This window comes from Antechinus flavipes, chromosome 4 (assembly GCF_016432865.1).
Source record: "Antechinus flavipes isolate AdamAnt ecotype Samford, QLD, Australia chromosome 4, AdamAnt_v2, whole genome shotgun sequence".
In the NCBI taxonomy this organism is placed as follows: domain Eukaryota; kingdom Metazoa; phylum Chordata; class Mammalia; order Dasyuromorphia; family Dasyuridae; genus Antechinus; species Antechinus flavipes.
In genome coordinates this window covers 49,378,190-49,522,368 of record NC_067401.1, presented here as the reverse complement: position 1 = coordinate 49,522,368, position 144,179 = coordinate 49,378,190, and the positions used below count along the sequence as shown (strand labels likewise).

The window sequence follows — 144,179 nt, the reverse complement described above, 5'->3', positions numbered from 1 at the left end:
GAGAATCTCTGTCATCTATTTTAAATTGTTTATACTCACTTGCCTTTTTAAATTCCTTTTTTTAAAAGAATTCTGATTTCAAACCTTATTTCTTTCTTTAATTTTCTTTTATTTATTTTCTGAGTTATTTCAGAGTTTCTTGACATCATTCTATTTTTTTCTTGGTGTCCAGTATGATTTTTTGTTCTTGTTTTCTTTTGTTTTGTTATTAATCATAGATGTGATTTTATTGAAATGGGAAACTTCTGAAAAGAAAAGCTCTTCTTTTATGTGGAAAAACAACTCAGGGTTTTAGTAATTTCTTTAAGATTATAAGATATTTAATATTTTTATATTTAATAAGTAAAATAAAAATATTTAATATTTTGCTCATAATCAAACAGTCAAAAATGTGTCATTCTGATGGAAGAGAGCTAGTTCAGATTCTACATTGAAGAGAGCTTCCATATGGATAATGAGGTAACCAGGATGCTCTTCTTCAAAGTCACTTTACGCTCTTATATACTGCATAGCCTCTTGAAAGAGTGACATTAATACTTAAAAGAGTTTGACTCTCCCACAATATAGGAAAAACCAAGCAGAAGGGAAGGAAATAACTATTTTTAAATATGTTCCAGGCACTGTTAAGTATTTTACAACTATCATCTCATTTGATTCTCATATCAACTCTGGGAGGTAGGTGCTATTATTACCCATTTTCTTCCTTTTCTTTCTTTCTTTTTTTTTTTTTTCTTTCTTTCTTTCTTTCTTTCTTTCTTTTTCTTTCTTCTTTCTTTCTTTCTTCTTTCTTTCTCTCTTTCTCTCTCTCTTTTTTCTTTCTCTCTATCTTTTTCTCTCTTTCTCTTTCTCACTCTCTCTTTCTCTTTCTTTCACTTTCTCTTTCTCTCACTTTTTCTTTCTTTCTTTCTTTCTTTCTTTCTTTCTTTCTTTCTTTCTTTCTTTCTTTCTTTCTTTCTTTCTTTCTTTCTTTCTTTCTTTCTTTCCTGAGGCAATTGGGTTTAAGTGACTCGCCCAGGGTCACATAACTAGGAACTGTTAAGTGTATTCAAGTTCACATTTGAATTCAGGTCCTCCTGACTTCGGGGCTGGTACCATTGCACCACCTAGCTGCCCCCATTACCCTGGTTTGGAAGAAATTGAGGCAAACAAATGTGAGAAAATGAAACAAACAAAACTTGCCTAGGATCACATAGATAGTAAGAATTTGGACTTAGGACTTCCTGATGGCAACCTATAGGACTTGTTCATCAATTTATCTATCTAGGAAAAACAGTATTAATAGACAATGAGTTGAACCCAGAATGAAATGAGAAGAAAGTAGGCTGAATTTTTTTAGGAAATTGCAAAACTCTTTAGTGATGATAACAAAAATATCTAACCTCTCTAAGAAACAAAGAATCATATTTTTAATGCCTATATTCTGCTGATGTTGCCATATAATTGCAATACAGTAAACAATAACACAATACAATATAACTGCGGTATAACTGCAACACAGTAAACAGTCTTTAAAGAATTAAAGCAATATCCCAGGGGCAGTTGGGTACCACAATGGATAGAGCACCAACCCTGGAAGAAAGAGGTTCGTTAAGCTTCACTTGACACTCACAAGCTGTGTGATCTTGGGCAAGTCACTTACCCTGACTGCCTTGCAAAAAACAAACCAAAAAAGCCCCAATATCATGAAAGGCAATGGTAAACTGCATGGCAGTTTTAAGCAGGCTGTAACATATACATTAAACAAGGAATCTTGAAGATGTCTCCAGGGAAATGCATGTTGAAAAAGAATATGGACTGGTTTTGTTGCAAGAGTGAGAAAAAAACAGGTGGACAGCCCAAGTGAACCTCTGGAATTGAGGAACTAGTACAATGGAAGAACCTCCTCTGGCTAGCTTATGGGGAGGACATGAGTAAGAATCTTGCAAGATGGACAGGTACAAAAGAGTTGACATCGGCAACCACTGGAGAAAACATGCAAACCGAGGAGACACAGGTCCATTTGAGCTTTTTAAAAGTATATCTGGTGCTCTATAGAGCTGCCTAAGAGCAGTTAGGTGATGCAATGGATAGAACATTAGGTCTGGAGTCAGAAAGACTCATCTTTCTGAGTTCAAATTGGCTTCAGACACTTACTAGCTGTGTGACCTGGACAACCCACTTAACACTGTTTCCCTCAGTTCCTCATCTATAAAATGAACTGGAGAATGAAATGGCAAACCACTCCAGTATCTTTGACAAGAAAATCCCAAATGGGGTCACAAAGAATCAGATAACTTCAAAATGAAATGGTGTGTGATATTCTGCTTACAACTTTGAGATGGTGGAAGTGTACTTGGCTATGACCTCTCACTTAACAGTCTCATCAATAGCTCACCTCCTTCCTCTTCTGGTTACTATTATAGTTTCTTTTTTTCCCTTTCTTTGCTTTCTTTAATGATTTTAGAGAAGTTTTGAGGATGTTGAATTGTGACTGAATTTGTTCTATTCCAAAATTTTTTAAACTGTGGGTTGTATTACTGGATTGTAAAATTATGATTTATTATCAATAAATGTTTGATTTGTGTAGTTATTTTATAATCTATATATACCCAGGGTTGTGGGTGAAAAGGGGTCACAAATGGAAAGAGTTAATGAAACCCTTTTCTATTCAACCCCCCTTCTCTACCATAATGTCAGGAGACACTTTTCTTCTATTGTCATCTATGAGTCTTCATTCTCATTCATCCCACATAACTAATCAGTTGACAAATTTGTTTCTATTTTCACATCTTTCATTTCTTCCTCTCCCACTCATATAATCATCATTCAAGTTCAGGCTGTCATCTCCTTTCCATTGGACTTTTTATTGGTCTCTATACCTCAAGTCTCTTCCTATTCTAATCCATCCTTCAGACAGGTTGGTAACGTGATTATTCTAATAAGCAGATCCAATCAAGCCTGAGCCCCTTACTCAGTGGACTCCAATGGAAGGAAGGAATCAAGATTTATTAAGTACTAGTGTAGGCACTATGCTAAGAATGTACATATATTATCTCCTTTAATTCTCACAACAACTCGGTGCTGAAGGTAGATACTGTTACTTTTATTTTCCAATTGGGGAAACTGAGTCAGGCAGAAATTAAAGTAGAATTGCCCAGGATTATTCAACCAGTAAGTATCTGAAGCTGGGTATGAACTCAGATCTTGGTACCAAGTCTAGCACTGTATGCACTAGGGCATCCCCTAGCTGCCCTCTAACTGATTCTCTGTAACCTTTAGAATAAAAGTTAACTCCTTTGCTTAGCATTTAAAATGCTTTGCAGTCTCATATTACTTCCCTCCACATACTCTGCAAATCTTAATGATTTCCTTACTGTTCTGAGCACAAAACCTACTTCTAGTTTCTTTGTCTTTGTTTACCTAAAAGGAATTTCTACTTCACCTTCAGTCTCCCGGAATACTTGGGCAATCTACATTTTCTACATGAAATATTTCTTGATTTCCTCAATTGTGAGCGTGCTTCCTCCCCAGATTCCCTTATATTTATTTTAAGAGTATGTGTTTAAATATGTGCATATATACACATAGATATACATAGACATGTTAACATGCATACATGTACCTTTAGTACAAAATGTATTTTTACATTTATATATGCATAATATACATATATTTATATTTAGAATATATTATGTATATAAATGCATATAAACATATAATATATATTTTTATATTTATATGTAGAATATAAGCTCCTTGAAGGCAGGGGCTATTTGATTTTTGTCTTTCTACTTTCAATCTTAGTAAAGTGCCTATCCCATAATCAATTTTTGTGGAGTAATCAGATATTTTCCTATTCACACTTGTCTATTTTCACCCATCCAGGGCACTAACTAGGAACAGTAAGATAGTAGCAAAGCCATCTATTCTTTTTGTAATTATTTCTGTAGAAATTATTTGTAGGGAAATATCTTTCTCTCTTTTTGTCTTGTAGTTTTTTTTTTTTTTTTTACCTTATTTGGTGCATTCCTTGCTATTTTGAGGTCATAGTGTAGGAACTTGGTTTGGATGGTGACCCTTACTCAGTCATCTTGTTCGTATCTCTGCCTTCCTCCCCAACCCCTATCGCATCAGAAAACCTAGAGGAAGATCTTCTTCTCAGCTCCCTCACCCCATTATGCTTGATGGCATCCCTGAAGAAAGCTGATCATCATTATTATTCTATTGCTAGCACTTTATAGCACTTTAAAGTTTGCAAATTGCTTTATATTTATTATCTCATTTGATCCTTACAGCAACTCTATGAGATATTATTATTATTCCTATTTTACAGATGAGGAGACTGAGATTTAGAGAGATTAGATGAGTTGCCTATGGTCACATTGCTAGTAGATGAGTGTCAAGGGGGATTGGGGTGAGTTTTCCTACTCTAAATCCAATGCTCTAACCTCTGTGCCCCCTAGGAGGACACAAATGGTAGAAGGAAGGCTCTTTATCAAGGGGGTCACAGATTCATTGAAGTCTTGAGATAGTGCCTACCTCTTGCTACCTTTTAGTTTTATGAGAACAGAATGAAGTGCTTGTAAAATGCTTTGTGTGTATCATATAAATACAGTTTAATCTGGGGCTAGCCACCAGTCTCTATGAGCATATCCAGATTGCTACCTAGAAAAGGCTGGGGAGCCTACTTTCTGGGAGAGTTATGATGTTGTATTGATAGAAGTGCTTTGGAGAGATTTGGAGCACATGTACACATGCAGTAATTGATTCTGTTCAGTTTACCATGGGATGAGAGATGCATTTTTCTGATTGCACAGCCAGAATTGGGTCAATTGGCCCAACAATTGTCTCAGTCCTTTTTTCAACAGTATTTTGATGAGACAAAAAGAGGGCAAAGTCCTTGAACCTTTTCCCTTTGAGGCTCACGTGTAGTCCCTGGTTCTTTGCCTTACAGTTTGTTCTTTTGTCTTAGGTAAGGGAGATTGGAGATGACTATGATTTTGAGAGTTTTGAAAAGTTTGGGAGTTAATTTCATGCCAGATTTTGCAGCAAGTCCAGTTTGTAGTCCAGGTTGTAGTGGAGACAAAGATTCATCCAGCAGTTGGATGTTACATTTGGACTTCGACTTGGTGGGACCAATACTATATATAAACTATGTTAAAAGTAAGTCTACTCTCCCCAAAGACTGAAATTTTATAGGGGAAAATACATCCCTGAACTACTGGGGCAGGGGAATATTTACCCTTCTCTTGGAATAAATTTGTTATTAGTGTTCACTTGCTTTTAGTCGTGTCCAACTCTTTGTGACCTCATTTTGGGATTTTCTTGACGGAAATACCGGAATAGTTTGCCATTTCCTTTATCAACACATTCTACAGATGAGAAAATTGAGGCAAAATTGAGGGTTCAGTGACTTGCCCAGAGTCACACAACTAATAAATATCTGAGACCAGATCTTTTTTAATTAAAACTTTTAATTTTTGAAACATCATAATTTTAGATAATTTTAAACTTTCACACTTGCAAAATCTGGTGTTTCAAATGCTTTTCCTGCCTTCCCCCATCCCTTTCTCCAGACAGCAAGTAATCCAATATATGTTAACTGTGCATAATTCTTTTATATGTATTTCTACAATACTGCTGCACAAAAAATCAGATCAAAAGGGAAAAAATGAGAAACAGAACAAAGTGCAAGTAAACAACAAGAAAGAGTGAAAATATTTTTTATGTTGTGCTCCACATTCAGTACCCACAGTCCTTTCTCTGAGTGCAGATGGTATATCACAAGACCATTGGAACTGACCTGAATCACCTCACTGTTGAAGAGTCATATGAGACTAGATTTGACTTCAGTTCTTCCTGACTATAAGTCTGGCACTCTATCTACTTGGACACCTATCTGCTCTTGAAACATATATCTCTTTGTAAGAGCTAAATGATGTTCGCTGATTCTTTGGAATTGGAATGCTAGTGGCTGGCAGCTTAAGATGGGGGAGACTGTATTGGAATAAGGGCTTGAACTAACTTAACTAACATTAAAGAATAACCTCAACCCCTCAGAGCATCTCTCCAGAATCCTAAGAGGAAAATATAGCTAGCCTGGCTCTGGAATAATGAATGTGGTGAGTACCCAATACATCAATTCTTAATTAATTAATTAACCTTTGAATGAAGGTTTTACAGCATATAAGAACAGACTTTTGGGGGTGGGGTGGAAAGAGGATGGATAGGCAGATTTATTTGGCCATAATAGTGGAATAGCTTTGTCTAGGAGAGAATACTGAAGGATAGGGCCAGATGGATGTACAGGAGAAAGTTTATCCCTTAAGATGACCTTTCTCATTCTCAAAGCACCTGTTTCACTTTGGAGATGGAACCGCAGTTTGGTTCTCATCAAATAAACCAATCTGATTTCTGAGAACACCTGAATTCACCCTTACTCTAGAATATGGTGAAAGAAGTTCTGAGGTATCCTATGAGAAACATCAAGGAATTATGAGATCTATTTCTGGCAATGACTCATTGTATGACTCAAGGTAAGTTTCTTCCCATCTCTGTGTTTTGGGTTTCCAACAGGGAAAAGGAATAACATAATATAATTGTAAGATTCAGACCTGGAAGAGGCCTGAGGGGTCATTTACTTAAGTTCCTGAATTTTATAGATAAGAAAATTGAGGGTCAGAGAGGAAAAGTAATTTGCCTAAGATCATCCAGGAAGCAAATAACACCCATTGATCTTTTAACTCCACCATCCATACTGCCTTTCAGACAGAATTGTGCTGTAGCTATAAATTAGAACAGATTCCCAAGAGACAACATTTAGCATAAAGAACCAGAAGATCAGAAGTCAATCTGTTTCCTTCTTTTAAAAATAAAGGAGTTGACTCTGATGATCTCTAAGGTAACTTTGTTTTAAATTCCAAACAGATGATAATAAGAAATTGCAAATGACTTCCTAGAATTCCAGAGGCTTGAGAGTTCTCCTTGGTGTCAGGATAACCTGGGATGAAAGTCTTGCCTCTGATACTTATTGAGTGATACCCAGCCTAGGGAGTCCAGGAAAGTCCTTTGATGTTTTAGTGACTTAGACATCTCTCAAGAACTGTAAACTGCACAACAGGTACCCATCTACATTGATGGAATTAGTTTCCTCCTGGAGATTTCCTTAAGCGTATGAAATCCCAGATTTGATCTTCAAAAGCCTCTCTTGACTCAGTTTCCATATCTGTACCATAGAGATAACTTGTTCTTCACAAGTTCCCGCGGTTAAGAATAAATGAGACAAAGGATGTGAGTCAGAAAATGTGATCTCAGAGTTGGAAGAGACTTCCGGAGGCCAACTAATAAAAGATCCAGTTTCATTTTTTTTAGTCGGGTCAGGGAGTTCCTTGCCCAAACTCAAAGGTATCATTTTCACAGACACAGGCTTCTCTGGCTCTCCTTTCAAAGTACAGGTTATCGCAGGGTCCCTGGGACCAATTCCCATTTGTTCTGAGGCCTAATTGGACCGTGTCTAATAGGGGTGGGGAATAATTAAGGATTTGACATCAAGGATGTCTTCAGCTCTGTTCCTAAAATGAAGTGACAGGGAAAGGGAGGGGGTAGGAGCATGGTTGAGGTTAAGAGAGAGACAGACTTCACTAGGCTCTGTCAGTCTCTTTGTCTCAAAACAGCAAAGTTATAAAATACCCAAGTAAGGTTTTCAAAAAGGCTCTGCAGATTACAGAGAAAGAAGTGTAGACTCAGAAGCAGAAGGGGGAGGGAAAAATAGAAAGAGGGAGAGGGAAAATGGAAGAAGGGGAAGGAGAAAAGGAGAAAGGGAAAAGGGAAGGAAAAGAAGAGTAAGGAAGAAGGGGAGGGAAGAGAGGAGAAAAGAAGAAATTGGAAGGAGACAAGGAGAAAGGAGGACAGGAGATATAGAGAAGGAAAATAAGAGAAAGGAAGAAGGGGAGGAAAGAGAGGAGAAAAGAAGGAATTAGAGGGAGAAAAGGGGAAAGGAGGATGGAAGGGGTAGGGAAGGAAGAAAAAAGAAAGGAAGAAGGGGAGGGAAGAGAGGAAAAAAGAAGGGATTGGAGGGAGAAAAGGAGAAAAGAAGGAAGACAAGAGAAGGGAAGGAAGAGAAGAGAAAGAAAAAAAGGGGAGAGAAGAGAGGAGAAAAGAAGGAATGGGAAGAAGAAAAAGAGAAAGGAGGACAGGAGGGATAGGGAAGCAAGATAAAAGAAAGGAAGAAGGGGAGAAAAGAAAAAATTGGAGGGAAAAAAAGGAGGAAGGAGAACGGGAAAGGTAGGAAGGAAAGAAAGGTGAAAAGAGAATAGAAGAGAGAGAGAAAGAAAGGGCCAGATGAAAAATGGAATAGAACAGAAAAGAGGAGGGGAGAGAGGGAAATGAGTTGCGTATGAGAGGAAGGGGATGGTTAACTTGTCTCACTGTACGCCCTGCTCCCTCTCCGAGCACTGCACAAAGCTGTCTTAGGCTATTCAGAGCTGCCCAAGAGAGACAGAGCTCTCTTTTCCGTTAGCTCTGGGTCCAACATGTCTTTGCTTTCTCTCAGACTTGATATGGCTCGAGCCTGTGGTTGCTGCCTCCTGGCCCTGCCAAGACCACTCTATTTCTGTCTCTTTTTCTTTCTGCCTGCTCCCCAACAGCAAGGCTCCCAAGCCTCCCAGGCACGTGTCCTGGGGAGGGCTCTGCAGGCCCATCCGCTGGCCTGTGGTGCTGAACTCATTGCGGAGTCCTCGGTTCCCATTTACAATTCACTTGGCAGGATAAACAGCGTGAGGGCTTGGCTCCTGTGGGCTGGGGGCAGGCAGCCTTCCTCTGCAGAAATCAGGGCTGAGGAGAGAGAAATGGAGAGAAAGGGGCTGGGGCCATTACACTGGCGAGCTCGAAAATGTTAATAAGAATTCCTCTCTAAACCTCAACTCTATAAGGCCGGAGTCCCAGCGGGGATGTCTATTGAAATTCTACAGAGAGACTATTACTCTTCTCTTTGTTTCTTTTACAAATTAGTTCCTGGATTTAATAGCCTGGGTTGCTGAGCAGACTTACCGAAGGAGGAGGTGGGGAGGACTGGCTGTGGAGCAGCAAGTGATTTGCCTGGCCCCTGGTAGCCTGAGTATGGGGTTTTAGAGGTGTTAACTGGGGAGTACTTAGTACAGAGGTAAGTCTTCCTCAAAGGCTTCCCCAGAACTGGCTGGAGAGATTCCAATGATTCTAGGTCTCTAACAAAATTTTCAAGGGTGACAAATCCATTAGATCTTCCTCTTTCTCTGTCTCTTCTGGAAAAGTATGGGATTCCCCCCCATAAACCCCTGGATTGATTTCCTTTCCTACCATTAGATAAATATAGGAACTTCTAGAAGACATGAATTTTTTTCTTGTTTTTTTCTTTTCAATTTTTCTTATTTTTCAATTAACTAGCATTTGTTTGCTCTCCTCACCCCCAATTTAAAAGTAAAATAGCATTCATGTAACAAATATGCATATTTGTTGTCAAGAGATTCCCACATTGGGCATAGACTCTTAGAATGTCAGAGATCATCTAATTACTGATGAAGGAACAGAGGACTGACTGGACCCAGGACTCTTAACCTTTCCCCTTCTTTACCCCACTTCATGTAATGCTCTTTCCATCACGGCATGCTATGAGATCACTCTCAGCTATTACTGACATGAGGTCAGGGTCCCCTTCTTGATTTTGCTTTATAGATGCTATGGTATTGAAGAAAGAGAATTGACCTTGGAGGGAGCAGAGCTGAGTTCCACTTCTAGATCTGACACCATTTAATGTAATGCTGGGTCAATGGTACTTTGAAGTCATTACTTCTAGAAAGGGAAGAAGCTGAGGAGTAAGAAGTCAAAGCTAAAGATCATGCAAAAGGACAAGAGGATGCAGAAGGACACAAGATGGCACTTAAGAGAATAAAGTAGTTGGTAACATCAAAAGTCTTCTGTATACATTCCCTGGCTTCCAATCATGTGACCACGATCTTAATTGAAGCCTTATCATCTCTTAGCTGGATTAGTATAATAGCTTCCTAATTTATCTTTCTAATTCCAATCTCCACATTCACTCCAACCTGTCCTCCACACAGTTGCCAGAACCATCTTCCTAAAGTCTATCCTTTTGCTCAAGAACCTGCACTGACTCCCTAGTTATCTCTAGAATAAAACATCAGCTCCTCAACTTGGAAATTGAGACCCTTTACAATTGAATTCCACATTCTGTCTCTCTGCTTTTGTATAAGATGTTCTCTCCTCCCCTCCTCACCCCCCATCCCTACTAGAATCCACCCTTCACATCTCTGTCTTATAGAATTCTGAGTTTCCTTCAAGGTTTAGTTCATATGATGGGAAGCTTTCCTTAAGTCCTTTAGTTGTTCGCTCTTTTTCCTTCTTCTTCAGATGATCATGAATATATTTTTATGAATACATATATGTGAATACACATAGTCACACATTTTACTTTCATGTCTATGAATTCCAAAATTCTTTTATTTGATCAAAATTTTTATCATCGCATTTCTACCTTTTATTACCCATAACCCTGTCTTTTATCCTTCCTTCAACCATTCCATCTTCTAGTGCTCTTCCTAGACCATCATTTGGCATTCATTTCACACTCCTTTTTTCTTAACTATGTATGTGAGCTGGGGAAAATTTTGCCCAAGTCTGCAATTGTTATCTGTGTGATCTTGGGCAAGTCTCAACTTCTCTGACTCTTAATTTCTTCTTTTGTAAAATGAGGAAGTTGAGCAGATGCTTGCTAAGATTCCTTCAAGTCTGAAGTCTATGGTTCTATGGTCATAACTTAAAACTCATTATCTCTGGTAATTTTTGCACAACCTCTAGTTTTGAAATTCTATCTCTTTCCACCTCTTTCACTCACTCACTGTAAACCCTCTCTTAGCCTTTATCTTGTGCTTCAGTAAGTCCATTTCTGTTCTTCAATTCATTTTTTCCAGTAGCTTCCCTTGTTTTCATAACTATCCTTGACTTCACTATCTGACACTTGAATGTTTCATTAGCTATTATTCAAATTCCTTGCCTCCCTTGATTTCAATCGTTCCTGATTTGTGAATCCACATTCATTAATAACCCTCTATTATTTGATTTGATAAGCGTGGCTTGAGAAAGTCACAATGCTGAGCTGATATCATCCATCATGAACTTATATTATATAGTCTTAATTTGGGTCCTTCACTGCTTGACAACACAATTTCAGTGCTATGAAGTCAACTGTTGTTTCACCTTGTACCACTTCCAGATGGGGAACGTGGTGTTCCTCACCCTAGATTATCCATCTACCAATATGGCTTTCTTATCCTGGAACATTCTTCTGTCATATCATCATCCTTCTCTCATTGATGAATTCCTTTGAGGACATTTGGGGAGAGACCCAACCTTCTGGGCTATGTTGCTTTCATTGTCACCCCCACTGTCCAATTTCAATTCCTTTTAGGGTATTGTCTTCTCCATTAGAAGGTCAGCTACTTTACTGAGCTAGAAAAAAAATAAAAAATTAATCAGGAAGAACAAAAGATTAAGAATATCAAAGGAATTAATGAAAAAATTGAAAGGAAAGTAGTATAGCCATACCAGATCTAAAACTATACTATAAAGAGGCAGTCATTAAAAATTATTTGGCACTGGCTAAGAATAGTATGGCAGATCAGTGGGAAAGGTTAGGTACACAAGACAGAGTAGTGAATTATCATAATCTACTGTTCGATAAATCCAAAAATTTCAGCTTCTGGTTTAGGAAGTCACTATTTGACAAAATTTGGCGAGAAAACTGGAAAATAGTATGAAAAAACTAAGCATAGACCAACTTCTCACAATGTATACCCAGATAAGATCAAAATGGATAATGATTTAGACATAAAAGGTGATACCAAAAGCAAATTAGGAGAGCAAGGAATAGTTTACCTATAAGATGTACAGAGAAGGGAAGAATTTATGATCAAACAAGAGATAGAGAACAATATGAAATGCAAGATGTATAATTCTGATTACATTAAATTAAAAAGGTTTTGAACAAACAAAGCCAATGCAACAAAAATTAGAAGGAAAGAACTCTGAGAAACAATTTTTAAAGACAGTAAAGTTCTCATATCTCATATGTATAGAGAACTGAGTCAAATTCACAAGAATACAAGTCATTCCCCAACAGATACATGACAAAGGATATGAATAGCAGCTTTCAGATGAAGAAATTAATCTATAGTTAATTGAAAAATACTATAAATCACTATTTATTAGAGAAATGCAAATTAAAATAACTTTTAGGTACTTTTTCATACCTCTTAAGAGTGGCTAAAATGACAAGTTTTAGAAAAGATATGGTAAAGTTGGAACATTAATGCATTGTTGGTAAAGTTGTGAACTAATCCAACCATTCTGGAGAGCAATTTGAAACTATGCATAAACAGCTATCAAAGTGTGCTATGAGAAATTATTAAACTTTGATCTAGCTATATCATTACTAGGTCTGTATCCCAAAAAGATCATAAAAAAGGGAAAGGACTCACATGTATAAAAATATTTATAGTGACTCTTTTTGTGGTGGCAAAGAATTAGAAAATGAGTAGATGCCCATTAGTTGGGGAATTGCTGAATAAGTTATAGTATATAAAAACAATGGAATATTATTATTCTATAAAAATGATGAAAAAATGAAAATGAACAAGCTGATGTTACAAAGGCCTGGAAAGATTTACATGATGCTGAGTGAAACAAGCAGAACCAGGAATACATTATACACAGTAATAGCAAGATTGTGCAATGATCAACTGTGACAGACTTGGCTCTTTTCAACAGTTCAATGATCCAAGGCAATCCCAATAAACTTTGGATGGAAAATGTCATCCCCATCCAGGGAGACTGAATGTAAATCAACACATGCTATGTTCACTTTTATTTTTACTTTTCTTCTGTTTTTTTTTTCCTCTCATGGTTATTCTTTTTGTTCTGATTTTTCTCTTTATGAATCTCTCTGATTCATAAGGAAATGTGTAAAAAAGTACATGTATAACCATAATAATAATAATTAAATTGTTATCATCTCTAAAAAAAGAAAGAAATGATGAATAGTGTATTTCAGAAAAACCTGGAAAGACTTACATGAACTGATGCTGAATGAGGTGACCAGAACCAGAGATCATTGTATGCAGTAACAGCAATATGATGCAGTGATCAACTATGATGGATTTAGTTCTCAAACAATTCAAGACATTTCCAAAAGAATCATGATGGAAAATACAATCTACATCCAGATAAAGAACTCTGGAATCTGAATGCATATTGAAGCATACTATTTTCACTTTTTTTTTTTCATTTTTTGTTCCTCATCGTTTTCTCCTTTTATTCTGATTCTTTTTTCACATGACTAATGTGGAATATGATTGCACATGTATAAACTTTATCAGATTGCTTGCTGTCTTGGGGACAGAGAAGACTAGAGAGGAAGAGAGAAAAACTGAACTCAAAATCTTATAAAAATAAATGTTGAAAAACTATCTTTACATATAATTGGAAAAAATAAAATATTAATTAGGAAAGATAAAATTAAATAATATAAACATGGAGTAAAATATGGAAGAAAGCAACCTATGAAGTGCCTAGAGTTGTCTTAACAGCTAGCTGGCAAGTATTTAAACTGCTGCTATTAAATACTGTTAAGGGAAAAAATGCTGAAAGTATGTAATAAATTCAATACATTGTTTTAAAAGCTTAAAAAAATAGAAGATCAATTCCTTAATATTGCTTCTATTTATATACCCAGTGCTTAGTACATAGTAATGATTAATAAATGCTTAGGGCTCCCTTTTCTTCAGCATCCAAATATAAAATTCTCTTTTTGGCTTATAAAGCCTTCTATAATCTAGTTCCTGTCTGCCTTTCTAGTCTTACACATTATAGTTCTCTATCTGTGATCCAGGAATACCTCCTCATTGTTCCTTTCACTCTGCACTCCATCAATTGATTCTAAATATTTTTCCTAGCTGTCCCCTGTATCTGAAACTGCCTGTCTATCTCTCCTTCATCTTCACCTGTCAATTTCCATGACTGCCTTCAGGTCTCAGTTAAAGTTCTGCCTTCTGTAAGAAAACTTTCTCAGTCCTCCTTTCTCTTGGTGCGTTCTCTCTGAGATTACTTCCACTTTATCTAGTATATTTTGTTTTATCAGATATCTAGTATATCTAGTATATATCTTGTCTGTATTTGGATGTTTGCATGTTGTCTCCCCCATAGAGCAGAAATTGTTTTTTTAATCTTTCTTTGCTCTTCATTGCTTAGCACAGTGCCTGGCATATAATAGCTACTTAATCAATGCTAGCTGACTGGTTGTCGACATCCCTCTTATCTTATTTACCATTATTATTATTATTTATTTATTTGTTTGTTTATTTACCCACATCCTTACAGTCATACAGCAAAAGACCTCATCTTCTACTTCATTTTAATTATTGAAGCTATCTGATGGGAATTGTCTCAGGCCCACTCTCACTTTCTTTAAATTTATTTCATTTAAATTGTAGAATATTAGAATATGCTGGGAGGATGCTTTAGCCAATTCAGAAGTTTGCCAAGGATGTAAGTCATAGAGATGAGGAAGTGAAAGCAGTCCCCTTTTCCCATTCATATTAGCATCATCACTTTCCTTTTCTTTGATCACAGAAGAAACTATTTCACCTCTCTACAATTACCATTATAATGGACTAAATATTATTATTTAATTTATATTTAATAATGTATTATTAATATCAATTATTGTTAATAATAAATATAATATAATACATTACACATAATACTGTAATAAATAATTTATTTAAATTAATAAAGATCAATATACTAAAATAATAAATAAAGTACTAAATAAATACCACTTACTACAATAATATAATAATAACTATTATTATGCATTGGACTAGAAGGCTATTGAGGTCCTTTCCAACTTTGAAATTTTGTGTTACTTTCTAAGCTAAAATCTTTTTGTTGTTCAGTTTTTTTCAGTCATGTTCTATTCTTTGTGGCCCCATTTGAGGTTTTCTTGGCAAAGATACTGGAGTATCTTCAGTTATTTATTTATTTTTACACATCAGGAAATTGAGGCAAACAGGAGTGAGTGAGTGTTCGAGGTCATATTTGAATTTAGGTCTCCCTGACTCCATCTGCTTTTGCACTATGGTGCCACCTAGATGCCCTCTAATCTATTTACCCAAATCCTTAATCCCATTCCCTTCTACCTACTTTAGGATACTGACCTCTCTTCCCTTACACTTCTTTAATATTCTCCTTTTCCTGGCTTTCCTGGGTGGATATATGCCGATTCATCCAGCTACTATCCAATCTTTCTCTTCATTTTCCATTGTTAAACTCCTTTTTTTCTTCATTTATTTAGTGTTTTATTTTCCCTCAGTTACATGTAAAAACATTTTTTTAAACATTTATCTTTTAAAACTTTCAGATTCTTTCCCTTCTTCCCTGAGATAGAGACTCTCTATCTCAGTCCTCCCCATTCCTCCCACACACACACTGAGAAGCCAAGCAATTTGATACAGGTAATCATGCAAAACATAATAGTCAAATTGTGAAAGAAAAGATATGCCCAAACAAAACAAAACCTCAAACAAAATGAAGAAAGTTAAAAAAAAAAAAGCATGCTTCAGTTTGTATTCAGACACTATCAGTTCTTCCTTTGCTATGAATAGCATTTTTCTTCTTTTAATTTTAATTTTTTTTTTTTTGCTGAGGCAATTGGGATTAAGTAACTTGCCCAGGGTCACACAGCCAGGAAGTGTTAAGTGTCTTAGATCACATTTGAACTCAGGTTTGGGACAGGTTCTCTATCCACTGATAGCAGTTTTCATCATAGGTTCTTCAAAGGTGTCTTAGATCATTGTGCTGTTGAGAACTGGTAAATTATTCACAACTGATCATCTTAAAATACTTTGCATCGGCTTATAGAAGTCTTGCCTGGTTTTTTGGAAGCATCCTGTTCATTATTTCTTATAGTACAATAGTATTCCATCATAATCACACAATTTGTTTAGCCATTCCCCAAATGATGGGCATCCCCTCAATTTCCAACTCTTTACCCCCAGAAAAGAGTGCTATAAATATGTTTGTTAACATAGGTCCTTGCCTTTTAAAAAAATCTCTTTTGAGATACAGACCAACTAATGGTATTCCTGAGTCAAAAGCATGGTTTGGACATAATTCCAAAATGCTTGACAGAATAGTTGAATCAGTTCACAACTCTACCAATAGCATATTAAGGTCTCGTTTTTCCCATATCCTCTCCAATATCAATCGTTTTTCTTTTCTGTCCTATTCAGTTCTAAACTTCTTGAAAAAGCTTTCTAACCCGATATTTCAATTTCCTCACTGATCTCCAGGACTCCTGGAAATATAGTTTCTGCCTCACATCATCCTGCTGAGATTGCTGTCCCCATTTCAGCAATGATATCCTAATCACTAAATTTAAGAGTCTCTTTCCCCTCAGAAAATTCTCCTTCAATTTCTTGCTGATTCTGACACCATTGACCACCTCCTCTCCATACTCTCTGTCCCAAGAGTAAATCTTTAACAACTGTCTCTGCAGGAAAAAAAGTGTATGTAAGACAACACATCTTTAAGTTTAATCTGCAATATTAACCACTTTCAGTGTTATAAATACAGTTGAGTGAAGAGGATGTCTATCTCAAACATGTGAAGATTTCTCCCATGGAAATAGATGAATTCTAATACACCATGAAGGTGGCAGAAGCAGGTTGGACGTGAAAACACTGTGAACCATTGCCAGTTATCTTAATTTTGTCTTCTCGTTGAACTTCAATGATTCTGGAAGAGAGAGTGAGGCAAGTCTGTCTCACTTAAATACAATTAGTGTGCTAATCAAAAGACATCATCCCCATTATTTAAATGTGAGATGTACAAATTTAGAGACAGTCACTCCAGATTTTCATATGGAATATTTCTGCAGTAGCCCCTTAACTCACATTGGTCTGATCAGCTACATCAAACACACTGTACCTTGACACTAAAATAGTGATATTATTTTGGTTCTCATATTCATAGAGTATTTTGGTTATTTTGGCCCTCTATGAGCACAAAAACAACAATCATGTTCTGATATTTTACCCTATCACCCTAAGGAATATAACAATTATAGCTAATATTTAAATCTATGTCAAGCAATGTGCAAATATTATTTAATTTGATCCTTACAACAATCCTAAGAAGTAGGTGCTATTAACAAGAAGTTATCTGACCCATTACCTCTATTTTCACTCTCTGTTTAACCCTTGTAATCTTAGTCAGGATTTGAAAAAAAAATGACAGCATTTATTAAGCACTTAGAATATGTTAAGCACTATTAGGGATGTAAATGAAGAACAGGACTTGTCCTTAAGGAACTTATATTTTAATGGGGGAAAGTAATATATGGCAGGGAAATAGGGGGTTCATGCTTGGGTAAATGGGAAGTGATGTGGGAGCTTGGTTTTGGGCAAGATAAAGCTGAAGGTCACCTATCAGAGCCTAGACTCCTAGGATAAGAGTCCAAGGTTCCATTAGGAGAAGAATAAGAGAATAAGGATGATGTCCATAGTGCATGTGATATGATTTAGAAATGGCTGGTAAGTGATTATTTAAACCCAAATCTTCCTGACTCTAAGCCCCATTCTCTATCCACTAGGCTACACTATCTCCCATTAGCCTTGAAACATTAAAAATAATCCTAATTACAGACTAGATGGCCTTGATCTGTTATCATTTCTGTACCCCAAGTTTCTGTATCTCTCTTATAGTTATTCCCAGACCCACTAATATGAGTGATATTCTTTTCAGGCTCTGTAGATAGTCTCTTTTGCTTTGAAGTCTCCATAGCTAAGTCTTATCAAAATAAGAGGTAACCTCTGGGTTCAATCTTCGTCTCCTTGTTCAGGCAGAAGACATTCTGAGGTCAGAGTAGTCTTGGCAGGCTCTCATACATCTCAGACATGATCCAACAAGCAGTTCCCTCTTTCTTTGCATTTTGACCTCTCTCTTCCCCATTTGGACTATTGACTGGTGTCAACTGCCCATCTGCAATGACGGATAAGCCTTTTTCCTTAACTTTCCATTGCTCTTATCTTGCTGTTTTCTAGGAAGTCTGCCTAATTCCCCTATGTACAACAGGGAGTTAAATGTATTGGTTTGATCAATATTCATTGATCTATCAATTCATTAAGCACACTAGACTTCCATATTTCTCCTTTGTAAGTATTTTTCTTTTCTAAATATAAATCTTTGTGGCACACATATCAAATAGCTATTAAAGAATCAAATATAAAATTTATCAAATTGCTATATCAAATTTATCAATTTGTTATATCAAATTGTTTACCATCTTGGGGGCAGGAGAGAGAAGAAGAAAATTCAGAACTCAAATTTTATATAGAAATGAATATTAAAAGTAAAAATAAAACTTCTAGATCATATATATGTACATGTATATAATAATGTATAGCTTAAATTGCCAATTAAGTGAACATTTATTAGGCATTCACTATGTGCTAATCATTGTTTTAAGCAGGATAAAAAGAAAGAGAATAGTTCCTGTCCTCAAGAGCTCCCATTCTAATAGGTGAGACAAAGTTCAAACAATTTATGTGTGTGTGAAATATAAAAATTGCATAATCTCAGTGATGAGCCATTAGCATTAAGAGGGATGACAAAAGGCATTTTGAAGAGGTAATATTGGAGCCCAAAACTAAAGAATCTAGAAATGAAAACTGAAAAGGGAGGGATTTCTAGCTATAAAGATATCCAGGAAAAGCGAACAGAGTTGAGATGGAATGTCTCATCCAAGGAACAGAAAGAAATTAATATTGTGGAATGATAGCACACTAGAAGGAATAAAGCTGAAGAAGAAATGCAGGAAGGGGACAGGTTGTCAAGTATTTTAAATAGAAGATTTATTTGATGCTGGGAGTGATAGGGAGCCATTGCAGTTTGTTGAATGGTAGCAGTAACATGGTCAGATCTACATTTGAGGAAGATTACTTTGGCAACTGAATGAAGATTAGACTGGAAGGAAGATTTGTGGCAAGGAGACCAACTGCAGGCTACTGCAATAATAATAAGGGATAAGGTATTGTATCAAAATGGCAGATTGTGTCAAAGGAGAGGAGACATATAGTAAAAATCACTATTTAAGGAAAGTAATAATTCTACCATACTTTCCTCTGATTAGAGAATCTGGAGTCTTGTCATCATTTTATTTTTCATTTTAACAGAAAAGACTATTAAAAAGCTTGCGTGTGTCCAGAGTAAGACAACCAGTATAAAGAGTAGACTGTAAACTGAACCATAGAGAACTGGTTGAAGAAAGGATATCTCTCTCTCTCTCTCTCTCTCTCTCTCTCTCTCTCTCTCTCTCTCTCTCTTCATATATATATATATATATATATCTCTTGGAGAAAGAGAGATGATGGATGTCTTCAAATATTTGATGGGCAATCATATGAGGGAGGGATAAGACTTTCTTTTCTTAACCCCAGATAGAAAAACTAAGATCAAAGGGACAAGTTATTGGGAAATTGATCCTGTGTTAATATAAAGATCATGGGATCATGAAAAGACATTAGAGACCAACTAGCCCAACCCTTTCTTTTTATAGTGACTTGGGTAAGGTTATGTACATTGATATAGAAGTATGATTTAAATTCAGGTTCTCTGGCTCCATATCTGATTCTCAAACATCCTAATAATTACAGCTGCTCCCAAATAGATTGAGATCTCTTGAGGATGGTGAGATTCTTTAATTAAAGTAGGTTGACCACTTGTCAACTAACAAGGTGGTACAAAGATGATTTCTATTTCAGGCAGCAGTTTGACTAGTTGAGCAACTATGAGATTCTTTGATTTTATATGATTTATTAAGTATTATTCATTTAGATTTATTAAGTCATTTCAATTACAACTGAATCTTTATGACCCCATTTTGGGGTTTTCTTGGCAAAGGTCCTGGGGTGGTTTTCTGCTTCCTTCCCCAGTACATTTTACAGATGAAGAGATTGAGACAAACAGGGCTAAGTAACTTGCCTAGCTAGGAAGTATCTGAGGCTGTATTTGAACTCATGAAGATGAGTCTCCCTGATTTCAAGCCCAGCGCTCTATCCTCTATGTTATCTAGATGTCCTAATTACTAAGTCTACAGATAGCAAAAAGAAGTAATCTGTACAATTCAATATAAATCAACTGAAACACTGAGTACTGATACTACTGATTCTCATGGGAGAAACAAGAGAATTATATTACAACATAGTCTTAGCTCTCAAGGAACTTTAAATCTTGTTGGGAAGTAGGGTTTACATGTAACAACTGGAGAACAATATAAAAATATCATAGAAGACATACTCCATACCCTCAAGGAGCTGACTAGACAAGATGATTAAACAGTCAAGGAATCAATAGAAATGCAGAGATAGAATAAGGAATAGCAATAGTCTAGTTCTAGCTGTAGCATTAACTAAGTTGTCTTTCCTCATACAAATCATTTCCCTTATCTGGGTGTTGGCCATTAATTCCTTCTCCTCTTCTTCCTCCTCTTCCTCTGTAAAATGAGGGAATTGCACTAAATCACTTTCTAGCTCTAACATTTTGATTCAGTATAATTGTGAAAAATCAAGAAAGTGGAGAGTGCTGAGCCAGGAGTCAGGAAAACTCATCTTCCTGAATTCTTGTATAGCCTCAGTTGCTTACTAGCTGAGTGATCCTGGGCAAATCACTTAATTCTGTTTGCCTTAGTTTCCTGATCTGTAAAATGAGTTGGAGAGGGAAATGATAAAATAATCCACTATTTCTGCCAAGAAAACCCCAAATGGGGTTATGAAGAGATGGACATGATTGAAAAATGACTGACCATACACACACACACACATTACATATGTGGATGTGTGTGTGTATGTGTGTATATATATGTATATATATATATATATATATACACATTGTGGGTCTAAACTTTCTGATCTTAAAATAAGAAGCATATAGGATCATAGATTTAGAGTTGAGAGGAAATATAGAGGCCACCAAGTCCAACTCCCTCATTTTACCAGTGGGGAAACTGAGTCACAGGGACTTTGAGTGACTGGCTCAGGGTCACACAGTTCATAAGCATTTGAGACAAGATTTGAATAGTTGTCTTCCTGCCTTCAAATCCACCATATTGTACTGTCTCCTGTAATACCCATCTTACAGGGTTGTTTTGGGGTTCATATGAGACTATGTATATGTATAAATACATATATACATACATATGATGTGCAATAGAAATATCAAGTATTATTCTTATTCTTATTTCTATTTTGGGTCACTGATGAAAAAACAAGGACTAGTCATAGATGGACTATGAGAAAATCTGTTTTATTGAAATGGGATGATTTAGGGATATAGTGGAGATAGCTGGCTTGGGATCATGGTTGGAACCACTGAAAGCATTTTAGTATTTAGCATTATATTTAGTATTTGGAATTTCTCTGAAGTAGGAGATGACCTAGGTTTTAGTACTATCTACCATGAAGTATCTGAGTGACCCTGTCAAGTTCACTTCTCTCAATCTCAGTTTCTTCTTCTGTAAAATGAACAGAACAGTATATCATCATGCCAAATGATCTCTATCTTTAAGATCCCCTGAAGCTCTTAAAATCTAGGATTCTAAGTTAGAGAGAAAAACTGCTGGGAGCTAGTCAGGGACTGAAGCTTTTAAACTATTTTCAGGTTTGGGCTCAAGTAAGCCTTATGCCTTGTTTTGAGGACAGAATTAAATTGTTGTTTTGTTTTTTTTTCCTCCGGACTGGCCCATCATCCTGCTGTGTGTCTCAGTGAAGGGCCCAGGAGCTCAGAGGCCAAATTCATTCTAGGCCAGATCAATTATGCAAATACCCTTCTAGCTTCTGGAGCTGCTGGGTCAGCACTTAGGGAGGTTTAATTCATTCAGAAGTACAGAGAGCGCTTGACTGTTAGAAATCTGCCCCAAGGCAGTATTGTTTCTTCCTAGCTATTTGTTTTATGTTCTGTTTAGGGTGTTGGTTTTTAAAAAAAATCTGTGCAAGGAGTGATACAGAAAGAGATGTTCATCTGTCACTGTAGACTTGATTACAGAATTGGTTTGTGGGGCACAATTCATTTTCCACAATGAAGGATGGATGGATGGATGGATGGATTATTTACATGCATGTATGTATGTTGGATGTTGGTACAATGGGTTGGACAATGGGTCAGACCAATACAAGCTCTGAAGACTACCCTAGGTCTGGCACAAGCAGTCCTTATGAACAGGAGATGTCTCTAAATTTGTGCACCTCACGTTTCTCTTGAGCTACTGCAATTCTGCTTTGCTGACAGAACATCACACTTTCTTTGATGTGATCATTCTGTGCTGGGTGGTCCTGTGTCAGTGTCTCCCATGTCTCATAATTGTATGTATGTATGACATGTCTATATGTATAAACAGCAGTATAATATAATGGATAGAAAGCCCGTGTTAACCAGGAAGTTCTGGTTTCAAATCCCATCTCTAAGACATCCTAGTTGTGTGACTTGGATGGGCAAGATACTTAACTTCTAGAGTGCCCTCCGCAATTCCCCAAGACTATAAGTTGGAAAAAAGTGCTGACCTACATTTGTAGAGGGAATTTCCTCACCTGGGAATTTTCTGTTTGTCTATACATGTGTTTGTTGTCTATGTATTCTTAGCTAAGTAGCTAGGTATAGAGTGGATAGAGTATTGGGCTGATAGTCAAAAAGATCTGAATTCAAATTTGGTCTCCTACTCTTCCTAGCTATGGGATCCTGGGCAAGTCATTCAACTTTGCCTATTTCCTCATCTATAAAATTAGCTAGAGAAGAAAATGGGAAACCACTCTGGTATTTTTGACAAAAAAGCCCCAAATGGGGTCATAAAGAGTCAGACATCACTGAAAAATGATTGAACAACAAAACAAAGTTGTGCTATAGGAGCGAGATATTTAGATTTTTAATCTAAATGGACCCTCCTATGGGGAAGATTAAATAACACTCCTCAATGTCTTTTAATGCTTGGCCATGCCGTTTAAGGCAGCTTCCATGAAGGATCCATGAGATTGATGCATTAAAAACTTGCTGGTTTTAGACTTATAGCTGGATGGGGCCTAAGAGATTATTTATCCCCTTCCATTTATAGATGAAGAAACAAGCTCAGAGTGGTTAAGTGATCTGATGCAGGTCATTTTGAAAATGGCAGAGGAAGTGTTTGAACCCAAGTAATTTGATTTCCAATCCAACACTGTGGATGCTGCATCACACCAGAATTCTTTCAATATCTCAAGGGTACTAATGTATATAAAAACTGTTGATATGTTATGTAGCATCCTCCCTACATGATTGACCCACATTCATGTGGTGGTGGCCATCACATACTTTTTAATGTTTTTCATGTCTTTCACTTGTATAAGTTATCTGCTTATACCCACCCTGTATCTTTCTAATGCCCTGTAGGCTGCTTCTCATTTTCATTCTTCTAAGATCATGATGTTGTATGAGTCTCTCTCTCTCTCTCTCTTTCTCTCTCTGTCTCTCTTTTTCTCTGTCTCTCTCTTTCTGTGTGTCTCTCTCTCTTCCTCTCTCTCTTTCTCTCTTTATCTATCTATCTATCTATCTATCTATCTATCTATCTGTATGTAATCAATCATTGCAAGCTCTGTATAATTTACCAAATGCATTATAGAGACATCCTATTCAATGTCAGTTCTACTTAAATCACCCATTGAAGATAAATATATTGATAAGACTAATTCTATGAGGTGTCCATCAAATTACATATGGATATGTCCGGGGGGGGGGCGGAAATAGACTTTTCATCCACTTTGTTTTTCCAGTGTGAATAGTTAAATTTCTCTTCTTCACATTGTTGTAAAAGGAAAGTATCTCATGGGACAGAATTTCCTCTCTGCTGCTATTGTCTCAACATAGCTTGCTCACTTCCTATGCATATTCCTTACTTGACTTGCCTTCTTCAATTGTCTCTCCTCTACTCCCGCCCAAAAATCATGTTGCCTACATCTATGAATCTTCTGTCACAAATGATTTGAGGCTGCTGATTAGAATTTGATGCCATTCTGGCATAAGCTTAACTATTTATTTAACTGGAATAAGGTTAGCTCTTAGAGAAGAAGTTTTTGTTTTTTGGGCAGTTAATTGAAGCCAACTCTGGGACCCCATTTAAGTTTTAATTGTTTGCCAGTTCCTTTTCCAGTCATTTTACAGATGGGAAAACTGAGACAAACAGTTTAAATGAGTTGCCCAGAGTCACAAGCTAGTAAATGTCTGAGGTCAAATTTGAATTCAAGTCCTCCTGACTCCAGGTTCAGCACATTATCTATTTTACTATCTGGCTGCCTTTAACAAGACAAATGATCATTTAAACATCATAATTCCCTCTGGAGAGGTTGGATGCTCAAAGTCACATCCTTGTCTAGCCTCCAACTACAACACATTTGCTCTTGGAATGAACCTGCTACTGTCTGCTTCATACCTCACTGTCTATTTTGGGTCCTCAGAATTTAATGTTCTATGACATTTTCTTTCTGCATCCTACAATCCCTTACATTTCATCGCTACTTCTCACAAATTGGCACCTCCTGCTCCATATAAAACACCTGTGAAGCTCCTTAGTAGTTTCTTCATTTTCTCAATGAGAAAATTGGATGAGATGATTTCTAAAATCCCTTTCAGACCTAATATTCTAAAAGTCTCATAGTTACAGAAAACCTTGAAGGTCTCCCTATCTTAGTAAGAACTTTCCGACAATTGTGACATTTAGTCCTCAGCTCTTTATTTAAAGACAGATTTTTGGATAATAGACACAAACTATCATGAGGACCATATTCAAAGCCTTTCTACCTTAGTTGAACTTATTAGAACTTACTGTCCTAATTTGCTTTTCTTAATATCTAATTAAGTATTTAAGGTTTTTCAGAGAAATTCCAAGTGACTTGGCGGTCTCATTACTTGATTGTTCTGATTTCTGCACTTTTTTCTTAAATATCTGCCCTAATCTCCTTAATGATCTATACTATGTCACTTCAGAAAAATAAGTCACAAAGTCCTCTGCAGGATTCAAGTCCAGCTCCAACAGATATCTAGGAGCCCTTTCCTAGCCTTAAAAGTCAGAAAAGGAACCAAGATGCTCTAAGTAACGACTGGCCTAATCCAGGGGAAAGACTTCTGAATGTGTGGAGTCTGGACATCTGGCTTTGACTCTTGGCCCTGAAACTTGATAATCATATGGACTTGGGCAGGTTACATTATAACCCTCAGACATAGTTTCCTCATCTTTAAATGAAGAAAATACAATTTGCAGTACCTACTTCATGGGGTTGTTACAAAGTCCAAATGAGATAAGGGAAGTGAAATAATTTACAAACATAGAAGTTAATCCACTTAGATGGAGCCCGACTCTTTGGTTCTGACTCTTTTCTACCCTACAGGATGTTGGTTGCCTACCCTTGGAGCCCTGTCTCCTTAAGGGACTTGCTTTGCTGGTCCTGTTCTGTGTTCTGGAGAAAACCTTTTACAGTTTTCCCAGTGAAGTTCTCCTCGCAAATTGACACCCTCTGTTTATTTTTGCACCCCTAATTACCCTTTAAACTCATTCTGGTTTATTTTTAGAGTTCTCCCTATCCACCTCGTTAACAGCTCCTGTCTCATATTTCTACCATTTATATCCTTAATTAAACACAGTGGCCTTTGTTATCACTGAACACTGGCCTTGTTAGAATTTAAATGGGCTTGAAACTACTGCCTGGCTGATTTTTAAATATTTTGCACAATGCCCCCCCTCCTTTTCTCCTTTGTCTGCCACAGATCCCTCATAAATCAGAGAATATCCAATCCAAATTCCCTGAGGTTCTTTCTGTTCCCTCTTGGTCCCTTAGTTCCATCTTGATCAAAATATCAATGTGTAAAGAAAGGGTCAATTTTTAAGCTTTTGTGTCTAGCTGCTCTGTTTTTTTCCTTGCAGGGGAGAGCCAAGCTGCAGAAACCCCCCAGGAGTTAGGAGGACAATGATTGGTTTTGATTTTTCAGGCTTCTCCATATATAGTGTGTGAACACATCCACACAGAACAGAGATATTTAATTAAATGTGCTCCAGGACTCAGATCCATGATCTTACACCTGCTGATCCTCCTATCTCATCAGAAAAGTGCTGCCTAATTACCTTTTCCTGCTGTCCCAGTTTATATCTAAACCTTCTTGGCAAGATTGGTCAAAATATTGAAAGGATCCATCATTGGCCTCCTGGCCCAACTGAAGTAGAATGCCTCAGATTAGGACAGAGTCAGCACTAGCTCCTTCTAAGTTGCTGGAGCAAAAGGAGAGAACTGTATTTATCTTTCTGTCTTTTTCAGGTCCTATCGCAGGGCCTTGGAAATCTTAGGGGCTTAATCAATGTTTTTTGGATGAATGGATGTTGCCAGAGTAATGGTCCAGCTTGCTCAGGATAGAAAGGGAATCCAATTGGATTTCTTTAACCCTTTAAATTCAATTGAACTCTCCAGACAGTCCAAGTCATTATTCTAAGGAAATAAGGCATTTGTTGATCGACACTAACAATAGAGAGATCTTCGATCTTCCCAGGACAAGTATATGGGATGTGACAGACATCTCCCAAGCTTTGTTGCTCCTGATGGCTATTACTCACTTGGGGTGATTCACAGTGGGGATAAATGATTCTAAAATATTACTGAGGATAATGAAGTCTTGGTAAGAAACTGAAGAAGGACCTTAGGGGCCCTGGGGTATTTTCATTACTGTTTCTAATAAAAGGGAAATTTTTCAGAAAAGGAAGGCAAATTGATGAACAATAAGCTAACAACTAGTTAAGAAGGCAGTGTTTAAAAGTGAGTTTTTAGTATCTAGGCTATAATAATCATAATAATGGTTAGAATTTGTATAGAACTTTAAGGTTTGCAAAATGCTTTACAAATATTTTATCTTTGAGAAAACCTTGGGAGGGAGGTGCTATTATAATTCTCATTTCACAAATGGAGGAACCAAAGCATATAAGAGGCAAAGGGTCATTAGGCTAGTAAATATCTCAGGCTAGATTTGAATTTGGGTCTTCCTTACTTCTGGTCTAGTATTTTATCCATTATGCCATCTAACTAGCTGTTTTGGCTTACAATATGGGAATGATAAACTCTTGGTCATGGATACCTATCTTACAAGAGCTGGTTAAAAAAAAGAAAAGAAATATTTGTTTGGAGCCTTAAAAATCTATTTTAAGGGACTTAAAACTCAAAAGGAAGGGGAGGGGAAGAAAAAACTGCCTGTGTATAGTTATCCAGCTGTATGACCACCATGAGAGTAGCTACAATGGAGAAACTAGAGACATCAGAAATTCACAAGAGAAAAAACATAAAGAATAAAACACATTACCTTAGATGTATATAAAGATATATTATATATATGCATATATTATATATATATATATAAAGATATACATTATTCAAGGGAAAAGGAAAAGGACCATTGGATTATGATTTTACAGGTAGGGCACTCCCAGGCAAGGAAACTATAGATTGACACCTTCTTTGCAATTTATAGTCTTAGAAGGTTTCCCAGAGCATTAAGGGGTTAAATAATTGCCCCAGGGTCTTACAGCCTATATGTGTTTGAAGCAGGTCTTGAATCCAGGCCTTCCTATTTTGAGGCTGATACTTTTATCCTTTATACCTTTTTTTCTTCAAAGGGAATAGGACTAATAGAAAGGAGCGTAGGGGAAGTATTATCACATATTAAGAAGATATATGCATGTGAGAGAATTTAGGAACCAGGGTAGGAAAACATGGTGATGAGCAATTGGGTGAATGTCAATAGAGAGAGAAACAGAAATAATATTGTCATTGAAGCATATTACAAATCAGTTGGACAGAAAGAGGAAATAAATGAGGAATTCAGGAAACAGATCACAATCCTGGCATGGAAGTCTAGTAGAGTAATGATGAAGCACTTCAATTATCCAGACATCTGTTGAAGCTTTCTCTGCCAAAAGCAGAGCAGCCATTAATTTATTGGCTTGCTTTAATGATAATTTCATCCTTCAAAACCTGAAGGACATATCAAGAGGAAATCCTATTCTTGACCTTATCCTTATCAACAAGGAGAATTAGTTGCTCAAGTAGAATTAATGGGAACCTTGAGATTGAGAGTAATAAGCATCACTTAGAATTTATGATAACTGAGAAGATAGCCAAGAATAGATTGACATATACCCTACATATCCCAAGAGTTCAAAGAAAGATAAGTAAGATTTTACCTAAAATTATACAGGGCAAAAAGGTCCAGGGAAGGGAGATTCTCAAGAATGAAGTTCTGAACACATAAATATAATAAAATAAAATAAGTAATAAAAATATAATATAATAAAAAATTACAAAAATAATTTTGACAAGGCAGAAAAATGGATGTTGTCTAAAGAAGACACATGTGGATGCACAAGGAACTCAATTATCAACTTGGATTTTAAAAAATCATATACAGATAGAGGAAGCAAGGCAAGTAAGCTAGATACACACGATATCGTGGCACAGTCCAAAATTCAGAATGAGCTGAGGCTGGTGAAGAATTCTAAGAGTAATAAAAATATATGATGGTAGAGAAAGGCAACTATTATGGAACCAGGCTTTGGGACCATGCCATATGAGGATTGGTTGGTAGAACTGGGCATATTTAGCCTGGAGAAAAGGAAGCTTAGGAAGGATATGATAATTACCTTTAATTATTTGAAAGAATGTCTTGTGGAAGATGATCTGCACTTGTCCTACTCCTCTTTAGAGGAAAGATTTAGGATAATTCATTCTTAAGCACCTACTTTTTGCCAGGCATTTTTCTGATGGCTAGTGCAACAACTAACCCTTTCACAGGGTCCTGGAGAAAGCACCAGGGAACTATTCTCTCTTTGGCTTGATCTCATGAGTATAAAATAATAATAAAACATTAAATAAGAAGGTATTGGAGTGAATTCACAAAATTACAGAAACAAAAACTCAGAGTTGGAAGAGATACCACCTAGTCCAACTTCCATTTACACCTTTATATCATCCCTGAGAAGTGGTCATTCAACATTTCCTTGAGAATTTCTACTGAGAGAGAATCCATTCCCTCCTGAGACATTTTCTTTTTTTGGGTTAGCTGGGTGGTACCGTGGATAGAGCATGGACTGTGGTGTGAGGAGGACCTGAGTTCAAATCCAATCTCAGACACATTGTGGACAAGTCACTTAGCCCTGTTTGTCTGTTTAATTTTAAAATGAGCTGAAGAAGAAAACAGCAAACCATTTTAATATCTTTGCCAAGAAATCCCCAAATGGGGTTTCTGAGAGTTGGACATGATTGAAATAACTCAATAACAACAACATTTGAGAACTCTGCCTTTGTGAATGGTATCCCACTGTGGGCGGATTTGTACTTGCCTTCCTAAACTGATCTAGCGCAAGGAGAAGGAACAGGCACGGGGATTAGACCCAGTATCATTGAGAAGGGGTCTTGATACATTTGGGAAGAATCCTCAAAATCTGATCTTCTTCCACATCCCCTCAGGTGTGGGTCTTACAGGATTGTGCTGCGAGGATGATGTAGGGTAATCTCAGGTTACCATGGTGATGTGGATTTTAGCCCAGAGGGGCAAGTCGGTGCTGCAAATCATCTCAAAGACATTCTCTCGCAGGCTGAGACATTGAGGCTCAAGTAGCTGGAGGGACTTGAGTCACTGGGGTGGGCTGGGAGCAGTCAATCCCCTTGTGGGTGGAGATGAGGAAGCAATCACCGGACCACGTTTCTCTGGGCCCTCCGGCTGCATTTGGATGCCTCTCTTCACTCACCCCCGGCTTGCTGCCTGAAGCAGATCATCTCATCCATAATCAACCTGTCAACTTCAATGTCCTCACCGAGGAGGCAGAGGAAGGGATCTGGTAATGGGGAGCAGATGGTTTGGCCTGCTGCAGCAAGGACAGCTCTCTAGTGGTGTCCAGGCTGGAACAACTTCCTCCTAATAGGCTGGGGAAATCTGAGGGATGCTGCTGGACAAGGTCTCCAACGGCTCAGCTCCTAGTTCCTCACGTCTCAGTCCCTGGTCAAGGTCACCAACTTCAGTTTACCTTGTTAAGCACAAAGGCTCTGCTAGATCGCTCTCAGAGGGAAGTCACCTTAAAGGGACCCATAGTAGGTGGGGCATTTAAAAAACTCTAGAGACATAGTAATTTAATCATTTCATTAATAAGGCTAGCATGTTTATTAATAAAGATGGTCATTTGGCCATCTCTCTTAGACCAAAGATTTCTCCGATGGCAGATTCATAAGCCCTTGGAAGAGGGTAGCAATCAACACTGATTGGTTAACAATTAATGAAAGAGTGAGAGGCTGACCTATATTACAATAAAGGTCTTAGGGTACAGGGCTTAAATCATTCAAATCTTGGTCAAAGAGACTTATCAACTTCCCTATCATCTGTCTAACAAAGGAGAGAATCATGGCGTTTCCAGACCTGTCTAAGCAAACACAAGGAGCAGGAATCTTAGCATTAGCTGCCTCCTTCCTTCCTTTCTTCTTTCCTTCCTTCCTTCCTTCCTTCCTTCCTTCCTTCCTTCCTTCCTTCCTTCCTTCCTTGCTTGCTTGCTTGCTTGCTTTCTTTCACAGAATTTCTTTTACTATTTGATTAGATCTTGACCTGGGCAAATCTTTGAGCAAGATTTTTCCACATTGGTTGATTTCTGAATGAGGAAGTAGAAAAGAGGAAGATTCTTGGTCTGGATTCAATAATTAGTTATTAAAACACATTTCTCTCATAAGTCCTTGAGGTCTTGCCCCATAGCACCTTGGTGTAGTAGGTGGAAAAACAATAGAATTTGGAGTCAGGATTCTGGGTTTAAAATTTTGCTTTATTGCTTGTATGACCTGTGGCAACTCAATCTCTCAAACATTCTGAATCCTTTGTTAAATCATAGGGTTAAGCTAAATAAGGTCCTTTCCAACTGAAAATTTTATGCTTATCTGCCCACTTATTATGAAAGGTATAGTTTTATACCATACCTCCATCTTTCTAGATGATTCTGCTAAATTAAGATAACTATTTTCACTCAGCAATACTGCTTAATTTCAACTCTGTAGAATGACATATCTCATGGCGGGTATTTTGTGTGCCCCCCAATCCAACTTTCTTTTGTGTACTGTGTTCCCCCACTAGATTGTAAACTTTTTGAGAGGAGGGACTGGCAACGCATTGATCTAAGTGCAGCTGATAGTACTAGCTGAGAGGCAGCTTGGCATAGTGGATAGGGCACTGGACTTAGAGAAAGGATGAAGATTTGAATCTCACTTCATTTGCTTGCCAGGTGTGTCAAATCACTCAAGCTTGATTGATTTCAGTTTCCTTATCTGTAAAGTAGAAATTATCATAATACCTAAAGCACTTATCTTATAGGATGGTAGTGATAATCAAGTATTATATGTACAAAGCTCTTTGCAAACATTAATGAATATATCAGTTGTGATTATACCATATTAAATAGTGTGTGACACCCTGGTAGAGACGATGAATGAATAGGTGGATGGATAAAGCATTTATTTAGCACTTACTATGTACAAGATATTATGTATTAGCACAGTGTGAGGTAGCAGATGGAAAACTAGGTAGAGCTCAGGTCAGGAAGATTTGAATTCACGTACAACCTCAAATTCTTGGTTCTAATTGTTGCCCTTTAATCTTGAATAGAACCAAAATGACATCAGTATGTTAGAGTCGAGTTATCTTGTGTCTCACTGTGGTTGATCAAATCAATATGAGCTCAGAAAGTTCTACACAGGTCAGACAGAAATAGTCCATGTGAACATTTGGGGTGGATTCCCTTAAATTTGCACATCTCATGTTTCTATTGAGCTAATAGAACATAGCAGCTTTTAACTGAATTTCTCTCCTATTTCCCATGTCATGCAATCAATTCCAAAGTTATTCAGAATGACTATGAGAATATCCTTGTATAGCTTTTTCTGACCTCTTTGTGAGCCTTGTTCTTGTTCTTGTGTGAGTTCTCCATAAAATAGTCTTTTAGGCAAATGTGCATCTAGCATTTGAATAACGTGATCAGCCCATTGAGTTAATTTCTCTACAATAAAGTTTGACCAAAAATACTTAGCACTTAGCCTCAGTTTCCTTTTTTCCCAGGTTAATGACTGAAGGCACTGGACTGGAATCATGTTTATTCTCAAGGCTCTTGGGCTCCCTAGTAGAGTTTGGGCGTGATGGTGGTCAAGGTCGGGGTCGTTTGACTTGCCTGAAGTATACTGCCTCATTATGATACCCAGTTTAGTTCATAAACTACAGAATTGCCAAAATAAAAAAAATTATAGATTTAAATCCTTTATCTTAAATCTTCCCTGACCTGGGACATTTATCCTATACAAGATGAGAGAAAATATCCAACTCTTGGATCATAACCTACAGAGGAAAATCCCTCGTCAGCTAGCTCAGTTTACCAAGAGCCATCTTCAGATATAATTGGATATCCCTAGTTCAGTGCAAACCCAGCCTCTGGAACCAGCCTTGGCCAATGTGACAGCATTGAAGAATCATGGAGTCTCCCAGTTGGAAAGGATCTCAGAGATTCCATAATCCTTCCTAACAAGTACTTTTCTTTTGAAGGAGGCTCTGTTTCCTGAGAAGCCCATTTCTCTTTTGGACAGCTCTAATTGTTAGGAAACTTTCCCTTACATTAAATCCAAATCTATCTCCTGGTAGTCTCTATCTACTGTTTCCATTTCTGTCCTTGGAGGCCAAACAAAGCAAATCTAATACCTGAAATACATAAGGAAATCTAGTCCCATTTGAACCTCTTCTCTAGACTAATCATTCCCAATTTTCCCACCCAATTATTAGTAAAACACAATCTCCATGCCCTTTACTATGGGATCGCTGAGTTTGGAGTTAGGAAGACCTGAGTTCAAATCTAACCTGAGACACTTACTGTGACCCTGGGCAAGTAACTTAACCCCTATATGTCTCAACTGTGAAATGAGGATAATAACAACACTTTCTTCCGAGAATTGCTGTGAAAATCAAATGAAATAATATTAGCAAAGTGCTAAGTAATTGGCACATAGCAGGCACTTAACAAATCTTATTTTCTTCTTTCCTTCCTTCTTCTTCTCATCTGAATACTTTCCTGTTTATCAATGATCTTCTTTAAATTCTTCAGGTATCATTTGACCAGGACAAATATCACAATATTATCAAGTCTCATATCTTGGACACTAATCCTCTTAAAATTCATCCTGATATCATTCCTTTTTTGAGTTGCCAGACCATACTATTTATTCTGTAGTTGTAAGAAACTAGGTATCACTGTAGGTAAGTTTGCTGGATCTCTTGGTCAGGAAGCCCTGAGTCTAAATCCTACCTTAGATATTTAGTTGTGCGACTCTGAGAAAATCATTTAGACTTTCTCAGCCTCAGTTTCCTTATCTGAGAAATGGAGATAATAATAGCACCTACTTTGAGAGATTGTTGTGAGGATCAAATGAAATTATATATAGTGGTTAGTCAACCTTTTAAAAAATTTCTATAATTATTATCATAATAATTATTATTTTAGTCTATTTAGAAATATCCCAACCAGACCTGTTTCCACAGATCATATGAAGTAACAGTAGGATACCTATCATGAAATACCCATCAGAAAGTTGAATTGTGGGTCTGGAGTTTAAGAGAGAGGTCACAGCCTTGGTAGTCATTTACAATGACAGTGGAAACTATGAAAAGGAGTGAAATGGCCAAAACAGAGAGTACAGAGAGAAAAATGGAGATTTGTGGCCTGTCTACATTTAAAGGGCTGGAGGAAGAAGAAGTAGAGCTAATAAAAAGAAGTAGAGCTAATAAAATGGGCAGCAAAGGAATGGTCAGAGAGGGAGGAAGAGAATTAGGACAATGTCATGAGAACTAAGGAAATAGGGCTTCAAGAAGTAGGTGGGGTGAGGGATAAGTGGATAACAACATCAAATGCTTCAGAAAGGTCAGAATGAATTAAGATTGGGGTAAGTTTAACAAGTCAGGAACTATGAATAGCTTTGAGAAAATGATTGGGACAGCATCTAGTTTTGCTCCCATTGCAAAATGGGATCCATTTTGGTGTTTAGAGTTCCTGTTAATATTTGTGCTGAAGGTGACTGTCCTTCCCCACAGAGACCCTAGAATACAATGGTCCTGCTTTGGTCAGAATTGATCTTCTAACAGTGACAGGATTCTGCTCCATCCTCCTCCTTTTCTTCCTCTTCTTTCTCTTCTTCCTTCTTCTTTTCCTCATATTTCTCCTTTTTCTTCTCCTCCTCTTCCTTTTCTTCCTCTTCTTCTTCTTCCTCCTTTTCCTCTTCTTCCTCTCCCTCATCTTTCTTCTTCTCCTTCACTTCCTCTTCCTCTTTCTCCTCTTACTCCTCCTCTTTGTTTTCTTCCTTTTCCTTTTCCTCCTCTTCTTTCTCCTTCTCTTTCTCCTCTTCTTCATCTTTCTTCTTTACCTTCTCCTCTTACTCCTCCTCTCCTTCATCTTCTTCTCCTTCACCACCTCCTCCTCTTTCTCCTCTTCCTCTTCTTTCTCTTCCTTTTTCTTTTCTTCCTTTTCCAATTCTTCCTTCTCTTCCTCTTCTTCCTCTTCCTTTTTCTTTCTTCTCCTCCTTTTCATCTCTTCCTCATTTTCCTCCTTCACCTCCTCCTCCTTTTATCCCTCCTTTATCCCTTCCCCCCTTTTCTCCTCTTCCTTCTCTTTCTCGTCCTTATTTTCCTTCTCCTCCTCTTCTTCCTCCTCCTTCTCCTCCTCCTCCTCCTCTGTCTTTCTCTCTCTCTGTCCCTGCCTCTGTCTCATTCTCTCAGATTTAATTCAGAGCAGTTTAAAGGGGCACAATCACCCAGGATATCCACACTAAAAACATCACATGACATTGTAAACTTTTGATATGTTTCTTTTGGAATGGGTACTTTGTGCACTTTTATGACAGTGGTGTAGAATAACAATGGCTAGATTAGTAGACAGGAAGACTGTCTTTTTCCCAAGCAAAGGAAGCGTGACAAAGTTTGAGGGTTGTGACATTGCATCCTTCCTGCTTGGAATCAGAGCTATTGCCATTCCAAGACCCCAGGCTCTTAAAGACTATGGAATGATGCTAACAAACTTCCTTGTCCTGGTCAGAAGCAGAATTTTGTTATTGTTGTTATTTGGGTGTTAAACCAGGCCTTGAAGCTGCAAGGAGAAGGAACTGTGAGATATTTGACATTTAACAAAGGCAGCTGGAATGAGTGAGATATCGACTGGCACATTCATTAAATGTCATCACTTTTGTGTCTCATCAACATCCAGTGCTTAAGTTATCCTAAATTAACTATGCATCAACTTGATTTATTCTTTACATCCCTCCCCGTGCTCATTCCTGCTTACTTTGGTCAAAAGAGCCTCATAACTCTACTTTCCTCCTTTTGTCCCCCCAGTTGCCATAGGATTATAGCATCAAAAGATCATAAATTTCAAGCTGGAAGGCTCATAAGCTAGTAAGTGATGGAAGCAAAACTTGAACACAGATTTTTCCTGAATCCACTACACCATATTGAGAATCATAGTATGTCAGAGGTGGAAGAAGCCTTAGAAATCAATTAATCCACCCCCCTCATTTAACAGAAGAAATTAAGTCCCACCGTAAACTTGTGAAAGGAGCACAGTGATATTTGTGAATGAGATCATCTCACATTTATATAATTTTGGGGTTATCAAAATTCACTCATTTGAGCTTCTAAATCACCCTGTGATGCAGATGGCACAAGTATAATTATCTCCCATTTTATGGAGGAGGAAACTGAGGCTATGTAAGATGAATGGTCTGTTCAAGGTTACTCATCTAGGAAACAGGAGAGCTAGGATCAGATTTTTTTCAACTTCAGGGTGCTTTTTATTATACCTTGCTGCTTCTCAAGAAGAGAGATGTCACAGTCAGAATATCTGCATTTCAATGACTAGGAAATGTTTCTTTCACTCCTGCTAAATCTCAGCCTGGAACTTTTGGTGCTAATGTAGGATTGGGAGACTCTCTTTCTCCAGGTCATTTCAGCTATGGCTAGTGGAGACAAAAGAGCAATGCATACAAGTTGGGTGATATAGGTATTTGTTTAGACAAGAAGGCCCCCTGGTAAGTCTGAAGTCTTTGAAATAGTCATTCAAATTAGCCCAGCCCCACAGGCCCAAATGTAAAAGTAAGAAAATAGAACAGAAGAAAATCAGGCTCTATGCAAGTGAGAACTTTAAGATCCACTTTGTGGATTAATACTGGCAAATGTTTCACCTCATTTTCTTTCCCTTGGTACTTAGCTACACATTAAGGCCATTTTCCTCTACCGTTAGTTGGTACAATTTCACTGTTAGTCTAAAATAAATATAATTAAGAATTCAATACTTGGAGGAACTGTGATTTCATTAGTGCAGTTATTATCTTTCATCATTCACATCGTAAGCCTTCCATGCCTTGATAGTTGGTCTTCATGAATTGTTAGGGTCAAAAAATTCATCATCTTGTGGCCAACCCTTGGGGGATGGGTTCTTCTGAGTTGTCTAGTTTGGTCAAGAAACAGAAGAGACTATATTTGGGTTCATTCAAGAAGTCTTTCCAGGTGTTAGTACCAAATTCAAGTTTATTCCCCACTGGCACAATCTTTGAAAACCCAGAATAATCTCCATGCCACGATGTAGTATCAGAGTAATTCTTTAGTGAAAGAAATAAATTGGAATTTAATACATTTCAATACTTTGATGCAATAATAGTAGCAGCAGTAGTAGTAATAATAGTAGTAGTAATAGTAGATAGCATTTACATAGCACTTTGAGGTTTGCAGAATGCTTTACAAATATTAGCTCATTTGATTCACAACAATCCTGTTGGGGTAAGTACTACTATTAGATAGGAAAATCTGAGGGTTCAAAGACTTGTCCTATGTCACCTAGGTAGTAGGTGTTTGGGGTAGGATCTGTGCTCTTGTCCACACTTTTGCTTCCCTAAAGATCTATAATTAGGAATTTTTTCAACAGAGGAAGGAATAGTTGGGGGCATAGGTTGGGGTGCAGAGGCCAGTCTGAGTACATGACTGGCTGCCCTAGGAGGGGTTATGGTCAGTGCTCAGAAGGGACAGCTCATGTCCCTGTAAATGTTGGAGGAGGTCACAAGACCCTAGGAGAGGGGTACCATGGTTACAGGATCTTGGCAGCAGAGGCGGATAAGGATGCTCATCTTTGGTGGAGGACCGGGAGGCACTGGGATGGTGGTCTCTAGGCTGTTGTTGAAAGAAAGCATGCTCCCCTTGGATATCAGCAAACTGGAACAAAGCCCAGCTGGTCCACTCATGTGATGGCTCTGTTCTCTTCCATCAGTGTGGAATGGAATATAATTGAAAGTAAGGGAAGCTTAAATATGTCACCTCAAACATTTGTACGCCTTGTCCCTGTAGCACAAGCAGCTCTGATAAGTAGGGTTCCAAGGCCTACCCTAATTCTACCTGGCTTTTATAGCCCCCCAGGGACTGTCTCTTAAACCAATCGAGGAGAATTGCAGAGGTTTATTTTGTGTTCCAGAGGAAGCTGACTAAAAGCCTCAGTGCCAGGGAAGGAAACGTATGACAGTTCCACCCCACAAACTACAGATCTGGAAAAGAAGAGCGGTGAGGGTCTGGGGGCCACTGCAGATGGAAGCTGGCTCCCACAGCATGGCCACAAACCACTGCCCCTTCCATAGAAGGCAGAGGGGTGGGGCTGGGGAGCTTCCATGAGGAAAATGCAGAATTTTTCCACACAGTAAATAAGACATGTTTGACCCATCTAGACGAGAAGCATATTTGTAATTTATGTGCCCAGTGAAAAGGTGACTTGGTACATGAAACTGCAGCTGGTCTTCCTCTTTGATTTCAGAACCAGTTTTAACTGCTCTGTATCACTGTCACTGATTTCTCCAGAGACATGAAAGGTGGTGGTACAAAGGAAGATAGCCCTGCAAACTCTGATTACCAAATTCTTTGCGTGCTTAGCAATTCAAATTTCTAGAAATAGTTCTGATAGCTTTTCCTTCTGAAGGTCACAGGATTTCTCAATTCCAATTCTTTAGACCTGAAGGGATCTCACTAACCTGGGCTTTTCACAGCATCTCAGAAGATGCCATAGAAGGAGAAATTGCACATTGTCTCAGGAAAGCCTCAGGCTGCCTGCCCACGTATGTGCGTCTTATGTCCTTGGTGCAGATATAGATAATCCTTGATATGTCACCAGATTTTCCAAGTCCATGTGAAAAAAAGAGCCACCTCAGGGAAGAGAGTCACATCCCTCCCAGGTACTAATTTATTGTGAATTAGTCATCTCCAACTTGAGATAGCTGTGGGAGATTTTTGATGGGAAGCCAAAGCTGAAAAGAAAATAAGTAAGGTATGGCAAGAAAAGACAGCCAAAGGTATCATTTGTGTGTCCTTCTGAGATTGTTGATTATTCTTGGCCACGGCCCTCCACTAACATCATTCCCTCGGACCATTTCCCAAGCTCGATTTTTCTCTAAACTCAAATAGCACAAGTGCATAATTGGGTACAACAGCCTTTCTATTGTTGTTCTCTAATAACTCCTTCCCTGTCTCTTCTTCTTCCTTAGTGCTTATATCACTCTATGCTGATGATTCTCAAATCAACTATTCTACCCTAACCTCTATGGAGAGCTCCAGTTTCATATTTCCAACTGTCCTTCAGAAATCTGGAACTCGATGTCTGATTGATGTCTGACCGATGTCTTAAACTCAACATGTCCAAATGGCACTCAATATATTACACCCTCCCCTTCCTCACAATGGGGACTATTACTATTAAAGGCATCCCTATCCTCCCAGTTCCTCAGGTTTGCAACCAAGCTATCATCCTCAATTCCTCATTATCTCACAGCTCCCTATGTCCAATCTGTTGCCAATCTGTTGCTTTTACCTTTGCAACATCTCTGAAATACACCCCCTTCTCTCTCCTAATACAGCTATCACTCTGGTATAGAACCTTATAATTTTTCTCTTGGACTATCGCAATAGCCTGCTGGTGGGTCTGCCTTCTCAAGTCTCCCCCTTCAAACTATCTTCCATCCAGCCACTGAAGCCACTTTCTTAAAGGGTAGGTTTGACTATGTTGTCCCCTTCCTAAATAAATTCCACTGATTTCCTATTGCCTCCAGGATCAAACACAAAATGCTCTGTTTTTATTCAAAGCCCTTCTAATCCAATTACATCCTTCCTTCACAATCTTCTTATAACTCATCCCCTTCTATGTATTCTTCAGCCTAGTGACATTGCCCTCCTGGCTGTTGGACAAACTCCATCTCTTGACTAGTCATTTTCTCTGGCTGTCCCCACTCTTTCCCTTCTCATCCATTCCAACTAAAATCTTAACTTCTACAGGAAACTTTCTCCAACCCCTCTTAGTTCTAGTGTCTTCCTTCTGTCAAAATTCTTAATAACAAGTACCCCAACTAAAAACTTTCCCCAATCCCTCTGAATTCTAGTGTCTTTCTTCTGTTAAAGCTCTTAACAAGGACCTAACCAACCTTTCCAGCCTTCCCTCTCTCACATTCTGTTGCTCATTCATTCTGGTTTTCTTGTTCTTCTTCAAATGTAGCATTCTATCTCTGTTTATACTAACTATCCCTTATGCTTAGAATACATTCCATCTTTACCTCTGCCTCTGAGTTTCTCATTTCCTTCATAATTCAGCTCATGAGTTCTACATGGACTCATGTTCTTCTACATGAAGAACTGTTGTCGTTGAGCCATTTGGTAATGTCTAACATTTCATGACCCCATTGCAAAGATACTAGAGTGGTTTGCCATTTCCTTCTCCAGCTCATTTTACAGATGAGGAAACTGAGGCAGAATTAAGTGGCTTATCTAGGGCCACACAGCTAGTAAGTATCTGAGGCTATATATGAATTCAGGTCTTCCTGACTTCAGGTCCAACATTATGCATTGTGTCACTTAACTGCCCACATGAAGAATTACCTGAGCCTTACAGCACAATAGTGTCCTTCCTCCCCAAATTAGCTTGTGTTTATTTTATTTATATTTATTGATTTATATGTTATCTTTTGTAAGAGAATGTAAATTTCTTGAGGCAGCAAGGATGGTTATATTATTTTTTAATCTTTGTACCTAGGACTGTTCCCGGAATACTATAGGCACTTAATAATGCTTGTTGATGGATTGGTAAGAAGTGTTAGAGAATAGTTTGTTGTTGAAAAAGCACATGCAGAGCTGGCAGCACAATGGAGTGAGTTCATTGGATTTGGAATTGAGATTGGAACAGATTCAAATGCTGGCTCTGCTCATTACAAGTCCCTTCCTCTTGGGAGACTCAGTTTTTTCACTTGTAAAATGAAGGTGTTGAACCAGAGGACCTCTATCTACCTTCTAAAAAGAAAATTTTCTAAATTCATCCATTTTGTTCGTTCTTTCCTTAAACAAACATTTATTGAATACCTACTATGTGCAAAGCTCTGAGCTAGATATTTTAATGGGCTAACATAATTATGCAAAAAAAAGCTTTTGACGATATGTTAGTAGGCTTGAACTCCTAGTTTCATTTTTCAGGAATGGTAAAGGCTTGCATCAAACCATCAACACTTGTTTGTTCTTATATGGCACTCATTTGTGAGATGACTGAGATCAAGGGGAGCAACTTATACTTGTGGATGTTTTTAACATCAAAGAACAACTGACTCACTAAGTTGCAATGAGATTCCCATTTGGTACTAAGAAACCCATCAACTTTGATAAGGTAGGACATATGACCAAGTGTGGTTTAGTAGAATGGAAAGATACCATGGCCTAGTGTGGAAAGCACATTAGAACTGGAGTAAGAAAGATCTGGGGCAGCTAGATGGGACAGTGGATAGAACATTGGCTCAAAGGAGGCCCTAAGTTCAAATCCAATCTCAGACATTTAACACTTACAAGTTATGTGACCTTGGACAAATTACTTAACCCAAATCACTTGGGTTAAAAAAGAGAGACAGATTTCTAATTCTGGCTTAATTATTTGCTAGCTGTGTGATTTTGAATAAATCCCTTAAACTCCCCTTAGTTTTAGTTTAATCATCTACAAATGGGATTGATAAAATACATAAGACAAGGTTAAGAATCATCCAGAATTAGGAGTAGATGGGTTACAATTTAAAATGGTGGAAGCTGATCATTCTTGTGCAACAAGATAACTATAAAATATGTATACATATCTTGTATTTAACATATACTTTAACATATTTAACATATATGGGACTACCTGCCATCTAGGGGAGGGGGTAGAGGGAAGGAGGAGAAAAGTTGGAACAGAAGGTTTTGCAAGGGTCAATGCTGAAAAATTACCCATGCATATGTTTTACATATAAAAAAGCTATAATAAAAACATAAATAAGATGATGGAAAACACTGATGATGTTATAGATCAATTGAAGGACAATACTTCATTACCTATCTCACCAAGAGCTAAAGCATGTGAAGCATTGTTACAGTTATAAATATTGTTACTGTTCATTTGGGAAGTGTGAATATTGTCAGAAAATTATTAGTATTATTAGAAAACATATGTTCAGCTAATGTAGAAGCATATTTCATAATCTTTTGTCTCTTTTTTTTCCTCTTTTCATGATGGGGATAGCTATTACTATGATATTCTATCTCCTACCTTTGGGACTTTGTATGGACTGTCCTCTATGTCTGAAATGTTCTCCCTCCTAACCTTTGCCTTCTAAAATCTCAAGCTCCCTTAATTTCCCAGTTCAAATGCAGCCTTCTATAAGAAGTCTTTCCTGATTTCTTCAGCTATCATCATTTCCCCCTTCCCACTCCAGAAATCATTTGTATACATTTTAATTTTATTTATCTATATATATGTTGTTTCAAAACCCACTCCACCCTTCAGAAGAATGTTAGTTTCTTGAAGATTAGATTCTTCATTTCTTTTTTTTTTTTTTTTTTTTTTTTTTTTTATAATAAATTTTATTTTATTTAATAATAACTTCGCATTGACAGAATCCATGCCAGGATAATTTCTACACGACATTATCCCTTGCAATCACTTATGTTTCGTTTTTTCCCCCTCCCTCCCTCCTCCCCCCCCCCCAGGATGGCAAGCAGTCCTATATATGCTAAACATGTTGCAGTATATCCTAGATACAATACATATTTGCAGAACCAAACAGTTCTCTTGTTGCACAGGGAGAATTGGATTCAGAAGGTAAAAATAACTCGGGAAGAAAATCAAAAATGCAAATAGTTCACATTCATTTCCCAGTATTCCTTCTTTGGGTGTAGCTGTTTCTGTCCATCATTTCTCCAATGAAACTCAGTTAAGTCTCTTTGTCAGAGAAATCCACTTCCATCAGAATACATCCTCATACAATATCGTTGTCGAAGTGTATAATGATCTCCTGGTTCTGCTCATCTCACTTAGCATCAGTCCATGTAGGTCTCTCCAAGCCTCTCTGTATTCATCCTGCTGGTCATTCCTTACAGAGCAATAATATTCCATAACATTCATATACCACAATTTACCCAGCCATTCTCCAATTGATGGGCATCCATTCATTTTCCAGTTTCTAGCCACTACAAACAGGGCTGCTACAAACATTTTGGCACATACAGGTCCCCTTCCCTTTTTTAGTATCTCTTTGGGGTATTAGATTCTTCATTTCTTGTATTGTATCCCCAGGTACTAGTCCAGTGCCTGGAACATAGTAGGTGCTTATTGAATATTTATTGAATTGGATTTATTTCAAGGTGAGGGGCAGGAGTCCACACTTATGTAGTATATTGAAGATGTCCTATGCATCTGTACATACATGTGACAATTCATCAGTCTATGTATATGGGACCACCATTAAAGTCTTCCTTTAACATCTCTTGTGGACATGGAGATCTTAAAGACTAGACCAACAGAAATCAATCCCTAACAGGTCTGATTACACCAGAAAGGCTCCCAGTATGGCTGTAGTAACAGAGTGCCTGCTGTCCAAGAGCCAGCCAAAATAGAGAGAAGCTCATTGGTAGGTTTTGATCCATAGGGGATTAATTTTCAATAGTATTCAATACTGTATGGCCACTCTACCTATTTTCACAGTGGCTATGGAATGATAGAAAAAGGGGCAAAGGAAGATGAAGCTAAGAGTGAGTTTCCATACAGTCTGCAAATGTTAATATAACTGTTGACACTTTGCCAAAACCATCTCAGTGCATTGATCCAGTTGATATATAGCTCAAGGAAGGCTTCTAGTATACTGAGTGATCTCTCTATTGAAGGTATAATGGAAGATGTGATTGAGAATGGATGAGTTTCTATCTCTTCTGTGGGAATATTGATACGATCACAGATCTATTTAAGTATTGAAGACAGTGGAGTTTACTGTGATGCATCAACAGATAAATCAAATTAGAGTCTCTTAATTTATTGATTTTATTGATCAGAATCGTTACCTATTAGGTTTACTTAAAACTTGGAACATCTACATCATGATTAAAGTGATTTTATGAGGAGTTTGCTCCTTTTGATTAGAGTTGGGAAGTGAGCCATTCATTCATTTCTGGCTTCTGTTGGTCCACAAAGTTTATATTGTATCCAACAATTTTTTTGGCCAAAATTTCAGTGAATTCCCCACTGGACAGAGCTGTGACTCTCATAAATAGATCCCATTATTAAGATGTTTCTTCATATCAGTGGTTCTCAAGCTTTATGGTCTCAGACTCCTTTTTAATCTTAAATCTTAAAAGTTATTGAGGATCCCCCTGAAGAGCTTTTGTTCATGTGGGTAATATTGATCAATATTTACCATAATAGAAATTAAAACGTCTTAGCATTATTAAGAAATTAGTTTTGAACTCTGGACTTAAGCACTTCCTGAAAGGGTCTTGGGGATGCCCAGGGGTCCCTGGGCCATAATTTGAGAACTGCTGTTTCAGACATTGAGGATAATTTATTAGTTCAATTTCTTCAATATATTCTTGTAATTTGAATGCAGATGTACCCAAATGCATGTTTCTCTCAATTCTCTGCATAGTATATTTATTGCTAAATTAATTAAAAGTTAGGTGTGAGTGGAATGATGTTTTAGTTCTCTTATTTTCTCCTCTCTGTCTCATTCCTCTAGATTGTCATCAGTTTTCACATTGCCTGCTGAAGGCTTTGAGAGAGAAAACAGGATCCTCTTTCTTGGAGTAGAAAAAGTATCACATCTTACAGATGCAGAGTATTTGAGTCTTTTCCTCAGGGGAGTGCTTGGCATCTGGAGGGGCCTGTTTGTTGAGCTAAACAGCTGAGGAAACAGCAGGGTCCCACAAAGTGAAAGTGCTCCTGTGAGCAACACTTTATAATACACAGGTGAGTCTAAGAGCTGTGGCATTGTACAGGTGTTACCATAGCCAAAAAAAAAAAAAAGAGAGAGAGAGAAACCCCAGTCCTTCTGCATATGGTCTGAGTAGTAAACTTCTCTGAAATAAAAATTAAAAATAACAAGATTTCCCTTGTCCTGTATGTGGTCTTGTCCACCTACTGACTTTTAAACCATTTGTATATATAATGGCCAGAAAAATCAAAGCAAGAGATGGCACCTTAATTAAACTAAAATTCTCAGTAGTGATGGAGTTAGAAAGACTCAAAGAAATGATTGATGATAAGTAGATAGAGCACTAGCCCTGAAGTCAGGAGGACCTGAGTTCAAATCTGGTCTTAAACACTTAACATTTTGTAGCTGTGTGACCCTGGGCAAGTCACTTAACCCCAATTGCCTCAGCAAAAAACAAACAAAAAAGAAATGATTGATGATATGTTTTGTAAATGATCATGTAATTAATTAATAATGGATCTTGGGCGCTTGGGAGGGGAGGAGGAGGCAAGAGGGGGCATTTTCTGCACAAAGGCTCAGCCCTCTAGTTTGGAGAAAGGAATAGGGCTTTTAGCTTAGTTCTCCAAGTGATGTTTGGAGCTGTTCCTAACCTTTTTATTTTGAACTCCACAAATTCACAGGAAGGAAGATGGAGGATAGGTATTACCTAGTCCACAAGGAATCAAGAGCTTGGTAAAGACTGAAAAATTTCATCTCAAAAAACTAAACTCAACTCCTTTCCTAAAAGGTCTGAGGTTAAAACCAGCAATTGTCACCTGCTTATAAGGGTAGGGAGAACATTAGGGAACATTAGGGATCATTACCAAAAAGAGTTTTGTTTTCCAGGAGTGTTGGGTTTTTGGAACCATTGCCGTGTCTTGTGTGACCAAGGGACCTCACTCTGTCAAGGAGAGATAAATGTTGATGCTGAGTGTTGGTTATTTGTCCGTTCATTTACATCTTGGAGGTAGGGAACTAACTTAAGACAACTGGTCCCTTACCACTCATGACGTTGGTTATAGCAGTAATCCAGCCACAGACTCATGTCCTTGCTGTACAACTAGATGTTAACTACAAAGGGGAACTTTGATTTGTTGGTGCACAGCCCCTTCCCCATCTCCCCCCCCCTTCCTAGTCTAGGGGGCAGAGGAAGTTTGAGCTTATCTACATTTAATTTTTTTATCTGAATAATTTTTCATTCACGTACCTCAGTTTCCTCATCTGTAAACTGAAGGGAGTTGAATGAAATATTTTAAGGTTCCAAACAACTCTAAATGTATGCTCCAATGCCCCCTAACTTTAGGTCAAGTACTTTCTGGCACAGTCTCAGAAATGAAGGACACTTTCCAAGGGAATTCCAAAAGAAAAACCTGTTATTTCGGTTTAAAACAAGGGTTTACTTTATTGATTTACAGCTCTAGTAGCATGTAACATGTATAAAGAGTGAGACACAAGGTTGGTGGATGGGTTTTATGTATTTGACCTTCCATTGGTTGATAGAGGGCTTCTCTAGCTCAGCCTTGGTAAGCCTTAAATACGTTGATTTTCCAATTTTTGCAATAGTGAGCTCTGATCTGGCATGGAGATTCACCTCCAGCACATTCACTAATGCCGTTTTGATGGAGGCTGAGCCCCTGGCCCTGACCAGTGGGCTCCAAATCCACCACTAACTCAGACTTAAACAAAATGTGGGTACAGAAGATTATCAACTTTTCCCTTGAATCTGACCTAAAGTAGATAGCTAAAGAAAACCCATTTATTAACATGGAAACAAATAACACAAAAGTACTTAGCAATTTACAGAATTAAAGTTGAAGATGAAAAGTGTCTCCAAAGTCCATAGTTTGCCAAAGCAGATTAGCTGATGACCTCAGTAGAAAATATGGGTTCCACGGCAAGATGGAGAGAGGGTGATACCCCAGATCCCAAAACTTACTATTTGGAAATTCATCTTTTATTGGGGTTTCCCCCCGATTCAAATTTTGGCCCATTTGAATATTTTCAGCAGCTGTTTGATATCTCATGGAAATTTGAAAACTATATATTACTGCGAATCATTCCCGAACATATGTTATATATGCCTTTCTTTCTTCATAATTAGGGGTATTTTGAGAACAAAGCTCCCGTTTGCAAACAAATGTCACCATTAGCTGCTGGGATCCAGGAAACATTCGGCATGTCTGGCTTCAGCAAAACTCTTCCCTCAGAAAACATTTCTGCTTTCTCAAAAAGGCAACTTATTTCAATTCATGCGAAAGAACATACTGGGAACTTCCCTCCCCCTTATACAAATCTCACCCCCCCACTCAAATTTGGTCAAAATTTCAAAATGATTATACTTTTAAAGTCCAAATCTCAATTTTATAAACACCAGCCAGCCAAGGGTTTGGGTGAGTCAAGGTCAACCCAACACTGGCTATAAAAGAGTGGTCCCCTTGGTAGGGAATTCTGAAAATGAAAGGGCTAGCCCAGCTCAGATTCCTTCCTCTTCAGGAGTGGGGTGACCTTGGTGGAGGCTCAGAATTTCAAAGCTTCACCACCTCCACAGAAAACACTACTAATCTAAACTTTATTTGACAAACCTTGGGGCACTCTGCCCTTTATTCCCCCTTCTTTGCCCCCATCTTTTTCTCGATTGCAAATCCGTAAAAGTGAAAACCACCACAACATCGACAAAACAACAACGACAACAAAAACCCCAACGAATAAACAAATGAAAAAATCACCTTGGGAGACAGAAAAGACTAAGACAAATCTGACCACACAAGAAATTTCTCAGCCTTGACCTACGGCAGGAACATTTAAGACTCTGGAGTGAGTGACTGGCGGCTGCTGCAGGGTAACACCTGCACTTAGACTGTTGAACAAGGGCAAAAATAACATCGCTTAGTCCCGTTGGTGTTCCATGGCCATGCATCTCACGGTGTTGGAGGAGGTTTTGGAGATGGGCAGGAACCCTGGCTGTCAAAGCTTGCAGCTCGGCCCTGCCACTGGAGAAAAACAAGAAGGTCTTGTTATTATTATCATACCAGGAAGACTGGAGGCAGATTACTGTCAAGGGATTTGATCTTTTTAATATATGCCCAGCAGTTATTGGGTCCTCATGCACTGAATTCACCTTTCCCAGCTTTTATAAGCTTTCCTGAATTTTGCTGCAGGCCATGCAGAGAAGTAAAGGAAACAGCTTTACTGTTCCATTTTCAGATACCTGATTAAAAAAAAAAAAGACTTACAGAAAAAGTAATTAAAGCTCTCATTTTCTATTGTTTGTTTGTGTGCGCATGTATTTTAATGAGCCTGAGACGTTCAGTCATTTTTCAAGCTGAAAATCGGATTATGCAGGTGGCCAAAAAGGCAGCCCTTACTGTCAGGAACCCGCAATCGTGAATTATTAGCAATTTGTCTTAAGAACTAAGATTGCTCTGCTCTGGGCTCTGATTCTACACTTCTGTTTTATTCTTCATTTACACTGCCTTAGGTAGTTAAAACTAACCCAGGAGGCCATAGGCAATTTAAGGACAGGAAGCAAAAAGAAAGGAGAGGAGATGCTGACTGGAAATTGTTCTAGGTTTTCAGCTTTCAGTCCCTTCCCCAGTCTCTTTTAGGAGTCAATCCCCATTTATTGCCTCCCACAAAATTTCCTCCCTTCTTCTCTCTATCCACCACCTTCCCCACCATTTCCCCAACACATAAGCACATATGCACAACACACAGCTGACTCATCTCTCTGCAGAGCGTGATGGTTGTAATGAGTTGAGGGGTGGAAATGAAGATGGATGGACTTTGGTTCTACATGATTTAACCATTCCTTAAACTAAAAGTCAACTCACAGATGCAATAGTGTCTTACTGTCAAGGATCTGACTTAATGGCTTAATTCTGATTTGCCTGGAAGCCCTTATCATTCCAAAGTGATTTTTGTCTGAGCCCCACTCGTAGAGCTGAAAGGGACCTTAGGGACTAGTTAGTCCAAATTTCTCACATAATAGATGAGGAAACTGAGGTCCAGAGAAGATGAATGATTTGCCTTAGATCACTTAAGTATTAAGCAGCAGAATCAAAGTCCTCTGACTTTAAATCTTTCCATCTTAAAATACTGCTTTCTCCTAAATTGTGGTATCACTTGTTTTTCCTGAAGTGCCCTGATTATACCATCTTGTCTTAATACCTACAGCAAGAAGGTGGAAATGATGGTGAATTCAAGGATATAGGCTGTGTCTTTGAGCAAATTCCCTAGGGGAAAAATCTAGAGTTGCTGGAATCTCCTAGGGAGATAGAAGCTTCTCAGGGTGATGAGTCCCTAGTGATCCAAGTGTCCATTCTCTTCTTCTCATTTTCTTCTTCTTACCTGGAGACAGTAAGTGGTTTCCTCTGGATACAGTCCATCATCTCCAAATACTAGGGCCAAGCTTCCTAAGGACTGGACTACTAGTCTCTGAGCAAAACTGACAGATGAACTCACCCATGAGATGGATGACAAGCTTCCCCAAATTAGGACCCCAGACCCTAAAGCCACTGAGACTATTGAGTTCTTCCTTTAAGAGTAGGACTGTGGACTCAATGATCTTGTCATGCAAAGCTCAGGTTTTCCAGTTCTCTGGGTATCACAGACCAGCATAAAGCTCCTGGGGGACAATGGGGTGCTGGGTAGACAATCAGTAATGACCACTAATCTTACAACCTAAAAGCACAAGGCTGTAAGACTGATTGAACTGGTATAGAATAGGACACCAGCATTTTGGAACCTTGTCTTCTCTACAATATCATCTCTATCAATTTATTTCCAGATTCTAAATCTTTTGAAGTCATAGTGTTGAATAAGTTTTACTTAAGGGATGTTAGAGCTGAAAGGATCTGGAAAAGGGGGCTATTTAATGCTAAAGATTTTAGTAAAGCTAAGTGACTTCCTCAAGCTCATGCAGCTAGTTAGAAACAAAATTAGGACTACAATCTGGGTTTCCTGACTCCCAAACCAGTACTCCCTCTACTTCATCACTATCTCTGCTCAAGGCCAAGAAGCCTAAAAATATACCAAGAAGCCCAGTCTTGTTGGGCCCACCCCGGTGGTACTTACTCCTAACTCCAGGTGACAGTCTCTGCTTGCAGCATCCACATGAATGAAATCACAATCGAGGGTTTCCCTGGTGAAATATTTTAGATAAATAAATTGTCTGGTTGCTGAGGGCTCCATGTGCCCATTGTGAAATCCGACTCACGTGCTTCATTCACCAAGAGGTGAAATAGGATTGCCTCTATTACCCCTTGCACTTAAAACATATTTCAAGACCGCTAATGTTTTTCTTTTCTTCCTATAACAGCCTTTAATGTTGGTGAAAGGTATATTGAAATTACTGTCTTCTCCCTAGGTAAGCAATGCTACTTAATCCACTGTTTGATTGATAGACCAGGCAAGAGGAAGGGGAATTGAAATAGCCACGGAGGTACCTTCCATGCTGTTAAAGAGAAGTCACATTGGGTTTAATTGTCCAGCTAGGGATAATAGGGATGGGCTGATGATTCCCTTGCTATTTTTTGTTTGCTGTTGTTGTCGGGGTTTTTTCCAACAAAGATACAACAAAGAAAGGATTGAGATTTTCTGGACAATGGCAAAGTCAATGATTGATTCAGGTAGGATGCTCCTAGAGATTCAGAAATGGTGAAGAAGTAGCTCCCAGCATGTACCCATATGTGCAAGGACTATGGCAATTTGAGCAAGCGGCCTTTTGTTTGGCCTAAAATGGGTCAGACTCCAATAGGGACAATTGCCCCTGGCTGATGATCTGAACTTGGTCTTCCCGGAGGAGGCCATTGAGTTGATCTAGACATTTGCTGTTATGGCTGAGACGTTATGTTTGGGCTGGAAATGGGAGGAAGGGGATGGTAGTAGTGGTAGCCACAGCAGCGGGAGCTGCTGCTGTGGGAGAAGGGAAGGATAGCTGTGATTTAATTAATTTTTATTCATGAAAAATTCCCAGCAGGGGAAAAATGTCTTTTCCAGATAATTTGCTCCCCTTCAACATTATTTTATGCTCAAAACAAGCAAGCAAGGATGGCGCCCTCCATTCTCATTAGGGAAAAAAATAATCACAGCATTCTAAGCTCCTCTAAGAAAGGTGCTATATAAATAGAGAGTGCTTCTCAGATACTATCTCATTTATCTTCCCACAAACTAGGGAATAAAGACCATTTTCTTCATCTTACAAATGGAGAAGCAGGAGATGTGAGAAGTGAACACTCATGTAAAATGGTCCAGGAAGTCAGGAGGGAGGGTGGAGTCAGAACCAGGGGTCTTGATTCACAGATTCTCTTTGGGATGACTCCAAGGGCATTGGAGGTGATAATCAACAGCAAAGGCCTTTGAACCACAGCAACACAGAGGGATTATTACTACCAAGCTGATATTTTAGGGGTTTTTTTTGTTTTGTTTTTTTTAAACAAAGATCCTCCAACTCCAGGTGCTGAAATGTGGGTGGGAATTTCATGCAAATGAGTATCAGAAAAATCCTCTTTGCTGTTAAATATGATATTTTTTCAGCTTTTTTGAAGCAGAGGAATGATTATCAATTGGAAAGAAACATGGAATGACTCCTAGGGGGCAGGAGGGTGGGAGAGAGGTCTTGGAAGCTGAATGTAAAAGGGCAAAGGAAAAAAGAAAACTCATAAAATACAATCAATTTATTTTCCTTTCCCTTGTCTATACTATTGCTTTCCTTTTATTGTCTCATAAAATATTCATTTCTAAGGTCTTGGGTTTACTTCATCTTCTTTTTCCTTTCCTTTTTCCCTTCCTTTTTTTCTTTCTATGTGAATTCCTACAACCAAGTTCTCAAATAAATGCAATTAAACCCAATTATTTGGCTTAATTACTTTTCATTCATTATGAAAGGAAGAGCCTCTGGGGTCAAATATCTCTCCTGTAGCACTACCAAACTCTGACCTCTTCAAAAACCATTGTTCTTCAATGTACCATGGATAATCTCAGCCTGACAGCTAGGATACAGAAGATTGGGGTTTATAGAATATTTACTCACAGGGCTGATTTTAGAATCCTATGGATACCGGGTATGTAGAATTACAGATGCTTAGACCTGGAAAAGACCTTAAAGATTTTAGTGCCCTCATTTTACAGCTGAGGAACCCAGAGGCTCAGAGAGGTTCAAGAATTTGTCCAAACTTACCCAGCTCTTTAGTGGCAAAGCAAAGAGGAGGATGCCATTGCTCTTGGAAAGGATATCCCTAAACCATTCCAGACATAGAGGTACCTACTCTGTTTTTAATTATCTCTGGAATAGGGAGACAGTGGGGAATCTACGACCTCAGTCACATCATTTGATGCTTAAGTGAAAGATGCTGATCAGGAGAGTCTCACACACTTTGCTAAGAGAGAGGGTAGCACTTACAGGAGGATGAAAAGAGGAAGGAAGATGCATTTGTGGGATAAGTCTTCCTGCATGGAGGGGACTCCAGACAGTGAAACACTGCTCTGCCAAAGACTGACAACATAGATATGGGGACATCAGGCAAACCCAAGTACACTAGAATGAGAAACACTTTGTTCCTCCTGCCTTATTCCCTCTTGGAAAATCCAAAAGGCAATCAGATCAGGCATGCTTTACAAAAAGAGAGAGAATCAATTAGCTCCCCACCTGCCTTCCCTATTTTCCCCATTTATTGCCAAATCTGGAAGCCCTCCTTCAAGTTTTCTCAGTGAAACCCTCCTGATACGAACAAGCTGTTCACAGCAATAGCATCTCAAGGAGGGTGTTCTACTGTCAGCCCTGTTCCCATTGAACCAAGTGGAGAAGGGAAATGGCTTTTGGGGTTTCGGGTCAAGGATAGTTGGAGGATTACACTTTCAGGGATTTCTTTTTCTTCTTTTCTTTTTCTTATGGGGGGCGGTGTTGGATTAACAGATCTGATGTATTTATCCAGAATTTTACAGGATCTGAAATCTAACCAAGATGAGGAGACAAAGTTTTTATGAATCTGGGAGAATCCCAGAACCTCAAAGTTGGGAAGGACCTCCAAGTATGGACTCTACTAGACAACATCCCCGACAAGTGGCCATTCATCCTCTGCTTGAAAGGAAGGGACCAGCTTCCACCATATTTCTTTTGAAGATTTTATTGCCCATAGGTTTTAGGACGTTTCAACCTCTCTAAGTGAATGAAGAAGAAGGAAGTAGGTATTCCTAAAGAGAAATCATAGTTTAGGGGTTGGTGGAAGGATGATTGTCTGAGAAGCATCTAGTCTAACCCAGTTAATCTCTTTTTTTCCCCTCTCAGTTAATTTCTTACATGGAAAAAAAAATCTAAGTTTAAGAGACTTGACCAAAGAAATGAATGAGGGACAGAGCCAGCACTAAAGTCCAGGAGTCTTGCTTTTTAGGTCTTAGTATTTTTCCCCCCAAATGAGAGACACCTCATTTGCTATTATTAGAACTTGATCTTCAGGCCTTGCCCTGAGGGCTACCTAAATACCATGAGGGAAGCTCCATTTGTGATGCTGCTTATTGACTTGCATTTCTCTCCCTGGTGACTGTGAAAAACAAGATGTTTCTATGAAGGGAGTTTTTCATGATTCCCAAAGCTGTAAAACTGCCAAAAGACAAATTGATCCCAAGGACCTTCCTTTCCATTCAGTGGGAATTTCCTATCTGGGATTTAACTTCCCATTCTTCAAGTCTTGTAGCTTTTCTCTCCCTCTCTGTTATTCTGCCTCCTTTAATGATGTAGCTCATGGTGTTGAATTATGCAGTTTTGTGTGTGTGTGTGTGTGTGTGTGTGTGTGTGTGTGTGTGTGTGGTGATTGAAAGAGTTTTGTTTCTTTTGAGAGGAACAAAATATGTCCCCTTTATCCTAAGCACAATGCAAACGCAAATTGGCCATTCATCATGACTGAAAAGCCATCAAATATCTCTCAATATTTGGGGGATAGGCTAGGGAATGGAACCCTCCTTCCTATCCATTTAGGACCTCTTTTTTGGAGAAAAATCATACCATCAACTTCATATTATTGTTAGATTGGGATGCCCAGGAGGACTTTCTGAAGTCATATCAATGATTAATATAACAGGATTAATGGATCATAGATTTAGAACTGGAAGGAATCTTTGAGGTCATACAGATCCTTACAAATAAGGAACCCGAAGTCTAAAGAGATGAAGTGACCCAAGGTCATCCAGGTAGCAAATAGCAGGGCTGGGATTCAACTCCAAATTCATTGCTTTCTTTTTACCTTACTACAACATTATAGGCTCGTATTTATTTTTCACTGTGAAAATGTTAATTGCTTTCCATACCTACCCCCTTCTACTCCAAGATATTTTTTAGGTGACTTTTCACCTTCATCTCAAGAAAGCACATCCTTTATTTGTTCTTTGCATTTTTAAGCCTTAAAAACAAAACAATTGAAATCAAACAAAAAAAAAAAAGACGGGGGAAAACCCCATACACCTTAACACATGGCCCTCCACTGCCTTTCTTCCTAGGAAATGTCTTGAACCTGAAGAAAAGCTGATTGCCATTCTCTAGCCAAATGAGCCATGCACAACCCATGCAATCTAAGGGGCCAAGAGGGGCCAGACCCACCTCTTTGAAGGATTTCTTTACCTCCACCAAGGAATGCCAGTGTGCAATGGGTTTCCGTGGATAAGCCAACATCTCATTCCAATGGTCTCTCCCCAGGCCTTCGGCGCTGATCCCTACTCGGCAGACTCCAATGATCTCATTGTGACCCACTCTGAGAAGGAAATAAAACACAGAGCACTGCTGACTGAGGAGCTTTCTTAGGAGTTCTCTGAAGTTGAGCTGTAGGGCTCCTACAACCCTTGAATGGAAATCGGATTCATGACTATAGTTATTCCTTGCACATCATTGGGGTTAGGGATACAATGTGTTATCTGAAAATCCACATAAAATTTTTTGGTCTTTCCTTCAAAGAGAAGAAATCTGAATTTTTTCTTTTTCTTTTATGTGATTTTTTTTTACCATATCTTATTATAAAATTTGAGTTAAATATTTGGGCATAGGCTTTACATCATCTGCAGGCCTTTGTATATCACTGTGAGTTTCTGCAAAACTCCCCCCAAATTCCCATTTAATTTCTTATCCTGACCCAAATTATATTGAAACCTCACTGGGAAAAGTCATGATATAGAAGAGACAACTGTATGTTGTTTTACTTTGTCAGTATTGTTTGGGGATCTCAGAGGAGACTTCAAAAATGTAATAAACCAACCTCCTGGGAATACTTTCTCCCTGCCTGTCCCATACCTCATTGAGCTTTTAAGTGTGGCTCATAATCCATTTCTAGGGTATTTTAGGGACAGAGTAGCATGTGCAATAAATAATGTGATAGATAAAGTGATTTATTCACAAAACAGTGAATCAACAAATATTTAGTGATCACTTATTATATGCAATGATATGTAGTAAATAACTTGAACTTGATCTCTTACTTGTGCTTATCTTTAACTTCAGTGACAAGAGTTTCTTGAATCCCTATGTTTTCAGCATTCACTAACATCGATGGTATGAAAGAATTATAAGATCCAGTCCTCACTTCTGAGGAGTTTATATAGACTGAACAAACAATACTATATAAAACATATAAAACACAGAGAACAGTGAGGTACCAAACTAGAACAGAATTCAGAGAAGGAAGAGATAAGTTTGAAAAGAATAATCATAGAAAACTTCCTGAAGACTATCAATCAACAAACATTTATTAAGCATCTATCATGTACTAGACAGTGTGTTAAGTACTGGCGATACGAAGAAGGCAAAAATAAATGAACAAATAAATAAAGAGATGGGAGTTGAATTAGCCATTAAAGGTGGTGTAGAATAGAGCATTGGGCCTGAAGGTCAGGAAGATGCATCTTCATGAGTTCAAATCTGACCTCAGATACTTATTAATCATGTGACTCTGGGCAAGTCATTTAAGCCTGTTTGGCTCAGTTTCCTTACACACAGTTTATGCGTGTGCAATCATTTTAAATTTATTTTGATATTGGTGATGTTGTGAAAGAAAAATCAGAAGAAAAACATGAGAAAGAAAAAAATAAAAATAGTAACAATAGTATTTTTAAAATTTGCATTCAGTCTCCATAGTTCTCTCCCTGGTTATGGATGTCATTTTCCATCCCTGCTCCATTGGAATTGTTTTGGGTGAACACATTGCAGAGGAGAGCTAAGTTTATCATACTGATCTTTACATAATTTTGCTATTACTGCGTACAATGTTCTCCTGGTTCTGCTCAATTCACTTAGGATCAGTCCACTTCACCTTGCTGCAATACTACAGGGTCATACTTGCTGCTCATCTATAAAAGGAGCTGGAGAAGGAAATGGCAAACTATTCCAGGGGCTTTGTTTTCTTAAAATTTCAAATGGAGTCATGGAAAGCTGGTCATGATGAAAATGACTGAACGACAATAATAAAAGGGAAAGGGTAAGTAGATCTCAGGAATGGCTAAATAGTATGGAATTTAGGGCACGGCGAGTATATTCATGACTGATTGAAGCAGAGGGCTTTTATTAAAAATGCTATAAAATACAGTCGAGGGGGTAAAATGAGATCAGATGATAAAGAGGACTTTGCAAACTAAACAAAAATGCTTGATGAAGTAGCAAATAGGGATCTATTGTAGGTTCTTAAGTTGGAGTTAGGGAATGGTGGGTGATAAGAAGGAAGATTAAGCTGGAGTAATATATAGTGTAGAGGACAGAATGGAAGTGGGAAGACATATGTGATGTAGGCATGAGATAGGTCATAGGTATGAGGTGGCAGTGGGCATGGTAAGGCAGGTGTGAATCAGGGAGCTTTTTTGAATGGAATAAAGACTGACTTGGGGGAAAAAAAGTTAAATATGGCAATAAAAGAGAAGGAAGAGTCAGAGAAGACATGATGGTTTTCAGCCCAAGAAATGAAAAGACTGAGGATGTCACTGAGAAATATGATATAGAAAGAAGAGAAAATTGACTTTTCTCTTTGAGAAACATCTCCATGGTCCAGGTTGTCACCTTGATTGGTTGTTGTCCTTGGTTCTTGAGGAGGACCAAACTGAAATCCCTATGTTGGGGTCACTGTTGCTGATCAGACAATGATCTCAGAAGGCTCAGATCAGGTACAAACAGTCTATGTGAATGAACATTTGGAGTGGAACATTTAGAGTGAGGTATTGGTATCCCAAAGGTCCAGTTCTGGGCTTTTGGAAAGTAAGGGCATCAAAACATAAGCCCGAGAAACCCTAAAATTAGCTGAGCACTTTCCCCTTTTAAAATCTTCTTAGGGCAGAGCTTATTCATCTAGGTTCTGTGAACTTAATTTAAAAAAAATAACTGTTTTTCAATTTTTTTTGGTAATCAATCATATGTATTTTATTTTAAAAATATCATTCTGCAAAGGGGGCTTCCCCAGACCTTCATGACATAGCCTCCATGGCTCCTACCTACCGATCATAATCCATCACAGAAATGAGCAGGCTGACTTGGTCCATGTTCTCTGGTGGAATGTCGAAGATGATGGCCTCATTATAGATCGGATTAAGTGTATTCTTCTTTATGGTGGTTTTTTTCTTCTTCAGCCTCCGCCCGTCACAGAGCAGGGACACTTTGACATAGGGATCTATGATGATGGTGGAAGTGGGATGGGATGTTGGGGGAGGGAGGGAGGGAAGGAAAGAAACTTGTTAAGCAGGTGTTCCTGAACCGTATTTGAACAGAGAAGGAATCTGTACACAAGACCTACTGTGACCTGTCAGATGGTATCAGTGGGTTGGTAAAAATAATAATGCCACCTTGTATTTATACAGAACACCTGCCTCCAAGGAGCATTCAGTGCTTAATAAACAGGGTCTCTTTAGTTTCCTGGCATCCTTGGGAGATAACTTAATGGGCTTTTACTAATGGAGAAACAGGTCCAAGAGCAGTCAAGCGTCTTGTCCATGGGTAGACAGGGGAGAAAACCAGGAGTCTTTAATTGCTGGCCCCATGCTTGGCTGACTGAAGGCCTACTGCCTCAGGCTCAGAAAGGTGGTGAGGCTGAACAAAGCCAGTTTATTTCTTTTACCTATTTGGATCCCTGTTCTCTGGGGGTTTTGCCAGGACCATTAACCAAAGGAGTTTAGATTACGGGGTAAAAATAGAACCCATTTAAGCCCAAGAAGTAGAAATAAATGTGTCAGAATGAAATGAACAGAGACCAGCAGGACTCTGCTTCTGTCTTCCCTGGTTGACAGAAAGATTATGGGGTCCATTGTCCCCAATAATTACATTTTTACTTGGCCTAAAAAGGGGGGAGTAGAGGCCCTGCTTTTGGAATCCTTGAAATTTACTTCCAGTTTCCTAAAGGGCAGTGGGGAGAAAATGTCAAAGGTCTCTCTGTAATACAGGGAGAGAGAGGATGAGGGAGATATATTCCTTAGGAATCTCTTGCATGTTCTACATCGAGTAAAGAGGTTAGCTTCTGCCTCCAGAATCATCCTTGCTTCCAAGGGGCTCACTGAGTGGTCAGATGGCTACTTTTTTCTGATCAAAAAGGAAGAAAAACGAGAAAGAAAATAAAATTCAAGCAAACAACAACAAAAGAAGTGAAAATATTATTTTGTGATCCATACTCAGTTCCCACAGTCCTCTGAGAATGATGGTTCTCATCGTCATAAAATCACTGAACTGGACTCACTCATCTCATTGTTGAGAAGAGCCACATCAGATGGCTACTTTTGATCACTCTTTGCCTTCTCTTCCCGCACGTACCCCATCCCTTCTCTTATTTCCAACAGGGATCCTTCCGTGTCATCTTTCTACACTAAAAATTTCCATGAATCCAAGTGAACTAACAGCCATTGTCCCTCCTAATGCAGGTGTCTCAGGACTCACCATAATTGTTATTTATGTTCAGCAGCTGAAGAACAGGAGGAAAGCTCACAGGTAATAATAGCTTTTGAGCATCTGATGTTCTGAGACGCCCTCTTGCCTGGAAGCCAGGGCACACTTTGTCTCAAAGCAGGTACAGGCCAGAACAGCTGGCCCGCACTAGACCCACAATTCATGCTTCTGGCTGAACGTATATGTGTAGCAGGGACAGAAATCTCTCAAGATCATTCTAGTGGGATTTTGGGATCACATCACCAGTAGTGAACAGAAAGAAGGTGGGAGGTAGAAACTATAATTTGAGATCAAAAATTTTAAGTCTAGAAGATTTTTGTACAAATTTTTATTTTGTGTAAAATATGGATGAGATGCAATATTTATTTAAAAGTATTATTGTGGGCTTTACCAGACTTCCACAGGGGAACTTGATGCACGAAAATGACAAGAGCCATTACTAGGATTCATACCTATTGATCATAAACCATAACAGAGATGAGCAGTCTGCTTAAGAAGCAACAGAGTTAATGGGGGGCTCATAACACTTAATAAATGACAGAGGCAGGATTTAGAATCAGGTTCTGTAAATGCAAACACTGTATTCTATTTTTTTTTAAAACTTCCTATTCTTCTACTTTGAACCCTGACATAAGGAAAAGGAGAAGTGTCAACCATGGAGCCTCCCGGGACCCAGCACCATTCTGTATATTCGTTTTTCAATATAAATGCCAACTCCTGGCACAATGAGGAGAGCTGTATTTTTTTTAATCAAGCTCAAATGTAATACCAGACCCTAGATCTCGGTGGAGAAGAGGTGTGAGTATAGAAGGAAAAAGCGAACTTAACTTAATATAAAAAGAAAAACCCTTCTGATTTGGAACAGCTTTTTACAGCTATTTCAGTAGCATTATCACAATCTAGCTTTCCAACACATCAATTTAATTACATCAGGGAAGATGGTGTAGGGACTTAGGCAGCAAAACCCTATTTCCCTCTGCAGCTTCAAGAGTCCTCAGTGAATTTCCATCCCTGGAACATACTTATTTTGATATTAAAATGAAATATACATTAGATATCTTTCAGGGAAGGAGAGCTGCTGCCGCATAAGAGCCTTTTCACACCCCAGAAGTAGTTCTCTGAGCTTCTCTCCATGTCTTAGGAGTGGTAGAAGGAGTAGGGGAAAGGAGAAGTGTTAGGGCTGTCTTTCTGGGCTGGCACTATCTGGGGCAGACTTTGGCCGCCAGCCTCCACTGGAGGAGTGAGCCTATCAGAGACATTAGAGATTGGGAGCAGAATCTCGGTGTGATCCAAAGATTATATATACACATGTCTATGTGTGTTTGTGTGTGTGTTTGTATTTACATATTTATATATAAACACCCAGTTTCTTTTCCCTGAAGATCTGACACTTTATCTTTTCTCAAATGCCAGAGGCTGCACCTGAATACAGATGTTGGCAACTGGGATATTATTTCTCTCTGGCTGCTAGGATTATATTAAGCACACTTTTCTGCAAAGGAAAAAAAATCTTAAATTTTGTTTCATGCAAGTTTGGGATTCACTCCTAAATGGCTTTAAGTATCAAGCTTAAGGTATTAGAATGGGCTTGTTTAAAGTGGCTAGCTCTTGGGTACTTATATGGTGACCCCAAACTGAAATTTTTCCTGTTGATCTTTTTTAGAATCTAGTTAAGGAGTTCAGAGGCCATCTAATCCAATGTACCTTCCATGATGAGAACCTACAGGGGGGAATTCTCAGTAGAGTGACCCCATTTCAACTCTCAAAGACTGATAGTTCAAATTGATTCAGAAAATGACTGCCAGAGATTCATCTGCCTTCTGGTAGCTAGAGCTTCAATTAATCCTCCCTTTCTAAACTCTTGTCTCTTGCCCCGAAACACTTTGTTGTGGGTAGGGAACATAACTGATATAAAAGGTCCCTCTGAGATGGTCACGGAAGAGATAAGAGTATCCTAAGAAGAAGTGGAGGAATATGTGCCGCAGCTGTCCCGGATAGTTCTCCTGAGGTTGAGATTGAGACATACAGGAAAAACTCCAGTGAAAACACACAACTTCTGTATGAATCTATTCCTATTTGCAGAGTGGATGTCGCGTAGGTCTAAGGATGGAAAGGCAAATATATGCATGATCTTCCTGCTGACTTGGTGATAAAATGGACCTTAACCAAAATGCAAGGGTTCCTATTTCCCCTTTCCTTCACTTTCTCTCCTTTTCTTCTCTTCTCTTTCTTTCAGAGAAGTGGTAATGTAGCCCTTCTCTCTCTCCTCCATCAACATCTTTTCAGCCCTATAAGGATTCCCAGTGGTCAAGAAATAAAAGAAGGGGCCATACCTGAGTAGCCTGTGATGTCCATTGCTTTGAGGTTACGGCATTTGATTACCGTTAGGGTGAGACGACCTGCTGTGGGCAGGTAGCAGAGGGAAAACATGATTTCTCCCAAGTCCACACTCTCCTGGAAAGAAGCACAGCACAGAGAGGAATCAGGGACAAAACAAAAGCAGCAAATACAATGATAGGCTTTAGGTCTGGAATTAATGATGTACTGGTAAATGTTTAATAACTAGCCCTCCAAAATGCACATTTAAATTTAATATGCATCATTCACATTTTCTCCATCAATTTCTAAAGTTTAAATCAGTGGTTCTCAAACCTTTGTTCTCAGTATCTTCATGTTATTAAAAAAAAACTATCGAGGATCTGTTCAAAGAGTTTTTGTTCACATGAGTTATATTTATAGCTATTTACTATATTAGAAATAAAAAATAATTTTGAATTTGTAGACCCTCTGAAAAGGTTTCAGAGACCCCAACAATTCTTTGGACTATACTTTGAGGACCACTGGTCTAGATGGTCAAGTCAACAATAAGTCAAACCCTGATTTGTAATTCAACTGTTAGTTCTCAAGAGCTGGTTCAAGTTGATTCCAGCACACACCTGGCTTAAAAAGCACCATTTTGATCACCTAGTATGGGGTCCTCAAACTACGGCCGTATGTGGCAGCTGAGGACGTTTATCCCCCTCACCCAGAGCTATGAAGTTTCTTTATTTAAAGGCCCACAAAACAAAGTTTTTGTTTTTACTCTAGTCCGGTCCTCCAATAGTCTGAGGGACAGTGAACTGGCCCACTATTTAAAAAGTTTGAGGACCCCTGACCTAGTACATAATGTAAATGAAAAAGCAGTAAGAAAGGAAGACAAAATTTAATTAATTGTAAAAAATAATCTAGGGGAACAGATATGGAAATATACCTCACTCCTCTCAGCAGAGAACTAATGAGCAGATTATTGTACATATTGTTAGATTTTCTCAGTATATTAGTGATTATTGTTCAACTGTTTTTTATTTTGTTTTGTTTCAAAGGAGGATTGTGTGTGTGTGTGTGTGTGTGTGTGTTCAGAGGAGTGTATATCCAGAAATAATTGTGATAGAAAACCAAAATATATTAGTAAAACATTGGGGAAAATTAATGTCATTCTTTTTAGATAATCCAAGAACCAAAGAAAAATTTAAACTACTTAGGAAGGTTTTTGAACAGTGGGTAGAAAACAGCACTAAAGTTCTGAGATTCCCTTCTGTTGGGATAGATACCCTCTTGCATGATACCTTTTTTAATCCTTCTTTGAGATCCTCACTTATTTATGGGAAGATCAATCCCAGACTTCCTGCTTGGATCATGTATCTCATATGGATCAATTTGGGCATGCACAATTCATCCCAATGTAAAGACACTGACGTTGCTCTATCTCCACCCATTCCCTTGCCCACCATGTCCATCCCCACCTATTCCTACATTAGAGCTTCATGATCTTAATCTTGGGGAGGTCAGGACTTGGGACAGCTCTGGCTTGAGGTTTGGCTAACCTTGCTCCACTTCCCAAAGAGAATCATCCTCCCTTAGGTTTTTGAACATGGAATCACTGATATGGTCTCGGGAATAAAGTTCTTGGGGTGTCCATTGATGAACCCCGAGGTCCCCACCTCCCCATCTCCCTGAACATTAGGTTTGCCTGTTCACCTCTAGGTGGCACTGGTTCCCTCCCTTTCAAAAGCCAAAGGCTTTTGTTTTTTTCCTAGAAACCAATTAAATCTCAGAACAACAAAGTGCGGATCAGTGGATCAGGAGAAGGCCTTCACCAAGGCCCCATCTTGTCCCTTTCCACATGTAATGTTTCCTTTCATACAGCGAGCACGGCTCAATCACCATTCATTCAATTAGTCCATGATTCAACAAGCATTTATTAAGTACCTACTATATTCACTATTATGTACTGAGAGATATACAGAGACAGAAATGCAGATGGATAAATAGATCCTGTTCTCAAGAAGCTTATAATCTAATAAGGAGAAAGACAGACACATAAATAACGATGATATCTGGGGCAGTGAGATAAGTACACAAGAGGGAGATAATAACAGCTTACATTTCTAAAGGATGTCAAGGTTTACACAATACTTTCCATATAACAACCCTGTGAAATATTATTTTGATTTTATATATGAGGAAACAGACTCAGAAAAGTTAAGTGATCACCCAGTTAATGGGAACCCAGTTCTTTTGACTGTATCCAGTGGTCTTCCCCCCCTCACTGCATGAGTGGGAAGTGGGAAGGTTCAGGCCATGTACTATACCTGACATCCCTTCACCTGGGGAGCTCGTGGGCGGAGCCACATTTCAGGGGGGAGTGATACCTTGGCTGGGCCTTGGAGAAAAGGAAGGACTTTAAGATGAGAGTATCTGAGAGTGTCCTGAGCACTGTAAGCAAAGACTTGAACTAAGCATTAAATCCCCTCAGCACCAAAGATAGTTAAATGACTATTATCTCTAAGGGCACACGGGTTCTTATAGATCTCACACTACAGTTTCATAGATAGTTCAAGGTCTTGTCATTTTTCTATCCCTTGCATCTGTCTCCTTTCTAATCAATACTGTTCCCACCATCATCCCTACTAGCCTCAGCCATTTACCAACTGGGTGACCCTGGACAAGTCACTGGACAAGTCTCCTCAGCCAGACATGAGCCTTGTATTGTGGAAAACTGCCATAGACTTTTTGGTCTCCCTCAATCCTCCCAGCAAACCAACTTCTGCATATTAGATGCTCAGTAAATATTTGTTGAAGATGATGTCTTTAGTCTCCCAGAGAGAAGAATTGTATATGGGGCTAGAAAAGGAAAGCAATTTCCCCTGAATCAAGATGGCACTTTGTCCCTCTGTTACCTATTCCTATAGATGTCTCTGCCCCACTAGATCGGTGGGATCAAGTCTTATTCTCGGTTATCCATGCTCCCCATCTGCCCTCAGCCCCTATCATAGATTCTTGAGCACAGTGAGTGCTCAATAAGATTTTTCCTGAATGAATAAAAGGGACATGAATGAGTTAGTACCCACAAAAACAGTTCTGGAAATCGGTACAGATTTTAAATCGTTAGCCGCCCCCATTTCCACCCCCACCTGCTCTGACTGAGAAACAAGGGTGTCATTTTATTCTCTTCACCACTGTAACTTGTGTTGGTTAGGTCCTAGCACCAATACAGACCTAGGAGGCAGATGAACCAGTTTCCCCTGTGAAAGCTTTCCCTCTCTGGCCCCATAGCTACCTTATCTACAGAACAAAGGAGCTGGTGATGATCTTTTGAGGTTCCATCTGATTATGATATTCTATGATTCCCTAGTCCAGTTAAGCTAACCTACTAACGCCAATGAGGTGCTAAATTTCCCATCTTTGTACCTTTGCACCATTCGTGTGCCTGAAATGCATTCTATCTTACAATTCCGGAATACCTTTAAGACTCAGCTTGGGAGCCACCTACAACCTGCTATTAGTACCCCGTGCTTCCTCCTCCATAACCTTGCATCTATTTTGTATATGCCTTTACTAATGGAGAAGCAATGTGCACACTATCTCTTCTTGGGAGGATGTAAGCTCTTTGAAGGCAAAGACAGGTGCACTTTTATCTTTGAATCCCCCAAACTGGGCACATTAGGAGGTGTCTAATAAATCCCCGTTGATTGATTGAATGAATTATTGCTTCAAAGTGAAAAAGGACAGAGAAATTCTCTCAGTAAGCCATTTTAAAGATGTAAAGGGATTGCTTTATCATTTTGCAGATGGGAAGTTGAGGCTAGATTGAAGCCCTGGAAATATTTACCTACATGCTGCTTTCTCAATCTTAACTCTGGGAATATTGAATCACTATTTAGTTAGTCTCTAAAAATATAATATTCACCCTCTCCTATCAAGAAAACCGACAGCTAAGCATTCCGGATTTCTCTGGTGCCTTTGGGTAGTCAGAGGTTCTCTTTCCCCTGAAGCTATGCTTTGGGGTGATACATCAATCCTTTAGAGAGGCTGCCATCTGACTAAATCTTAAGGTTTGGTGCAGTGGTCTTTTGGTTATAATTAAGACCAAAATTCTCTCTCTCCCCTTCTCCTCACCTTACCCTTTCCCACACATAATCTGCCTTTTAAAAACAAAACAAAACATTCTGCTCTTTTAATCATAGTTCATTCAATTCATCCTTTATCCCAGGTCCAAAGTAGACTTACACCAGACTCACACTCATGGTTTCTTTTAAATGAAGGGGGTATTTGTACCCAGAACATGTAGGAGAAATCTAGATTTTGCTATAGGAATATAAAGAGGCTGATTTTTTAAAAAGTAAATAATATAGAGAAAATGGCTAAACAAACTCATAGAGTCAATATTTCCTGGTAGGTGATTCTCCTTCTCTGCAAAGTACTTAGTGCTGCCTACAAATCAGCCTCTCCCTCTGGCTCTTACGCCTTTATTTTTTCTATTTTATTACAAGTTCTTGCTCTTACCTAGCCTTCTCCAGAAGGTTTCATTCTCCCACATTCATTGCTTCCTCAGGCCCTGTACATTTTCCCATTTTTTAAAAATCCTAATTAGAGATATTTGAGATGTCAGCCAAAAATAAAGCCAGGAGTCGAGAATGAATGTGTAGTGGATGCTATATTATTGCTATTATCTTTTACCTGGCTTCAACTGAGGATGGCCTTAGGATTACCAGCTGGTAATGAGGTTCTAGTGCTGGGGGCTGGGGATGATCACCTTTCATTAGAAGAGGGTCAGAAACCAGCTTGATGCTCTTGGCTCCTTCGAGCTGAGGTCTAGTGAAGTGGACCTGGGCCGAGCAGCAGCTGGGAAATAGCACCTGCTGCTTCCGTTGAAGGGTGGGGATAAGGGCTCTGTAGCTAGTACAAGAGGCAGGCAGCTGTTAGTTCCTCAATAAATCTTTCCTTGAGAATGGGAGGTCAGCTGCTTCCCTTGGATGCTCTGATTATGTTCTGAGTCTCCTCATATGCACTAGAGGAGATAGATCTCCCTCCCCCATTTCCTCTCTGAGAGAGTAACTTTGCTTTCTCAGTATCTGAATGCATACAAATAAAGACTTTTTCTTACAGAAAACAAACAACAAATAAATATTTCTTTGAATAGCATGATAGTTGTGCAATGGTATAACACACTCCCATTTCTAATGCTTTAAGTGAGGTCTGAGTAGTGAGACTTTTAAGGAGCAATCCAGGACTAGGGATTGTGTTTGACTTGGGTAGTTTTGGTCCACTTTCAACATTCTTCTGTCTAATGTCTAGTGAAGTGTGTAGACTGGGCATTAGCTTAGGAATTAGGAGATGTGAATCCTAATTCTAGCTCTGCTATTAAAGGCTGAATGACCTGGGCAGTTTACTTGTACGTAAGTTACAGTGGCTGAACTAGATGGTCTCAAAGGGTATTCAAAATAGGAAGGATCAGGGTAATTTTCCCACCAACCATTAATAAAATTTCTAACTGGTGTCAATGCCTTGTGCTGGGAAACCCAACAGTTCATTTCTAAGATGTTAACATCTCACATTTCAATACTTGAGATTTACAAAACATTTACTTTGAATGCTTTATCCCCATTTTTAAAGATGTGAAAAATCTAGGGGAGGGCGTGGAGAAAATTGGAATACAAGATTTTGCAAGAGCTAATGCTGAAGAATTGTCCAGGCATATGTTTTGAAAAATAAAAAGCTTTAATAAAGGAAAAAAAGGTGTGGAAATTGGATTATAGAGAGGCCAGGCTATTTGTTCATCATCCTGAAGATAGTTAGTGTTAGAGACGAAATTTGGACCCAAGTTCCTCGGCTGAGAATCCAGTGCTCTTTCCAAAACACTAAACAAAGCTGATGGGGGGAGGAAAAGCAAACATGTATCCCCTCTCATCAAACTTCACTGCCTCTTCATAGCCCTTTGAAGAAGCTATGAATGGAGCCAATGTTGCCATTTTCCATCATGGGAATCTGAGCTGCGAAGAGCAAGGATGCTTCTTCCCTGACTCTCAGAGAACACTTTGGGTATCTTTATCTTTAAGTGGTTTGTCTGCATCTCTCATCATCATCTGGGAAGCATCCCTTACACTTTTATAAAAGCCACAGGGGAGACCAAAACCGAGTCTGATGCATTGGGCAGGAAGTGTAGCTAAGTTGCATTGTGTGGGTAGAGCTCATCTAAGGAGGGCAAAGGACTGGATTTGGCTTGAGGGCCAGCAGCCTCCTCCCATCTGCTGAGCCCTGCCCTTGGAAACTGAGCAGAAAGGGCACGAGGAACCCTTCCCCCCAATTTTCTTTCTTTTTTTCAGAGTGACTGTGTGAGGGAATCTGCTGCGTACTAGGATGACGTGGTTTCTGTGCTTCAGTCCTAGTCAGCCCTGGCACTCCAGGGCTCGGGTGGTGAGTCTGGGGGCGGTTGTGTTTGGAAGGGTGGCATCTGTAGCTATTGTGACGCTTGGGGCTCCCTGCTGAGAGCTCTAGGGGTACGATGTATTTGTTTTGTACTCCGCCTCTTGAATGCTTCTCCACCCCCAGGGCTTTGCGGCTTTATGAATAAATGATGAGCCTAAGCGAGGTGTCTTAAGTGATACTCTAATAAACTCCAGCTCTAGTGACTGGGCAGGGGTGGGGAGAAAGAGAGACAGAGAGAGAAAAAGAGAGGGACAGAGAGAGAGAGAAAGACAGACAGAGAGAAAGAGAGAGACAGAGACAGAGAGAGAGAGAGAGAGAGAGAGAGAGAGAGAGAGAGAGAGAGAGAGAGAGAGAGAGAAGAGAGAGAGAGACACAGAGAGACAGAGACAGAGAGACAGAGAGACAGAGAGAAAGACAGAGACAGAGGCAGAGAAACAGAGACAGAGAAAGAGGGAGGGAGGGATTCCTGGAGAAAGCCTGGCTACAAGGGGGCTGGGTCAGCCAGGACTTGGAGAGCTTAGTTTGAGAGTGAGCCTCAGGTGGTAGAGTTCAGCTGTTGGAAACAAGTTGAGAGGCAAAAAGACATGTCAGCAGGGGGGTAAACAAACCCTTCCATTTCAAAGTATCTTCAGGGAAACAGATGGTTTCATTTAGGAAACTTTTCCTCAGCCTCTGCCTTGTGAACCTGACCTTGAAAAGAGGTCTGCTGTATCACACGCACCATTACTTTTGGGCAAATATTCGTGAGTCAGAATCACACTGGGAGGTACCAGATTTCCTCCTAATGACTTTTTAAAAGGTGGGAGGAAGGCTAGGGAGATTGGGGAAAACTGAGATTTCCAGTAAATCTGAGTAGGCTGAGAAAACAGGCCACTAATAGGAAACATCGGGACATCCAACATTGTCGGAATGAAGACCATTGTCCACTTTTAGGAAATAGCCCAGGGTTTGCTGGTCTACTTGAGGAACGGTCATCCCATCAAGTGTCTCCATTACGGAACAAGAAAAGGGAGTAAGTGGCATATTAATGGAGTTAATGAAGGAGAATCTATCTTCATTTGCTGCCCTGAACTATCATGCTGTGTGAACACTGAACAACTGTTGGTTTCCTCTAGGGAGAGGGAGCATCTCAGTGGTGATTCCCGCTGTACCCCTCGATGCATGCATTATCTGTAGGGGCTTGTAGAAGAAAGGGGGTGCTGACCCCAGCGGGGTTTGTGGTATGTGTATGTGTTTGTGTGTGCACTAAAAAAAACTTTCTCCTGTGACTTATAATGAAGATTTCCAACTTAGAACAAGTACTCCTGGGAATAGACACTCCAAGGACTGGCAAACCAATGTGGGTTACAGACTTGGTGAAGGTTGTCCTTAAGACATTGGTCCTTAAAACTCAACAGCTCTAGTCATTCTTCTGGCCCACAGCAACCTGAAATCTTCTCTCTTCTATTACTATGTAGGGGGGCTATAGCTACTGAGGTCCTTCCCATCTCTGGCCTTCCTATGCCCAGGAGCTCAGCAACAAGAGGGCCACTGTCTATAAGTTATTAAATCAAAGAAATCTAGAGGTCAGATCCCATCTGTCCATAAAATAGGGGCCCCATTCTACAACTCTTCTGATAAAGAAGTGGCCATTTAGCTGGGGTAGCTGGGGAAAGGTCTCATCTTTTGTGACAGTTGTGCAAATTGACCCACCTATCCTCAGACCTGGACTTTTCCATTGTGCCTCCTCCTATTAGTCTCATTTTCTTTTTCCCTATTGGTAAGTTATTCTAAGAATTAATCTAAGGATAATTCTAAGAATATTCTTAGAACACCACATCATACATAATATATATGTATATGTGTCTATATATGTATATATATATATTATATATACACACACACACATCCATCCATCCATCCATCCATCCATATATATACATACACACACATATATCTAGATCTCTGGACTTCCCTTTCATTCCTTATTCTCCTTCTACCCTTCATGGCTCCTTTTCCCCTTAGGTAAGTTCTTCCTATAACTTTTAATCTACTTTTAGGAATGACCTGGATTTTACCACCAAGTCTTCTATGGGTATCTCCCACTCCCATCTTTTCAGCTCCCCTCATATTATGTTCCCCCATTAGAACATAAGCTCCTAAGGGTGAGGATTGGTTCTTTTTGTTTTTATTTGTAATCCCAGGATGCCCCAGATACACAGTAAGTGCTTAATAAAGGCTTATTGTCTTTAGTACATTACCAGATACACAGTAAGTGCTTAATAAATGCTTATTATCTTGAGTCCTGGAGAAGACAAACACTAGTGGAGAAACCACTGGGACTTGAAGTATTTACTTTCCTTGTCTCTCTCCCTGCCTCCTCCACCCACTAAGAGAGACAAATTGGTGGTGTCAGACTGCATTACAGATTGCAAGAGGATCCATCTCCTGCTCACTCAAACCTGCCCGGTGCCAGCACACTGGCCCTAGACTGTCATTTCTCAGGAAAATGCCTGTTATGTCATCTTCTCACTAAGTGCTAAATTACTCCAAAGGACACTGCCTTATGGGAGGAGGGGGGTCTGGGAGGGGAAAGTAGGTCCAATGGGCGCAGAAGCATTGTTCCAGAAGAGCTAATCCCCTGAAGTACCAAGGTGGAATGATTTCCATTTTGGACAAGGGAGACCACCTTCCCAGTGGAATGGAAGACCTCGCGTTCCCCCTTCACCCAGATGCCACTGGTCCCCTCATCTCACCATTATGCCCTTTGTCTTGTTTGGGGATCAGGGAGGAGAGGAGGGAGCCTGGATTCAATCAATCAGTTAGTCAATATGCATTTATTAAAGGGCCTATTATGTGCTGAAGATCTGAAGATACAATGACAAATTGAAATAATCCTGGCTTTCAAAGAATTTTATTAGGGGTTATGGCATAGGTATGTACAAAGGGTAGCAGACCTGGACTCTTCCTCCTGCTTCCTTTTTCTTCTCTTCCTCCTTCTCCTTTTCTTCTTCCTCCTCTTCCCCTTCCCTCTCCTCCTGTTTTCTCCCTCCCTCTTCTTCCTCCTTCTTTTTCCCCGTTTTTTCTCCTCCTCTCTTTTTTCTTTCTTTACTTCCTCTCCTTTTCCTCTTCTTCCCTCTCTCTCTCCTCCTCCCCTTCCTCTTCTCACCTCTTCTTCTTCCCTTTCCCTCTATTCCTCCTCTTCATCCCTTTCTCCCTCTCTTCCTCCTTTTTCCCTCCTTTTCTCCTCCTCTCTTGTCTCCTTCTCCTTGTCCTTTTTCCTCTCCCCCTCCTCTCCCTCCCTCTACAACCTTTCCTCTTTCTCTCTCTCATCCTCTTCTTCCTCTTTCTCTGCCTTCTCTTTCTCTCCCCACCTCCTCTTTTTCTCTTTCCCTCTACTCTTCCTCCTCCTCTTCTCCTCCTTCCCCTTTTTCCTTTTCCTCCTCCTCATCCCTTTCCTTCTCCTTTTCTATCTCATTACTTTCCTGCCTTCATTCAAGATTCATCTCCAAAATCTCCTTTTTTCTATCCCCACCATTGCCAAGACCTGTTCTCTGAGAGTACTTTGCCTTAACACTGTATAAATCTTGTATGTTGTCCCCCACATTACAATGTGAACTCCTTGAGGACAGGAACTGCTTGGCCTTTCTTTGTATACCCAGCATTTACCCCACTGCCTGGCACGTAAAAAGTGCTTGATAAATGCCAGTTGATTGATTTCATTAGCGTAGAGAACTCCCAAATGAGGAGCTCTCTCCACCATGTAGGTCAGCCCTCTCTCTGTGACTTAGTTTTAGAGAGTACCAAAAACATCCAATAAATACAAGACAGGAGCGTACAAGCAGATGGAGATTAGGGGTGAGTGGGATGTGAGGAGGAGGAATTGTTTTCCTTCCTATCTGGCTAGATAGCTTTGTGGGCCACTGCTTTTTTCTTTCTTGCCTCCGTCTAGCAAGAGGGTTGTACCTCCTTGAAGGCACCCTGGGGTGAGGAAGAGCATCTCACCCACGGTCTACTTCTCTTCATGTGTTGTTTCACTTGGAAAGGGAAAGCTGGGCTTCTTAAGGGGAAGAAACCATCAGATCTAAAGGAGTATAGAATCATGATTTTGAGCGGGAAGGGACCTAGGCAATTATTGATTTCAGTTCTTCTTTTTACAGGCAAGGAAACTGAGTCCCAGAGAGATGCCCCTAAAGACTTAGCCAAAGTCACACAGATAGTGTCAGAGTAGGGGGTTTGGATCCAGGTCTTCTGACGACAAACTCCAGATCTAAAACTAGGAGGGACCTTCTCCATTTTATATGTAAGGAAATTAGATCCTTGAGAAGTAAAATAATTTGCCTAACATTGCATTAATCATGAGACAGGAATTGAAGCCGGGATCCTTACCTCCAGGAATCATGGTTTTCCTCTGTTCCATTCTAATTTTTCCTACCTTATTATATACACGCTATTGGGCAAGAAGGCCTCAAACTGCTTTAATATTGGCTTACACACTAAAAACAAACAAATCCCTAAGTGTAATACTCAGGAAGTCTCTTTTCATGTCTAACCCAAATAAATAAACCCAAATGGTGCAGTTTTAAGCCCTTCCCTCCACTCTTGCTCCCCTTAAAAAAGAGAGAACAGCTATGTGCTTTACTTATTCATTGCTGCTTCCTAGACTCTCAGGCTGCTTTTTATTCTACTCCACTGCACTGCCTCTTTTCTACAAAGATAAATTCACTTCAGTGAATGGTATAGTGGAAAAAACAATGAGTGTGGTCTTTATTTAAATCTGGCTCTCCATGTGCATGACTCTGAGCAAGTCACTTTGCTTGGATGGGCCTTTCTGTTCAACTTCCACCTTTTAGCCTTTGACCCTATATCAGTTCCTTTGTCCCTCTAATTTTCTTTTTGGACATCTAAAATTATGATTTTCTCTGTGACCCACTTTTACCTTCAGGCATGGGGTTCAGATTTGGGTATAATGTTTTATTAGGGGTCTAGTCAGAAACTCTGAGTCTTGATTCCAGATGATAATAATAATTAATAATAATAACAGATATTTATATATTGTATATGGACAGCTAGATGGCATAATGGATAGAATGCAGAGCTTGGAGTCAGGAAGAATCCTTTTCCTGAATTCAAATCTGTCCTCAGACCCCTACCAGCTATGTGATCCAGGGTAAGACACTTCACCCTATTTACCTCAGTTTCCTCATCTGTAAAATGAGCTGGAGAAGAAAATGGCAAACCTCTTCAGTACCTTTGCCAAGAAAACCCCAAATGGGGTCACAAAGAATTACACAGGGCTGAAATATCCAACAAGCAACAACATATAGTGTTTTTAATAATTTAAAAAGTGCAATATAAACGTCTAATTTGCTCTTCACCACAATCCTATGAGCTAAGTCCTATAGGTATTTTTACCCTATTTTATATGAGAAAACTGAAGTTAAATGATTAGCCCTTGGTCACATACTTAGTAAGACTTAAGAGTCAGAATTCAAATCCAGTTATCTTTAGACGACAAATGCAGAATCTTTATTATTATACCAGACTGTCTTCCTTTGGAAGGAAATGGGAAAGAGGAATTAGAAGTATGCTACTCTGAAAGTAAGGGCTAAGAATAGAGGGAGAGAGGACTTAGAAGTGGAGGATGGGAAAATGGAAGAAGGGAGCCACAGACTATCATAGAATGCTAGTGTCAGAACATTTCACGGAGATCTGCAACATCAGATAATAAAATCTCATTGACAAGCCTTAGAGGAAAATTCTGAATATCTATTGCTCCAATAGATTTGGGATGGAAAATGCCATCTTTATTCAAAGAGAGAATTATGGAGACTGAATATGAATCAAAATAGTAATTTTACCTTTTTTTGTTTGCTTACTTTTTCTTTCTCATGTTTTTAAAAAATATTTTGGTCTGATTTTTCTTGCACAACATGATAAATATGGAATTATGTTTAAAAGAATTACATATATTTAATCTTGCTGTCTTGGGGAAGGGGGAGATAGGGAGAGGAGAGAAAAAATTAGGAAAACAAAGTCAAAAATGAATGTACATGTATTTGTAAAAATAAATCACTATTAAAATCTAAAAATAAATAAACAACAGAACACATCAATTGCAAATGCTCATTTTACATGTGAGAAAACTGAGGTCTTGAAAAGTTAAGGGACTTGCCTTTAGAACTTATTATTATTACTAGGTCAAGTCCCATAACTTCCCTAATAGATACCTGAAGGTGAAGAACAACAGTAGGTCCCAAGGAAAGTCAAAGTGATCAATAGATCATTACTGTTAACTAAACAAACGGCTGGTTAACCTTTTTGATTTCTCTTACAAGTGTAAGGTGATAGGATCCTAGATTTAGAAATGGAATGGATCTAAGTAGTCATCCAGTTTAGTTCCCTTATCCTTTTGCATAAAAAGGAAAGTGAGGCAGACAGATCAAGTGACTTGTCCAGGGTCACACAGCTAATAAGTCTCTGAAGCAAAATTTGGATCCAGATCTTGATTCTAAATCTAGTGCCTAATCCAATGGGCCATTCTGTTGCCTAAGACTTAGAATTGACAAGATTCTCAGAGATAATTTATTTTATTTATTACTATTTTTTGTGAGGCAATTGGGGTTATGTGACTTGTCCAGAGTCACACAGCTAGGAAGTGTTAAGTGTCTGAGGCTGAATTTATATCAGTTCCTCCAAGTTTCAAGATTGTCCCTTCAGAGATAATTTAGTTGAGGAGTTTTAAACCATGTTTGTTGTTGTTCTTGTTATGGAAACCTCTGACAATCTAGTGGAACCTATGAATCCCTTCTCAAAAATGCTTTTAAAGTAAAAGATAAAATGCATAGATATACATAGGAAACCAATTATCCTGAAATGCAGCTATCAAAATGTTTTTTAAAGTCCAGAAATCTGATCCAAACCCGTTATTTACAGATGAGACATTTCAGGGAATCTAGGCAGTTTATATCAGTCAGAATTAGAACTTGGGTCCTCTAACTCTAAATCCCATACTCTTTCCTCTCCATGGGAAATTTGCCCTAGGAATAATTCTGAGTTTTGTATCTCAGGCCTTTGTGAAGTGGTTTAGCTGGACCTACCTCTATACAAATGGAGCATTTGTCTGGTGGGCTATTAATTAATTAATTAATGTAATTTTAGAAGTATATATGGGGGAGGGGAGCAATCAGTAAAAATAACTTTGACCTCCTGGTTTGGAACCACAGGGATCTGCCCTCACCTTCATCTTCTCATCCCTCCCTGATCCTATGCAGTTAGTATGGGAAGCCTTCCAAGGCTAGACAATAATGGGATGGAAGGAGGTGGGGAGGTGGAGCTAGACACAAGATAATGGGAGTAAGGATGAGTATGGGAGTAGGTAGGGGTGACTTCTAGAAGCCTGGAGTGTCCCTAGTGTCTCTAGGGGAGCTGTCATCAATATGCAGCCTTGTCTCAGCCCTGTCTCTCTTGTCCCCATCGCTCCCCTGAGAACAAAATGATGAAGCCCCAAATTATCCCCATTATTGTTACTCCTCTTGAAATAATAGACTGTAGGTTCTGGCCATGTCAACTAACATCTCCCAGAACTGGCAAGGCAGCCAGCCCATGGGGAGAGATTAGGGAGCTCAGCAGAAGCTGCGACACCTTTCACTTAGCCAGGGGCCACACCTTAGCCCTTTGTGGCTAAGTGTCCTTAGTGGCAAGAACTCATTTCTGACCAATCCAACTGACCACCTAGGGTACAGTACAACTAACTGCAGGGAGAGTCCATTGGAGTCCAGATAATGGGGATCTTTGCCCACCTTGGCCATTACTAGCTCCATAACCAAGGACTAGTCACTTAACCACTGGGCCCCAGTTTCTCTACAAAATGGGGACAGGAAGAACTTCTATTCCCTATCTCACAAGGTTCTAGAGAGCTATGTCCTAACCCTAGTGCCATTGGAGTTAATATAAATTTCTATCAGGTTTAAGATATATTGTACTACTTGCCATCTAGAGGAGGGCATAGGGGAAGGGAGGGAAAATTGGAACACAAGGTTTTGCAAGGCTTAAAGAATTGTTCATGCATATGTTTTGAAAAATAAAAAGCTTTAATAAAAAAATAAAAATGGCTTCAACTGAATAATTGAGGGATAGCATAAATTTTCATAAACATTTCAAAAGTGCTCCAAAGACAGCATCCCCCTTGTATTCAACCTTTGTCCATGGCAGAGACCTGCCTCCATAGGAACACAGGATTCAGAGAAACCCAGGCCTTGATTCCAAATTCAGTGTTCTCCCTCCAAGTCATGATGCTTCTGGGGAGCTAGCTTCCTTTCCTTCCAGCATACGACTACATTTTAAGCTCCTTTTCCACTTGGATACTGAACTTTTCCCTCCCTCCTACACATCATTCATCATTTCTTTTCTTTCCCCAATCCCCTTCTCACCTCTTCCTTCTCCCCTCCCCCTCCATCTGCCTCTCCTCACACACCAGACACCCACATTCTCTTGCTTGTGTCATCTGAGGCTGCTATTCCTAGGGGAAGGGAGGTGACTGGGCCACAGAATGGGAGCCAAGTTCGAATTGTCTGCCTCCTTCTCATCCCACCTAGTGGGGTCTCCTTTTTTTTTCCAGGCACAGACCGGCTCCTTTTCTTGTGGCCATCAAAAACCTCACAAATCTAGAAGAACCAGAAAGGGACACAAGTGCCTCAGCAGGGGAGCTGAGGTTAGCCAGAAGGCTGAAACCCACCTTTGCCACTTAATCAGTAACCGAGTAAGTCATTGCACCTTTCTGGAGACCAATGTTCTCCCCTATAGAATGAGGGATTTGGGGGTAGTATGGCACATCAGAAAGAGCTGCAGCTTTGAAGTCAAATCCCGCTTCTTTGTGTGACCTTAGACAAATACTTAACTTCTCAGCCCTTCAGTCCTAAGTCTACAATTCTATGGCTGGATGACCCCTAAGATGCCTTTCAAACCCAGATGGACGATGCTCAGCCATGCTGAACATGCTACTGTCCCCCATTCCCCCAGCAAAGTAACCAAGAGTATCCACCATCATCTCCATCTTCTGCCAGCAAAGAAACTGATGTTCTTGTACCTCCTCATACCTCAGAATATAATCTACTAGAAGTCAGGACTCTGGAAGGGGGAACATAACAACTCACATTTCTGATTTCTAATTCTTGTGGTTGTTTAGTCGACTAGTCATGTCTGACTCTTAGTGATCCCATTTGTTTGTTTTTTGGGTAAAGATACTGGAGTGGTTTTGCCATTTCCTTCTCCGGCTCATTTTACAGATAAGGAAACTGAGGGCTGACAGGGTACTACAATGATCCTGCCCATGTAACACAGACTCTGAAGCTTCCTCTCTGAACTAAAGAGAAAGCTTTTGGGGACCCCACTTTAGGGGTCCCCCATTTTAGCCCCATTTTCCAGATGAGGACACTAACTCAGAGAAAGAAGCATTTTCTTCTTTTTTATAAAGATAATTTTAAAAATTTTGAGCACAGACAATTGATTTTGAGCATGAAGTCAAATTGAAGACATAACCCATGGGGCAGGAGAATAATTCTGTGTTTACTTGACAGTCCAGGCCCTGTCTCCTGGAGTCCATCCAAGGTGCAGGACCCAGGTAGGCAGTTTGCTTCTGACTGCCCACACCCCCATCTCTGGCTCATGGTGACAGCAGGAGACCCGACTGTCACACCTTCTGGCCCAGACCACTTGGTTTGTGGGTGCTCTGGACTTGAGATGGCATACTGAAGGTGGAGAGTTAGGGCCCAGACTTTGCCATAACCGGGAAAATAAACCATGAGCTAGTTCTTCTCACTTCTGATGAAGGCACTTGCTGGTTTTTCTGAACTGCCTGATGCTGTGCTGGAGGGGAGGAGGAGGGGCACACTGAAGATTGCCAGGCTTTCTGCTTCCAAGCATCAGAGACTTAGCTGTTTGGGGAGCTGATTGCCTGAGAAGCAGCTCATTCTGACTGCAGAGAGAGCTGCCCGAGCTGGTGCCCTGAGGGAAAAGTCAGCTATAGAGAAAAGGTTACTAGTTCCCTATGAAGTCAGGGAGGTCCTTGGCAAATGACTGAAACCTTCCCCCAGGTCTCAGATTCTATCAGCTCTAAGGCCAAAGGCTGTTTATCTCTTTTTCCCTGTCTTATCCCACCTTCCACTGGGGTCCCCAAGGACCTCATGATAATTAATCTATCAGTGCCCAGGAACTCCTGAAAGATGGCAGAATTAGCATACATGGGACTGGAGGAATAGGAAAGTTGGATTCTGGGCCTGGCTCCCATCCTGCCTTATGTGTGAACTGCACTCTGTGCTGAGCTTGGGCCCTCATTGTCCTGCAGACCAGGCCAGTTTTTCTTGCCCACCTCCTCCCCACCCACCATCTATCCTATTTTTTCCCTTGATCTTAAATCAAGGTTCATTCATTCTAAGAAAACTCCCTTAGTTAGCCTAGACTATACTCCAAACTCCCAATACTATCTCTGGTATATCATTTTCCTACAATGCCCTCAGAGAACTTTTTTTAAATCACTTGCTATTATACTCTAATCTGGGCAATTACACTTATCTAGTCTAATGAAAACAGCTCTTGACCTGGAACATAAAGCCTAGATTTGAATTCTAGATTTAACTGCCTGGCTCTATATCTGGAAACATGTTACAGAACCTCACTGGGCTTCTGTCTCTGTAAACCGGGGTTAATCTTGAATTACATATTTTTTACAAGCAAATTAAAATTGAATACTATATGACCAAAGTTGTGGTGAAGAAAATACTTTATAAACAACCATACTAGTTCACATGGTGGTTCAATGTATGATAACGGGATTGGAATCAGGAAGAATCATCTTCTTGAGTTCAAATCTGGCCCTAAGCAAGCCACTTAAATCTGTTTACCTCAGTTTCTTTATTTGTAAAATGAGCTGGAGAAGGAAATGGTAAATCACCTCGATGTCTCTGCCAAGAAAATTCCAAATGGGTCATGAAGAGATATGACTGAAACAATATTATAGAGCTCTTTAAGGTTTTCAAAACACTTCACATACTTTTACATATTTCATTTGATATTCAGGCCAAGCCTATGGGAGAGGTCCCAATAATATTCCTATTCACAAGTGAGACACAGAGACTCTCAAAGGGAGTTAAGACTCAGAAAGGATAAGTAACTAATCGGTACAGAGACTAGATTTGAATTCTGTTTTTGCTTTTGTATTTGTAGTTCCTGTGCTTGGCACATAGTAAGTACTTAACAAATCCTTTTATCATTCATTCATTCGTTGTAAGTGTTAGGCACATAGTAAGTGTTGAATAAATGCTTTTTCATTCATTCATTCATTCCTGTCTCCAAGTCTGGAATTCTATTCATACTTTGCTATGCTGATTCTTATAAACTATAAGTTTATACTTATATGGAACATACATATATATTTCAGAACATATGCTCGTTCTAAATTCCTCATTTTACAGTTGAAAAAACTGAGGCCCATAGGAGTTGAATTACTTAGGCTATCAAACAGAGCAGGGACTCTCTGGTTGAAAACCTAAGGAGGTCTATTTTATTGTGGTAGAAAGTGATGGAGTTGTGGTCCTTCAAGTCTTTTCCTAGTTTAAAATGCAATGTTTTTAGCTGGGATGCTGGTGGTAATAAGCACATTAGGTATGTAAGTTGGTACTGCTAAAGTACTCAAAACAGTGCCTTCCTATGAAACATTTCTTTCCCAACCTTTTTCTTATGTGTTTAGAAACCTTTAAAATAAACAAACAAACCCCAACAGGTAACTCAAAGGCAAATGAGTTCACCAAGAGCTAAAGAATCAACTATTCTAAATTAGGGAGATTTTCTTGCATATCTATGTTCTATCTCTATCCATCCATCTATCTCTCTAGTTATCTCTATCCAACTATTTCTTTTTATCTATTTATCTATCTCTATTCTTCTCTCTCTTATTTCTATCAACCTATCTCTATCATGTGTCTATCTATCCATCCATCCATCTATCGCTCTCTACCCATTCATCTCTCCATCTCTCTCTCTTGTTCTCTCCCCTTATCCATTTACTTATCTATTTACCCTCTTCTTCTCCACCTAAACTTCCTGAAAATAGAGACTGTTTCATTTTTCTCTTTGAATTCTATATGTGTAAAATAGATAAGAACTTAATAAATGCTAACTAATTGGTTAAATGTGATTTACTATTGTTATTGCCATTGGATGAGAGGATCCTTAAGATCAGGGACCACATATCCATACCTTAATATGCATTCCAAATGGTAAAACTGTGCCAATATATCTTGTGAGAGCTTAGTGGAAACTTTTAAGTTCTTGACTATAAAATTTGAAACAGATCTGTTCTTATTTCAATATCTTGGGTTCTTTATCTCTAGAGGGAAGAAGATAAATCCATCTCTATATGGGAGGTGATGCTAAAACGAGATACAGTACCACTTCCCTACCCACAAAACACTCCCTGAAAGAGATCTCCTCCTGTGGACTCTCTGGAGTCTTTGCTCTCAAAATGTAGTTTCTTCAGATGGCCCAAAATGCTATTCACTTGTGACTGAAACCCTTCTGAGATGTGTGACAGAAAATCAGTAGACAAAGCTTTTAATAGGAGCTGAACTCTGTGTTTATCCAAAAATATTTAGCGTCCAAAGGTGAAGCACATAATCTTTCAACAGCATGACAATAGGGAGTGGGGGCAAGGGGATGAAGTCATGAGATAAGGTCAGGTTGGTAACTTTGCAAGGAAAGTTTCCCTTACTGCTTCTTCGTAAGGGTCTACTGTGGAGGGAAGAGGCAGTGTGCTTAAAAGAATATCCTTTGAGGAGAGGAAAGAGAAAGGATAAAACATACTAAAAAACTTACAGGGATAATATTCTTTCTTTTGGGGGAAGTTTCACTCTTTACCAGGACCTCAATGCCCACCCGTCAAGAATTCATCAAGGGTGTCTTAGTAGTTGGTATGATAAAAGCACCTGTCTGATGCTTCCTTCCGCACCCTCACTTTTCTCCTTTGTCATCAAGAAATCCAAAAGCAGAGATGGCCAAGGACCAGGGCTTTCATTTTCAGAAGTCTTCACTGGTATCACATTATTCTATCCCTAGAAACTATGGAGCCAGGGCTGATCCCAGACAAAATTGTGAAGTTTAAGTAATCTGGCTTCACCTCTCATCCGTACTGTCCAATTTTGGTGCTTTCCAATGTTTCTCCATTCCCACCCACACCCAACTTTTGGGCCCCCAAGCGATTCTTGTTCTTTAACCCCCCCCCCTCAATACACTCCGTGTCCTCCTTAAAACTTACTTATTCTGCATATGCTTCATTCCTCCAAGGCTCCTGCTCTCTACTATCCACAGTGAAATCTCCTTAATATGATAGACTAATTATGTAGATGGTTTAGGGAAATCTGTTCAGATAATGAGTTAGCACTTTAAATGGGGCCAGCTTTTAAGATACTGCTTTAACTCAAAGGAGTGACTCTACCCGGGAGGAGAGAACAGGCTTGGTAAAAGAGATCTTGATGGATAGGTAATCCTTTTAGTGTCTCAAATCATACCACCAGCCCTGTCTTCAGCTAATGTCTCCTTTTCATGAAGAGAGACTACTCTTCTATCTGGAAAGGAAAGGGAATGTGAGACATAAGCGCTACCTTTGAAAACCATTTTTCTACTCTTGCCCTTCACTCAAATATACATGCGACCTAACAAAAACATTTTTTGTATCAAAATATTAAAGTGATGACTACAATGGGAAAATGTTAAGATATTGACATGCTAGTTAGTTTCACTGCTGTTGGCCATGTAGCTCATGAGTAACTGTAAATGAAGGTGTAACATCAAATGAATCTAAGATTCTTTAAAAAGAAATAAAAGTTGCCAAAGGGTTACAGTTCAGGGCAACATTGTATGGAAAAAGCACCCAATTAGGGACCAGTAGAACATAAGCTCCTTGAGCGCAGGGACTTTTTCTTTAAATTTCCTTTATCTAATAGAGTGGACAAAGGAGACCTTTAATAAATGTCTGAGCCAGTTGGGTTTAATTCAATAAACAATCATTTAAGCACCTACTATGTGTCTCGCACTGTGCTAAGTGTTAGAAAAGTACATAAGAAAAAGAAGTTTTCAGTCTCACAAGGGAAAACATTTTACAAAGGAAAGCTGGAAAAAAGAAGAGGGGAAAACAGGTGATATGTGGAGTTCAAACCAAGCAAAGCAGTAGATAGAAATGTGGAACAATGGTTAGAGGACTAGAGCTGGAGTCAAGAATACTGAGAAGACTCAGAAACTTACTGTGTGACCCTGGGCAAGTCACTTAACCTCTGCTTCACTCACCTGTCAAATGGGGATAAAAATAGAACCTGCCTCGAAGTGTTGTGAGGATCAAGTGAGATGATATTTATAAAGCATTTAGTACAGTTCCTGGTGCACAGTAGACAACAATGCTTATTCTCCTTTCTCCCTCCCATTACCAATAGTATAAAATATTATTAACTTATGGCAGATTTACCTGTAGAACCAAGTGAGATAACATGAAAAGAGCTTTGTAAACCTTAAACATATTACATAAACACTATTACATTGTTGCCTGGGAATCAGAGACATCTTGTTCACTAGCTAGTGTGATCTTGGACAAGTCATTTAGCTTTTCAAAGCTTTTGGGGTAGAAATTGCAGGGAGGGAAGTAAATTTAAATTTGAAATGGTGGGGAAAACCTTAATGATTGGAATTATCTCAAGGTAGAATGGGCTGTCTCAAAAGCTAGTGAATTCTCTCTCCCTGGTGATGTTCTATCACTCAATCAAGCAACAAGCATTAATTAAATACATACTATGTACTCAATGCTAGTGGTGCTCAATCAATCAATCAATCAACAAGCATTTCTTAAGTACCTACTATATGCTCAATGCTAATACAAAGATAGAAGTGAGACAGTTCTTGACATAGAGGAGTTTAAAATCAAAATTTGAAAGATATTCGTTATAAAATTCCATACAAAAGAGAAGGCAATAGGTGTAAATATATACATATAAATATACACACATACACATATATATGTATATATACTTTAACATAACATAACATACTTAACATGATGTGGAAATCAAGAAAAGAATCACGTAGGGGGTGACATTTAAGTTAAGCCTCAAAAGCAGTCAGAGATTTCAAGTGGAAAGCCAGTGTAGATACCAAGATGAGAGATGAAGTCTTATGTATGAGGAACAAGAAGATCAATTTAGCTGAATTATAGTGTACATGAAGAGAAGATGTAGGTAAGGTCATGTTGCAAAGGGATTTAACTGCCAATCAGATGACTTTATATCTGAACCTTTAAGAAACTGGTCGCCCCTGGAATTTATTGTGCAAGACAGTGATAGAATCAGATCTATACTTTACCGAAAATCACTTTAGCATTTTGTTGGATGACCATTTGGGCATGTAACGGTGGGGATTCTTTTGGGGAAAGGGATAGACTAGCTTTGGACTGAAGTTTCTTTCAGTGCTGAAACTGCATTATCCTGATTTGGTTAGAAGCAGCTGGTACAATGGGTAACAAGAGGGTTAGCATCAGGAAGACCTGAGTTCAAATCCAGTCTCAGACACTAACTAGCTGTGTGACTTCAGTCACTTAACCCCTGTCTCAATTTCTTCAACTGTAAAATGGGAATAATAACAGCACCTACCTCCCAAGGTTATTGTGAAGGTCAAATAAGATAATATTTGTAAAGCACTCAGCATAGTGTCTGGCACATCATAAATGCTGCATGAATACGTATTACCTTCCCATTCTCTTACCCATGTGCAAAGAGAGGAGGTTGGTAGAACACTCTCTGAGCTCTTGAGCCCCTGTGTCTAACCTTGGATTGTCATCTCTTTACATCACTCCACTTAAATTGTCCTCCTATCACTAAAAATTCTTGGAGTGTGATCCAAAATACCACCACAGGAACTATGAGTAAATCCAGTCATAAAGAAAGAGTGGAGAGGCAGGTAGGTGGTACAGTGGATAGAGCACCAGCCCTGAAATCAGGAGAACCTGAGTTCAAATTTGACCTCAGCCACTTAATACTTCCTTACTGTGTGACCCTAGGTAAGTCACTTAACCCCAATTGCCTCAGCACAAGAAAAAGGGAAGAAGAAGAGAAAGAAGAAAAGAAAACCACAAACAAAAAAGAAAGAATGGGCAGTCTTCCTGGCAGATCCTTTCATTTAGGTTTCTGGAAAAAGGCACCACGAGAGTCCTTCCCCCGCTTCCCCCCAGGGAGACAAGCATACTTTTGTTCCTCCTCCAAGCAATCTTTCTGATCATAGTTCTATCAGAAGCCAATTTCATATCCATAGGAGGTTAGTACTACAATAAATCAATTCATCAACAAGCATTTATTAGCTTATCTCTCCCAGGAACATCCCTCCAACATGCTAGCTCCCTTCCCCAACTTGTGAGTTTCTTCTAAGGGTCTCCATTTTAGGGAGAAGCCCAAGTGTTTGTTTCATTCCCCTCCTAGATGTGCCTCTGTCCAAACTTTGCCATCACAGCCTCAAAGGGTACTCTCTATATTCTCCATTTAGCCCAATTTTCTGTTTTCTTCTTCCTTTAGAATGTAAGCTCCTTGAGGACAGGAATTGTCTTCCTTTTTGCTTTTATCATTTCCCCAGTACACAGTACACAGTGTAATATATGTTTGTTGCTTATTTGCTTGCCTTCTTGCTTACCATGTGTCAGAGTACCAGGGTCAGACATAAGAACAAAGCCAAGACATTAGCCAGTCTAGAACTCTAAGAGGAACATAAGATTCATAAGATCCCAGAGTTTGAAAATTGAAAGTGTCCTTAGCAGCCACCCAGATCAACCTATACCTAACAACAACAACAAAAAACTCCCACAACACAAAATAAGTGTTCATCTCTAGATACTAGATTTAGAATTGGAATAACCCCTAGCAGCTATTTAATCCAACACCTTAATTTTAAAAATGAGGGGACTGAGCATCAGAGGTCATTAAATGGTCTGACCAAAGTCCCATGGGTGGAGGAGCAGGATTCAAATCCGGGTCCTCTGACTTGAAATGCAAAGGTTTTTTCACTGCATCAAGTGAATGAGAAAGCAAAATAATGTAGCCATTATGTCCCAATCACTGGCATTATTTGAAGGACATTGAGATGTGGAGAACAGGACCCTCTCTCACTGACCCTACAGGAAGATGTTAGGAATATGCACATCAATTCAGCTTTTCAAATCACTGGTTCGAAACCTCCCCTACCTATTTTCCCTTTGTGTCCAAGGAAAAGTGGAAACTAGCAAGGGTTTCTGGCTTCAGCTAAGCTCTGTCACAGACAACCTCTGCTGGGGCTGCAGACTTACCACACAACAGAGGGACACTGCACTGTCACCAGGAATGAATGCAAATCAATAGGCAAACATAAGAGTAAAATGAAGCTGCTGCTGGTGGAAAATTGCTCAGGATAAATGAGGACCAGATGGACATTTAAGGGGACAACTGTGAGAAGCCAGAATACATCAGAAGGCCACATATTTTTTGCATTGTTGCTAATGATAAAAAACTATAAGCAATATTTTCACTATTCAATGAGACTACATTCCCTCTACACCTCCTCCTCTTCCCTATTCCTTACCTCTTCCAAGATTATAAATATCCAAATACTTTTTGATTTGATGGTGTCTCTTCATACTTTTCCCCTGATAATGATTTAATTCCATTTATATGTTTTATGCCCATTCTACCTCTTGGTAACCTTAGAGAGAATATTTTCAGTAGCATAATAAGATTCGAAGCCACATTGTATGAGGTTGATGAATAAGTAGGTGATAAGGAAATGGATAAAGTGAATGTAGATGACTCTTTATGGAAGTTTAATAATGAAGAAGAGGAGAGATAAAGGGTCATAATTTAAGGAAATGGCAGGAGAAACTAAGAGATGAGGAAGGGGAACTATTCTAGTTCTTTCTCTTTGTTATATTCCTTTGGCATTCAATACCCAAGGCAGTGGAGAGAGTGGAAAAGAATTATATTTAAAATCTAGTCTCTGCTGTTACTATTATAGACGTGACTGGCAAGTCCCTTAACTTCTATATATCTTAGGGAAAACTTGGTTATCAACTAAGTACTAAACATCTGTTTGGTTGGAGGAGTTACCACCATAGTAGTTTCCCATCTTGGCAGTGTCAGGAATTGTTCATGTGTTAAAAGTATGGTAATGACTATGGTATAGAGAAAAGAGGATTGCACTCAAAGAGTTAAAAGTTGATTCTTTTCTCTGCCACTAACGAACCACATGATCTTAGGAAAGAAACAATGTTAATGATAACTAACATATAATACCTACTATGTTCCAGGCACTATGCTAATTTGCTTCATGCCTCAGTTTCTTCACACATAGAAAGCAGATATTATTTGTACTACATATCTTGTAGAGTTGTTATGCTTAACAAACTCTTAAGTGTTATATAAGTGTGACTTGCTTATTTCTATTCTTACATTATGCTGCTGCTTCCTTTTCCCCTCTCATTTCTCTCTACCATGAAACAATGAACGGATCTATGGAAATATAATAGTAGGCATGTCTCCTCATCCTAAAAAAAATCCTTCCTTTGATCCGGCTATTCCCTCAAGCTAACTTTCTCTATCTCTACTGATTTTCACCATTAAATTCCTAAGAAAAAGTTGCATACACTCACTATCTCCATTCCTTTTTCACCCATTATACTCACCAATCCCTTATAATGTGTCTTCTGATTCTATAGTACTAACTCTAAAAATTCTATCTCCAAGATAATCAAAAACCTCTCAATTGACTAATTCAATGGACTTTCTTCAGTTCTCTCTTTCCTTGTTCTTGCTACAACATATCCCCTAGTCTGGATACTTGCTTCTTTTGGTTTCTGTGATGGTGGGGATTTTTGGTTCTTCTACATTTCTAAATGCTTTTTCTTAGTTTCCTTTACTAGTACATTAATATTCCCCCCAAGTGTGGGTGTTCTCCAAAACTCTTCCCTCAGTGCTCGCTCTCTCTCTCTCTCTCTCTCTCTCTCTCTCTCTCTGTCTCTCTCTCTCTCTCTCCTTTTCTATCTCTCTCCTCTTTCCCTATCTATTGCTTTAAATACTTCAATGAAAATGGCTCTCTTCTATATAGCCAGCTCCAATCTCTATCTCTCAACTTCCAGCTTTGAATTCTCAAGAGGCTGTTGAACATCTCTACCCATATTCCCCAGTGGCATCTCAAACTCATCATGTCAGAAATTAAACTTATCACCTTCCCGCCCCCCCACTGCTCCCAAAGTTGCCCTTCCTCCCAACTCCCTTCTTTGTATTGATGGCACAAGTATTCCTCCCATTCACTCAGGCTCACAATTTGAGCTTTCAGTGACGCTTCCTCCACCATCCCTGGCAACCAATCTATCAGATCCCAAGTCTGTTGCCTCTACCTCCACAATACCTACCCCATCCAACATCATCTTCATCATTCTATTCACACTGCTAGCACTTTGGTTTAAGGTTTTATTACATTTCACCTGGACTATCATAATACTCTTATAATAATACCCTTACAGCAGAATCTTCTTGCCTTGAGCCTCATCTTTCTCCAATTCATCTTTTACACGGCTGCCATAATAATCTTCCTAATTAATTTTAAATTCCTAATTGTGTTACTAACTTAAAAATCTTTAATATCTGCCTATTGCTATAGATGGCATGGTGGGTAAAACTCTGGGTCTGAAAACCTGAGTTCAAATTTCTCCTCAGGTATAATAGCTCCATGATCCTGAGCATATCATTTAACCTCTGTTTGCCTCAATTTCTTCAATTGTAGAATGAGAATAATAACAGCACCTACTTTCCAAGGTCAAATGAAATAATATTTCTAAAATGCTTAACCCATTTCCTGGTATATACATAAGGGCTTAAAAAATATGCCTTCTTCCCTCTCCCTCCCATCACTTATAGTATGCAATATAATTTATTTACCTTGACATTTCCAGTCTGGCCCCATGTTTATTTGACTTCAATCACTCTCTGCCCAAGTCCCTCATTTTACAGATAAGGCCAAAAGAAAATCAAGTGACTGACCAAAGATTTTATGGGTTGTAAATATTAAAGACATTTGAATCAGAGTTCTCTGACACCAGAGGCATCTAAATGTTGCAGTAGATAGAGGGATCAGCTTGGAGTCAGGAAGACCAGCTCCCATTTAGCCTCAGACACTTACCAATTGTGTCACAGATTCTGTCTCCCTCATTTTCCTTGTCTGTAAAATGGGGATAATAACAGTACTTATCTTCCAGGGTTGTTGGGAGGATCAAATGAAATATTATTTGTCAAGTGCCTGGCCCATGGTAGGCACTAGATAAATGCTTATTCCCTCCCCCCTTCCCTTTTTTTCTGTTACACCACACTGTCTGCCCTCCCTAAACAAATGTCTCTTGAATTGAATCACGCAGGAGACATGACAGGAGGTTAATGAGAAAAATCAAGGCTGAGAATTTGGTAAAAAGAACAATAACAACAACAACAACAAAATGAAAACAGAGCAGGATTGGAAGAAAATTACAGAGCTCTCCAGGGGCCTCAGAGCTCCCTATCCAAGACGCTCCAACTCTGCTCACACTATGGCATTGTGGCCCCATTGCTCCAAATCACCGTGAATCCAATGAAGTCATTTCCTCCAGAAGGAATCAGGAATACAATGCATCTATGACTCTGTGCAGAAGGGAGGTTTGCTTGTTTCCCCTGTGACCAAATAATCTTCTCCGAGAGAAAAATGTCACTGTTTGTTATCAGGTGATGGAAGCAGCAAGACAAGTGTATAGGTATTCAGGGGAAAGAATTGGGGGAAAAGTATAAAGTGCCTCATGTTAGAGAAATAGATTTTTGTTGATGCATGAGACTATGGCCAAATGATTGCCCATTCATTCTCTTGTGAGGAAAAGATTAGATATTTATACCATTGTGGTGCACAGAATACCAATGAAGGCCTTATTAGTGTGAGGGCATGCCGTTTTCTTAGAATCATAGAAAGTTAGAAATGGAAGGGAAGATTTTGGTGATCATGGAATTGAATACCTTCATCTCCCAGAAGGCAAAACTTTAGTCCAGAGATATATGATGATTTTTCCAGGGTCACGTAGCTATTTGATTAATATATCTTCTCTAAGTCCCAGATTCTTAAATTGTGGTTCATGACCCCATTTGGGGTCTTATAATTGAATGTAGAGGTTGCAAAATTATGATTTATTATCAGTAAATGTTTGATTTGTATACCTATTTTATATACCTCTATACTTGGAGTCATGTCAAAATTTCTTGGGTGAAAAGAGATCATGAGTGGAAAAAGTTTAAGAAGCCCTGTTCTAAAGTATCTGAAGACAATAAAAGAGGGGGAAAATAATAGATGTAGTTTTGTCACAAAAAGGAATTTGGATCTACAAGAACCCAAAAAGACTTGATGTATTAGTCAATATGTTTGCAAGATATTTTTAGGTTAGAGATGAGAGAAGTGAAGGGTTCCTTTGTCTGTTTTGTGAGCCCAGTGGTCTCTAAATTCAATTCTTTTGAGTTTCCAGAAAGAAGGATCAAGCTTCTGTTGTTAAAGGTTTAACTGGGAAATAGTAAGTGAGAACATTTTACTTCTGTACTGGAGTTACTAAGTTCATCTGATGAGCACCTAGCACTAATGAAGCTAAGGTCAGATCCTTTAATGGTCCAATTACCAGTACTTCTCCCAAGTCCTTCACGAAACTCCTAACTCTATTTATACAGATAGATATCCATTATTTCTTACCCAGGAAAAGACTGAGTGGGAGAATGTGAATCAATGCAGATTTGGCAAATGCAGATCCAATCACTACCTGCAGAAGAATTAAAGGTACAGGGTCTACTACATCTAGTTCCCAAAGAACAATCCATTTTTTCTTGGGTAACCTTGTTGTTTAGTCGCGTCCAATTCTTTATGACCCATAGACCATAGCACATCAATACTGTCCATGATAGCCAAACAGTTTTGATGTGCTAAATCCATGAGGCTTTCTTGGCAAAGATATTGGAGTAGTCTGTCATTTCCTTCTCCAGTGGATTGAGTCAAACAGAGGCTAAATGACTTGCTCAGGATTATACAACTAGTGAGTATCTGAGGCCAGATTTGAATTCAGGTCTGAGTCACTTAGTTGCCAAGTAACTTTAGAGAAAGGCTAATGGCAATGCCTTCTCCTATTTCACATGGATTTCTAGCTAAGTTCTTTCTCAGAAAAGTCGAGCACTTTTTTATTCCTTGGACCCAAAGCAACTGCTTCTAACTCCGAACCTCCAGATGCCTCTGGCACTAGAATATATTTTAAGACACTGAATCTGGGCTTCAGTATGTGGGGAGCAGCAGATCCCTGGCTCACTCACTGAGATTAGGCTTTGTCCAACCTGCCAGGTACTCTGAGATCTTTCCTCCCTCCTGGTTTACTTCCTAGTTATTCCAGGGCTAGAGAAGACTACATGATAATCCTATTAGTCATCAGCAAAAGTGATTCATCACATTGATGTTCCCTGCTCCACCAAGAAATGCCTTCACTCCTTTTTTCTCTCTGCCTTTCCTTGTCAATTAGGTAAGCAAAGGGATTGTCGCTGATTCCTGAGTATTGCTCTTGACCCAACCCAGACCCAGAAGCTGCTGGAGTGTTTGCTACCTATAGCCTCAGTTGGCTCAGTTGGTACACAGAATACTAAGGGTTAAGCAGTTCCGCCCACCCTCAAGCTATAGGAAGGAACCGGAGGAGCACTGTGCTGGAGCCAAAGAATAATGAAGATAATGAGCCCAGACTCAAGAGACTGGGGATAAATGAAAATCCAGGAAAGGCAATCAGGCTGCTGTGCAGCTCCCTGCCAATTGGCTGCTAAAAAGGCTAATGTAGAAGTCCCCTAGCCTGACCCCAGCCTTGGACCTGACTGAGCTGAGGGCAGGGAGTGGCAACTGGCAGTGATCTGGGGGCAACCATGGTGGCTCATTCAGCCTCTGAGTTGGGTTGGGGCTGGTTTTACTTCATCTATTATTCAGAGCAGGCTGGCGAGGCAGCCTAGGCTGCAGGCTGGGAGAGAAATTGTCTCTCCTCTGGGCAAGCAGCCTGAGAACAGTTCCTGGTTTTCCCCTCTTGGGACTTGGCTCTGGATGGGGATTTGTCCTTTGACCTTTTAAAGATGACTTTCTCTGCTTGTATCTTTTTCAATTCTAGCTATGATCCTTTCTGATAAGACCTGTGATTTAATTGGCACAGGGAGCTCCTGTTGTGAAGACCCCCCCCCCACGTCCCCCCAATTTTACTGACTGGAAATTTATCAGTAGTTTAGAATCTTAGAGAGATACCTCAAGGTACTCAAAGGTTAAGCTACATTGTTTTATGGATTTATATCTGGGGGGAAAAAACCTCAGAGGTTATTTAATCCATTCTCTCATTTTTCACTTGAAGAAACTGAAACCAAAGGGGTTAAATGATTTTTCTGTCAGAACACATTATAAGTGACATATTAAGGACTTGATCCAGCACTCTTTTCCATCTGGAGCATGAAGTGACTTGCCTCTGTTCAGGTAGCCTGTATGTGTTAGAGGCAAGACTTCAATCCAGGTTTTCTTGCTGCTTACACTGTCTCAATAATGAGGGCCCTATGGGTACAGTTTCAGAGTGGGAAGAGATCTCATAGGTTATCTTGCCCACTCATTCATGGACAGAAATCCCCTTTATCATATCCCTGACAAATGATTCACTTAAAATGTAAGTAACCAGGTGGTCAGTATTGGCTCTGGAGTCAGGAAGACCTGAGTGAGTTGTAATCCTGTCTCAGAAACTAACCTTGTGACTGGAAGAATTTCTTAACCTTTCTCAATGCTAGCTTACTCATTTGTAAAAAGGAAGATTAAAATAGCTCCTCCTTCTAAGTGTTATTATAAAAACTAAATGTGATACTCATATGTAAAATAATTTGCAAAATTTAAAACACTACATAAATGTTAGCTATGATTATTATTATTATTCCCATAGTGGGAAATTCACTACCTCCTGTCCACTTTAGGGACAGGTCTGATTGCTAAGAAGTTCTTATCAAAATAAGATCTTATTTTGATCCCAAATTTGCTCTTCGGCATCTTTTACTTATCATCCACTAGGTTTCTGTCTTCTACTTCAAGTAGCTTAGGCTTCTATGTCTTGGTTTGTAGAAGATAATAATAACCCTTCCCATGGGCAGCCTTAGTTACCTTTTTTCAACCTGTTCCATCTCAGTGGTCAAAAGACCTGTCTTTCTATGTGGATCTGGTCTGGTTGATTTGTGAAGTCTCTTCCAGCTCTGGCATTGAGTTATTTTGTAATCATTCTTCTACATGGCAGCCCTTTAAAACCTTCAAGATAAACGATCATATTCTTCACTAAGTCTCCTCATCTCTAACTGCTTCTCATAAGACATGGCCCCCAGATTCCCTTACCATCCCTTCTCTGGATGTGATCCAGCTGTTCAATATCCTTCCTAAAATATAGCATTGTGACTGAAATACAAAGTCCTAGGTGTGTTCTGACCAAGACTGAATATACAACAACTTCCTTATCTTCAGTAAGTACAATTTTATTCCCAGTTTATAATCAAAGCTTAAGAGACTAAAGGACTTGCCTTAAATTCTAAATATTAGAGTCAGGATTCCGGCAGCCAACTTCTTATGGCTCTAAGACTTAGTGTTCTATTCATAATACCATGCCAACTATCAGCCTACCTTTATGCGTTTAACTTTTTTCTCCTATTAGGTTATTAACTCCTTGAAGTTCCTGAGTCTGTCCTTAAGTATTCCAAGTCTGTCTGTCTATCTAGTTACCTATGTTCAAGCCTTACTGACTGATTGAAGAGTCAGAGAAATTAACAGCTTATATATCTTGCTCAGTTTCCCTCTCACCCATCCTGTCCTACTATACACACAGAGATAAAAGCTGAGAATCTTCAAACCTAAGCTTAGCACTTTGAAGGTGATATTTAAAGCCTCTAGTCAATGATGCTTGGAAAATTTCTATATCAACGTGATTTTGTGAGTCACAGCTGTGGATCTATCATCGGTCAATTGCTGGTCTTGCTCCTACCATGTGAAGAAGTGTGGGAGCCACTATGGAGTCTCCTTTGACCTGAATAACTAGGAGTGAGAAAGAAATGAAGTTTTCTCCAAGCAAGCTTGTCCGGGGAAGCAAATTTCCCCTGGATATACATGACTGAGGTCAGATAGGACACAGTTTGTTCACCAGGGTGGCCTGGGGTGATGTAGATGCAAGTCTAGGTCTATCCAAAGAAGTTGTTATCTCTCTTGTTTCTCAGATTTTCAGCCCTGAGCCAAAGCTTCACTCTACAAAAGCTATTGAAAAAAGCAAGCGCCACTGGTCTCCCTTTTTTTAATCTCCACCCCCTGTACAATTATTCCAACCCTGTTCTCAGACCTGGCTCTGAATGCCCCAGGAAACCTTCTCTGATTAGTCCAAATAAAATCCTATTCACTGATTTATACTGGCTCCTTTTAGCACAAACGAGTATATAATACTACTACAAATAATAATAAGCTCTAACATTTACATAGTGCCTACTACAGACTAGATATTATGCTCAGCATTTTATAATTATTATCTCAACAATCTTGGGAGGTGGGTGTTTTTATGATCCTCATTTTGGGGAAAATGAGGCAAATAGAAGTTAACTAACTTCCCCAGACTCACATAACTTGGAAGTACCTAAGTCTGGATTTGAACTTAAGTTTTCATAACTCCAGTTCCTGTGCTCTATCCACTGCTTAAGAACCCATTAGTTGGTACGTGTTTACATATCTCACTGGAAGTCTTCTTAAGCTATTTACCTATTAGCCTGGATCTTTTCCAGGAAGAAGTGCTATATCCTTATTTCTATCCCCATCCTTCAACCCCTTCACAATTCAGGACAGGGACCTGAGAATAGAAGGGTTTGGCTTAATACCAAGAACAACATTAGCAGGAAGAAACTAAAGGAAAAAGGCAGAAGGTAAGTGCTCATAACAGAATCCCATACTGCTCCTCTTGAGTGACAGATTTCAGGAGGAAAAAGGAAGCAAAGGGACAGGACTGGATGGTCTCTAAAGTCTCTTTCCAGTTCTGATATTCTATAAATTAGCAGCCTAAAAAGCAAAGAAAATGCCTCCATCCCCAAATCCTTTGGTAAGTTCAAACACACAGGGATCCATTCCATGGTTGCCCTTAGCTGTGTGACCATGTGCACACTCTAATTTCCCACTAAAATTATAGATCTTCATTTTTTCCTGCTGAGCAAAGAGGGGGAGACAGATGGTTGAGGATGATGGTCACTATTAAGTGCAGGGCTATATCAAATGTGAAGAGGAGAAAGCACTAGGCTTCATTAACCCCCTGACCTTGTTGTTTCCTTATGTCAGAGTATGGACTCTTCCAATATTGTGGACTTCCCCAGATCCCAGTTCAGAATTCTCTTTAAGGACTGCCATTTTTGAGAGGCCCCAGCCCTATTCTTCACTTTATTTGTGGCTCAGCTCACTCTAGAGATTATTCTATATTTTTACCAGCTGCCTCCTTCCCCTTACTTCTAAGCAAAGGAAATCCCTCTATACCATCTTCCACTTCCAAGCTCCCCTTTATGTTCTGTATTTCCTTATTACAATCTAGCTTTTTGAGAATAAGAACTCCTTTTTTTCTTTTATTTGTTCACTTTATTTGTGGCTCAGCTCATTCTAGAGACTATTCTATATTTTTACCAGCTGCCTCCTTCCCCTTACTTCTAAGTATAGGAAACCCCTCTATACCATCTTCTACTTCCAAGCTCCCCTTTATGTTTTGTATTTCCTTATTACAATCTAGCTATTTGAGAATAAGAACTCCTTTTTTTCTTTTATTTGTATTGCCAGGACTTAGGACAGCTCCTGACACATAACAAGCACTTAATAAATTGCCTATCTATCTATCTGTCTGTCTGATTGTCTGTCTGTCTGTCTATCTATCTATCTACCCATCCATCCATCTGTTTATTTATCTATCTCTATCTTTTGGGAGATTATATTTTACATTTTTAAAGAGAAAAAAGGTACACTGAAATGATACCCATCAGCCTGGCATTCTGGAGATTTATGACTATAATTAGAATCTATAGCTCATTTCCTTTTGTTGTTGACACAAACATGTTTCTCTTAAAAGCCAGAGAAATAAATGCTCTTTCAAAAGCTCCATGATGGAGTCAGAGACCATTTGAGCTGGAAGAGATCTTGGAAGTCAGTGCAATCCCCACACTTTACAAATAAGAAAGCCCAGAGAAAACTGAAGATAATTACCCATGATCACATATACCTCCTAAGTAGCAGGGTAGATGCTAGATCCAGGTCTTCTGGTTCCTAGTTCTGTACTTGCTACTTCCCTTCCTTAAAGATCTTGCCTCCTTGCCCTCTTCTCTCACCTCAAAGCAGAAGGCATCGAGTGTGATTAGTACTGTTTTTCCCTCTAGCTACTGCCCCTTCTCTCTTTCTCATCTAACTCTGGACTGTTTGGGACTCTTGAAAAGGCAGGAAGATGAGGAGTTCATTAGGGTCACCACCACACTGCGTATTTATGGTGCCAATTACAAATTCTCATCCCCTGCCACAGAACAGAATCCACAGTAGGATTAGCCGTGCCATACATACGAGGGTCTAAGGCCTTCTCAGCAATAACGACAATATTACAGAGATGTTGGCAAGACCAGATGACGGCTTTTCCATTATAATGATAAATCTACAGCTTTATATAGAAATAATAAGACTGGGCCAGGGTAGGGGGGTAATGCAAAGGTAAGGAACAATCCTTATTTTTTGTCAATATAAGTATGTGGAGAAAGGTAAGAGGAAGCTAGGAAATGTGAGAAATAATTGGTGGTCCTTCCTGAAGATAAACAAAGGCAACATAAGCTGGGAAGGAGAGAGAGAGTCTCCTGCTTAGGACCACAATTGTTTGGGTGTCCTCAAAGCACGGAGAAAGATAATGACCACCTAAGAATCTGAGTTTCTATGATTCAGTGTATGGCAAAAGAGAACTGACAGGCTGAAGCAGAAAAATCAGTCTGCTTGTCTCTAACCAATGTAGAGTGCAAATTCTAATTAAGCAGGCTCTGAATTTTGTGAGGGGTGGGAGACTGAAGGTGAGTACATGTACCTTGAGGCTCTGTTTACTTTGCGGTCTAAAGGAAGAGTTTTTGAAATTTTTATCTAAATGTCTACCAAAAACCACTTCTCAGGGTTCATTTTATTTACCATCCAGTCACTGAAAATGAATAGGAGAATGACTTTATATCCTGAACTTTATAACTGAGACTGAGGTGAATGCTGCAGGAAGGGAAAGGTACCAGTAGGCACCTGGTCCCTTCCTTACCTATTTAAATCTCTTGTAGCAAGAGTGAAAAGCAATATCCAAAGAAGACATCTGATCCCAAAACAAAGCTGCTCTCCTTCAAGGCTTCTAAACACCAAAGCATCGCCAATTCCCAAAGACAGCGTGAGACAGTCAGGAGAGTATTGGATTTGAGGGCAGAAGACATGTCCAAATCTCAGTTTTACAATATGTTGTCTGTATGGTCTTGGGTAAGTAGTTTCATTTTTTTTCTGAGCCTCTATTTCCTCATTTCAAAACTGATGGGGTCATACCAGATAGTCCCAAAAGTCTTCCCCAGCTTGAAATCTATGATTCCTATGTCACCCTTTTCCCCCTCATTACTTTGTGATTTCCTAACGTGGCATTCCCATCCAACCACATTATCCTGCTTGCCACTCTCCACACAAAGCCATTCTAACTTCTTCTGCTTTTCACCAAACCATATTCCAATCCTCCTTCAACATCTGGTTCAATATTCATTGTATCAAGTGCTATGAAATATTTCCTTCAGGAAACCTTCCTTGGTCTTGAATCAATAGAATTGATTCCAATTCTAATCCTTTCCTTACCATGCAAGTGTTTTGAGTATTTATGCACAGCATTTTCACTAAATCATGCTGCATTCATCATGGATTCATTCAAATGCAACGAACGTAAGAATAGGAAACCTGGGTTTCAAGTCCCAATGTGGCTACTGACCATAGGCTGTGAGTCTTTGGATGAAGCTCTTAAGTTTTTTGACAATTTGATTTCCTCATCTGTAAAATGGGGATAACCATACCTGCAATATTTATCTCAGAGAGCTGTTTTGCAAATACATAAATGAATTATTTTTGTAAGTAGCAGTATTAGTAAAAGGAAGAGTTCATTGGAATTAAAATACAAAGACCGAGGTGCAAGTCTTGACCCCATTGACTCTTACTAGGTTGGAGATCTTTGCAAGTCCTTTGACCTTTCTAAATTTGCTTTCTCAGCTGAAAATGGGAATAATTATACTTGCACTTCATTCCTTACAAATATGTTGTGAGGAACATGCTTTAGAAACTAGGAAGTGGGATCCTATGTAAGCTTATGCCATGGAGCCTTTTACAGAGTGAGAGGTAATATGATTTGGTAACTATAGAATTGATTTCAGAGTCAGAGAATGTGATGGAGAGAAAATATGAGAGAGAAACTGCAAGAGAGAGAAATGAGAAACAGAGAGAGATAGAGACAGAGAGCAAGAAAGACACACACACATACAAACACACACACACACACACACACACACGGAGATAGAACCATTTGAGGCATTAACAGAGAAAATAAGATTCTACGCAGGACATGATCCTCTGGGAATGTCCCAGTTTTGTTAGAGCAATAAGACATAAGTAAATTAATAGAATATTATACCAGGCAAGATTTGATTATTTGCTCCAAAAAAGAGTGATATACAGCAGTGATGTCAAAGTCCAATAGAAAAGGGGTCACCAAATTGTCCAGAAGGATCTCTGCAGGCCACATACTGATTTAGAAAATCACATATTAACAACATTTTATTTAACTCATTGAATATTTCCTAATTACATTTTAATCTGGTTCAGACTGTATTCAGGACTGTTGCAGGGACTCATTATGTGGCCCAATCCATCTAGAGAAGGGGGTAAAGGGAGATGAAAAGAGCAATAGAAAGGCCTCATGGGAGAAATGGGGGGGAAAAGATGATTTCAGATGAGGGAAGTATGAGATGAAGCCTGGAAGTGGGTATGAGCAGAGTGAGCTTGATGGAATGGACGAGTCTGGGTGGACAAAAGGTTTGCATCCAGACAAGGTTGGATGGATAGGCTGAGCTTACAGCACTGCAGAAGGCAGACTTCTTAAGCAGGAAGTAAAATGATGAAAACAATGCTTCAGGAAGATTAATCAGGTGCACGTGCAGGAAGAAGGAGAATGGAGAGACACCACAGGCCAGTCCTTCATCCCTATCCATCCTCTTGGTAACAACTCCAGTTCTCTGGGTATTCCATCAATGCTACAGAGAGGCTGACTTGGGTCTTCTAGGCCAGGAGAAAACTGGGATTTCTAAGAGTCAGCACAAACCAAAAAGCTTGCTTGCCCTCTCTGCTCTCCTCTCCCTTTTTTCCCCCCAAAGTGGCAGGGGATGTATCTTAAGGCGAGCAGTGTGATCTGTTCTTGGAAGAGGCACCCGCCTTCTGCCAGGCTCGCTTCAAAATAGAGAAACTGGCCAACGTTCAGGGAAGCAGAGCAGATCTGGGGAATCATCCTTCCCAAAGGAGACCCTGAGACCTGCTGGTGAAATAGAATCATTCCTTCAAAGTAGGGGTTCTAAATCTATGGCTGTCTGGTGAACTCTGTCTTAAAATAATGTTTTTAAATGCATAAAATATATAGGATTACAAAGGAAACCAAAGGTTAGTGAATGAAAGATATAATTGTTTTCCCATCCAAGTCCACAGATTCACTAAAATCTATTTACAGACTCCTTAGGGGAGTTAAAATTAAGAAGTAATGATGATGATGATGATGATGATGATGATAGCTAATATTTATATAGTGCCTACTATGTGCCAAGTATTGTTCTAAGATAATTATGTTCTCATCTGATCCTCACAACTCTGGGAGGTAGGTGCTGTTATTACCCCCCATTTTACAACAATCAGTCTCTAATACTCACGACACTTACTAGACATTAACTTTCCTTCCAGTTTTATGGATACAGGATTCTGAAAGTGGGAGCCACAGACCTGGATTTCCAATTCTGGCTCTTCCATGACTTAGGGCAAGTCCCCTTAAACTCCTAAGCCTGAGATTTCATTTGTAAAAAGAGGAGGCTGGACCACATTACCTCTTAGGTCCATCTCATCTTAAAGGTGATGATCCTACACTTCCGATGTTTCATCAGGGTGAGGCAATATCCCTGCGTCCTTGAAAGCTTAAGTTCTATCCAATTCTTCCAAAATATGAAAGCTTCTTCAGATGTGGGCCTGACTTCCTGGAGATGTGGCTAGGCTGATAGATAAAGATTAGCCCTACTTGTTTTTGAAGTTAGAATCACAGAACTTTGATACTGAAAGGGATCTGGGAAATCACTTATTCAAATCCTGTCATTTTTCAGGTAGGTCTGGAGTCAGACTCAGAATTTGGCCTCAGATTCAAAATCTGGCCTCCGACTCTTACTAGCTGTGTGACCTTAAGCAAGTCACTTAACCCTATTTGCCTCAGTTTCCTTATCTGTAAAATGAGCTAGAGAAGGAAATGGCAAATTTTTCTAATATCTTTGCCAAGAAAATCCTAAATGAGGTCACAAAGAGTCAAACATGACTGGAACTACTGAACAATTTTGCAGATGAAGAAACAGGGACTTAAAATGATAGTGATTCTTACTCAAGATCACCCAGCTAGTTAGTGACAGAGCAGGGACCTTAGGGACCTCTAAATTTAGTTCTGTTTCCACTGCAAGATTGACTGAAATCCTCTTTCCGCTCCCAAATCTTCTCCCTGACATGGGAGCAGAAAGAGGGCAGATGATATTGACTGAGCACAAGTGACTCGCCATCCTGTCCTTCTGCCCCTCTGCTGGGGCAGATGCCTGTTGCCTGCTTTTGATTACTGTCCCTTGGGATTCTCCTGCAGACTGTATGAGTAGAGAGTGGGGATAGACTTTCTCTCCAGGATGTATACAGTCACCATAATGGATTCTGTCCCTTGGGAGACTGAGAACAAGAGCAGAAACAGATGTAAACTTCTAAGTGATTTATAGACAAGAGCTCCTGGGCTCTGGGCCGACTGATTTGCCGTTCCTTCCTCCTTGCCTTCCTTGCCTTGCTGCCTGTGCTGTTGGGGAGGCAATGTTGGGAAGGCAGAAGGAGCAGAAGTGTTGGGAAGCCACATATGGCTAGACAGGAGCCCTGGAGGTGGAGAGAGCCATAGGTCTTTGGGAAAACAAATGGACAACTCCAACCATTCCTTCCTCCATGATTGGCAGCTGGAGCCACCATCAGCACTGGCAGTGGTATGTGTATGTGTATGTGTGTGTGTATTCATGTAATAGATTGATGCTGCCCCAGTGTTGCCTTTCAAGGGTAGAAGCAGGGGCCATCTTGAAATTTATTGATTTCTTCTTGTTTTGTCCCTTTCTCTGTGTGTCTATGTCTGTCTCTCACCAATGGTTCTTTCCTTTCCCTATAGGTTAGGATGATTCCCAATTAATCAATCAATAAATATTTATTAGGCATTAACTACACATCAAGTCCTTTGCTTTGTGTTGGGAATATTAAGCTAACAATGAAAGAATTCCTGCCCTCAAGAAGCTTACAATCTTTTGGGATCTTTATCAACTATATGTTAGCAGTTCACTTTAGCTTGCATTTATTAATTATCTTCTATGAAAGAGGAAGAATTAAAGGTGGAGAGAATGTCAGAGGGACACTGGGAAAGGAAAGCCGGTAACCGCTAAAGGAATCCTATCCCAATCTAAGTGACTGGAGATGCTCACCTGCCAGCACATACAGGTTCTCCACGAGACTTAGCACTAGATATCAGGAAAGTGCAACAACACCCGTGTTAACCATATTTCTCACCGTTTACCTGTATACACCAGACTACACCAAGGGACTCTGAAGATATAATGTATACCATGCCATAGACACTCAGGAACACTTCTCTGCTACCTGGAAGAGTCTATCACCATTGTATAGAATTGACCATATCTGGGAAAAGTAGGTAGTTGAAGGTCATAGGGATCAGGACTAAAGCCTCAGGTCTGTGGCTCTTTGTGACTAAAAATCTCCCACTTGAAACTCACTTCCCATCTCTTTGTCAATAATGCCCCCTTCCCTATCTTCAACACCCTGTTTGAGACTGGGTGCCAGAAAGCCTTCTCTGAATAATCTCGACTCATTAGAATCACTTTAGCCCCTTCTCAGCCCATATGTTATAGCTCCTGACAGTTCTCCTAACTTCCCCATGTTTTCATGCCATTGTTCCCAAAATAATCCATGAATCTCCATTTCCTATCAGACCTCAGAGCTCACCAAGAACAGAAGCCATGACTGTTCTTTTGTGTGTGTGTGTGTGTGTGTGTGTGTGTAGAGGCATTTGGAGTTAAGTAACTTGCCCAGGGTCACACAGCTAGGAAATGTTAAGTGTCTGAGGTCACACTTGAACTCAGGTCCTCCTGACTTCAGGGCTGGTGCAATATCTACTGCATCGACTAGCTGCCCCCATGACTGTTCTTTATCATTTTCCTGGCAGTAATAAAAAAAAAGCAATGCGATCTCTGTGTATTGTTATCTGGTAGACTCTTGTCTCATGGGGTGCGTGAATTATACAACCCAGTTCTAAGATGGGAAATCAAGGCATGGTGAGTACAAGGAAATCTCAAAATATGAAATGAGGCAGGAACAAAGGCACTAATATGAATTAAAATTCCCTTTCTATGCTCCAACCTTTTGGCTCTGTTTTGATTTCTACAACTTGGAACAGGTTCAGATGGCACCCATGGGAAGTTTCCAATGTCCCCTGCTTCTCCCTCCCTATTTTGGAGGTTATCCAACAGACCATCAGAAAACAGACTACTGCCTTCCAAGAGCTGTCAGCCCTACCCAAGAAACTGCAGGCAATAGGAAGAGGTACTCACGCTGGTGGCGTACTGAATGTCCTTCCAGATGGAGGTCTCTCGGGACAGGTCGGAAGCCTCAAAGAGGTTGTCCAAGATAACCTCCCCAATCATATCGTGGCGGGAAAAGCGGTCGAAGTCGAAGACGCTGAGATGGAGCTTCCGATCCGCCAGCTCCTCGTAAGGAACGGGGAAGTGGAAATTCTCGTCAAAGGTGGGGTTCAGGGTCTTGCGATGGACACGGGTCTGCAGCTTGCACTTGCGGTCAGGCAGGAGGTAGATCTTGACATAGGGGTCTGAGCTGCCACAGAAGTCCTTGGCAGGGAGATCAAAAGCCTTCAGGATCCGGACCACCAGGGTCTCGTTCTCGTAGTCGTACTTCAGGCTGAAGTTGATCTTCCCACAAGTCTTGGCAGCCTCATTCTTGCCCTCCTCATCGTCGACGGACTTTTGCTTGTACAGCTCGGGCTTGATGCGGCCGATGCTGGTAGGCTGCTCGGCCGCAGGTGGGGGGTCGTTGCCGTAATCCACGCTGGAGACGTGCATCTGCCGGGGCAGGTGGCGCTTAAAGGAGGTGTGCCTGGGAGTGGGCAGGGAAGGGGAAAGAGAGGTCAGGGCTGCTGTCAACAAACAAGCACCTACTATGTGCAAGGCTCTGAATTAGATACAGGAAATGCAGAGATGAAAAATGATAATTCTTGGGGCTGCTGGTCGGTGCAGTGGATAGAGCACCAGCCCTGAAGTCAGGAGGACCTGAGTTCAAATCTGATACTTAATACTTCTTGGCTGTGTGACCCTGGACAAGTCACTTAACCCCAATTGCCTCAGCAAAAAAAAGAAAGAAAAATGACAATTCTTTGCCTTTAAAGATTCATAAATCAACACATTTCAAATCAATAAGCATATATATTATTCTCTCACTGTATACATAGCACTATGCTAGGTGCTAGGGGAGATACAAAATTTAAATAGAACATGATCACTGTCTTCATGGGGCTTACATGTGGCCTCTACATAGATAAATCAAGCAGCTAGGATAGCATATTGGTTGGAGTGTTGGACTTGAAATAATCAGGAAAGCTAAATTTAAAGCCTGATTCAAATACTTTACAAGCTATGTGATCTTAGGTAGGTCCACATAACCTCTCTAAGACTCAGTTTCCTTATTTGTGAATGAGGATAATAGCAGTAAGGACCAAAGAGATAATGTGATGATGATGAGATAATGTAATAAATGAAATTTAAATAAATATCTAGACCAAATGCAATATAAATGCTCTTATAATTAATTACTTACTATTGGTAATAGTAATAGTACAAAGCTGCATAAATGTAAAAGAGAAATGAAATGGGTTTTTTTGAGCACAAAAAAAGGGAAGGCTTCTATACTGAGCAGAATTGGGAAAGTTGTATGTCAGAATCAATAGAGTACTTGGAATCAGGCCATTTGCAATCTGCTTGACTCTTAAAAATTCCTCAGTTTCCTCACTAGAAATATGGGTATAATAATCAGTGACAAACTAGGTCAGCGGCATTGTGAGAAAATGGATCCCAAAGTCCTATGGAAATGCCTTTTTCATGGAAGAGTTGGTATTTGATTTGGGTCTTAGACATTGTGTGAGAATGCAAACAGGATGGGGGAGGGGCTGGGGAGTAGAGAAGGCATTTCAGGCATGGGGAACAGCTTGGGTAAAGGTTTGGCGGGAGAAAGCACGGGGTGGGGCAGTAGAAGAAAAGTAACCCAAGTTGGGCTGGAAATACAGGAGGCAGCCAGGTGGTGCTGTGGAGAAAGCACTGGGCCCAGAGTTCAAATAGAGCCTCGGACACTAGTTAGCTGTGTGACCTTGAGAAAACCCCGATTTGTTCCTCATCTGTAAAATGAGGACAAATTGGAGAAAGAAATGGCAATCCCAGTCCAGTGTCTTTTCTAAGGACTTTGTCCTTGGGATCGTGTAGCATCAGACACAATCAAACAACAGAAACAAGAGAACAGAGATGAATAGTATTGGATAACTCTGGAAAAGTAGGGAGGTCACAGATTGTGGTGCCTTGAACTTAATAGTGAAACCCTGAAGTTTTGGGGGTTTTTGTGCACAGTAACAACACGAGATCTATGAAGAAGGAAGATCAATATAGCAATGGAATGAAGGATGACTTGGAACTTGGGGGAGGAAGCTCATGACAGTGAGATGGCAAGACCCATTAGGAGACTATTGCAATACTCCAGCTGAGTGGTGATGAACCTGTACAACCTATGGGAGGGGTCAATCCAGGTAAGGATATGATAAGGAAATAAAAGAGGTACAGCAAAAAATGAGGAGAGAAGAACTAGAGAGATCCCTTTCATTCCGGAAAAAGGAAAGCTTCATTCAGGAGGTCGAACCTGTGTTGGTCTCTGAAAGAGTAGGTTTTCAATGGGCAGAAATGAAAAGCTGGGATCCATGCTGGTCCTAGGGTATTCCAAGCCAAAGACACAAGGGTAAGAGAAGGTGGGATGAGACCAAAGCTTGAGAGAAAGAACTTTCAAGTATACATAATGAGTAGACATCCCTCACCCCTCTCACTTCCCAACAACCCTCATTGATAAACTACTCCAATAATCACAATATTGCCCTTTTAGCTAACATATTGGTCTTTAAATATCCCCAAGTCACTTTCAAAACTTTATATTTTTGTACGGCTAAGGAGAACTCTTTTGTCTCATCTTTGAATGAGATATTTGTAAAGCACATAGCACAGGGTCCAGAACCTAGTAGGAGCTTAATAAAAGCTCCTTCCCTTTCCCCTTTCCCTTTCTCTGCACCTTCTCAAAGACAGGTGAGGGGTGGGATGAGGGGAAGGGGAGGTCTGTGTTTGCAGGAGGCAGGAGGGTAGACTCCTTACCTGGTGGATGAGGCCGGCTCCGTGGTCTGCCGCTGCAGCCTTGTGTGACGCATGATGTGCTCCTTAACGGACATCTGCACTTCTGCCGGGATGTCCGGCGACGTGTGGCTGATCTTCACTGCCGCCTCCAGGAAGCCAAGGGCGTTGGGGTCCTTCACCTTGTCGGCCATCGTGTCTCTGGGGCTGGGGCTGGGGCTCTGGGGGGCCGCCAAGGTAGGGTTAGTAGAAGAGGGGCTGGAGGCTTCCTTGTTCCTCCAGGGCATCCAACACAGCTTCCAAAAGAGAAAGAAAAATACTGCCACCAAAGCCACGCCACACACAATAACTACCACAGCAAGGAGGCTGACGGAGGCGCCTACCAGCAGGGACGGGCAGGCGGGGGAGACAGAGACAGACAGAATCGGGGGAAGGAGATGGCCGAGGGGGAAAGGGGAGCAGGGGAAGTGGAGAGGCATTGGCAGGAGAAGCAGGGAGGGAGCACACATAGGGGACAAAGAAAGGAGAAAAGAAGAGAGTGGTCATGAGAAAGCTGCCAGGTCAAAGGGAAAAAAATTGGTTTTTCAGCCAACTCTCAATTTTCCATCATGTGGATTATCTACAGAAATGGTTTTGCCCCAAATGATGTTGCCCTTATCACCCGGTATACATACATCTAGGCTGCCTCCTCTCCCTAGTGACTGTTATGTTCTTGAAGAATGAAAAATAAATTGATTAATAGCCTAAACAACATGTACACTCACCGAAGACTGAACTGAATCCTATACTTGGTCTATGTCACCCACAGCGCCTAACAGTGAGAGGTTTAATGCCGTTGACTTGAGTTGAAATGTGCTACTTCAGAATGTGTCATTTATTATAAAATAAAAGGATAGGCTTCTTCCCCACTTTTTGTGGTAGTAGTAGGGATTATCTGCTATTTGAGATTATATCATTGTGGGGGATTCATTCATGGGGATAATTGAGAGTCTTACCGGAAAACCTCATTTAGATGTTATGGCAGGTGACCTCAGACAGCACCTGAAAGTTACTCTGACCCATGAAATCAAGCCAGATGAATCCCTCCCTTCCTCCCTTCTTCTTCCCATCACACCTGAGGAAGAAGTCCTCCCCCCTCCACCCCCATTACTGCCCAAGGAGAGGGCTTGCTAAGCAGAGTAAGGTAAAGGATGGAGATTATGTTCTAGAGACAATATTGACCAAACCACCCATATTACCCCAACAACCAAACCAAAGGCATACCCAGCACACCTGGGGTAGGTACTGACTCTGGAGAGAAAGTCTAGAGGAGACCCAGGACAGGAGGAAAATGAATATTTACCCCCTGCAAACCTCCACACAGCTTTAAGGATTTATCAAAGAGCAATGGCCTTTGCTTCTTGTTCAAACTCTAGCAAATATCTACACTTGCAATGGCTCTCCATTTCCTCATATTTTTAGCAGATCATTGTTCTGGTCCCTTTCAGCTTTAATATTCAATGATTCTATGAACCTGAGACAATAAATGAATGCTAAGACTCCATGGGAGCAAGTTAAATAATCTGACACCATAAACCTAAAATGAGTCCTTCTCAGCCCTAAACTTCCTCCCCTGGAGTGTCTGGGGCTAGCAAAGGCCCTTCAGTCTGCAAATCCCATTGAATGACTCAGAAGAGAGTAGCAAAGGTAGGTTTGTACATATGGTGTTGTTATGATTGAGAGCACCGAGACAATCATAACACAGCTATTACACAACCCTAAGTCATTATGTGAGGGAAATAATAAAATAACAAAACATGTGCCACAAATTCAGGGATAGGGAAAGGGGGTGATCGTTTGGGGAGAGCTATATTGGGGCAAATAGATCCCCAAAGGAACTGGGACTGGCCTCTCCCCAAAGGACAGTTCAGCAGCCTGGAAAACTGATTTTCTGGTCCCTTTTAAAACCCACACCGGGCTTTGCAAACCTAAACACATCCAACAACAATTCAAAGCAAAATCAGCTAAAAAGATGTCCTTATTTTAAGGAGTTGGGCGTTTCTAGATACTTCACATCTGTTCCCTGTTACAGTTGTTCTGGATATAATCCCTAAGAATATGAGTCACCTTAAAACACAAGGTATTTCTAGGGCTTCATTTCCCTTGGATCATGCCTTCTTTTCTCTGATAATAATTTGAATTTTAATATGAATGGGGTGGGGGCAGGGAATCTATAGAACGGTAGAGTGCATTTAAATGTTCAGGCTGACAAAAACCTGAATCCAGATTAATTGATCTGGGTAGTTGCTATTTTGAATGGTCTCTGAAATACATGAATCCAGGCTGCTGCTTTCAGGCTGTGACTCAAAGCAAGTGGGACTTGTATATTAGGGATGATAACCCCAAATTGCCTGCTGGTTTTATGCCAACCAGAAGGTGCTTCTTTGGGGAGAACTTCTTCAGGGAAAAAGAGTGAAGCTCACAAATCTCGGCCACAGGCAGGGTTGTTTAGCTCAGCTCAATGTGAGAGAACAGGGTGATGGATTCAGTTCCATTCAAGTTATCAGAACTGAAATTCAGCCAGCCTTCTCACTATTGCCCCAGGTCACAAGAGATTTGGGGAGACTGATAGCTCAAAATGAGGCTACTGGGTATACTGAGTGCCACGGACAGGTCCTCCTGACTTGTAACACCACCCACCAATGGACCTGCTACAGTTAACCCATTAGTACCCATAACTACCGATAGGACACAAGCAAGAAAGAGTGCTTCAATTCTCCACGGTGGAGATATGGGATAAGTTTCTCTCTCCTCCTCTTCTTCCTCCTCCTCCTCTTCCTCCTTCTTCTCTGTCTCTGTCTGTCTCTCTGTCTGTCTGTCTCTCTCTCTCTCTCTGTCTCTCCCTCTGTGTCTCTGTCTCTCTCTGTCTCTCTCTCTCTCTCTCACACACACAAAGTTTTTCACACAACTACCAGGAATTCTCCTGACTATTGAAGGATTGTAAGAGACAATAATTAATAGATTTTGTATTTGAAGTCAGGTGACTGATTTGAATCCTTTCCGTGCTATTTACTACACATATGACTGCAAGGAAATCATTTAACTAATCTGGTCTCAGCTTCCTCATCAGAAAAAGAAGCTGGATTTGAGAAGACCTGAAGATCTCTTCTAGTCCTAAATCTATGCTCTTATATGATACAATGCAAAGCCTTTGGGATCCTGAGCCTGGAGTGGTTGGGAAAGGGAACCAGAGAAGCTCCAACTTCAGAAATTCTATAGATTGGAATGGATTCATGACCTCTAAGCTTCCTCTTAGCTCTGAAAGTTCTTGCTTCAGAGTACAAAAAGGTAGACAAAAGAGTTCTCACCTAGGAATCAGGAGACCTTACTTCCAGCCCCAGTTGTGCCATTAGCTAGTTGTAGAACCTTATCTTTATGGGACCCAATTTTCTTATATGTCAAAGTGAGAGGAATGGAAGAAGAACATCCAGACTTAGCCAAAAACCTAGACATAGGACAGATATCTCTGTGATTGTTTGTCCTTAGCTCTGTGATTCCTGTGGATCCTGCTATCGCTAGTCTGCTCAGGAACTCTGATTTTATGATTCTATCAGCTGTCACTATTTTGGGCTCTGTCTCTAGATCTGCAACTGGTAGAGAAGGTCCCCTCCACAGGACCCTGAACAGAATCTGCTCAACCCTTCGTTTCCCAGATGTTCACCTGAAAAGGAACTAATTCCTCCAAAGGCTAACAGGCCAACATCTCGCTGCCATTCACAACAATCCCTCCACGGCCAGGCTGAAGGCTCTCTTATGGCACTGTCTAGGGCCTTTCCCCTTTTTCTGAAATTACAGCAGGTTATTAATTAGCAGGCAAAGCCTTATCTCTCATATTGACACCTCATTTCCCCAAAGACTAGGCACAGATCCCCTCCATTCTTGCCCTTAAATTTCATCATTCCTCTTATCGCTTGCTATTGTTATTTTAAACTGGCTTCCATGTCAGGAAAAATCTATTTTGTACAGTAATAGGCATTCTTGCTAACAGATTATAATTGAAAAGATAAACCAGAGAGAGGAAGCAAAGGAAGCCTCCTTTTCTTGCTTTATTCCAGAGGTTGGGTGGGCTTGACATCAGAGTCTGAGTGGCTTCTGCGAGAATATTAAGAGACAGACCCCCTCAAGCATTAGAGAGTTAATGCTGCCTCTGAAAAGCAGTGCTCACAAACAGACAGAGATACCCGGAGACAGAAATCAACGCAAAGACAATAGTTAGATATAGACAGTGACCTAAGGACCAGAACTCTCCAGCACTGGAGATACAGCACTGGAGAATGACAAAGATAGAGTGACAAGAGACACAGAAAAATAGATGTAGACTCAGAGCTAAGAGGCGCAGAAAGGTAGAGACATAAAAAGCAGAGGCCCACAGATAGAGAAATATAGATATTGACAGAGACACAATGAAAGAGAGAGATCTTGGATATTTTCGGAGGATAGTTCAGGTTCACAGTGAGAAGATACTTGGACCAATACTGTATAATTGTGCCCTTCTACCAGTCCAAGAGGCAGAGATGAACCAAGAATTAAAGGCCAGGAGCAAGAGAAGATCAGAGAAGAGAAATTAAATCCCTGAAGCTTTCAGAATCTTTCCTGGGTGGATTACCTCCATGTCCCAAGCCCTGAAGTCTTCCCATGGGGAAGGTCCACTTTCAGCTCCCTCCCTCCTCTGGGAAATCGAAGAGGCTGAAAAGCAGTTCACAGAACTTTGGCAATTAGCCAAAGGCCCTCTAGAATGAGCCAACCCTGGTTGCCTCTGAAAAGCAAGAGAGTATGTACATATGTGTGTGTGTGTGTGTGTCCCTGTATGAAGGAAGCAGTAGTGTTTGGAAGAGCAAGGTTAGGGACGGGGGAGGGAGGAGTTGTCTTATTCTGAGAATCTCAGATTCAGCTCATTAATAAAATGGTCCATTTGGCTTGTGAATTCATTAGGAGAACCCAGTGTAATTAAAATTCAGGGTTTTGGGGGGTTGTGTTTGCTCTTTTTCACTTCTTCCAGAGATCCAGGCCAGAGCTACCAATGGGGATAATTAGCAGAGTCCAAACAGAGAAGGGATAAGGCTCCCCAATGAAGCTATGATGAGGGAAGACAATAGTGGGCTAATTACTGAAACACTGAGCTTTATGACTACATGCCTGCTCTCACCATCATTAAGGGGATTCATAGACAAATAGGAGACTAATGTGAGGAGTTATATTTAATAGAGTTCTGGCTGTAATTTAGCAATTATTAGTATTATTATTTTGGCAGTTTGCAACGAAAAGCTTTCTATTGGCTCAGTCACTGGTTGTAGCCCTAAAGTTGGGAACCAAAGGGAGGGGCAGGTGTGACTGAGAAACTGGAGGGGGAGAGAGAGAAAGAAAGGAATGAAGGAAGGGAGGGAGAAAAGAAAGAAGGAAAGAGGGAAGGAAGGGAGGATGGAAGGAAGACAGAAAGGTGGGAGGGAAGAAAGGGATGAAGGAAGGGAAAAAGGAAGGAAGGGAAAGAGGAGGAAGGAAAAGGAAAGAGAAGTAAAGAAGAGAACTATGGAACCAGGTAGGTGGTATAGTGAATAGAATGCTAGGACAGAGGCAGGAATACTTGAGTTCAAATCCTGCCTCAGACATATATTAGCAATGTGATCTTGGGCAAATCACTTAATATTTCTTGGTTTCAGTTTTCTCATCTGTTAAATGGGGACAATAATGGCACCTATCTCAGTGGCTTGTTGTGAGAATCAAATAAAATAAATGCATTTAAAGCAGTATTGAACACTATTGCTAAAAAAGAGAAGAAATTATGGAGAGACAGTGAAAGAATAATGTTCATGTCCTTCTCTGTCTGCAATTGATATCAGTGAGAAAAGAGAAGTCTGAATGGGTCTTTGGACAAGATATCAAGCAAAGATTTGCTCTAAGAAGCCCCCACATCAAGGGATGGAAGTGTACATCAGGAAACTAAGAGCGAAAGTTTGGACCCCCATGACTCTCCTCCTCCAAAGTCTCATTTTAATTCTTAACCAGAAGAAAATGCATCCCTTAAAGCCTTCTTCTTTTCGAGACAGGACCAGATAGAGCTTTGGGTCTGTTCCATCCATGACCATATCTTAATGATTGTCTTGGCATGTGACACCAACCCTAAAAGGTTCTGTCCCAACCCCTAACTATAAAAAACAGCCCAACCTACCCTCTGTAAATAGGGAAGAGGGCAATAAATGAAAGAGTTCTACAATGGAGCATTCTTTAGCCCAACATCCCTTGTGCTAAAGCAGAGGTTCTTAATCTAGTATCTGTAAACTTAAAATATTTTTTAAAGAATGATTTCAATATAATTGGGTTTTTTGGTTATTCTATATGTTTTATTTTATGCTCATGACACATAAAAGGTTAAGAAACCCCATCTTGATATTTCTACCCACCTCTATGAGAAAAACAGAGTTTTTAGTCTCAGAAGAGTAGGTGTTCTCGAATATACCACTATCGGATTATAGGATCTAGAATTCTGGAAAACTCCTTCTGGATTAGGAACATGATTTCCAGATTCTCTAAGCTCCTGGCACTGGATCTCTTCTTTTAAATCTTCAAGAAGCTATGATTTCATAATCCTGAACTGTTTCTCCTTCCTCTCCAGATGAACAGATAAGAGAGCTGCTCGAGCCAAAAATATAATAAAATAAAACCTATATGGTAGATTTATAAATCTACATGATGAATTTAGAGTAGCTGGGCTTTAAACAGTAAACAATCTGTCACTAGAGTAGTACTTGAAGAATTCTTTTTAGTTTAGTAAAATCTGCCAAAGCTTGTGTTCACCTTTGTAAATCTAGAGTTCCCTTCATGCCATATGAGGTACAAGAATAGGACTTACAGAGGTCCCTATTTCCACAAAATAAAATTGAAATTGTCTTCCTGTAAGAAACTGACAGAGCTTCTGGTCATAAAGTTATGAAAATAGATATATGAATGTATTTAATGAGATTGTTTTGTATGTAATTTGCCATCACCAAATAGTAAAAAGCTTCTCTATGTTAGAAAGGGCCACATTCAAAGACAGGGAAGTGAATTAAAAGTTATTTCTGGAGTCATTAGCCAAATTAACAAAATCACACTCTTCTCATTGTCACCAGCGGTTTACTACCAAATCCCAATATGTTCTCTCTGATGGAGAGATGGAGTTTCTAATGAAAACTGAGAAAGAGGCCTAAAGAATCAGAGGTAACCAGAAGTGGGAAGAAATTTTGAGATGGAAAGCTAAGCTCTAATAAAAATGGGAAAGCTAAGCCTTAATCAAGCCCCTTCCCCCAGTTCCCCAGCTCTGCCTGGGGCTGTCAGTGACTCAGCAGCCAAAGTTACCCCAGGGGGAGAATTCAAAGTTGCTTTCTGAATCAGCAAGGAGAATAATCCAGTTTCACCTTCAAAACCTCTCCCAAGTATTTGCCCCTTCCCCCAGCTCCCACCCCCAGTCGTTTAGTTTTTAGGCACCTAGACAAAAGGGTGCTCTCCCTTTAAAGGCCTCAAGGGCCGAGCTAACATAAAACATCCATCAGTGGCTCCTACATCCCATCTCCCCACTGTCAGCAAACTTTGACTCACATCCATCCCTCTGGCTGCTTCTAGTTCAGCTGCAACCCTCAGTGGATACAGAGGGCTGGTCTTTCTCCTCCGGAGAAAAATGGAAGTCAGTCATCCCTCAGCTTCCTCTCTCTGAGGAGGGTCAGTGAGAGGAAACCAGGTTCCAGAGGATGACAGGTGGCTTTGTGGAACAGGCCTCAAAGGGAGAGTGATTTTGAGAGGAAGGCTGCTATTGGAGGACTGGGAGGGAGGTACTGAGAGATTGTAGAACTGGTGGAGAAAATTGGAAGAATGTCAGGATGTATTTCTTGTCAGGATGGGGGTCTCCCCAATCCAAGGTACATCTCTGATCACCATGCAAACTATCTACAAGCAATATAGAATTATCAGGTCCTAAAGAATGAGGACCCAAGAAACTATAGACAGGAAATGAGAAATGGAGTGAAAAGAGAATTGGTTTAGGATTCAAAAGACTTGAATTCAAATCCTTCCCTTGTCACTTACAATCCATGGGACTTTGGAGCTCAGTTTCCTCATTTGCAGAATATGAAGGTTGGGCTAGATGCCTTCCAAGGTTCTTTTCAGTTCTAAATTTATGATTCTACGACCCTAGAAGCTCCCACAATCTCCATCAGTATCACTATCTACATAGCATACTTTGTCGCGTTTGGTCGTCCTGCTTTACTTTATTGTCTAGAAGTTCTTTCTAATGTCTAACTTCAGTTCCTTCTGCAGCAGTATCAACCCATTAATTAAAGATTCAGTAAATATGGAGAACAGCGCCCCCTTCCACCCACCCGAGCTGAACTAAGCTTGAGCTGACCCAAATCTTAGACGCAGCACCCCTCCCAGTACCGAGTGAGAGATCCCAGCTCTCGGCCCCCGGGTCTTTTTGGATTCCTCACCTTTGACCCAGAGGAACAGAGACAAGTAACAAATGGCCAGACTTCCACTCCTAGACAGCTCAGAACAGAAAACCCACTGTCACCCACTGCTATCGAGAATGGGACTAGGGGTTTTTGGCTTTAATTTCGCTAAGGGAGGAGGATGGGGATGGGGAGCATGGGAATTAAATTCCAGTTTCTGTCTTACCCCTTGCCCCACTCCCTGGCTTGCACCTACCTACTAGCGCCGTATAGACAGACTCTCATGTTGGTGAGGCCTTGAGAGATGTCCCCCACGGCTCTACAATGACCGCCCCCCCTTCCTCCAGGGACTTAGAAAAGAGAGCTGGGGAGGAGGGAGCACAGACAGACCCTAGTTTGCTTTTCATCTCTGTAGAATTTCCCGATACCCTCTCCCAGTCGACCCTAGTTCCATACAGAGAGGTTCGGCTGCTTGCAGGTGGGGGGGCTGACCTCGAATCTCCTAACCCCCTCCGAGTCCCCCTATCTCAGTCTTGTACCTTGCTGTGCTGCCTCCCCACCAGATGTTGGAATCCGGACAAAGAATCAACATCTGCAGACTGCGAGATTGGAGGGGGGGGGTTGACTGCAGGAAGCTCATCAGGTCCTCAGAAACCCAGGTAAACGCCCCCTCCTACTCTAGACCCACTACTTCTCCCCCACCCCCCACCTCTGCCACCACAAAGTCCCCCATGGTGTCTAGATTGCCCAATAGCCACTGTCGCGACTCCGCCGAGCCACTGCGGCCGCGCGCCGGGCCCCAGCGTAGGGGCTCCGGGCTCTGGGCTCCGGGCTCCGGGCTCGGGACTCACCCGGCTCGGGTTCCCGCTTTGGCTCCGCAGCCTCTCTGGGGCCGGCTCTGAGTGTCGGGTCCTGGGGGCTACAGGAACTAAGGCGCCCGGTTCGGAAAGTCAGAGAGGAACCGGCTCAGTCCCGGCACCGGCCCCGAGTCCGAGTGAGTCACGGAGAGAGCGCGAGCGAGTTATAGAGGTGGTGGTGGTAGGGGGTGGGACGGGACGCGGAGACACCCTCCCCCCTCCTCTTCCCCCGCCCCCCGCGGGGACAGGGAAATAGACAGAGCCAGAGAGAGGCACTGGTACACAAAACCCGAGATCGAGACAGAGTCGACGCAAGTTTCTCGCTATCATTTGGGGGGGCTAGTTGCACCTCCCGGGAGACAGGGATATAGAAATAGAGACGCAGACACAAACGTCTCTGCAATTGAGGAGGTCTGTCATCTCCTTCTCTGACCTTTACCGGGGGATTTTGCCTTCTCTTTGTGGAAAGAAAATTTACCTCCATTCTACAGAGGGAGGAAACTGAGGCACAAAGGAGCGCTGTTCCCCGAAGTTGCAAAGGGTCCCCGAACTAACCCCAAGGGTCTGACTCCACACTAGAGGCTTTCCGAGTCGCAGTATAACTGGAGAAAGCAAGACTCCCCCTTCCCCCCCACCTCCAACTCCACTCCCCGGCACCCTTTTCGGCAAGATCCGAATCCAGAGCCTGGCACTTAGGAAATAGAGAAGAGCGGTCCGCTCCTTGTTTTTCAATCTAAGCTTTGCTCGAAGGGGAAGGAAGGGTATCAGAAAGAGAGGCTCTAGATTAGGAAGAGGGATTGTGGCAGAGAGGCGGGGAGGTCTCAGGGTCGCCCAGTTACCTGTATCAGCAGAACTTGGACTCCGTTCCGGGGGCTGCTGCTCGAAACTCCTACAAGTCTCCAAGTCCAGACCCTGGGGGGGCGGCTGGCCCTGACATAACGAGGCCAGGATCCCTAGTGCCGCCTGGCACCTCGCCTCCTCGGACCCCCCCACTCTGCTCATGCCCCGGACCCTCCCCCCTTCCCTGTTTAGTACTCTATGGGTAGAGTCCCGTCCCGCCCAGCTCCCTGCAGCTGCTCCAGGTCCCTAGCTGCTGCCTGGCTGGGGCGGGACAGGGCGGGTCCGCTAGAAGACCCTCCCCCAAACAGCCCCAGGCGAGTCACTGCACTTGCAATCCCAGTCTAGGCTTTTAACCACTTCTCTACGGGGTCCCCGCCCCTCAGTGAGATACAGACACCAGAGAGAAATTTAGTTCCCTCTAGACAGCACCCTCATTACGTTTGGTGTCTGGTCAGATCCTAGTCCGAGCATGTGTCATTGAGGAGTGGGTTGGAAAGAGGGAGAGTCTGGTGCCATGGAGGCTGAAGAATTAAAAAAGGCTGGTGATTGAACCTAGGACTAGTGGGATTCTAAGGGCATGTCATTTTAAGAAAAGAACCCATAGTTCCTAGGTCTCAAAAAGGGCAAAAATGAGGGAGGGGCTCGGACTTCTGAGAAAAGGAAGTTGGTTAAACTTGCAGTATTATTTTTTTTTTTTAATAAGAGGGAAGTCTATTCTAACCCCAGAACTACGGAGCGAGGATAGGGAGTGGGGTTCAGGGGCTTTTAGAGCCCCTCAATCCGCAGGTCGCGTCAGCCACTCGTTGCCATAGCGACAGAAGGCATCGGCTGTCTCTCTCCATGGCAACGGGAGGGAAAAGTTTCAGGAGAAATGGGGGTGAGGGGGAGACGACACTTCACTGGGCCGTCCTTCTTCGAGTCCGTCCCCCTCCCTCGCCATGGAATCGCACTTCATATCTCAGGTATCTTTGGAAGCTTCACCATAAAGATTGAAATGGACGGAATATATAACTATAGGGTTTGGGATTAGACAAAACGAAGAACTTCCCTACGTGCGAAGTGTGAGATGAAGCACCAGCTAGGGTAGCTGAATGAGTCTTGGATATTTCCACCCATCTAGCCCACTTCCCTCTTTCTGGAGATAAATTTCTCAGTTCTGGAGAGATACACTCGGCGGCTGCCTGAAGGTATGGGTTAGGGGAGGAGCCAGTTTGTCCAGAGACAGGGGCATGGACAAGATGTGTGCGCAGCAGAGTACGAACCATTTTCTCGGGCTGCTAGCGAGGTCCTGTGCCCGGCATTTTAGCCATGGTCTCCACTTCCTTTCCTTGTGGTTGAAAGTCATTCTTTGGCGGTAGCATCCGGAAGCTACGGGTTGGCTTGTTCCCGGGCTGGTTGGGGGAGGAGGGTCTTTACTTCTAATTAACACACTAATTGGAAGTGGCTCGGGCGGTGACTCACGTTCCGGAGCTTTGAGATTGTCGGCGACAGCTTTTGGCGGTAACAACTGCACACTCCATCTGTGAGCCCCTTCATCCCCCACCCCAGACAGACCCTTTTGAAGTGTAGGCTTCCCTCCGTCCTTCCTCCTACGCCCATCAGAGCCCCCCATTTCCTAGATGGGTATGCGGTCCCATCGCAGGAGAAAATACTTGGGCTGCATGCAAAGGACTAGAGAAAATGATTTCATCTGGCTCTCGAGGTTTTCTGGTCCACCAGGGCCCTATCTCTGTCCAAGGTGCTGATAATCTCTCTCCTCTCTCTGTCTCTGTCTCTGTCTCTGTCTTTCTCTGTCTCTCTCTCTCTCTCTCTCTCTCTCTCTCTCTCTCTCTCTCTCTCTTTCTCTCTCTCTCTCTCTCTCTCTCTCTCCCTCTCCCCGGCCCCGCCCCCAGCCCCAGCATGGAGCTGAGTCCACAATGTGATTTGGCTAGCTAAGTACATGATGACTGGGAAGGGACCATACTTCTCCTTTGGTAATAGGGATGATGATGAATGTGGGGAGGGGTGGGAGGATGAGTATAGGGATATGGAGGTGCTTGAGAAATTAAAAGGAGGTAATAGGAAGACTGCTGCAAGAAAATTGTCAGGGAAGTCTTTCTTCCTGAAAGGGAGGTCTGGTGGCATTTTACTGTTTAAAGCCAGGCAAGGCCATGTGTTTATGTGTGCATGTTTGGTGTTCAGGAGTGTGATTCATGCTGTAGGTATTCCTAAGGCATATCTAAGGTATTAAGAGAACCTATTTGGTTCTCCCTCCTTCAGACTCCAGCAAACTGCTCATTAGCTTCTTCAGGTATGGAGTGTTTATATTTATGTATTTATGTAAAATAGTAATGGAGAGTAGTTCACCTCATGTTTATAGCAATGTTACTATTCTCAGATTTCTCTTTCTCCTTCCCCCCCCCCCGCCAACAGGAAAAATTGAGAGAACAAAGCTCTTGTTTTGCTTTTCCAGAGAGTGAAACAACACAGAACAGCACCAACAGCCAAGGCCTGTGATGCAGGGAAATCAATATTTTGCTTACAACTAGTCAGGGAATTTGCATCTAAACAGAAGGCTAAGGAGCCTTTTTGGAGCAGAGCAGGCAGCAAGAGCCACAGAGAGCAGAGAATTAACAGATAATTTCTCATTGTTCCTGGATTCATCCCCCACACCAGGCAGCTGGGACCTGCAGTGTCTCCTGCGGTCACAGCAGCATCCAAGACCTGGTATTTCTCAGTTTAAATGGAAAAAAGCTTTTGCCCTGACACTGTTGTAGGAAAGGACTGAAGGCTCTGATGCTCCTATGGTCATGTCAATAGCTATTGAATCTCTGTGTGTGTGTGTGTGTGTGTGTGTGTGTGTGACAGAGATGGAGATAGGCAGAGATCTCTGAGACAGAAACAGAGTTTGTGAAATAATCCTTGTGCACATTTTAAAAGTCAGTGACTACAATAACCATAATTTTGTCAGGGAGATGACCAGACTATATGGATTGTGAAAGAAACTGTGATTTGGTCAGAGTATGAAACTTCCAGTATGGAGACATCTTTCATTGAGACATATTAAATCCCATCAATGATTTATTAGTTGTGAGAGTGGAATGGGGCAGGGATCCACACCCATCTACTTTGGGAGAATCGGGAGAGGTGGTCAGAGAAGGAGGAAAAAGAAATAGAAAGAAAAAGGTATGGGCCAAGAGGAGATTAGTGGCTACTTAATAGTGACTTACATTGGCCTAGAAGCAGCAGAATGGATATTTCAAAGCCTGGAGCATTACATCCCTTATCTCCTGTTTTCTTTTTCCTTCTCCCCCTCCCTTCACCTGCTCTGTAAATTGTTCACAAACATTTATTGGTGAATCTTTCTGAGTCTCAGATTTGAAAAGCCAAATCCATCCAGGTATACTTCTGGAAAGTCAGTAGAACCTCCAAAAGTTATTTTTGGAGATTGGGGAGAGAGAAGGGCAGCATCTCCCCCACACACACTTTAACTCTCAGGTCCTGGGGGATGGTTCTCTGTTGTCTCTCTGGGCACAGAACCATCCAGTATTATGCTGTGAAGTTTTGCCAAAATAAAATAATATATTTTTTTAAATGGAGCCCAGGTAGATAATCGCTGCTGTAGTGGGTGGGAAGAACAGTTTCTTTGACATGAGCTGATGTGTCATATTGTCTTTCTCTCTCAATGCGATTTATAAATAGGGAGCCCTTACCCCCTCCCTCTCTCCCCTAGTTTAAGCCCCCAGCAAGGAGTTAAAGGGAGCAGTATCTGGGATTGTTTAACATTTAGGTGAGCACTCAAGCACACACACACACACACACACACACACACACACACACACACACACACCATTGAATTACACTGCTCTGATCTGAACCAAAAGGAAATTCTGGTCCACCCTGTGCAGCTTCTATGCTCCCATCCACCTCCATATCCTTATGGTGTCACACATACCAGCTACCTGGAGACCATTTCTGTTGAGATGGTTTTTTTCTCTGAGAAAACATGTTAGTGAGAACTGGGATCTTAATGGTGGCAGTTTCAAGACTTATGGTCTGTATATGTTATTAATGGGAGCAGAAATGATTTGGCTTCCTTTTCTGTTATGTCTCAATATTTGAACCTTAAAATCAATATGGAAGGCCTAATGTACAGGTGGAGCTCCTCAACTCCTCTTGAAATAATCCTTCCTCTATGTCAGTCTCATCCAATCAGAGGCCTTCAGCAAAGCAGACTTATCAAAACCCACAATCCAGGCTTTAAAGTGGGGTTTCCAGGGACCCTTCTCTCCTCTAGACAAAATACAAAAAGGTCACAGAATTAACCTGGGAAATCTAGTTCTGTCTCTCTTCTAGAAAGGGTCCCCACTTCTCAAGTCACACTGAATCATATTTGCCTGTCATTCCCCTGTTCTTCAATTCAGATGAGATCTGAATCCTCTGAGGTTTTGGTCTCTTGCCAGGCCAACTGCAGCCAGAGAGCCAAAGCCTCCCTCAGGGAACAATGAGAAAGAATCAGAAGATAAATTTCATGTAGATCACAGTCTTGCCTGTGGCTGGACTTGATTCTGTCTATTCCCTTGATTTGGGTTGATTTGTTTATTTGAGTTTTCTTTAAGAACGCATATCTATATAGTATTTTATAGTGACAAATCATTTTACCTATGTTTTCTCATGTGAACTTCATAATGTCCCTATGTGGCAGATAGTAGAAGAAATTATTATTCTTATCTTACAGGTTAGAAAACCGATGCTAAGACAGATCAATATTTTTATTTTATAGATAAGCATACCAAAACTATAAGGGGGGAAGTGACTTCCAATAATTCAGAGCTAAGAATTGGCTGAAGCAGGACTTAAATATAGATTTTAGGATTCTCAAAGTATATTTTGTCATGTTACACCACTCAAACACAGATCTTCTGCCTCTGAATCCTGTACTCTTTCCAGTATGTTATATAATCTCTCTTAATTTCAGAGATGGATGCACCATTCATATGAAAGAGAGCAGGTAGCCAAGGACCCTGGGGTCCTTGCAGCATGGTTCTGTAGTTCAGAAAAAGAGGGCACTTGGTGACCTTATTCTTGAATGAGTCTTCTCCCATTGGATTGGAGTTCTAGAGGGTAGAGTGGTGAGTTGGGACTGGCATCTCTGGGTTGCTTCACATTGTCAATGTAACCAGTTTCCTGGAAAGGGCCAAGATGAGATTCTTGTAAGAATAAAGACTCAAAGACTGGAATTTTCCCTAAGGAGCAGGGAAAGAGTTTGCAATGTCAGGACTCTGGCTGCTCTGCTAATGAAAATAAACCAGATAAAATGCCAGAGCTAATTAAAGTGACAAACCTGGAAAGGCCCTGTCAAACTGAGAAAGTCTTAATCTTTGATTTCAGCAGAATTCAGGCAGCTCTGATGAAACAGACTTCTGATTGGTTGGCTTAATGGACCCTGGAGGTAAAGGAAAGCTGGGTCCCCTGGAAAGAGCAAATCTGCTTAGCCACTCAATCATTCCTGATTGTTCAAGGGTGAAGAACAAATGACTTCTCACCACCCAATCCTCAAACGTCCTTTTCCTGAGACACAAGCTTCCCGAGTTCCAAATTCATTGATTTTGAGATAAACAAAGGGAGTATGGAATAGTTAGCCAAAAGCATTGATCAAGCATATCTGATATGCAGAGCCAGATCCCAGGAACTGGAAGAAATAGATTATATGATTTTTGTTCATTAGAACCAAAATGAATTAATATTAAGCCATGTATCATAAAGAATGGTATCATTTGCATATCTGAGATTATTATTTTTCCACACATCCTTAATTCCAATTTTTATTCATCCAGCCTGTCATTTCATACGATATATTCTGCACACAAGTAAATAAGGTGAAAATATACAACCTTGTCATACTGCCCTCTCAATCTTCAACCCCATTAGTTGTTGTATGTTCAGTTCTAACTGTTACTTCTTGACCTGAATAGGTTCCTTAGGAGACAAGTAAGATGATCTAATATTCCTAGCTCTTTAAGAATTTGCTACATTTTGTGGTGACCCACAAAGTCAAATGCTATAGCATAGTCAATAAAGCAGAAGTTGATGTTTTTCTGGAACTCTTTTGTTTTCTCCATAATTCCACTAATATTAGCAATTTGGTCTCTGATTCTTCTGCCTATTTCACTACTAGCTGGTAATTCTCAATTCACATATTGGAAGCCTAGCTTGCAGAATCTTAAGCTTAATTTTACTGATGTGGGAAATGAGTATAATTATCTAGTACTTTAAACATTACTTGACATTAAACTATTTAGGATTGGGATGATCGTTCCAATCCAGTGGCTGTTGCTAAATTTTCCAAATTTGCTGGCATATTTAGTGCAACTTAAAAAAAGCATCATCTTTAAGGATTTTAAATAGCTCAGCTGGAATTCCATCACCTTCACTTACCTTAGAATTAGCAGTGCTTCTTACATCCCAATTCATTCTTCAGGATGTCTGGCTTTAGATTAGTAATTGGTTGTCAATGATGTTAGGATCTTTCTTGTGGAGTTCTTCTGTATATTCTTGCCATCTCTTCTTAATCTCTTCTATTTCTATTAAATCCCTGCCATTTTTGTTTTTTATCATGTCCATTTTTGCATAAACTTTCGTTTGATAGATCTAATTTTCTTGAGGAGAACTTTTGCCTTTCTCATTCTATTGTTTTCTTCTATTTCTTCTCTTTACTTATTTAAGAAAATCTTCTCTCTCTCTGCTATTCTCTAGAATTCTGCATTCAGTTGGTTATATCTTTTCTTTCATCACCAGGCAGCTCTGAGGTTGCATTTTCTATTGACTTTGGCCCACTTGCTTCATTCTTTCTGGACCAACTTGTATTTGTCCTCTGCTCTACCCCAGTAATATGTTGGATACCTTCTTACCTGAGGGACTCATCTTCCAGTGTCATATCTTTTATCATTTGAATATCATCCATGGGGTTTCTTGGCAAAGGTACTAGAATGGTTTATCATTTCCATCTCCCATGGATCACCTTTTGTCAGAACTCTTTCTCTTGGGTAACACTACAAGGTATGACATTCTCTCTCTCATACACAGAAATTGGATTAAGGTTCTTGTCCTGGCTGTTACTTAGGCAGTCACCTAGGCAGCTATAGAATTGTGGGCAAGTCAACTAACTTCTTTCAGTCTGTCTTCTTTAGTGTAAAATGAGGAACTAGATTGTTGCTAAGATTTATTCCAGCTCTGTCATTCTGAGGGTCTGTGATAACAAGGTGAGGGAAAGTATCCATTTCAGTTTGTAGGAACAACCTAGCATCTAAGGCAGGGATAAGCAAAACATGTGAGAGATATTGAACAGATTAGAATTAAGTCTGATAGAGCATGTAGACAAATAAGCTTGGTGACATAGGGAAACTATGGTTCTCATTCATTTAACCATCTTTTATTAGGTGGTCACTGAACTATTCTACGTGCTTTGGAAAGGCAGATTGGCATAGAAGAGAGTATGAGGGGTGGTATAAAGAGCTCTGGACCAGGAATCAAAAGCCTGAATTCTAGTCCTGAATCCTGATTCTACCACTAAGCAGCCATCTGTCTATTTATCAGGTACCTATCACCTCTGACTGAAAGGGCACCATGATTTTCAATGAACATCCCACAGTAGGGAGAAAGCTCTGGTGATCTAATGTTTTCTTTGACCTACAACACATTCATAGAAGATGATGCAATGAAAGGGTACTGCTTTTGGAGCTGGAGTTCTACTTTTGAACCTTTTCCACTACTTCCTTAACGATCCCTTTGAGTAAGTGATTCAACTTCCCTAGCCTCAGTTTCCTTAGCATTGTATAGTGGGAAAAGTGCTGGACTCCAAGAAAGCCTGGATCCAAATCTTTTCTCAGACACTATATGACAAGCTATATGACCAAATCAATTAATCTCCCTGAGTTTCCTCATGTAAAATGTATATAGTATGAGCTAAAATATATAGTAAAACTTGAAAAAGCATCATGGCATAGAGGACAGAGAGCTACTCTGAGAATGAAGAAGACTTGGATTCAAATCTCATCACATACTATGTGATTTGATACAAGCCACTCCATTCCCCCACAGACACTTCTCTAAGATTATTAGTTAAACAGATGTGGCCACCTGCTTTGGTAGAGGAAATTTCTACCAAAGAGTTCCTTACATCAGTGAAATCACAAGTCTAATAAAAATAGCAACCAATCTTAAAGTGCTACATAAATGTCAGTCATTATTATAAAATGGATATATGAATGCTTATGTGATCTACTGGGTAGGAGGCACAGTGAATAATGCGGATTCTTCAGTCACAAAAACCTGTATTTAAATCCAGGCTCAGCTAACAGTTGTGTGACTCTGGAAAAGTCACTTCACCATCGCTTCAGTTTCCCCAACTGTGAAATAGGGATAATAACAGCATCTTCTGACCAGGATTGTTATGAAGATCAAATGAAATATCTATAAAGTGCTTAGTCCAGAATCTGGCACATAGTAGGCACTATATAAATGTTTTCCTCCTTCCTTCTAGCTCAAAGGAATGTTGTGAGGAAAGCACTCTTTCATCCCTTAAAGGCTACATAAATATAAGCTATTATTGCTATAATAATAACAAATAAAAACATGGTATTTTCAGGCTTGAAAAGTTCTATGTAAGAATTGTATAAGGAGAGAAGTCCAGATATAAAATTAAATTTCAAAGGAAACTTTGAGGTTTTCTAGTTCAGCTGAGCGATTTTTCAAAGAAGGGAGTTGGGGTGCAAAGAAACTGTCACTTCCCCAGATCTCCTAGAAAGTGAGTAGCAAAGTCTGTATTCAAATATGAATACTTTGACTCTAAATCCCGTTTTCTTTCCACTTCACCACTCAGATGGATTGTACCATGCCAATGAATTCTCTTTTTATAGGTGAGTAGACTGAGGTAAGCAAAGATTAAGTTTCTTGTCCAAGAGCACTCAGCTAATAAGGATCTGAGGTAATTTGAATCTTAAATACTGACTCTAAGTCAAACACGCTTTCCACTAAATCAATGCCATCACTTTCATGATTGTTGTTATTGACATTTACTATTATTGTTATTACCATTTCCCTGAAATCCTTCATTGATCACTTATCTTGAAACCTTAGGTAGTTTACAGAAAATTTCAGCCCATGACGAGAGGAACACAGGGCACCATAAGGAAAGCCATTCAGGAAATCCAGCCCCTTGGCTATTGGAATTATTTAGCTCTGCCATGGGAAAGTTTCATTCCCTTCTCTCCATTCTGATATAATCAGTTGTGTAACCGTAATTTAATGGATTAATCCAGGCTGCAAGTCAATCCCAGATGTTCTGCCTCTCATTCATATACAGCCTGCAGGCAACCTCAAAATATAAGATACTAAATACAAATACTTTGGGTTAAATTGCCCAGGGCTGTGGTTTGTTGCCTTTCAAATCATAAGATTTAGAATTTTAAAAGATTTTAGAGATCATCTGGTAATCTGACACATTAACTTTCTAGATAGAGAAACAGAGTTCTGGAGAATGAGATTAATTTACCCAACACCATACAAGGAATAAGTGACAAAACCAAGACTCACAGCCAGAGTTTATTTTATTACACCACATAAATTTATCCTGGTTTCCCCAACCTGATAACACTGTTCAGATCTTGGATACATTACTTAAACTCTCTGAGCCTCAATTTTCTCTTCTGTAAAAAGGAACATTCATTTCTGGTCTCTCTCCCTCACAAGGATTTTGTGAGGATATCAAGAAATAAGGTATATATAGTAAATGGAAGCTGACCTTCAAAGGAGATAGAAGACATTGCCTTCTTGTCAAAGCTTGTGATCCCAAGACCGAAGTTGGAGAAATGAAGGAGGAAGAATGCTGAGCCACTAAAACTTTCTGTTCCCTCACCCATGAAGCTCAAAGTTGACCAAATTAGAGCCAAGTTTTTGGTCTTGAAAAGTTTCCCTGGATGAGAAGAAATTGCTCATTTGTTCTGAAATGTCAGGCAAGTATCTCTGTACAAAGAATGAGCGTCTGCTGGGGCATCTGACTGTTTTCCCAGATACATTTCTGGTAATGATACAAAGGCATTACTGAGCAATTAGCTCTGTTAATAGGGAATGTTAAATGGGCACCCTTCTCTCTACCTTATGTTGCTTCCCTCCTAAGTCTCTTTTTCAACATGTTTTATTTATTTTTTTTTAAATCAACAAGTATTTATTCTCTCCTTCCTGTCCCCTCCCCCAACTAAAAAAAAAAAAGAAAAACAAACATACACAGTCAAGGAAAACAAATTCCTACATTGGACATCTCCAAAAGTTATGTCTCAATCTATCCCCTGAAGCCATGACCCCCCATAAGGTAGACAACACGTTTCATTATGAGTTCTTTGTCATTGGTCATTATATTGATCAAATTCTTAAATTTTTCCAAGTTGTTCGTCTTTATGATAGTATTTTTGTATAAATTGTAATCCTGGTCCTGATCACTTTACTGTAATAGTTCTTGCAAGTATTCCCAGGTTTCTCTGAAATTGTCTCTTTTATTATTTCTCATGATATGAGAGTATTCCATTGCAATTATGTAGAATTTGTGCAGTCATGCCCCAACTGATGGGCATATCCTTAGTTTCCAGTTCTTTGCCTTTACCAATAAAAATCTGCTTTAATAATATTTTTGGAAAATATAGATTATCTTCCTCTTATTTGATCTCTTTGCCTCCCAAGCCTTTTTTATAAGTAGCATTTTAAAATTTTTCCTTTCTTTTTAAAAATTTTTTAAAGGCAACTGAGGTTGTGACTTGCTTAGAGTCACACAGCTAGGAAATATTAAGTACCTAAGGACTTGAATTCAGGGCCAATGCTCTATTCACTATACCATCTAGTTATCCCCCAACTCTTCTTAATATCACCTTCCAAGCATAGCCCTATTTATGCTGAAAATGGTGATTTGGGTCTCAGGTCTGCAAAATCAGGATACAGTACCTAAATAATGGATCAGAGGAACAGAGCTAGAGAAAGTAGAAGATAAGAAGTAAAAAAGAAAATATAGCAGATATTCTATGGAAGCAGGAATGATAGTTCATATTCACATAGCAAGTTATGACTACAAAGAGAGTTCACATCCATAATTATATTTGACATTCACAACATTTCAGCCAGACTAGATTCCCAACTGTCTCTTAATCTTATCCTGCCCTCTCCCACCTCTACTCATCCTCAGCAGGCCATCCTCAAAGCCCAGCATATTCCATAACTAGACCAGTGAAAATCCTTTATTTTCAAGATTAAGCTCAGTTACCATCTTCTCTGTGAAACTGATCTTCATTCCATGCAGCTGAAAAGTGTTCTCTCTGCTTTCATGTTTCTTTATTTAAATAAAATATCTCTAAGATTTTTAAAAATTTTTTTACTTATTTAATTTTTAATCTTAGATTTTTTGATGTCTTTTGTTTTCATACTACATTAATTTCTGACTATTAACCTTCCTGTACTGCTATTCAGTGGAGCATCCCTTGCAACAAAGATTAAATAAGAAAAAGGAAGGAAAAAAACAACAGTTCAGCAAAAGGAAAAAAAAAATATAGCAGAGAATTTGGCAACATATCCCATATTCCACAACAACATTCCATACCATATCCTTTGTTTACATTGTTGTAGTTGGTATGTATGTTATTTTGTTGGTTCTGCCCACTTCACTATGGTCTAGTTCACATGTCTTTCCATGCTTCCCTTGAATTCTTCCTATTTGTTGTTTCTTATAGGACAATAATATTCCATTATTTCCACATGTCATGATTTGTTTAGGCATTTCCTAGTCAATAAGCACCTATTTTGTTTCCCCTTCCTTACTACCACAAAAGTGTTGTCATGAGCAATTCTGTGTATATGAGACCTTTTTTTCTCTCTTTCCTATCCTTTGAGTATATGCCTAGGAGTAGGATCTTTGAGTTAAAAAATATGTACATTTTAATCACTTTTTTTCACCTAATTCAAATTTGTTTCCCAGAAAATTTAGCTTCTTAATTTCTCTTACAGTATATCAGTGTCTATTCCTGTAGCACTATGCTTATTAGTTATTTGCATCTTTTGTCACCTTTGTAGTTATTTTAATTGGAGTTTTCCTTTCTATTGTCTTGTGATTTTTTTTTTGGATTTATTTTGAATCCTGCTTCTTTATTGAGATAATTGATTATATCAATTATTTTGCTGCATCTTTGAGCTTTTCTAAATAAACCATCATATCATGTACACATAGGGAAAATTTTATCTATTGTTTTCTACTGTTCATGTCCTTATTTTCTTTCTCTTGTTGCATTGCTATCACTTTCATTTCAATAACTGTAAAAGAATAATGGAAAGAAGGAATATCTTTGTTCCATGTTTATTGAAAAAAACTTGTCTAGTTGTAAGTGCTTAATACATTTCTGTTTCCTTCATTTATCAAATGAATATAAATTGTCCATGTACAGAAATAGTGGTAAAGTAGGATTCCATGTACACAGTGAAGCAAAGATGCTATTTTTGTGCTGCCAGAGAGAAGGAATGGCATCTTCAGCTTCTTCTCCCCTTACCCTTCTTAGACACTTTCTTTTCAGAAGGAGAAACAGGAATGGGGCCAGAATCCACTTTGCTCTTCTCAGAGAAAAAAGGTACTTGGCTAGAAGTATATCTTTCTGCTCCCTTAAATATTGTTTATCTAAAGGATATGATCAGATTCTATTTAACCTTTTATTGCTTTGTCATTTTAGGGGGGAGGGAAAAGAGGACCTCAGACACTACACATTCAAAGTTTGACCTCTTAATATTCCATAACGTTCATATACCACAGGAAAAAAAAAGTTTGACCCCTTTCACACCTAATACCAATTTTACAATGAGCATACATAGTGAATAGTTTCTTTGCTATTTTTTTAAAATCAAAATGGGAACAAACCTTAAACCAGAGAAGTTATACACAAGAGCGAGTATACTAGACAATATAGAGGGAAGGAACTCTTCCATTGGGAGTGACATAACAGCTCAACCAAGTGTTCTAGATCTTATCCAAGAGGAAACTCTCCAAAGTCTCTGTTGAACAATCTGGATATGAGACGTAATAAACACTTCATCTTCAGTGAAGCTTTTTCTTCAGTAACCTGAGATTGATCTCTTTCATGTTTTCTCTCAAAGCTAGAATCAAATTCAAAGAAGACTTCTGCTTGGAGATCCCCAGAGGAGGACTCTTTCTTGAAGAATCTTCAAATGAAGATTACATGAGAACTGAAGCTCTTGCTTACTACCTTTCCCCTCATGCAGGGCAAGGCCCTCATCTCCACCAATAAGGGCAGAGTGCCATGCCAATGGGCTTTGGGACAAAAGTTACATCTATTATGTTCAAGGAGCTATGTTAGGTACTGAGTGGATGGAAAGGAGTATATCATAAGCATTTTTATATTTTTTTCCAGGAAGAACAAATGATCACAGTACCTAAAGTTGACCCGGTGATATGCTATAATGTTAATTTAGTAGGGAAAGAAATGCTAGATCTGGAATCCAAGGATATGGATTCAACTTCTGCTTTTGATACAACTATTTGATCAGGGACAAGTCATAAATGCTCTAGGCTTTGATTTCCTTATCTATCAAATGAGACAACTGAAACAACCTGACTTTAAGTTCTCTTTTGAGAGTAGAGAAGAATTTCCAGAGATAAGGTCCCAGGTGAGAGATTATGACATTCTAGGGCCTCTTACTTCTTGGATTTTAGGAATCTTAATTTTAGTTTGTAATATTTATATGAATATAAACAAGGAAACCAAAACTGAGTTATCTTGAAAAACTTTACCAATAAAATTGGTATAGAACTGTGATTTCATTGGTATAAACAAATCCTTGCTGGTGACAATCACACAATCTGCAATTTATAATCTTATATAGTTACTCCTGGCTCTTAAGCGTTAATGACATAATCAAAGTCAAATAACTAGTTGGAGTCAGAGACAGAACTTGAATGCAGATCTTTGGGACTTTGAGTCCCTCTCTCAGTCGTTAAATCAGGTGCTCTTCTCTTTTAAAAAGATCACGAAATTACAATAAGTGGAAAACAAGCTTATGGAGTTCTCATCGTCTAAGCTGTTTTTACGTTCTCAATTGATGCTCAATTATTTAAAGGAATCAGAAATGTCTCATGGAAAAAAAAAAGTGGAATGGAGTTTTCTTGCCTACATTTTTCCCTCAAAGGAAGTCCATCAAGGTACTGTTGGACTTGGAGCAGCTGACTTGATATTTCAAGCTCTTCTATTCCCTACCTATATGACATTGGGTTAGTTTCTCAGTTTCCTGATCTGTGAAATAAAGGATCTGGAAAAGGTGTCTTTAAACACTTCCATCTTTGTGCCTATGACCACTTTCTGCCTAGTCTCAGTTTTTATGAGTCACTGAGGATTCATAGCTTCCCTCTTCCTCCTTGTAGTTACACCTCCTAAACCCTCAGCAGTTTTCTCTAGGCTTTGAGTTAAGTGGGGCAGGATCCCCATGCTTATTCACTTTGGGGCTATAAAAGGGGAACTCCTTGACCTGTGAAGAGAGGGATCCAGGCTTCCTGCTTCCCTTTGACTACGCACAAAACTGCCCATAGGTAGAAATCTTATATATAATCCAGAAATGGTCTCAGGGCTTCTGGAGGCCTCACTTTTTCATCTTTTTAGTGCCAAGTGTGATTCATCAGCTCTTCCAGTGAAGAGAGACCTATAGTATCTAGATGTCAAATTTATTTAATCCTCTAGACTCTTCACTGCATTCTTAACTGAGGGAAAAGAGGGGACAGAAGGATCAGAAAAATAAAAACTGGTGAACAAAGAAGAAAGATAGAAGAGGAGTTATTACTTGGGAGAGTTGTGGAAGGGGAGATGGCACAATTGGAAGAATCAAAGGATAAAATATCAACAAGTCCAGATGTCAAAGAAAGTTATTTCTCTGGAGAGGGAAGGTGAGATGATAAAGGAGGAAGGATTGAGAAATTGATGGTATCATGAGTATCCCAAGCCCTGGCAGGTGGTGAATTGAATCCTCTGACTTGTACTATCTCCAATTCTCTATGACTGGTGCATGAAAATTGGCAAAACCCCATAATTTTCCTCACAGCTGTGCTCACCTGGAGGGTGGGCATGTGTATGTATGTTCATTATTCATTGGACTAAACTGAGCCAAACACCACAACAAAGGGAAGTCAGTTGTTCCCATTGAAAGTCATTTCAATTTCCTACATAGACCCAGGGATTGGTTGCCATGTAGTATTTTGGTAACTTCAGGCAGACTACAGGTAAAGTTCAGGGATCCTGAGACACCTGCCCAGCTCCTCTTTGTTCATGGATGCCTTTTACTTCCTAAACATAACTTAAAACCCATCTCCTCTGGGAAAACTTACCAGTTAACCCTACTCGGGCAAGATCAAGACAGAGCTGCTCAGCACTTACCATCCATTATAACCTTTCCTTTTCCATTGCATATAAAGCTACTAGAAGTGCCCTTTCTTAGAGCTCAGTCTTTCCTTGAACACCAACTTTTGTCCTCATGCTCATGAACTTGTGCTCCCTATCTACCAGCATTCTCAGCCCCTCCATGACCCACATCTTTACTCCACCAGAGAAATGGACAATCTCAGGTCTTATCATTAATCATAATATTCCATGTGTCGTGAATTGTGCATTTCTTCTTTTTTCCTGTGTCTGTCTCACTTCTTGTATTTTTCAACCTCCATCTTGTCCTGTTATTCTATCATTTACTCTGATTTTTCTTTCTTCCCTTTCCAGTCATCCACTTTTAAATCCCTTTGACCTATTGTTCCCAACAAACCCCAGTACTGGATTCACACACACACACACACACACACACACACCTTCTTTGTTTATTTGAGAGCTACAGAATGATGCTATAGAAGTCCAAAACTTGGTCCACTATAAATTATTGCTATCTTATCATAATTAGTTCCTCCCTGCTGCCCACAATTTTATTCTTCCCTGATTGACTGTCATATGTCTCCATCCATCAATCAACCTGCAAGTATTTATTAAGACTTTGTTATGTACTAGACACTTGACTGAATGCTAAACACACCAAGGCAAGAACAGCCCCTGCCCTCAAAGAGTTTACATTCCAACTAGGAATATACTATGTCAATGAGTAAAAAAAGCCACATCCAGAGCAGGGATGGTAGCCTGAGGTGGAAAGGTTTTATAGTTGAGAGTCAAGCTTTCAATTTTAAGATCTTATACTACCTCTTCTCTTTCCTGCACAGCTGAGGATTTCTTTTCATGGATTCATGAAAAAATAGAAGCCAACAACTATGAACTTATTTCTTCTCTACCTCTATATTATTCTTTTCTTTGCTCATCTCTGCGACAGAAGTAGAGATGTTTTTTTCCCTGAAGCTAACTCTTCTACTTATGCCTTTGATCCTGTCCTCTCCCACTTTGCCAAGGAACTTGCCTCCTCTTTCCCTCCCATAATTCCCTATTTTTTAATCTTCAATGCCTCCTTCTCTGCATTCCTGCTGCCTACAAATTTATCCTGATACATCCTTAGCTATAAAAAAATTCACCTGACCCTCCTCAAATTATGGTATCTACAATTCATTGACCATTCTATTTCCCCCACAACCCCAACTTTCTTAACCAGATCCTGTTCAGATATGCCTGCCTTATTTACTGTGCCTTTTGGAATGCCTGTTCCATAATGAACAAATTTTCTTTTATTTTATAAGGTCCTCAGAGAAGTGAGTCAAATCATGAGAAAAGTGAGGTGTTTGACACACTTAGGTAAAAGGTATGAGATCTCTTCACAGCTTGAACCACAGCTCGGGTTTTAACTATAGCTTACTATAATATTGCCACACTCTTTTTTGTTGTCAATTTACAACTGGAGAGCTCATAAATGAACCCATTGCAAGAAACTGTCCATTATTAACATTACATTATATTTTAGTCTCCTTTATGTATTCTATATTTCAGAAATACTGGCTTCTTCACTGTTTTCCTAAAACAAAGCGTCATCTCTTGTCTCTTTTTGATGAGTTATTTCTACTCACCCATTCACTTCTCACTCCCAGTACCCAATATGGTATGCTCAAACCTTCTAGGTTTCTCTCACTTCTTCCAAGACTCAGCTCAAGCCTGATCTACTTCAAGAAGCCTTTTTGGGTCCTCTCCAGATGTTAATATAGTCCCTTTTCAGTGTACTATTAATTCACTCTGAGATATGTGTGTGTAAAAATATATACATATATATGTATATATATATATATGTATGTATACACACACACATATAGCTATCTAATTATTTACATGTTGTTTACCTCATTAGAATGTAAGTTCCTTGAGTATAGGGACTGTTTTCTAAATTCTACTTGCATTTGTATTTGCAGTATTTAGCATTATATCTGGCAGTAGTATTTATTTATTTATTTTTATAGCTTTTTATTGACATATTAGTAAATATGCATGGGTAATTTTTCAACATTGACCCTTGCAAACACTTCAGTTCCAACTTTTCCCTTCCTTCCCAACACCCCCTCCTCTAGATGGCAGGCAATCTCATATGTTAAACATGTTAAAGTATATCTTAAATACAATATATGTATACATACTTACACAGTTCTCTTGTTGCACAAGAAAAATCAGATTTAGAAAGGTAAAAATAACCTGGGAAGAAAAACAATAATGTAAACAAACAACAACAGAAAGTGTGTAAATGCTATGTTGTGGTCCACACTTATTTCCCAGTGTCTTTTCACTGGGTGTAGTTGATTCTGTTCATCACTGATCAATTGGAACTGATTTGGTTCATCTCATTGCTGAAGATGCCCACAGCCATCAGAATTGATCATCATATAGTATTGCTGTTGAAGTATATAATGATCTCCTGGTCACGCTCATTTCACTTAGCATCAGTTCATGTAAGTCTCTCCAGGCCTTTCTGAAATCATCCTGCTGGTCATTTCTTACAGAACAATAATATTTCATAACATCCATATACTACAATTTATTCAGCCATTCTCCAATTGATGGGCATCCATTCATTTTCCAGCTTCTAGCCACTATAAACAGGGCTGCCACAAACATTCTTGCACATATAGGTCCCTTTCTCTTCTTTAGTATCTCTGGGGTATAAGCCCAGTAGAAACACTGCTGGATCAAAGGGTATGCACAGTTTGATAGCTTTTTGAGCATAGTTCCAAATTGCTCTCCAGAATGGCTGGATGTGTTCACAATTCCATCAACAATGCATCAGTATCCCAGTTTTCCCACACCCCCTTCAACATTCAGCATTATCTTTTCCTGTCATCCTAGCCAATCTGACAGGTGTATAGTGGTATCTTAGAGTTGTTTTAATTGCAGTTCTCTGATCAATAATGATTTAGGACACATTTTCATACGGGAAGAAATAGTTTCAATTTCTTCATCTGAAAATTGTCTATTCATATCCTCTGACCATTTATCAATTGGAGAATGGCTTGGTTTCTTATAAATTAGAGTCACTCCTCTATATATTTTGGAAATGAGGCCTTTATCAGAACCTTTAGCTGTAAAAATGTTTCCTCAGCTTATTGCTTCCCTTCTAATCTTGTCTGCATTAGTTTTGTTTGTACAAAAGCTTTTTAACTTGATATAATCAAAATTTTCCATTTTGTGATCAAAAATGATCTCAAGTTCTTCTTTGATCACAAATTCCTTCCTCCTCCACAACTCTGAGAGGTAAAATATCCTATGTTCTTCTAATTTATTTATAATCTCATTCTTTATGCCTAAATCATGAACCCATTTTCATATTATCTTGGTGTATGGGGTTAAGTGAGGGTCCATTCCTAGTTTCTGGCAGTAGCAGAACAAGTGTCTCTCTCTCTCTCTCTCTTCTCTCTCTCTCTCTCTCTCTCTCTCTCTGTCTCTCTCTCTCTCTTTCTCTCTCTCTCTTCTCTCTCTCTCTCTGTCTCTCTCTGTCTCTCTCTCTCTCTCTCTCTTTCTCTCTCTCTCTTTCTCTCTCTCTCTCTCTCTTTCTCTCTCTCTCTCTCTTTTTCTTTTCTCCCTGCACCATTTTCCTTTCTCTCCCTCTCTCTATCTCCCTCCTCTCTCCCTTCCTCCCTTTCCCTCTCTTTCTCCCTCTCTTTCTGTCTGTCTCTATACCTTTCTCTCTCTTTCTGTTTCTCTCTTTCTTTCTCCCTCTCCCTCTCTGTCTGTTTCTCTTCTATCTCTCTCTGTGTGTCTCCCTATCTCTTTCTCTCTGTCTCTGCCTCTGTTTGTCTATCTCTGTCTTTTTCTGTGTCTTTGTCTGTCTGTCTGCCTCTATATCTGTCTCTTCCCTCTCTCTATCTCTCTCTTGTCTCCCTGTTTCTCTGCTTGTGTCTTTGTCTGTGTCTGTCTGCCTCTCCCTGTCTCTGTCCTTATCTCTGTCTCTCTCTCTTTGTCGCTCTCTCTCTCTCTCTTTCTCTCTCTCTCACTCATCTTTGTCTAAGGAAAAACTCATCCATACTTTATAATTCCAATTCCTCATCTCCCACTTACTTTTCAACCCCTTCAAATCTGGGTCTGACCCCTCCAATCAACTGAAAGTATTCTTTCTTTTTCTTCACAAATTATCTCTTAACTGCTAAATATAATAGCCTTTTCATACTCTTCATTATATTTGACTTCTTTGCAGCTTTTGACAGTCAGACTCTCTCTTCTCCTTAATTCTCTCTCCTCCTGAGGCCTCTATGGCACTTCTCATGCCTGTTTTTCCTGTAGTTTTTCTGACCACATCATTCTCTATTGTGATTATCATCCACATGCTGGGGATATAGAGGTCCCCCAAAGCTCTATTTTTCTTTCTTTATACTTTCTTAGTGACTTATGTGGATTCCATGGGTTCAATTATAAATATCTAGATAAATAACTCCTAAATTTACATATTCAGCCCACTCTATCTCCTAAACGCCAGTCCCATATTACCAACTACCTGCTGGACATCTCTACTTGGATTCCTCATCAATCAGCATAGCAAATTCAATACATGCCAAATGGAACTCATTATCTTCTCCCTAATATTTTTTCTTGACCCTAAGAAGGGTTTCAAGGATCAAGCAGAGGATGTTGCATCTTCTCCTCAGGGTAGTAGGGAGTCACTGGAGCTCTTGAGGAATGGAAGTGATATAGTCAGAATTGTGCTTTAGGAATATAAACTTGGCAACTGTTGGAGTCAGGGTCAAAGTGATGGAGTATAGAGGGAAAACAGTGAAGACTAACAGGCAAATAAAATAGTCCAAGTCAGAAGAAATGGGGACCTGAACTAGAGTTGTAGCCCAATTGATGGAGACTAGGAGATGGATAGGAGAGATGTTGTAAAGGTAGAAACACCAGCTTTGTCAAGTAATTTTATATGATGGATAAAGAAGGAAAAAGGGAAACTCTGAGTCTTCTTTACCACCCCAATACTGATTCATTGTTCTGAGGTCAAATCTTTCCTCAGACAGTAAACTAGCTGTGTGACTGGTCAAGTCATTTAATCCCATTTGCCTCAATTTCCCCATCTTCCTTCATAAACTGAAGATAATAGTGCCCTCTTCACAGGCTTGTTGTGAGAAATAATATTTATAAAGCATTTTATAAACCTCAAAACACTATAAATGCTAGCTCTTTTTTGGTAACAATTATTTTATATATGTGTGTAAGAAAGAGCTTTGTAAATTTTATGTTGCTATATAATTATGAGAAGTATTCTATATGTTATCTCCATCCTATTAATACTTCCCCTTCACGTAGCTCCAATAATCTTGCTATTCTGGATGAAAGACTTTGTGTGTGTGTGTGTTTCAGTGTGTTTGTTAATCAAGGTGAGATTATACAAACATATAAACGTGATCACTTTATTAATAAGATAAAAGGCACAGATAAGTTTCAAAAGGACAGATGATTCTGGTCTGTTAAAGGGAAGATTAGTTGATTATGCAAAGGTCAGAGGAATTAGGCAACCCCCAAAGGATGCCCAATTCCTGGACCGGGATGTGACCTTCACCACAGAGAGAAGTTTCTCATTCAGCGGGGGAGGACAAGTGGGCTAGCCCAGGATTAAAGCAGGAACCCCAGGTCCTGCCCCTCATGACTGCAAGTAGAGTTGGGCCCCCCCAGAGAACTAATGGGAAGCACAGCCCACTCAGCAGCGGGACTAATTAAACTCAGAAAGGTCACAGATTCATAATTGATGGGAAAATCTTTTCTAAAGGAATTCCTTAGGCTTAACGGTCAGGGATTTCCATCACTACCTCTAGACCCAGAAGAGAATAAAAAAGTTATCTGAAGGTCTCTGCAGTTGCTAATGTGGGCATCAATGACATCCACACTTTATCTGGGGCCAAGTAACACACCTGAACTGCATCCATTAGTCTAGTAGAGTGTTGAGACATCTAGCCAGTCCTAGATCATGGACATCACCCACATGATCCTTCACATTTAGTCCAATCAATCACCTTGATTATCTTCTTGCTATCCACCCTCTTATCTCACAATATGTTCTTTCCTCTACCTCTCCTATCCCCACTTTTCATGGTTGCTCTGGACACAATAATCAAAGTCAGTGCTAACATTGTTTCTGGAAACGAAGTGTCAGTAAATTCAAGTACAGTTCCTTCATTATCCCTGTGAATTAAACCTGAGCACAGAGCCCCACATATCATAGGTGCTAAATAAATGTTTGTTGAATGAGTGACTGTGAATTCCCAGATAGCAGCTAAGTGGCACAGTGGACTGAATTCTGCACTTGGAGTCAGGAATACTAGAGTTTAATTCCAGCATCAGCTACTTACTAGCTGTGTGAACTTGGGCAAGTCACTTAAATCTCTATCTGCCTTGATTTCCTCTGTTGTAAAATGGGATGATATAAGGCAAGCTCATGGGGTTGTTGGGAGTATCAACTGATATAATATTTGTAAAGTGCTTAATATACTTTCTGACACATAGTAGAATCTATAAAAATGCTTATTGCTTTTTCTTGTGCAGAATGATAATTATGGAAATTTGTATAGAAGAATTGCACATGTTTAACATATGTTGGATTACTTGCCATCTAAGAGGGTGGAAGAAAAAAAATTGGAACACAGGGTTTTGCAAAGGCGAATGTTGAAAACTATCTAATCATATGTTTTGAAAATAAAAAGCTTTAAATAAATAAATAAAATAAAGATTCAACCATAAAAAAAGAAATGTTTATTATTTTCCTTCTCTTTCTCTTAGATGAAAATATTCTTCCCTGTTCGCTGTATTGTCTCTTCCTGTTGGAAGTTAAGTTCTTTAAGAAAAGAGACTGTCTCACTTTTGAATTTGTATTTCCAGTGTTTAGCACAGTGCTTGGCACAGATTACACATTCAATACATGTTTTAAATTCATTAATTCACACAGATAATATAACATTTGCGAAAGGCTAGATATCTTTTGATAAATCAAGGCAATCGCTCCCTTATTCCGAATACTGCCACACAACTAGCCCCGCACTAAGGACTATGGATAATAATGGTTGGTTGGTTGTTCTCCTCTGCTTTCCAAGGGGACCGAAATGACATCACTATATTAGAATCAAGTTACAGTGTGTCCGACTGTGGCTGATCAGACAATATGAGCTCAGAATGCTCTGCCACAGATTGGCCACAAATAGTCTCTATGAACATTTGGAGTAAACTCTCTAACGTTGCACATCTCATGTTTCTTTGGGGCTAATTCCATTCTGCTTTGCTCATAGAGCACAGCACCTTCTCTGATGAGGGCACTCCATGTTGGGCGGTCCTGTGCCAGTATCTCCCTTGTCATACAATTAATTCTAAAGTTCTTAAGAGAGACCTTGAGAGGGTCCTTGTATTGCTTTTTCTGACCACCTTGTGAGTGCTTTCCCTATATGAGAAAAGTAAGACACAGAGAGGTTCAGTGACTTGTTTCTTCTATTCCTATTCATGAGCCATTGAAATCCTCAACACATGGAAGAAATAGTCACTTTAAGGGTCACTTTCAATACCAAGAAGATTTTAAAAGTATGGCCCAGAGAAATGACTATGAGAAACATTCAAGTAATATATAGATCTGGAACTAGTAGAGGCCTTTGACTTATATCATGCTCCAGATCCCTTCTAAGTACAAGAGAACCCAATAGAAGCAGGTACCACAGGGTACCCTCCCATTCCAATGACCCTATTGGCTCAGATTGGATACTTTATCCACCAATAATAATCACAGCTTCACTATATCTTCTCATCCCATACAATTTTTGTCCATGTTTGCTTATAGGTCATCTGTAGAGGTTTTACCCACAATGCCAGATCTTGCCCTTTGACTTTTTGTATCACTGAACTTTAGTTCTGGTTCACCAATGATCTGTTGAAGATTTCATATGGGCTGCCACATAGACTTATTGAATTCAATATATCCCATACAAAACTCATTATCTTTTCCCATTAACATTCCCCTCTTCCACACTTCTCTATTTCTGTCAAAGTTACTACCATATTTCCTGTGTTTTCAAATTTCTAATCTTGATATTTTCCTGAATCTTCACCAATATATCCAATCATTTGCAAAATTTGTTTCTACTTTCACAATCCTTGAATCCAATCACTCCTCTTCATTCACAGAACTACCATTTTAATTCACACCATCATCTCCTCTCTATTTCAACAGTTTCCTAATTGGTCTCCCTGCCTTTTGCCACTCTAATTCACCCTATATACTGATTCCAAAGTAATTTTCTTCAAATATTGTTCTGAACTTATGTTCCTCCCCCCTTCCTCAACTAACTCTAATGACTTCCTATGGCCTCTAGAATAATTTGTAATCTCCTCTGTTCAGTTTTTAAAGATTTACACAACCTAGCTTTCCAGCCTTATTGGGTATCATTTTCCTTTCAGCACACTGTGATCTAACCAAACTATCCTTCTCTCTGTTTTTCATATATACTTTTTCATCAGCTCTATTTTGCTTTTACATTGGTTATCCCTATTCCTGGAATGCAGTCCCTTCCTTCTGTCTCACAGAGAGTTTTTCTCTTCCTTTAAAATGAGGGTCAAGCCCCTTCTTCTTTCCCGATCTCCTAAACTGCTAGTACCTTCCCTCCCCACTATCTAATATTACAACTAGTTTATATTTATATATATTTATTCACTTTACATTTATGCTACATGCAAATTTTTAATGCAGTGTAAACATAATAGCTATCATTTATATATAACCTACTATGTGTCAGGAATTGTGTTAAATGCTTTACAGATATCATTTGATTTGATCCTTGAAACAACTCTGGGAGGTAAGTACTATTATGAGAAAACTGAATCAAATAACTTGAGGTTAAATAACTTGTTCAGCATTACATAGTAAGTAGCTGAGGTAGGATCCATTCTGCCAACTTGATGTTTCTATAAACCTTAACATTGCACCAGTTTTCATAACACCCTATTTAATTATAAATGATCTTTTTCCAAAATTGTTATTTGCTTATTTTGCTTTTTTGTAATTATTCACTTTTTATTTATTCAACTTTCAATTACTCTTTTTTTGTTTTATAATTATTCTCTCTCTCGATATATATATATCGAGATTGTTTCATTCTTTTACTTGTATTCCACAGTACCTTGGGTAAAGTAGGACTTTTGTAAATAGTTGGTGATTGATTGATTATCCAGGGTCACATAGATAAATGGTGTTTCAGCCCTTCCATTTCAGTAGGGCATATACTATGGAACTTCCCAATGAATAGAATACCTGGTGTTTAAATCTATAACATGGAGATACTAATATCTGTAATACTCACTATATAAGTATCAGCTATATAATTTCTTTTATTACTACCTGTACAGCAAATGCTTTTTAAAAACTGTTCAGGGAAAGCTCAATGAATCTGGACTTCTCTAGGTTGAGGGAATAGATTTCAGCAACCTGAGCTCATTGTAGTTGACAAGAGCAAAACATCCCAAGCCAACACCTAATTCAGAAGTGAACAAACCCCAAGTGAAAGGTAGATACACTGTTCAATTATAGTCAGCAGTACTGGCTGTCAACATAGAGAGAGCAAAAGATTGAAAGAGTGCAGGCATATGGCAAAGGGAGAATGATCATATGGACAGTACAGCTGTTATCGACTCCTACTCCAATTGGAAATCATTAGCCTGAGCCTATAAAAATAAATGTCAGAGACACCTCTGATGCTAGCCATCTACATTGCTTTGTGTTGTCCAGGGAAGACCATTACATATTGATGCTTAGCCATCCCCTGTTTGCGGGGAGAACAATCCCCACCTCAGCAGAAAAACAAGATCTAAGTTGGGATAAATACAAGCATAAACCAAAAAGTAGAAAACAGATTGACTGGATTGACTTTGGAATGATGAGATGAGGGGGAAAGTGAGTTTTTGGAGCAGCAATTCAGGCCAAGAGAGGTCAGTTTTGGATGTGGAAAAATGTTAAGTAATTTTCTGACTCAACCTGCCTCTCCAAAGTTATTGTCTTTCATAGAAGCTCCTGGGATCCCTGTCCCTCTCTTATATCTGGCTTAGTCCTAAATCAGATCTGCCATGCTCCCTCATATTTCAGTTCTGTTAGTAAGGACATTCATTCAGTCACTATTCTTCTCCGAAGAATGCTTACCTGGACTTCAAGGTCATGGCTGAGTGAATGAATAAAATGAGTGAAACTCATCTGTTAAACACTTCAATCTATGAATAAAGCACCTTGGTGGGTACTGGGGGTTATAGAAAAACAAAACACTTTTGGCTTGCAAGGATTCTATGTTAGAGTGAAGAGAAACCACATTTGGGAGGATTCACCTAAAGGGTAAATGAAGATGCCTGGTGACTCTAAGGGTTAAGGGATAAAAAAAGATGGTAAGATTCAGAGGTTCTTAGAATATATTGACAATTAATGTGGAAGAGTGGGTGATCATATCTGCTTTGTGTGGAGGGAGTTAGAAGTATCCAGCCTACTATCTTTGGAAAAGGGAGAATTGGTCTAAGTATCAAAAGGGAGTGGAGACTCTGGATTTCCTCATGAAGGTAGGAAATAGGGAAAGGGTCAGTGTCCAGACAGGAAGGGCAATTGAGAATTGAGAATTAAATTTTGGGAGGTCTCCCATTGTGTCTATTTCCATTCAGTCATCCAGTGATCATATGGAAATGAGGCCTGAAGTGGGGAAGAGGATCTTATTTCTGCTGGCTTTTTTTTTTCTTCACTCAGATGAGATCTGGTGGTAGGAAGTTGCCTGTGTAATTCCCATATCTGCTCCTCAGGGCCAGACCTTTCTTCCATATATTGAGGATTTTTTGACCAATACTTTCTTGCCCATTCATAATTAGCAGTGATAGGTAAGAACTTGAAACAAAAAGATTTGCCTCAATGCAAACTCATCCTAACAAAAGGGAATGAAACATGGGAGGTATTCAAGGAGTAACGAGGTTAGTACTAACTAACAGATCATAGGACTTACCATCTGATTTATAAGAAAGGGGTTCAACCATGATTACCATCAGGTTTCAGGAAGGTCTTTAGAATTTATGGGGAAAAGAATCAGATCTAATCCCCTATGTGCAAGGGTATTCTATGGTTGCAATGGTGGCTAGTGTCTGGTGGTGACTCTCTTTGATCTGTATGGCAAGTCAATCTGGGTAGCTTTTACCATTCTTAGATAGTTATTGACCACAAGTCCTACAGTATGCAGAATGAATACAGGAAAAAATAGAAGGTAAAAAACGGAGATATGAACATAGTTCATATTTACAAGAACTAAATAAATCATTTAAAAGAAAACCATCTCAAGCTGTAGAGCAGTGGTTCTCAAACTCTTTTTCTCAGTATCTTTACGGTATTAAAAACTATTGAGAATATGTCCAAAGAGTTTTTGTTTATATGGGTTACATGATAGATATTTATCATAAATAGAAAAAAACTAATTTTAAATTTGTAGACCCTCTAAAAGGATTTCAGAGACCCTCCAGGATTCGCTGCAACACACTTTGAGAACCACTGCTATAGAGTAATAGTTTGATGATAGTGATGATGCACAACAGAGATGTTGCTTAAGGATTTGGTCCATATTCTCTACCTACTCATCAGAATTGTGATAATGGTCATAAAAGGTCTTTATGGTCTTTACTGATAGGGTTTTGAGATCAGAAGCCTAAGATCAACTGAGGACAGCAGCAGCAGCAGCAACAGTAGCAACAATAGCAGTAGCAACAGCAACAGAAGCATTAAAAGTAACAGAAGCAGCAGTAATAGCAGCAGTAACAGTATTAAGAGCTGCAGTACTACTGGTAGTGATATTAGCAACAGCAGTAACAGTACTAATAGAGCAGCAGCAGCAGCAGTAGTTGTAGCAGCAACAGTAAAAACAGCCAAATTATTATCATTAGTAGTAGAAGTAGTAGTAGTAATAATAGTAGTAGTAGTAGTAGTAGTAGTAGTAGTAGTAGTAGTAGTAGTAGTAGTAATAGTAGTAGCTGCTCTAGCAGGAGGAGCAGTGGTATTCAATAGGCTACAACATATAAGAAATGGGAATTCCAAAGAAGAATAGGTGTAATATATTGTTACCAAAGAATTGTATGATTAGAAATAAAGCAAATGAGGATGACTGCTCCCCTGGTATCTCTCCAATGGCAAAAGAAAGTAAGGGACTTGTAGGAAGATGCAGATGAGGATTTCCTAGGTTGGATAGGTAGGGATGGGCAGCAACTTGTCATATTTAGGGGGACCTTTTGAAAAAAATCAGACCATATATCCATTTAAGTATTTGGTAATAATGATAATGTTTCAAGGTCAGTTATCACAAGAAATTACTTTTTTTTTTAATTTAATAATTACATTATATTGACACTCGTTTCTGTTCCGATTTTTTTTTCCCCTCCCTCCCTCCACCCCCTCCCCTAGATGGCAAGCAGTCCTTTATATGTTGGATATGTTGCAGTATATCCTAGATACAATATATGTTTGCAGAACCGAACAGTTCTCTTGTTGCGTAGGGAGAATTGGATTCAGAAGGTATAAATAATCCGGGAAGAAAAACAAAAATGCAGATAATTTACATTCGTTTCCCAGTGTTCTTTCTTTGGGTGTAGCTGCTTTTGTCCGTCATTTATCAATTGAAACTCAGGTCTCTTTGTCAAAGAAATCCACTTCCATCAAAATATGTCCTCATACAATATCGTTGTCGAAGTGTATAATGATCTCCTGGTTCTGCTCATTTCACTTAGCATCAGTTCATGTAAGTCTCGCCAGTCCTCTCTGTATTCATCCTGCTGGTCATTTCTTACAGAACAATAATATTCCATAACATTCATATACCACAATTTACCCAGCCATTCTCCAATTGATGGGCATCCATTCATTTTCCAGTTTCTAGCCACTACAAACAGGGCTGCTACAAACATTTTGGCACATACAGGTCCCTTTCCCTTCTTTAGTATTTCTTTGGGATATAAGCTCAATAGAAACACTGCTGGATCAAAGGGTATGCACAATTTGATAATTTTTTGGGCATAATTCCAGATTGCTCTCCAGAATGGTTGGATTCGTTCACAACTCCACCAACAATGCATTAGTGTCCCAGTTTTCCCGCATCCCCTCCAACATTCATCATTATTTTTTCCTGTCATCTTAGCCAATCTGACAGGTGTGTAGTGGTATCTCAGAGTTGTCTTAATTTGCATTTCTCTGATCAATAATGATTTGGAACACTCTTTCATATGAGTGGTAATAGTTTCAATCTCATCCTCTGAAAATTGTCTGTTCATATCCTTTGACCATTTATCAATTGGAGAATGGCTTGATTTCTTATAAATTTGAGTCAGTTCTCTATATATTTTGGAAATGAGGCCTTTATCAGAACCTTTAACTGTGAAAATGTTTTCCCAGTTTGTTGCTTCCCTTCTAATCTTGTTTGCATTAGTTTTATTTGTACAAAGGCTTTTTAATTTATCACAAGAAATTACAAAAAACTTGTCCTCAAGGATCTCATACTTATTGATTAACACAGTTTATACAATGAAGTGGTGAAAATTACACAATATGTCACTATAGGTTGTAAAATTTTAGCATCTAGTAAATATCTAGGAAAACACCTGCAAGTAGCCAGATTTACATGATAGAATATTGTGATCCTTTGTAAAATATTGAATGAAAAATTCTCATATTACAAATATAAACCCACAAATATACTTCAGAAAATGAAGCGTACTGACATTAGAGCAAAACTTCTAAACTGTGGGTTGAGACCCCATTTTTAACTGAGTAACCGAATGTGGAGTCATGAAAAATTGGCAATAGTAAAAAGTATCAAATATCCTACCCAGATTTAATTCTTTATATAAAAATAAACAACCATCTCATTAGATGCTTTTATCTTTAATAAATGATAAAATTATATGTATGCCAAAGAATTGTTTTAAAATAAATTTCTTTATAATTTATTACCACCAAATTTTGATTCATATGCCTATCTCATATGCTGGGGTCTAATAAAAATTTCTTGGGAGAAAAAGGATCGAGAGTTGAGAAAAGCTTAAAAAGCCTTGAAGTAAGCATGATTACAAGCTTATTGGCTACAAATGCCTGGACATAGCATTGTATATCACTCCACTATATGGAACAATTTTTTATTAAAGCTTTTTATTTTCAAAACATATGCAGGGATAATTTTTCAACATTAATCCTTTGCAAAACCTTGTGTTCTAATTCCCCTTTTCTTCCCAACCACTCCCCTATAAGGAAAGGAATCTGATATATGTTAAACATGGTAAAATATATGTTAATATATGCATATATATTTATATAATTATCTTGCTGCACAAGAAAAATCAGATCAAAAAGGAAAAAAAAATGAGAAAGAAAATAAAATGCAAGTAAACAACAATAAAAAGAGTGAAAATGCTATGTTGTGAACTATACTCAGTTCCCATGGTCCTCTTTCTAGGTGTAGATGGCTCTCTTCATCACAAGATCATTGGAACTGGCCTGCATCATCTCATTGTTAAAAGAGCCAGGTCCATCAGAATTGATCATCATATAATCTTGTTGTTGCCATG

The 144,179-nt window shown here is 39.7% G+C and overlaps 1 protein-coding gene across 6 annotated transcripts; it reads right to left on the bottom strand.

Annotated features, from left to right (window-relative positions):
* Positions 1–45,841: 45,841 nt before the first annotated feature.
* Positions 45,842–114,297, bottom strand: SYT6 (synaptotagmin 6). 6 transcript variants are annotated; one of them, XM_051992969.1, is made up of 8 exons: positions 114,135–114,297; positions 104,007–104,361; positions 101,145–101,703; positions 60,693–60,813; positions 56,926–57,097; positions 54,058–54,208; positions 49,542–49,608; positions 45,842–47,458 (listed from the first exon to the last, which is right to left on the bottom strand). In XM_051992969.1, exons 1-7 carry the CDS (start codon positions 114,295–114,297, stop codon positions 49,591–49,593), a joined length of 1,539 nt encoding a protein of 512 aa, XP_051848929.1. In that variant the 3' UTR covers positions 45,842–47,458; positions 49,542–49,590. The 6 variants fall into 6 exon arrangements, with proteins under 6 accessions (XP_051848929.1, XP_051848930.1, XP_051848928.1 ...); XM_051992970.1 differs by having other exon boundaries at positions 54,079–54,208; XM_051992968.1 differs by lacking the exon at positions 49,542–49,608.
* Between the last annotated feature and the right edge of the window lie 29,882 nt (positions 114,298–144,179).

What these genes read in the sequence shown, in the direction of transcription:
- SYT6 (XM_051992968.1), bottom strand. Translation starts at nt 114,297, where the DNA reads ATGAGCAGAGTGGGGGGGTCCGAGGAGGCGAGGTGCCAGGCGGCACTA. An exon ending in GAGCCGGCCTCATCCACCAG is followed by an intron (nt 101,704 to 104,006) that starts GTAAGGAGTCTA and finishes GCCCACTCCCAG; the next exon opens with GCACACCTCCTTTAAGCGCC. An exon ending in ACATTCAGTACGCCACCAGC is followed by an intron (nt 60,814 to 101,144) that starts GTGAGTACCTCT and finishes GCTTCTTTCCAG; the next exon opens with GAGAGTGTGGACTTGGGAGA.